Genomic DNA, 144179 nt, shown 5'->3' on the forward strand with positions numbered 1-144179 from the left:
ATTAAAAGATTTGATACATTGTATCTGTAACATTATACTATACTAGTAGTGTATCCGAGTATTATACTAAAAAGTTTCTGTGAGAAACAGGTGAAGAATTAAATGTCCTCAGTCCATTCAGTCCCCATTTCGCCACAAAGTAGTAAAAAGGAGAATCCAAAATTTACTCTCCATGTGATAAATTGTGAAAATCTGACAAAGTCAAAGGAATTACATGTCTATTTTTCACATTTAATTCTGTCCACACTATTTACCAGGAGGTGGTTGTATAATTTGGAAGTGCATATCAATTGTTATTATTAATTATGTCTTTCTGCTGTATTTTGAGCCATAATTTACCAAGAGGAACAAAAGCCAGATAATGAATGGACTGTGATGTATTAAAGCAGGCTTGTCCAACCCGCGGCCCGCGGGCCACATGCGGCCCAGCACGCCTGTAAATGTGGCCCAACAGGAGTTTTGGTTGTGGCAAGGGGGCAGCGCTGTTAATGGAAAAAAAAATCCTGCAAAAAAAGCTGGTACTCCGGCTCCCTCCCTGGTCTCCTCCTCCTCCGTGCGGCGCTGGCAGTGAATGTCGGGCGTGATGTCATCACGCCCAACATCCATTGCGGAGCGCAGCACAGAGGAGTCACCCGCGCGAGGAGAACAATCAGCAGCAGAGAATTGGAGAAGAAAAGAGGACATGAGAACAAGCCGATTAAAAGGTAAGTTAAGGGGGATTTTCTTTATTATTTCAAGGGACGCTGACCAGTGAATAAAAGTCACCTGGTCCTGGAGCATCATGGACCTTATCTCCCTGCTACATACTTCTACTTGTAATACTAATGGGGCATTATATATTATTCTCTTTGGCCCATTATAAGTTATCCCTTAACTAACATAGTGGTGTAATTAGCAAAACAGGTGACAATTTTGGGTCACAGTGGTGTATATGTCAGGTATCGCAGGTCTGGTCAGGGCACCCGGATATACAATGCCTGGCTTAAATGCATTTTATTGATATTGCATCGAAACAATACAAGAAGTGATTATAGTATAATAACTAGAGAGGATTTTTTGAAGAGGGCAATTGAAAGGTAAGTATAGGGGGATTTGAAAAAAATAGTGATTATATATATATATATATATATATATATATATATATATATATATATATATATATATATATAATCACTTTTTTTCTCATATATATGTTAACTATGTTTTCTATGGTTTTTAGGATGATCAGCTATCGTTAGTGTATTTTATGTGCGGCCCAAACCAACTCGTCGTCTTGAAATGTGGCCCAGGGAAGCTAAAAGGTTGGACACCCCGGTATTAAAGTGACATTGTTCAGATAAGGATCTACAGCTAAGATTCCGTTTGAACTTTTGAATTGTACTTTTACATTGGACTTTAGTGTCATTGGTTTGTCCACATCTGTTTTGGGATATTTGCTATTAGATATGTGTGGGTGTGACCCTAGGGATTAAGCCAGATGCATTGTATTTAGGAGGGTGCTTGGTCTAGTTACCTTTTTTGCTTACAATGTTATCAAATTCTTACTGACCCACATATAATCTTAAATAATAAAGGTTATAAACTTACTGTAAGAAAGAATATGTACAACCATCAGTGACAATGAATGGTATAATCAATAGCGTATAGTAGTTTTCCAGTGAACTCAAACAGACATGTACTAATTATGTATTATTTGATTGTAGGGATCATATAGCAATCAGTGATTTAGAATACCTTTTGATGTGAAAGCAATAATGATGATATTGTAAATTACTTTACCCATTATACTAGCACACCAAATATAACTTGTCATGCTAAATTGGGAAACCCTAATCCACTATTATCATATCTAGGAGCTTTAGTTTAGGGTTTTTTATACAAGTTAATAGAAACGGATTATGACAAATTATTGTTTAACAACAAACACAAAATTTAATCAAGTTGGGAAAATTAAAATGATATGATTTACAGATTTTAGGTGGAGTATTTTGTTTGGTATAGATACACAATGTATGTAGCCGTTCATCATTTATATATGCGGGCACTTATGCATTATTGGACAATTATTCTGATTTACCCACTTTCCTAGTAGATTTTTTAGTTACAGTCACATTCTTTGCTAACACATAACTACTTCTGTTTTAACAGTATTTTCTATCACCCGAAGTGTGGTACAGCCATGTATTCCAAATGTGACCATTCTCATTTATGCCTATAACCATGTAGGGTGGTTTTAGTTGTTGCTGAGAATAAGGAGCATTATGCTCCATCTCCTTACTACATATTGTTATCCCCAATGGTCTAGTAAGGACAAAAAGTGGAGCAGCGCGCGTGCGTGCATATATATATATATATATATATATATATATATATATATATATATATATATATATATATAGTATGTATAGCCAATTGCCTGATTGCTGACTCACATTAGACATCTGTAAGTACCTGCAATTGATCAGCTGTTACTACTGTTCAAAAAAGTCAAAAGTATTTTGTGGCTTACCATCCACCACCAACACCGCTGGTTCTTGTCAACAGTGACATATCTTTGGAGAGATGAATCCTTATATTAACACTTCACAAAGAAGATTTAGATTTTGTTTGTAATGGCACTTTGTAAGTACTAGATAGTTTCTATAATTATTGAAAAAATAATAATTTAAAGGTAAAACTTAAAATGGACTCATATAAAAATGTAATTAATATAATGGATTTGATTTTTCATTTCATTACATCTTCATGTATCCAATCTGATATCTTTAGAAAAAGCAATGGCTGGTAATAGCATTCTTAGAAATTAAAGTCGCCAAGTCAGGGCAGCTATCATGGCTGTCCCAACAAGGTAAATCCTGAGGCCCGAGAGGGTTTGTTCTGGTTGGGATATTTTTGCTCACTGCTCTGGAACAATACACGACAGGTTTTTGGAGAGAGATTACACAAGAGGTACTATAGATTGTGCTCTAACTATAGCAGCAAACAAATTCAGAGAACAACTTTTCAGTAATAGTAGCACATGGGGGTTAAACTACAACTATCTTTAAGTTATCATAGCACATAGTTCAGGATATTGACAGATTTATTATTTTTTTTTTATTTTTTATTTATCAGTATTGAAGGTAGAAAAAGAACTGGGAAATATTGTGGAAAAGGGCCATTACTATAGTTCTAAAAGGGCACCTAGAATTGGCAAAATGTTGTTTCCTAGTGTTTGATAACACAACTTGGTTAAAACCATTGATGTGTTGTCATGTGGTACCAGTAAATGCATTGCCCCATGTAGTGTGTAGGACAAACCATTCAATGAGCAAGTGAGCGTATTTTGAATGTGCAGAATATGAATGAGCATTTTCCAATTTCTTGCCATGCTACTTTGAAACACAATAGAAAGATGGGTTGAATACACTTCCAAGTTGTAGAAAAACGTCTGCTAAAAAGATGGTGACTGATTAAAATTGCACTATCAATAAGATTTCGTTTTGGATTTCTAAACTTGGTACTAAGAAATGCAAGGGGTTAAATTCTGAATTTAAAGCATCCCGTTTTTGTAGATTAAAAAAACCCAAATCATATCCTCCATGTATTTCTTGGTTTGTTCACAATATGATACACTTTAACCTTGTTCCTTTGCTTTATTTATCAAATGTAATTTAATTTTTATATAATGCATTATCAATAATATAAGTTTAAATGTTTTATTTGTATAGAATTATTTTGTAAATTAATGGAATTTAGAATGCTTTGCTAATAATTAATATAATTTTTTATATTTATTAACTTATAGCCAAGTTTAAAAAGTCATAATAACCCTTCATTTGGGAAGGTGGAACCTATTATTGGGGGCAAAGGCATGTCCACCACTATGGTTGAGACACCCTAATGTTTTGGGTACAGGTAGGCAGAGAAAATGTGATTTTTTTTTAACTTTTGTACAGCTAGCAAGAATTTAAAACCAGTGGGAGATTGATAGTGGATGAGACCCCAGTAAGGCAAGGTACACACTGGATAATTTTCCAACCAATCTGTTATCTACAATGATTGTACCTTCAACTGAATGTCCGGCCGGTTGGACGATTTATGCATAGAGACTAAAAACGATTTTCCTTCAGATCTGTGGTCTCCATCTGGTCCTATAATTGTTTAGATAATGACAGCACAATATGCATTAATTCATTAATTCCTGACACATTGATTAACCACGTTGTTAGAACTATCCATGTTATAACAAATTTCGTTAGCTTTTGTGACTTTGAAACGAAATAGTCAGACTCAGTATGCACGAACAAATTATTCCATCTATAGCACTCTCTACTTTTAGTCACAGGACATGTTCATTGCTGGCATCGACTGGAAAAGCCATGACTCTGTAAACTCTATTGAGATTGTGAACATGAGTGTAGACACACTGCAGGATCGAAAGGCGATTGGAATGAGATCAAACCTGCCGATCAAAAGAAACAAGGGAACACATGCGCACTGTGCACAAATAGCGGCTGTGTTCTCTATGTAAGCAAAGTGGCTGAGTGCTGCCTCTATACAGGATGCCCTAAATATGGTACAAAAGTAAGATAAATTGCATCACAGGTTACTTTGTGGTGTGTACGTTCTATTGATCTGCTTTGTACATATTGTATAGTGTCATTGCATGTTTGGAAAAAGTTACCTTTCATCGTTGTTTTTAACAGAGCAGGTAAATCTAATATTTTAATTTAATATATATTAATGGCTGTACAGTATTGAGCTGAAAAATTAGTTTGCTGTAAGCTGGCTAGTTAGGAGCGAATAGCAGGGTGACGCTGTAACTGGATTACTACCTTGCTGGTGGAGACAAGCAGCCAATGACTGTTAGAGTATACCCAGTTGGAGATACCCCAGTGAATGTGAATACATGTACCATTGGAGACTGTGCTGTTTTTGTGCTATGTTGAATCAGAATTATATACAGTGATATAATACATAACAGATGCTGGTTAATGATTTTTGTTTAGTTAACATATTTTATTGTTTATTCAGATATTTGACGGGATGTAAAAATACTTCACACATCTATGGTGGGCGAGTGATAAGTGTACTGATAATCTCAGACAGTGTAGGAGTCGTTACTGGTTAACTACAGGTACACTTTCTATCAGTTACTTCAGTAACTGATAGAAACTCTTACTAAGTAACATGAAGGTGCCCTTGTATTTTGACACCCTATAACTCACACTTGAACTGTGACGAACATGCTCCCACCTTCCGTGACTTTGGGTGTTTGCTGTGAGGTTACACACGATTCCAGCCCACAGTCTCTCTCTACCTATCACACAGGTTACACACTGACTGAATCGATCACAGACAGCACTCACACCTCACACACTTCAGTTTTGCCACCACCTATTGAATATGGGCAATAGGGCCCCAATATATTGTCCCACACTGGCACACAAGGCTTCTGGCTACCTACAGGCTAGCAAAGCCCACACCAGCAATCAAAGGGTTAACTTCCCACACATCCAGACTGTTACACAAATGTAAATGCAAGCACACACTAGGCTTGTTAGTCAAGTGAAATAACAAATTACACACCGGCATTCACAGGGTTAACTTGGTCGAGCTATATTCTTCTTAACAGACTAATGGATTCGTTAGAATATCAAGGTATGCCACTTATTAAATTATATAATTTAATATACAAAGGTACAGGGCATTCAAATATAAAACAATTAATAAACATTTAACATAAAACATACACAAGCAAAACAGTTTCAAATAAAAAGGATTAGATTCAGAGTATAACTTACATCAAAGTGGTATATTCTGAGCCAAGGGAAATTGGCTTGAAGATGGACAGCTTATCAATGAATGATTGATTTCCCAAAAGACTGACAATTTCTTGTAACTGGTCTCAGCTTTTTAAGGACACTTTCACACCTTTCCCCACCTCCCGTGGAGGTTGTGGTCTGTGACACTTTTTTCAATCACCATTTGCGTGTTTCCCGATTTACTACCCAATTCTACTATGTGACCTAAATTTTCTGTGGAGCGTCACACAGACCCAATTTTATTATTAACAGACCCCTTATGAATTTACCCATCTATTGATACCAAACAAGCCTAGGTATAGGCTATCAGTTGAGCTTATACTCATCTCCTCAACTTCTCTGTGTGACAGAATTCTTAATTTGCCATCATCATCATCAACATTTATTTATTTAGTGCCAGCAGATTATGTAGAGATGTTTTTATTGATATTAAGTGGCATATTTTAAAACGGATTTCTTTTTGTCTTTATAAAATTATCAAGCTGAGAGTTTTCCAGCAGATTTGAAAAATGGAGATGTTGCCTATAGCAACCAATCAGATTCTAGCTATCCTTTTGTAGAATGTACTAAATAAATGATAGCTAGAATCTTACTGGTTTTTCAAACCAGCCGGAAAACTCTCAGCTTGATACATTTCCCCCATGGTCTCTTTGAGCCCGACATGATGCCGAGCTGTTCCTAAAAGTCTATTCAGGTGTCAAAACTCCATCCCAGGCCAAAATATATCTCACCGCAGGGGCCTTTTGAAGCTGCTACAGGTGACACTGCTATCTTTTAACACTGGGATGTGCAGAGTCACGGAATACACACACAACAGACTTTCTGACTTCACATTTTACAATTTAGTAGCTCAATTTATCAATGGATTAATTTGATATACCATATTTACACTGCAGTTATGATTTAGGCCTTATTGCCCACAATTATGTGATGGGTTAACCCTTATAAATAACTGTAAGTTCTCTATGTTCACGACATGAACATTTTTATTTTTGGATTTAATGGACCTTTAAGTGATGTGGGGTAGTAAGTGAATAAAAAAAACTATAGTGAAATCAAGAGCATGTTCTAAACCAATTACACCCTTAAAAGAATGTGATCAAATCCAGCAGGGAATGTACATTCAGAAACACAAAAGTCATGCTCTAAATCATAGTTGTCAACTTTCTGTTGTTGCCCTCCAGGAGATCTCGGAGGAGGGGTGTGGTGGGAGGGTAGAAGGGTGTGGAAAATCGTGTAATTTTGGCCCCGACATGTCATGTTGAGTGTCTGCAGGCAACAGTGAAGCATGGTGGAGGTTCTTTGCAAGTTTGGGGCTGCATTTCAGCAAATGGAGTTGGGGATTAATGGTGTCCTCAATTCTGAGAAAGATAATTATCCATCATGCAATACCATCAGGGAGGCGTTTGATTGGCTCTAAATTAATTCTGCAGCAGGACAAGCACTCCAAACATGCAATCAATGACATTATGAACTATCTTCAGCGTAAAGAAGAGCAAGTAGTCCTGGAAGTGATGATATGGCCCCCACCAAGCCCTGATCTCAACATCAAGTCTGTCTGGGATTACATGAAGAGACAGAAGGATTTGAGTAAGCCTACATCCACAGAAGATCTGTGGTTAGTTCTCCAAGGTGTTTGGAACAACTTCCCAGCCAAGTTCCTTCAAAAACTGTGTGCAACTCTACCTAGAAGAAATTATGCATTTATGTTGTTTTGAAGGCAAAGGGTGGTCAAAACAAATATTGATTTGATTTAGATTTCTCTTCTGTTCCTTTACTTTGCATTTTGCTAATTGTTAAAAATAAACTATTAACACTTATATTTTTGAAAGCATTCTTACTTTGCAGCATTTTTCCACACCTGTTTAAAACTTTTGCATAGTATTGTATAGCTAATTGATCAAAGAAAGTTGGAGACCAGACATTTTCTTTATATTCTTTGAATAAAAACAATTAACCAAAAAAGAAACAATTTCAATATATATGGTGAGGTACAGAAAAGATGTGATGGGAAGGGGTATATATAACTTATCATATACTGTATGTATGAAGTCACACTGTCACAAAATTAGAACACGTGGGGGCTGATGTAGAGTTGTAAGCAAAACGGGAGTACGTTACTCTTAATAAATGGTACGGAAAACTAGTATATTTCCGCCCCTGTGCATCTCAAGAGGTCATCATTATCAGCATTTATTTGTACCTGCCCTACAGCAGGTACAAAACATACACCTTCTAACCGGCATATACATTTGCTTCTACAGGTCTGTATAAGCCACATTTGTGTGAACGTGCCTTTAGATTACTTGGCCTGCATTTGCACACCTCTCCCCCATTCTGCCTCTACAGGCGCAGGCGGGCATAAATGCCAAAATGTGCATAAGACCACTCTGCATCAGTCCCATAAAGCCTAAAAGTGAATATAGCATTAAGCAGATAAGGGATGTTTTTTCTGTATCAGATTAATATATTTAAGTTTATTTTATTAAGGGGTGGGGAATAAATCTCTAGACCTATACTTTCAATTTTTTTGCCGATAGCATTAGATTGTTTACAACATATTTTAGGTGTATATATTCTTTGTTTCAATGCTAAAAACATACCTATCTCTATAGCACAACTCCCAATGATTATTTTTTTTACCAGAATGTACATTGATTGTATTGTAGGCAAAAGGTGGATCTGAGCATTGGCTTAGTCTGCACAGCATGATGCACTGACTGCCAATATCAGGTGTGTACTATTTACTGTTTGATAAAGTTATTGATTTTTTTCATTGATATCTCACAAATCATATCAGTTAAAACATAGTTACAAAGGATGGAAACTGATGAGCAACAGCAATAGGGTGTAAAAAGCACACACATTTGAGACAGAAGACTTTATGAAAAATAATATTTGTGCCATTCTCAAAACTTTTGGCCATGACTGTAGAACCTCCTACTGCCAAGATTTGGTGTGTGAACGATCCAGTACTTTATTCACCTGCAAAACTGCCCTGATTACTAATGTGCTGAGAACTATTACCCAAAGTTGGAGCTTAGTATAACCGACAAGGAGAGGACTCCCTTATAATCTGCATAAGTAATTCGGACTGAATTGGTGAGGCCTCCTTCTACGTAAAACCCTGACAGATTAATTGTAGCCACCTTGCTAACCCTAAATGCTTTGTTTTCATACTGTATCCAAAGCACATTACAAAAGAGCAACACAATGCCAATATACATAGTACTTAAAAATATAAACAAATCAATTAAGCAAAAATACAAACAATGTTGGTGTAACATACAACAGTCAAAATCAAGTGAAGTGGCATGGAACTACATCCCAATTGTAAAGCGCTACGGAATTTGCTGGCGCTATATAAATAGATGTTGATGATAAAGAGAAATGGGCAAGGATAGCGATGCAACTGTAACCCGCCAGCCCTAAACTGCTAGAGCCATTTGTTTTCAATTCTCCTGCTGTCTAACTGATATGATGACTTAATCACAGACTTAAGGCCGGCAGTGCAAGATTTGAAAAAAAAAAAGTTTAAGTGGAATAAGTGTTGCAACGTTGAAGAGCTACAGGGGTACCAAAAGAAAATATAATCTTTATTTTGTGGGCTGGCCATACCCCTGTGGTGGCTGACCACATCCCTTCGGTGTTGCGCACACAATATTTCATGGCCCTACCATTACCCAGTCCGACACTCGGGGGCGAAACTAGACATTATATTTAGGGGAAGGGGGGGGGGGGGATTTTGCATAATCACACCCCTCTTTTACTCTGATTGGCTGGCCCACGCTTGGGTCTGCCTCCTCCTGTGTTGGTCGGCGTCTAGGACACATTTTAAAGATAAGCTTTCTGCTGCTAGGGAGGGCGATTGCCCCGATCGACCCCACCCCCTGAATCCGCCACTGCCGACACTGGAAAGAGGGCTTTGGGATTTGCAAAGTGGGGTTCTTTAGAAACCTTACAACATTCTACAACTGGCGGCTCCTTAAATTAGAAGCATAACAACACAAATGGTGGAGGGGCACTTGAAACTGACATCATTCTACATGGCCAGGATCTTTATTCCTCTGAACAGTGTCAAGTCTCCCTTTGAACCTGTCAGTATTATGAGGTTGTCTTGCATCACACCTTTGGTTTTATTAGTTTGGGCTATTCCATATCGGCATTTGAAGCATCGGAATAAGGTACCCCACACCCCTTTCCCAAATCCATCTGTCTCTTCATGTAATCCCAGACAGGCATGACTCTGCAACCTCCAGCATCGTACAATCATCCATGCTTTGTGATGCATGTCTTTCAAAACTGACGCAGCAGCTTCACAATGCCACCGAAAATGTTATTATAATAAAAAATCTGAAAACAGCAAAACAAGAAGGGGAAGGGGAATAGTTATGATAGACATGCTAAAGATTTAAAGTGCCCTCGCTTTTTGCTGCACTCAAAATCCCAATGTCCAGGGTCAACGAATCAGATGCCAGAGAAAATAAATATAGGAAAACAGATTATTAGTAATCCGGAAAGCTCGAGGCCAAGGACAAAAATCAATCAAAAGAAACACTAGCCATATGGATTTGACATGGGATATTATCCATATTAATACTATAAAAGGAACCAACAGGAAGTGAAAAATTATTGAAGGCACATTCACAAAAAAAATGGGACTGGACTTCACTACATACTTTTTCTAGATATTATTCCTAGATGTGGCGGCAATTTGGAAGAAAGATTCTCCAAGCTGTTGAACAATAAATACTTTTATATGTAGGATCTCTATTGTTGAGACTGATTATTCCTGTTTGACCTACCTAGGGAATTGCTCAAGGACAGCCATGGAGTAGGAAGAGAAAAAGCACATTATTCTCCGATATACCGCTAATTTATTTTCCTTCAAATACTTCATGACACCATTAATTTTCCCTGCCATGTTGTAGATGATTGTATTTGTTTCAGTGGCAGCTTAGGAGGTTATGTAAAGACCAGTGGTGAAAGAAGATGTAGTCACATTATATATTTGCAACGCGCTGTAGCACTCAGCGAGCTTGTGTCGCCTGTCACTTTGCGGCTGAGCTGTTGCTCCTAGATGTTTCCACTTCACTATAACAGTCACTTAAGGTTGACTAGGGCAGCTCTAGCAGGGCAGAAATTTGACTAACTGACTTGTTAAAAAGTTGGTATAATAGGACAGTGCCAAGTTGAAAGCTACTGAGCTCCTCAGTACGACCGATTCTACTGCTAATGTTTGTGGACTATGGAGATTTCATGGCTATATTGCTTGATTTTATGTATCTATTTGCATTGGGTGTGGCTGAAATGGACAAAAACACAAATTAGAAGGGGTGTCCACAAACTTTTGTGCATGTAGTGTATGTGTGTGAATGATCCGTTGACTTTTTGTGTCTGTAGGTCTGCCTCCGCCTGTTTACCTGTATTTCTCTGCACATATTTGAGTATCATTCTAGATCTAAGCTTACACAATATATATCTAAATCCAGTCCTCACATGTGTGCACCTTGATTAAATCACTATAAGATCTTACAACATTTTCCTTCAATTATAATTAACATTAGGCAATGCTAGATAAGTTGTGCTATTTGTTTGCCAATGTTCGGAAAATGACTAATGTTTTCAATTTTGTAAATTGATTTAACATTCCACTGGGTGCAGATCAATTCTGTGTCTACAAAAGTCTTTCACAATATTCAGGTGAGACTTCTTGCTTTATTTTGTAAATGGATCATCCACTAACATACAAACATAAAAAGTTATTGGTAATAAGACCTACCTATTGTTTTGCAGCAAAGCCACTAAAACTGAGAGAATTAAGACGGATATAGCAACAACAGATCCACTCTGTGGGGTCTTTTATTCCAAAAATAAAATAATGTAATGTTGGGTTTTGACCAAATGTGTCTTTATACAAAAGTACAAAAATTTAATTTACACTACTTCAGAGTTTTCATAACAGTGTCCTCAGTATATATTTTCATGCAGATCACAGTTCATGAAGTTCTTTGGAGGTAGAATTAGTTGCATACTCAGACCATGTCTAAATATCCACCTCAAGTGAAGCAATAACATGTCCTGAAAACATGTTACACCAGGAGACATTTCCGCTAGTCCACCTTACTCTTTATATACAGCGAAGAAGATCTGACATCAGTTTTACACCTTCCAACCAATTCATGGTCATACCTAGAAGGTGAGATAAGAATTTGAAGTCTGAAGCTATATAATGAATCAGGAGATAAGAACATAGTGATCAGCCATTTAAATTGTTGCTTTAGTTTGGCCCTGGTTAGATTTATGTTTCTTTTTAAGTAGGTGAACCCCTATTATAATTGACAAATGCATGAATCAGTAATTCTGCTTTTCAATATAGACAATTAAGTATACAAGATACATGTTTCTCAGTGACCACTATATATCCAGGGTATCATGGATAAACAAGTTTACTCTGCAGATTGAGTTCATATCAGGGATGAAAATTTATACTTTTCCTTCTCGTTACTATCCATCACTGTCTTCAGCCAGAACTTCTTCGTCTGCTCGACCTGAGCTTTGAAGGACAGATCCAAAGAACAGAGACCGGAACTGAATAAGGGAGCAAAATAATGGACCCAAAGTAAGAGGGTAAAAAATACAGTTCAAGATACAAGAATGCTTTGATATCACCCAATATTCCAGATTTGTTTCATTACAGTGCTTGTTACCAATTGCTGTGGTATATGCCGGAGCTTTAAAAAGCTTAATAAATATGATCATTTAAATACTGGCCCACTCGTTTGTATTCTTCCTGCCAATTTAAACTATGGTACTTCCATATCATAGAGGTGCTTAGTAATAAAAGAAATGCATTGAAAGCAGTCTATGTTTAATAATTCAAGTCAAGCCAACAGTGCCAGTGTTTCAATGATGCTGATGCTGGCACTATGCTGATGAAGCTTAGAATGTACAATTATATGCAACTGAAACATTGTCAAGCAATGTAAAGCTTCACACAATAATTTGTGGATGTTACATGATTCTTTTCACAACTTGTAATTTAATCTTGTAGCCAATCTGGAGAGAAAACAAGCATAAGCAGTTGCCAAAGAGGATCAATAGATTATGATCATTTAATTAGTAACAAAAAAACTGGAAATATCTTACAACTATTATACTGTATGCTTAAAACTTCTCTCTAGGATGGGTTCTGCATTTTACCTTCTTGTTAGGGGGAGTGCCAGGAACCTCCCTCTCTGGCTCATCTTCACTTCCTGAGGATACAGTTTGTTCTTCCTGTACAGGACTTGGGAGTGGACGGCTGCAGAAGGTTGGGCTACGTGGAGGAGAGGAAGGTCCTGCAAGAGTAGTTTCCATAGCAATCATGTAGTCAAGGTCATCACCCAAAAAATCATCGTCATCAGGTAAACAAGGTCTAGAATGATATTGAAAGAAGTCAACTACAGCTTTCAAGGTGATGCTGATACACAAATTTAGCATCATTTCCCCTTTTTGATATGGCACTTAGGATAGGTATGTTGTAAATTGATGATTCTACTGTTTATGGGTTGTAGAGATTTAAAAAAAAACAACAAAAAACAATATCCGAAGTAAGGCACTCTCTAGTGTTCTACTTAAATATCTGTTTTATCATTGTATACTCATTACTTCACCGTTTAGGCGTGATTAAACAAAGAGAAAAAAAAAAAATAGGATGAACATCATATCTGGCAATTGTCAAAATGAGTGGAATTCTACCCAAGAAGACATTTTATTTTATTTGTACTGAAATGCTGGTTAACTTCCATAACCAATAATCAGAAAAAAAGTTGCAAGGCAAAAGGAGCTTAATACAGAAATAACAAATGTTGTTTGACAGAGAACACAGCAAAAAATGTTCACACAATTGGGCAAAAAAAACAAAAACAAACCAAAAACAAAAAAACAGTAACAAGTTGTTACTCAATGGACTGAGGTTGCACTCTCTCAGCAAGTAAGGCCACTGACAGCAACCTTGGGGCCCTAATACAGCTGCTCCTGGCCTCTCCCCAAGACGGTGCACATAGCCGTGGCAAAAGACAGTGCTGTGTGCACAGACGCGGTATGTGATTATACAAACCAATCTGGGCTGCGCATGTGACTTGGGCAAAAGTCGGTGCCGCAAGCAGCCTAACAGGAAGCTATCGGTCCTGACAGTTGCTTTTCCCTGCCCACAATCCAGGTGGAATGAGAACAGCTCCAGCCCCCACCATCACTGTCGCCTCCGTATTTGTGCCCCACCTCCTCTCAGAATCTCTGAATAGCCAAGCAACATTGAAAACTGGCAATGCTTAAACATACATGTGGAAAGGTTAAAGCATTTTATTCTTACCTGTGGCTCTGGGACAGTGATACACGATCTGTATCCGATAGGGTGGCGAGAACAAAATGCACTTCAAGCACTGTGTCTTCTACACTGAACACTGCTGGACTGAAAGACGAGCAGAGTACATTGATTAATGCTGGACACAAAACTTTTCACAGTCATCATTTCATAAGGCTTTAAATAATTTCAATTTAAAATGTTGCATCAACCCCCATTAAAACCCTGACCTTTTCAATCTCATACAATATAACTCTTGTTGCTTCAATGGACTGATTTTGAAAAAACACAGTAAATATATTTATATTTTTTCAAAAGAAAAAAACAAGGGTATTGTACTTCATTTAGGAATTATATGCTCAAACCATATAATCTTAATCAATAAATGTCTGAGAGAGAAAAAGAGAGCACAACATTTTCATGCCTCCCCTCTCTGCCTTGCCCTACACTGGCTCCCCTTCCCCTACAGAATTATTTTCAAACTCCTCACCACCACTTACAAGGCTCTCTCCCACTCTACTGCCCCTTATATCTCTAACCTCCTCTCCATTCACACCCCCACCCGCTCCCTGCGCTCGGCCAATGACCGCCGCATCTCCTCCACTCTGATCACCTCTTCCCATTCCAGAATCCAGGACTTTTCCCGTGCAGCCCCCCTTCACTGGAATGACCTCCCTCGCTCCATCCGCCTCTCTCCTACTCTGTGCTCCTTCAAACGTGCACTCAAAACTCACCTCTTTCTCAAAGCCTACCAACCATCCACTTAACCCCCATCTCCTCCACTCATTCTCCCCTCTCTCCCATTTAACCCTCCCTTAGGATGTAAGCTCGCTTGAGCAGGGCCCTCTTCCCTCCTGTCTCCTTACCCGTTCTTCTGCTCCGTGTCTACTGCATCTGCCTGCCTGGAGTTTCTGAAGTATTGGTACTTTTGTTTATTGTTCTGTACTGTTATACCCTGTATAGTCTACTGTTTGTACTATGTGCGGCGCTGCGGAAACCTTGTGGCGCCTAACAAATAAATGATACTAATAATAATAAAAGAGGATCATACTAATAATATCTTTAGAAATAAAATGCAATTTGGGCAAAAATGAAAATGGGATCAAACTGGACAGTAAAAATGTATACATAATACTAAACACAAGAACTTTATGGAACTAAATATGCCAGAACATGTTGATATGAGCTATTAGAGAGCGACCTCACTATGAAGAACTCTGGTTAATCAGTAAATAATTTAGTAAGTGGTCTTTTTGCCAAGATTCCAAATTCTCCTGTCAGATTGAACAAGGAAAATGGCCATTATATAGACTTCTCAGTGAACATCTCCTGTATGAAAGAGGTACCAGACAGAAGTCTATCACTGTACCATCAGGAATTTACTATATATTATTTAAAAAAAGTGGTGTTCTGTTTTATAATCATCAATAATCATTTTGATGAACTAAATGTTAGGTTTTATTTATTTAATTGCCATAAGGCTTCCGCAGTGCCATATAAAGGAGATTAGAAAATATAACAAAATGACATGAAAATACAGATCAAGATAAGCAGAATAATAAATACATAGATGGAATTTACAGAACAAACCGCATGGCATACAGAAACAGTTCAGCATGAGAAAACATACAAGTATTAATGCGACAAATGCCTTGCTTGATTTACTTTTTGACAATATAAGTAAGCATAGTGCTTTTTCCAGATAATTTTGAGCTACACTCATCTACAAATGAGATGAGTAATATTATTATTGTCTAATTTTCTGTTTAACACAAAAGAACCTCATTTGCAGCCAAAAAGGTTAATAAACGCACTACTAACATGCTGTGAAAGCGAGGGAAAGATACAAGGATTTGTTTAACTAGCATGTTTTCTTCATAATGTCCATGTGTATGAGCCATAAAGAGCAAATGATAATGAATAACAATGTTATTGGAAGACTGGAAAGGGACAACTCCTTTAATGATAAACATCGTTCCCTCCACGTGTACAAACCTTTTACATAATGACCTATGGATTGGATGCTTGCATACCAATTAATGATGGAGCAATTGCTCAATGGCAATATATTTTCCTCCTTTATTACATGCACACCTAGATGCCCACAGTTTTCAGGCATATTCTGTAATGCACTGAAACACAAACAGTCAATGAATATATTTACAATGAACTTTGAATAGGTTAATGCAATAAACAATTGGTACTGACACATATACCCTGCGTAGGTGTGGATCCATAATTCCATTTTATGTAAAAATAGTTGTTCACTATTTTCATATTTTAACCATTTTGTAGAATTAGTTTTAAATTTGTGTTGCTAATAGGTCAAATAAATGCTAAACATATTTAAAACCCATTAACCTTTATGAATATTGTGAACAAACCAACTTTCAATAACTGCTTAATCTTTATTTAACTCCTCCTTGACCTTTACATTAGGTTTAAAGACCTTGCATCATTTATGTGCTATGAATGTGAGCGATCCAAAGTGCAGCTCCTCACTACGCTCATGACCCGAGTGCCCTCTGTGGCCCACAGAGTGATCACATTTCATCAACAGGTGTGGTGTGTTACAGACACACTGTAATGTACAGAGACTCACCATCCAGCATGGTCAAAGTGTATCGAGATGGGGAGACCGGTGGAATCTGCAAAACCCAGAAGACCCTGAGAAGCCGAAAAACAATAAAAAAAATATAATAAAGATGAGACTGATCATTACAAGTAGATTTTCAGAGAATGCACGCAATGACAGGAACAAAATCTAATTAAGGGAGTAGCACAGTGCTAATTATGAAGACAGGTGCATAAGGCCATAAAATTAGCTAAAAACTAAAATAAAAAAGTAGCACCATAGAGTAAGCATAACTATTTAGTTATAATAGTGCACCAGGTGCTGGTCCCAAAAATACAGCCCTCCACACAGGAGAAGTTTGACAGCAATTTTAATATAAAAGGCAATACATTTCTCTCCTAAACTGAACTTCATCCGTTAGTGAAACCACAGAACATATGTGAAAACCAGTAACTGAAAATCTATATAAACACAAATATACATAAATGTTCATAACAAACAACCTAATGGTATACCACTATTTTGCAGCATACTGATAAAATACTACTACTATAAAAAAATAAATATTGATGTGCTGTGTTTCTTAGGGTTTTTGTCCAACACAAATTAATTGGACAGACACATGGGGGATGTGTTACATAAATACATTATATTAACTAAACATCCACATACCATTCAAGTACAGCACCTTAGTAGCAAAAAGGACTGGACTCTTGGGGACCCAATGCATTGGGCTAAGAATACAATTATTGAAATCTACTCAACATTAAAGTCACAGAACCATCATTTTATCTGTAGGATGGAGTGACATTGCAAATCATATTTTCACATGGGAAAACTCCTATTTTTCAAAACGTTAAATTTTTGTGTGGGCTACATTTATTTACAGAAGGATCTGCAATAGGCTGAGTCTTATAAATGTAAAAGTAAATAAAGGTAGGAGCTTCAAGTGAGACTCAGGATCTGCCACAGAAGTCATAGAAGATTTACAGAATAGTGACAGAAAGAGAATGTTGTTAACTGGATAAGATTACAGTGGTCAAGTATGTGGCTGAGCCTATTTGTATGTGGTTTGGATTGGTTAGGACATTATCAGCCTAGAAGAAGTGTTGTTTTTAATCTGGGGGGGGGGGGGAGCTGTTGGCTTCTCTCACCAAAAACATTTCGGATTTACATTTGTTAAGTTTATATACAAAGGAATATATTTATAATTCTTATATTGCAAATTTAATAAAAAGCCATCAGAGTCAAGTTATCAGTCTTGATAACTGCTTCTTTTTTTTCTATGCAATCAAATCCTATGCAAATTAGTTGTGCTTAAATAATTGATGCATAAAAAAAAAAAAAAAAAAAAAAAAAAAAAAAAAAAAAGAAAAGAGAGCTGGTCTGTAAAGTAATGCTTCATACCTGATAACTTCACAACATTTGGATTCATTATGGGATGGTTTCAAGGCAGTGGGAGATTTGGAATGAGTGGGGTCACCTGTTATTAAGACAGTTTTTGTAGCGTAGTAAATGGTTAATATATGAATAATTTCTCACCCTGAACTCACGAAGACAAAATGTGATCTCACTCTGTTTCTGTAGCTGAAACTCGAGGAATTCCTCCCTGCTCAGGGACAGTTCTGTCAGCATTGCTTTACTGGGGTCTGGAGAAGAATGTAGACATTACTTAAAATACAAACTTTGTACAAACTAAAAAATAAAAGCAAAATATAGAAATCAAAATAAAATAAAATAATTGTGAATGTAAAATACAGCTGAAGCAGAAACATAATTGTATGAGGATTATGATGTAGCTGTATGAAGTGATCTGTGCTGTCTCACTGTGATTTAGATGTAAGAACAGAAGCTTCCTGTTCACTGGAATCTTCCATATTGCAGAGTCTACTGTACAGAATTGCCTGGAGAAGTAAATAAACCAAAAAAGATTAAAGGATGTTATATTTTAATATGTAATAATTGTTTGCCAATGCCTATTCTAAGATGGGTAAAAAGTTGGTACCATCTGAAAGAGGTAAAGAGCCCCTGGGAGGATGTTTATTTTTACAACATTTAAAACACCCCATCCATTATAATCAGAAACTGTGTACCCGTTTCGAGGCAGGGTGTTTGATGTTTTAGGACATCCGTTTTAAAACCATGAACAGAAAACAGTGCTGATTATCTTTTTCCTTTTGCTGCTGGTGAAATTTCTGGCAGATGAAATTTGGTAAGTGGTCAGCAAAAGTCTGCTTGTGAGACTCTTAGAGAGTCTAGTAGCATGCCAGCAACACCTTTGCTATTAATGTAAGTCTGACCTTTGCCATCTATCACTTTAACAATATCAGGCTCTTGTTGTTGTCACGGTGCTATGGCTAAAAGGCTACCATACTTACTGCTGTGTATATTTGTTTACAAATAGAATAGGTAAGCTCAACTTCTCCAAGAAGGAAGAATATTCCAAGTGACATTTGGTCTATTGGACAAAGTGACCCTTACTAAAAAATATCTTCGTGTTGGCCTTCTATAATATGTCTCTTCTCACTCGCCTCTTTGCTGCATCTATTTTTTATCAATGTGCCCCTTATAGTACCACCACTTTGACACATAACTTGCACACATTAGTGTTGACACTAGGAATAGGTTTGATGTTTCTCTATGTCACTGAGTAACCATAAAATCTAACAAGAGAAGTTTTACACTTCCAGGGTCCATTCCCGTTTTAACTACAAGTAAAAATGAGAAATTGTTAGACCAAATTTAAGCCCTCAATAGAGATATCCAATAGCAAATGTATCTTGCAGTGCCTCATTCAAAAAGCAAAACAAACACTAGGTGAATGAAAGAAGTATATATAACTCTGTATAAGTATTTATAATCCTTGCAATGAAATGTAAGATGAAACTGCAAAAAATGAGACCTTGGAAAAGAAGACTATCCGGTATAGAAGAGTTCTAATGCTGGTTCCAATATAAAAGAATGTTCACCTCCACAAATTAAAGTCCCCTGACGTATTGAAAAAAAAAAAGTTTGGGAATGATTAGGTGCATAATATTTGCGAAGGAGAAAGGAACAATATCAATCATCCCTCTAAGAAACAAATATCGTCTGTCATCTTTAAGTATATTTGAAAATGTCAATAGGACAATCCAGTGCAAAAGAGCCCTTCCCCTGTATAATCCCTCCTATATCATCAAATCTAAGTGCTCCCCTATTTTAAAGCAGGATTCCTGTAAAAAGACTAAATCCACATGCAAATTATCAAAATATTTGCTAGCGGTTTTCTGAAATAATAATCAGGGATATGACTTAAAGTTGGACAATCATTTAAATAGAGAAAAGAAGAAAAATGAAACATAAGAATTTTAACTTGTGACACAATGCCTAAACCACAGCAACATAGGTTATGCCACGAGTGATGCCCAAATGCTGGTGCATAACGCTTATATTGTTCCTGTCACACTAGCATGAATGTTAAGAATGTTAATCCCTTGTGTAGTAGAACAGTATATATGGCCCCTCCTTTCCCAACAACAGACCAGAGAAAAGGGACCAGTTTCGCTAGTAGTTTATTGTAGAAGTGATTGTCCTTTTTAATATTTTAAAAATGATCAAACATATTAAACATATCTGATCATTTTGACAGGACTATAACTCATCCAATGAGCTAGTAGTAGACATGCCTTCTGTATGTGTAATAGACTAGATCTATGTTTCCAATCACTTCTCTCAGCAGTGTTCCAGAGACAGTGATCTAATTAAACTAAATGAACTAACTGAACTAATCTTTTAAGTGAACTAGATCATAATGAACTAATCTCCAAAATTAATTTGATTTCCCATTACTAGTGTACATATATCTAGGGTCAATACAATGATCTGTCTAATTATATTTTTACACTTGTGACTGGAGCGGAAATCTTTTGCTACCAGAGAAAAATAATTGTGTTACCACCAGCTTAGTCAGCCTACCAAGGAAAGTGGTCATGTCAGATTTATTACCTGAATTTAGGGAAATTAACTAGATGTGTTTTGCAAAAGAAACAGTATATCTAGTTAAAATATACACTCTGTGGCCACTTTAGTAGGTACACCTTTTTAGTACTGGGTAGAACCCACATTTTCCCCCAGAACAGCCTCAACTCTTTGTGGCATGGTTTTAACAGGCTGTTGGAATCATTCCTTAGAGATTCTAGTCCATTTTGACATGATAACATTACACAGTTACTGAAGATTTGTTGACTGCACAATCATGCTGCATATCTTGCATTTTACCACATTCCAAAGGTGCTCTATTGGATTGAGATCTGGTGACTGTGGAGGTCATTTGATTACACTGAACTCATTGCTATGTTTGTGACATCAGCTTGAGATGGCGTGTGCTTTGTGACATGGCACGTTATCCTTCTGGAAGTAGCGATTAGAAGATAGGAAAACTGTGGCCATAAAGGGACACATCATCAGCAACAATACTCAGGTAGGCTGTGTTATTTAAAAGCTGCTCAATTGGCATTAAGGTGCTTAATGTGTGCCAAAAAACATTCCCCACTCCCAACACCATTACCAGCATGCACCATTGACACTACGTAGGATGGATCCATGGATTTATGTTGTTTATGCCAAATTCTGATTCTTCAAACTAGGCAATGTTTTTTCCAGTATTCAACTCACCAGATTTGGTGAGCCGATGCTCTTGTAAGCCTCAGTTTGTAACTGACAGGAGTGGAACCTGGTGTGGGCTACTGCTGCTGTTGTCCTTTCACTTCAAGGATCGACGTGCTGTGCATTCAGAGATGGTCTTCTGCATATCACTGTAGTAACGCACTGGTATTTGAGTTACTGTCGCCTTTCCTGTCAGCTTGAACCAGTCCGTCCGTTCTCCTCTGAACTCTCTTGTTGACAAGGCATAATTGCCCCCAGAACTGATGCTCACTGGATGCATTTTGTTTTGTGCGCCATTCACTGTAAGCTCTAGAGACTGTTGTGCATTAAAATCCCATCAGTTTCTGAGATACTCAAACCACCCCGACTGGCACCAACTATAATTCCACCATCAAAGCCACTTACATCACATTTCTACTCTATTCAGGTGTTTGGTCTGAAAATCAACTGAAGCTTTTGACAATATATGTATTATATATGTGATATATATATATATATATATATATATATATATATATATATATGTGTGTGAGTGTGTGTGTGTGTGTGCGCGTGTGTAGATCTTCAAGAACCCCACGAATGCTTGTCTCGCTTACAAGCGGCAGCCAAATTGCAAAATACCAGATGGTCGGTCCGGAAAAATTTCTAAAACAATAAAAAAGCAAGGCGTCTCATAGCGTAACAATATATAGGAATTATAAACCCTATATTAAGGTAATATGCATACCAGATGTAGACTTGCAAATAGCCTCGTCTAGTAGTGAATCCTTGCGTCTGTCAGGATATCCGTCTGGATCTCACCACACAGTTTTCAGATGTAATTGGCTTATCTTAGACAAAAAGTGCAAAACCCTGTCTGTTTGCTCTGAGGAACATTTCAAACCATAGGATGGTGATCAGGATTTGTCTAAGATAAGCCAATTACATCCGAAATCTGTATGGCGAGATCCAGAGCGATATCCTGACAGACACAAGGATTCACTACTAGGCAAGGCTATTTGCAAGTCTACATCTGGTACGCATATTAGCTTAATAGGAGGATTTTTACTCACCGTAAAATCAATTTCTCTTACTACACTGGGGGACACTGCGTTACCTTGGGGTATAGTAGGTGGGACTGGAGTTAGGCACTTATAAACTTGTTTGTTCCCCTGACTCCTCCCCCACTATGCCCCTCCTCTGTAGCTGACTTCAGTTTTGTATAACCAAGCCAGGAAGAGAGAAGAAGCAATTTAGAAAGCAACACCAAAGATAGCACTACTTTCAGAGCAAGGGAGGGCGCGCAGTGTCCCCCAGTGTAGTAAGAGAAATTGATTTTACGGTGAGTAAAAATCCTCTTTTCTCTGTCCTACCACTGGGGGACACTGCGTTACCTTGGGGAGCTACCAAAGCTGTGTCCAAGGGCGGGAATGCTCTGGAACGGCTGTGCGCAATGTTTTGTGTTCAAAACCCTGCATTTGTGAATGCAAAGGCATGCAACAAAGAAACAATATGCAGCAGAAACAGACGCTGCCACTCTGTACAACTGCGCCATTGAATGACGCTTTTGTGGCGTACAAAAAGCTGCAACCCTCCTGGAAAGTGCACTGTAAAAGTCACTGGAACCTGCAGAGGGGTACAGACAGAATGTTGGTCGTGATGCAGTGGCAAGAGACCACTTGGATCCTGTTCCCCCTACGCTCTTTAGCGTTAGAGAGGCTAAATGGGCATTAAATTCCTAAACAGGAACTGTGCGAACAAGAGCACAAACTATCTCCCGTCGGAGAAACGTTACACAAATAGAAGAGGCACAAGAATGATGAACTACAATCTCTGTGTCAGTGGAATGCAGGCACTAATGGTCATAACCAATTATGTCTCGAACCGCCACTAAGTTTCTGATAAAGAAAATGAGGAAGAGCCATACACACTCTCGCCCCAGATCCCCTACGAGATGTGACATCCAAGAGAACAGCCTGCATTGAGCTAACAACTCAATCCACTCAATGATATACAAAGGATCACCATATACACTGATGCAACAGCTTAAGCCACTCAGTGATATCTAAGGGAGCACTGATACAGTGCTTAAACCATTCAGAGATAAACAAGGGAGCACTCATTTCATGAGCTAACCGCTTAACTAATTCAGCGATATCTGAGGGAGCACTCATATAGAGAGCTAACAACGTAAGCCCGACATATATACCAGGAAGCACTCATACCATGAGCTAACAGCTTAACTAATTCAGAGAGTCACCGGAGGCCAAAGCAAGCCTCCTGATGACGAGAACTAGACTCCCTGGAAATCCACAACCAACCAAGGATGGGCTGAGCATAAAGAAACCACTTAAGCAAAACAACCTTCCGCTGAGCTAGACAGAGAGCCACGGAAGCTGCTCGCTGAAAGAAGAAGGGCGTAGACCCCATAGAAGCCAGCTGGTAAAGAAAACTCTTTAAAAGATTCCTGAGTGGGACGTGTGAAATTCTAGAAATTTACACCATTGAATATAATTTCTAGCCCAAAGAAAACAGCTGAGAGAGAATCTCTACCGCTGAATTGAAGGTAGCAACCATAACCTTGTAAGGATTCTCTAGCCGAAAAGGTTAGCCATCCGATGCCACAGCGTCAAACCAGATGATGAAAACAAAAAGAGCCGAACTACGAGATGAGGCCGCTCTGAAAACGGGAAAAGAGGGACGACAACACAAGTCCCCTAAAACAGTAGAACACTGCTTTGCGAGACATACGGCGGACAACCAGACTAGCTGGGATGCGCCCCCTCCTAGAAACTCTTGAACTCCCACGAGTAAATAGGAGCTGTGAATCACCTCCTAAATTATAGGGAGACCCGACTTGGCTATGGACAAATCCACCTGAGGGTCATTAGATTGAGAGCCGATAGAGAAAACAGGTTAACATGTGAAAAGAACCTGGGCTCCCTCTTAGAGAGCCCTATGACCTAACCAGGAGAGCACAAAGGTATTACCCTGAGGTGACCCACTCTACCTGTTAAAGGATTGATTGCTAAGGCATTCGGCCCTCAATAACAATAACAATAATAATAATAAGTTGGTCTAGCTTGGCCCATAGGATAGCACAAGGAACACCCCTCCGACCATACACAGGTCGACCCCTATCCTGCATTAGGATACGGGAATTGCATGAGTGCTACAAATATGCAACAGCACTGCATTCTGAGACCGAATCTCTACAGGTTTTCTGACCCTCTGTAAAAGAAGAACAACTGACTCACTAATAAAAACAATGTGACTAAGCACCACCCGAAAGGTAAATTAGTGAATTAAGGCAAAGGGGTGCTATGCACGTCCAAAGCCCTAAAATCAGCCTTCCTTGATAAGAATCTCCCTGTTGAGACATGGGAGATGTTACGAACAAGGAGAGCCAAAGATACAAGTAGAAACTTCGTATCCTATTCTGCAAAACAGAAACTCCTGATACTGAAAGGAAATTCTGCCAGGAGCAATTTGGAACTGTGTAGAAAAGAGATGAGCGTGTTCTTCGGTAGTAAGCTACGGAAAACCCCGAACTAGAAGATAAGGCATAAGCCAACGCTTATAACGTGGTACAATAAACGAAGAGCTGGGTAGGCTCAAAGTGATCACCTGTGAACCCAATATTGCAACCCTGCTTCTTGCTGAGAGGCTGCAAGTATAATGTTCTGGCTGAAAACGTCTAGCTGAAAGCTAAGCGTTGGATGTAATAAATAACTTCCACCTTTGGGGAATGTCCACAAATCAAAGGATGTTTACCTGATTTCCACAGCACATAAACTATAACCACCCCTGTAAGGCTAAGCCTGACTCGGAGTGTGGCACCCTGACCTCAAATCAACAGAGGATCAACGGATGGAACACATAAACATCATGACCTGGTGTCGCTGACATAAAACAAAGAAAGCACACCTACCGCCAGAAGCCTTTGGATACTCATTTGTAATAGTACAAATTGAGAGTTCCGATATTGGAACAAAGTGCTGTAAGCATGTGGCTAACTATAGGTATCATAGCTGGATAGCTGTATGCCTACCAGCTATGATGCTGTTGGCTGAATACAAACCACCCCATTAACCCTTAATGAGAATAAAGGCTAGAGCACTTCTGTTCGAGAGCCGCTAGATAAAACCCGTTACCAGCCCCTGCTCTGCGTAGGAGGACTTCTTTGTCTGCTCCCGCTGGGGACAGCAGAACAAGAGAACAGAGGAGCCACAGGATTGTCACCAACAGGGACCTCTCTTGTATTGACTCTGGAGAGTTATGGGAGGTGCAAAACATAGCCAGTCAAATACTGTCTACCTGGTCTTTGACAAAAGACAGACAACGAGTCTAAGATAGGTGGAGAAACATTTTTCCCAACTAGGGTGTCACTAAGGCTTAGGTTGAAAATTAAAAACCAAGGATAGACTGTAAGTCTTGCAAATGAGAAAACTGGGTACAGTTTAAGCTGGGATTATCCACCTCGTAAGTGTAATCAGCAAGAACATTCCTCCTGATAGTAAAACAAGATGGAAATAGACATCCTCTGGTGAGGAATGAACAACATCCTTATTCTGACTGTTGCAACAGTCCAAGATAAAATCCTCTCCATCTGTGGAAGATGGTGAACAACAGCATCTCTGTGCAGATGGTTTTATACCTGAACAGCGTAATGCCGCTTCTGTGTTAGCGGACAGATATAAGCTGTGTGGGTGCTTAACCAGCACAGTGTAAACGTGTGTAGAAGCATGAAAAAGGGGATACTCACGTACCATTTCAAACTTAAAAATCACCTTAATGTGTTCGGCCACCAGAAGCGACAGTGATTTAGATCAGACCTGTTTCTGCAAAACAGCTGACACCGAAATGGGAGCACCCTGTTTGTAGACCCTAGCCCCGCAGTCTGTGCCGAGGCATTCGGGCTAAGCTGTGGAAAAGATAATTTAAAAATTACATTTCGCACATATATAATGTCACTCCTATTTCCCAGTTGATCCATTAGAAAACATAAGGAAATGGTAGGCAAAGTAACAGGTTATAACTATATATATATATATATATATATATATATATATATATATATATATATATATATATATATATATATATATATATATATATATATATATATACACACACACACACATTTTTTGAGAATGCCAACCAGCGAGTATTCTACTCCTGGAAGACTCACCTATTGTAACCTGATACAACAGCAAGAAAAAAGACACAGAATAAATCTGTTCTATCCTTTAAACAGGTAATATATATGCGTGCTATTAGGGTTTACGCACACATATACACAATGCAATACAGACCAACCCGCCTACCACGGGTTAACACTATATATTATTTTTGTGCCACATAAATAATGCAGAGAATATAAAACAGTGTGTTTATTACCCCTAAGGTAATTCCTCAGACATAACGCATATTTGGAAAACTGTATAAAAGTTAACCACAATACTAGGGAATACAGGCTATACGTAGCAAAAGGGATTGTGTATATACATGGAACTCCCTTTACCAGACTTATGGAAAAAGTCCATCCACAGTCACCATATGGAATATTATACATATATGTATTCCCATATCAATGTACATCTGCCCAAAAAGCAAAATATGTCACAGGAGGATAGGAAACTACCATATTGTCTAATAGGTAATCCTATAATATATACAGCAGTCATAGGGTCCTGAAATAAAGGTCCTGACTGTGTGGCAAACAGGCTGACAATCGTTTAAAAACAGAATTAAAAACAATACTACATTACCCAGTGATGAGAGGCAAAAGTCTGGAACAGCATGCACTTGATGTGTGTGTGCTCCGGATCCAAGATGGCCGCCGTTCTCGCCATTAGGGAGAGAGAGAGGGGGAGGTGTACTCCCCTCTCCTAACATGTCCGCCTCTGCTCACCGCCGCTCAGCCTATATATATATATATATATTATGGCTGCAGCTGCTGGAAGTGAGAACCGCCGCTCTGCAATGCCCAGGGTGCATGCGGTCTCACTGACTTCATCGTCTCTACAGAGCGCGATGCTTGTCCTTCTCCCCCGCTGCTGCTCGTTGTCTATGGGCGGAGGAGGGGGGGAGGCTGCCGGCAAGTCTGCGGGCGGGGAGGAGAGGCAGAGACACCCTCACTCCCGCCCGCCTGTTTAAACATGGCCCCGGCCGTCTAGAAGGCCGTTAATAACACTACACGTGCCCCATATAAAGTTGCCTATAAAGACATACTTTAAAATAAAACATGGCCGCGGCCGTCTATAAGGCCGTTAATAAACATGTCTGCCCCACATAAAGCTGCCTTTAAAGGCATACTTTAAAATAAACAATAGCCCTTTTGCTCTTTTTTTCTAGGGGTAGACTGCCGGCAGAGGTGCAAGGGAAGCGTGCTGCTTACCTGCGCTGGAACTCAAGAGTGAAGAAATCCCGGGGACTTTCACTCCTCTGGGTCTTTTCAGTCCAGCGCTGCACCTGAAAAAGGAATAAAAATAAAAACAGGAAAACCTACTGCTAAACTAAGTATAGGCAGGAGCCTATACAGAAGTGACCTTTCTCCAGAAGGCACTTACAACAACTGAGGAGGGGCATAGTGGGGAAGGAGTCAGGGGAACAAACAAGTTTATAAGTGCCTAACTCCAGTCCCACCTACTATACCCCAAGGTAACGCAGTGTCCCCCAGTGGTAGGACAGAGAAATAGGGTTTAAAATTCCTATAAATTGGAACACTATGGGGTGCCTTGCTTTTTATTGTGTGTGTGTGTATATTATATATATATATATATATATATATATATATATATATATATATATATATATATATATATATATATATATATATATACATATATATACACACACATATACACACACACACACACATACCTATACATAAATACACATGTGCATTAGCCAGCAAGTGTACAGATGTACCTAATACAGTGGCCACCGAGTGTATAGCAACCATTACTTTGATAAACTGATCCAGTGACTATGGATTGGTAGGGATCAATTGTAATTGTTTAATGAATAGAAATCTTCTCAAACAACTGACTTATTGGACTAACAGTTTAACTGGGACTTTACATTAGACTTGTAATTGAAATTGGCCACTGTGCTTGTATGTGACAAGACTGGAAAACACAGGCTGACAGTTTCTCTCTCTAAGAGGGCCACGTACAGGTAAGTAGAAAAGACAGCGATCTTGGATATTATGAGGCTTTTGGGATTTCACATCAGAATTGAAAACACTGACAGAACATTCAGTACAACAAAATAGTGGTCATACATCATTACAAAACAGCCAGTGATTGATAACAGTGTGTGGGCTTGGAATTTTTTTTTTTTGTATATTTTGACTGAATTCTAAATAGCTTGTTTCTGTTGCTGGCTCTAAAACATTTGCCATGACCGTGACAAGGACCAAAATTACTTATTTTCTTAAGCCAAAATATTTGAGTACAGGGGACGCATTGAATAACTGCCTTACATTAACCACTTCCTCCTCCTTTCACCAATCTGGTCAAATTTTAATTAGTATCTCTCAGTAGCAGGGTCATAGTGTTTGCTTTATATATAATAAAGCAAAAAAAAGTACCCGACTCCAACTCATTTGCCTGAAAAATGGTCTTCGTACAATAATGCAGAATTGGGGTCCCAAGTCAAGCTAAGTCCCAGCATACCCTTCCAGCAATAAGCGGCTATATATTGGCAAAGTATGCTGGGGCTTGTAGTTTCACAACACCTGGAGTGCCACAGGTTAGACAAGCCTGGTATAGTCAGAGTGAGCAGCAAAGTTATAGGCCTTTCAGCACTCATGAGCATAGCTACGTATGTGGTTCAGGAAATGTGAGCCAGAATGGCCAACAGAAGAGAGCATCCATAAGCATAATATGCACACCAGGAATCGAACATAAATTCTGTCTTCTTACCAATCACCTCTTCCACATAATTCCTCAGTGTGACCTTTCCACAGGGACTTGCCATTAGCGTCACCTCTGCAAGTGTCAGTGGGAAATGTACCACAGCATCTGAAAGCAGCCTAGAGTAAAATAATCACCAATAATATAAAGCATATGTTGCATAGACGTGTAGTAATAGAGCAAATGAGCACAGTAACATCCACTGCTACTTATCTAATTTACAAAAAAAATCTCTCCTATCATGTTTGCTACGGTCTCCATTAACAGTGACCAGTTCTATCCTGCATCATGCCTTTAACCCTTCTGATTTTCCATTAACGGTGTTACACTGTGCTAGTCTTTACTTCCTTAGCACTGTACTCTCTCCACAACATCTGTAACTAGCAACTCTATATGAACAGGACTTGTCCCTGAGAGAAAACATTTTCTGGTTCCATAATTCACTAAAAGCAACAAAATCTTGCAGAATTATGTGTGTATGCAACAATTATATTTTCTGTAACATATACAGGATCTTATATATACGGAATGCATAAAGCATGGGGTTTTATGGATAAGGCCTTTTTTTTGTCATTTGAAGCACCACGCCTAAAATAAAGTAAATAATTTCCACTGCCTTTTCTCACACTGCCCTTGGCATTCCCCATTTTATTCAATTATGTAGCAGAGCTCCTCAATACATATAAGAAGAAAAACGCAGACCTGATCGCTAAGTGTATGACAAAAACACCAAACTACAGCAATTGTTTTTGTTTCACTTTAGGACACGTTTCCAGATAAATGCTATCATACCTGTTATGATAACTAATTAAAGAGAAGCACAGTAGCTGGACTACAATTCCCATCATATGCGACATGTCCTTGATTGTATACACAAGATTGGACATGCTGTTAATAAACTACATATAGGTTCCTTTTGCAGTGACCTCCCCTGCCCATTATGACAGATGTCTGTTTTCTTACCTGGCTGGAGCTCTGAGTACATTAGGACAGGTGTCTGGATTGTACACAGCTTGTAGAGACTCACAATCTTGGTATGACAAGTTATGGGTTTTTGTAACGCCTGAAACAGAGAGAGAAGACATGAATATTAAATTGGCAGTAATCAACACACATGTACAGTATATACACAAACATACATATACACACACAATGCATACAAACTAGACATTAAGCAGGTGTTTCGATTACGTCGGAAATGCTGAAAACATGCATGTAGGTCACCTAAAACTTGCTCGACTTACACACCCTTTAGCAATTGAGCTGACACTCAAGTCATCCTGGCACAAAAGGCTATATTATTTGGTGAATAGTATATTATTGATTGGTAGCATACTAATTTTGCATAAATTGTGGTTGGATGGGTATAATGTACATTTAGTAACTGAACTGTTTACAAGACCAGCATGCTATCTGTCTAATCCTTTTTTGCAGATAATGGACATTTAGAAATATGTATATTATTGTACAGTGATGGAGGTTATAGAATCTCCACACTACTGAGGCAGCACAAAAGTCGCAGTCTTCATTTGCATATTCACACTACTTGCTTTGTTTAAAAACAAAACTTCTGCAAAACAATGATTTGTTGCCTTTTTTTCTTCTTGCATTATCAAGTGTAAATGAATTAGGCTTCAGCTAGTATGCAATATAAATTTAGAGTAGTTGGTCAGTATGTGATCAAAGTCAATTTGTCCCTATTACTTAACTGCTTTTCTCTAAGCGTAGAAGCAAATCTAGTCCAGAAAGGACCACACGGAAACTACAACATTCTTCTTCCAAAAATAGGATTTTTGTATGTACTTACGTAAAATCCGTTTCTCGCATTCCATTGGGGCACACTACGATACATAGAGGTACAGTAGGTGGTAACAGGAGTCGAGGCACTTAAAAAGTTAAATCTATGAGTGTAACTCCACCCCTGTTATACCCCTCCCATAGGTAGGATATTCAGTTTATGTCTAACAAAGCCCGAATGAGGCCATATAGGGTTAACTAACCACAACAACACAGTCAACTATACAACATTCAAAGCAAGGGTGGGTGCGCAGTGTCCCCCAATGGACTACGAGAAAGGTATTTTTACGGTGAGTCCAATTGGGGGACACTGCAATACATAGGAGACCTAGTAAAGCTGCTCCCTAAGGGAGGGACTGCTCTGACACGACAGCACGCAGAACCCTACGGCCAAAGCTCACATTCTGTTATGCAAAGCCTTGTAATCTATAGAATTTTACAAACGTGTGAACAGATGTCCACATAGCTGCCCGGCACAGCTGTTCAGCAGAAGCACCCACAGCCCTAGTGGAGTGAGCTGACAAACCTCTCGGCAACAGCTTATCTGACCTCGAGTAAGGCAGCTTGATGATGGAGGTAATCCACAGAACTAAAGAGACCTTAGAAACAGGCCAACCTTGTTTCTTCATTTCATAAAGCACAAATAGATCTGTGGTTTTCCAAAATTCGGCTGTGCGGTCCACATAGCATCTAAGGGCCCTGACCACATCTGGAAGCAACAAAGACTGATCTAGTGCCCTAGAACTTTGAGGAAAAGGAGGGACAACAATTTCCTGATTGAAATGAAAGCAGGAAACAACCTTAGGTACAAAAGAGGGCTTAATGCGAAGCACTGCTCTGTCTTTATGAAAAAACAAAAAGGGAAGCGGGAGACACAAGATAAAGCCCCCAACTCAGAGACTCGGCGTGCTGAAAACACCGTCAAAAGAAATACCACCTTCCAAGTAAGGTAACAAAGCTCCACAGACTGTAAAGGCTCAAATGGTTTTTTAATCAAAGCCTGGAGAACCAAATTCAAGTCCCATGGCTCGATAGGATGAATAAAGGCAAGATATGAATTGCACTGGAAATAAATGGACAATGATGAAAACTGCTATTTTAATTATGCTAAACGCAACCCCTTGTCCAAACCAGCTTGAAGGAAGGCCGACAACCTAGAGAGCTTGAAACGGGAAGTGTGAAAGTGATTTGTTTCACACCATAGTACATAAGTTTTTCATGTTCTGTAATAATTGGCTGCCGATGAAGGCTTCCTAGCCTTGATCATGGTCTTAACTACTTTAGTTGAAAAACCCTTGGCTTTCAGAATCATGGTCTCAATAGCCACGCCATTAAAGTCAGTCGACCTAATGAGTGGCACCGAAGGGGGCCCTGAGTGAATAAGTCTGATCTGAGAGGTAGTCTGAATGGAGGTTCTACTACCATTCCTAGCAGATATGAGTACCAGGCTTGGCGAGGTCAGTCCGGAGCCACTAAGATGGCCTTCACCCATTCCCTCTTCAGTTTCTTGAGAACCTTCAGGATCATAGGAAGAGGAAGGAATAAGTAAAACTAGTTGAAACTGCCACGGAAACATTAGAGCATCAACGAATCCCGCCGAAGGATCCCTGGTCTTTGAACAAAAGAGGGGAACTTTGAAGTTCAACCGCAAGGTAATCAGATCTATTTCTGGACAACCCCAGCGTTAAATCAGGAGATCGAAGATTTCCGGATGAAGGGACCATTCTTCCTGATGAACTATGTTTCGGTTGAGATAATTGGCCTCCCAATTGTCTACACCTGGAATGAATATTGCCGATATAAACAGTGTGTTTCTCTGCCCACAGCATTATCCTGGAAGCTTCGCTCATGACCCCGGCACTGCGCATGCTGCCCTAATTGAGGTATGCTACTGCCGTCGCATTATCCGACTGGACTCTGACTGGCTTTCCATGCAGAAACACCTAAGCCTGTACCAGCACCCTGTAGATGGCCCGTAGTTCAAACACGTTTATGGGAAGAGATGACTCCAGCGGGTCCTACAGACCCTGGAATCTGAGGGTTGAGATGAATCCCCCCCAATCTGGCAGACTTGTGTCTGTGGTAACAATCGTCCATTCCCATGTCTTAAAGGATCGTCCCTGGGAGAGATGTAACCTGAGAAACCACCAAGTGAGGGACAGGCGGACCTGAGATGATAGAATGATCATCTGCTTGTCCAGATGTGAGTGCGTGAGAGCCTGAACACTTCCGGAAGGAACACTGACACCTGGTGGAGAAAACTAGCCCTAGAAACCACATCATCTGCGATTGGATTAGAGATGACTTTGGCTGTTTGATTATCCAACCACACTCCTCAAGGAAGGATCTGGTCAACTTAATGTGCTGTGATAGGATCTGAGCCAATGGAGCCTTCAGAATAAGGTTGTCCAAGTAAGGAATTACTGCGATGCCCTGGGAGCGGAGCAGAGCCCCCATTACTGCCATCACCTTTGTAAAGAGCCACAGAGCAGTCGCTAGATCGAAGGGTAAAGCCTTGAATTGGAAATGATTTTCCTTTACTGCAAAGCGTACTAAGCAATGATGATCCTGACAAATGGGAATGTGCAAGTAAGCGTCCTTCATGTCCAAACTCTCCCTTTTCAATGGCCTCTTTCACTGACCTGAGAGATTCCGTCTTGACTCCCTTGACTTGTAAGTTCAGGGTCTTTAAATTTAATATTGGTCTGAAAGAGCCGTGTGACTTTGGGACTAGGAAAAGGTTTGAGTAAAACCTCAAACCTCTCTCCGGTGGCGGAACTGGAATGATGACTCCCAGGTCCAGCAATTTCTGGATTGCTATCTGCAGGGCTTTGCGCTGAATACCGCAGGCTGGAAGCCCCGTGGTAAAAACTGGCATTGAGGAACCCGAAGTAAGTCTATGATGTACCCCCTCGTGACAATGCCCCTGATCCAAGGGTCTAATGATGATTCCAGTCACCTGTCCCGAAAAAGCAGTAGACGTGCCCCCACTGCAGCTCTGTGTATGGAGGTCACATTATACTGAGGCCGACTCTGTCGGTTTGTGATGTCCTCTGCTTGAAAGACCCTGGCCTCTACGGAAACCGCCCTTAGCGGGAGCATTTCACTAGCCCCTGGCAGGGGATCCTCTGGATCTGTGGTAGGACCGAAAGGACCCAAACCTAGCTGTTTAGGCCTGTTGTGAGTGACAGGAAAAAATGGGCTTTTACCTCCAGTAGCCTCCGAAATGAGCTGGTCTAATCTGACTCCAAAGAGGGAGATGCCGTCAAAAGGTACAGCCTCCAAGGCGCAACCATTAGGAACGTCTGACTGCTATGACTAACGCAGAGAGCTTAGTTCAGACAGAATTAACATACAATGATGCATGCCCTACAAACTCCGATGCCTCTCTAATATGATTGGAAAGTGCAATTAATTCGTTGCTAGGGCCTCCATCTCAGAGACCTGTGGACAACTGCTCTGCCCATGCTTGGATAGCCTTGGTGACCCAGGTCATGGACATGGCCGGCCTGAAAATGCTACCAGCTGCCTCGTAAGCCAACCGAAGCAGAAAAAAAATAAATCACATTTCTTGTCCGTGGCGTCTTTGAGGGAAATAACCTAGTCAACTGGTAAAGTGGTTGTTCTAGTCAACCTGGCTATGGGAGTGTCCACTCTTCGAAGAGCTTCCCATTTGTCACAATCTCCAACTGAAAGAGGGTAGAGAGTTTTAAAAACTTTCCTGGCCTGCTAAATCGGCGATCAGGCTTTTTCCAGGCGTCTGAAATTATTTCCATTAATAGAGGCGATGGGGGAAAGGAAATAAGTTGTTTCATCTGCCTTTTAAACAGCGAAATACCAGCTTCCTGGGATATCTCTGGCGCATTCCCAGCACCAGGTAATCTACCCCCTGCACTGTGGATGAATCTTCGACACTGGTCAAATCCTTTTCCCCAGAATCTCTGTAAACCTCACTTTCTTCCTCTGATGAAACACCTGAAGAGGACATTAAAACCCATAAATCCCTAGCATCCTGATGCTTATAAGGTGGTCTCTTAGCAGCGTTCAGTATGCGTTCCAGTGAGGAAGTAGCAGCAACTAAACCCTTGGCCGATACCGAAAAAGTCTGTGCAAAAGACGATTCTACTTGGAACGCTCCTGAAGTGGACTGCCCAGACTGTCTCAAACTGGTGTTGTGCAGAAACAGAAGTAGAAGGTTGACCTACCTCATGGTAAGATATTACCCTTGTGAGCTCTGTCCGCATAAAATGGAGTAAACCTCCGATATTGTGCCTCCCTGGTGTGTGCAGCAGCCACAGCTGTACTCTCCGAGTCACCATAGATCTTGCTGTGGATGCTTCTGATCCCCCTCTGTATCGGCATTCTGCTCGTTGTTTAGGGGGGAGGGGGACGTGACCGCAGAGGCTGTCAGCGTGCTGCAGTTGCGGCTGTCAGCGCTAATTACATCTACATCTCTTTCACATTCAAAAAGTCATATTTTGTAAAGGTTTGAAGTTATAACCACCCTGCTGTTTTACAGATTTTAATTTTGGAGCCCGAGCTTAAAAAGGAGGTTTTTATCGCCCTTGGTCAATTTCCTCAGAATTACAGGCACCTCAAGACTGTTCTCTTCATACACCTGTGCAATGACTTCATGGATTCATCTTGTGAGGGTATCTTTGTAAGGAGCCTGTCTTTATCCTGTTCCAGGCAGGACAAAGAGTTGATCATTCCTCCTAAATTTCTTTGTTCTTTCAAGACAGATTGCTCTAACAAGATCCAACGTATGCAATCCCTTTTATTCTTCATTACCTGGCTGTGAGCAGAAGGATGGCAATATAATCTCCTGGTTGATACGAAAGGTAGACACTGCTTTAAGTAAGAAACTGGATTCATCCTCAGCACTATCCTATCCAAACATTTTTAGATAATTTTCCTTTGCACCACAATGCATATAGTGGTCCTATTTCAGTTGCAAATACAATTGCCACCAGAAACAATACTTTGAGTGTGAGCCATTTAAGATAAGTATCTTGTAAAGGTTCAAAAGGTACTTGTCTCTAATGCCTCAAATACAAGCTTAAGGTCCCATAGTGCTAAGAAATGCCTGATGCACTGCTTGACAAAAATCTTAATACTAGATCATTTAAAGCCAGTCCTGGGTCCAAAAGGCTAAAGAAGTGCTGAAACATGGAACTTTAGAGTCCTAAGAGCAAAACTCCTTTTTCTAATCCTTCTTTCAGAAAATCCAATATTTGTGGAATGATTAATGACATAAATGGCTTAACTTCTGTTTGCACCAGAAGATTTATATTCAACAAATCCTGTAGTAAATTACTGACATATTCTGCTTTTTGGCTTGCAACATCATCATCATCATTTATTTATATAGCACCAATAATTCCGCAGCGCTGTACAGAGAACTCACTCACATCAGTCCCTGCCCCATTGGAGCTTACAGTCTAAATTTCCTAATATAGACACACACACACAGACAGACAGAGAGGGAGAGATTAGGGTCAATTTTAGATAGAGATGAGCGGGCTCGGATTCCGCTAATCCGAGCCCACCCGAACAGTGCGGATCCGAACGGGATCCGAGCACTGTTCGGATATTTCCGGCGGGCAAAAAAATCGAAAACGAGGCTCTGTCGTCCAAGTCTCGCGTCGAATCTCGCGAGGGGTGGGAGGGAGGGCCCAGAACAATTCCATCTTGTACCTCTTTTTTTGGCATTATGTGCTCAAGCTACCTCGGTGCAACCTTTTGGCCTAAAAACAATATTTTGAGGTGTTCAGAATAGACTGGAAATGATTGTTATTGAATGTTATTGAGGTTAATAATAGCGTAGGAGTGAAAAAAAACAAAACACAAAACTGGTTTTTAGCACTTTTTATGTTTTTTTCAAAATAAATCCGAATCCAAAACCTTAAATCTGAACCAAAACCTTTCGTCAGGTGTTTTGCGAAACAAATCCGAACCCAAAACCTCAAGCAAATCCGAATCCAAAACACAAAACACGAGACACCAAAAGTGGCCGGTGCACATCCCTAATTTTAGATAGCAGCCAATTAACCTACCAGTATGTTTTTGGAGTGTGGGAGGAAACCGGAGCACCCGGAGGAAACCCACGCAAACACAGGGAGAACATACAAACTCCACACAGATAAGGCCATGGTCGGGAATCGAACTCATGACCCCAGTGCTGTGAGGCAGAAGTGCTAACCACTAGGCAGCAGTGTCTCAAATAACTTTTTTGGAGATGCCTCTGCTCCTGAGCAGGTCCAGCTGAGTGCACAGGCCAAGGTTGCTCTAAAAGCATATCCCAGGCTACCATGGTCGATAAGGCCAAACGGAAGAATGGTTATTTCCTCCACTGCATCCTTACTGATTTTCCTCCAAGCCCATGGAATGAGACGGAACAAATTGAATACATTTCCCAGATAGAAGTTCCAAGTTCTTTTCAGGACATCTATTTTTTCTGCTCCGGGATCTCTGTAAAAAGTATGGAATTGATCCAACTTGGCATTCTGACTCATTGGCATAAAACCTATTTGCAGGGCTCCAAACCAAACAGCAGTTGCAAAAAGTATTTGTACAGTGCCCAGTGTCCTGGGTGGATTTGATTGTGGCTGATACAGTCTGCCACAATGCTGTTTGCTCCTGCTACATAAACTGTACACAACTCTGGATCAGAGGGGTAATCCTTTATCTTCCACTGTAGTCTTGCCTCCATTTGAAGAAATTTCTGACAGTCCTTGTTGGTCTGAAACCCTTGTCTAGAGACTCTTAACTGTGGTTCATTGTTTTAGTAATCCTAGCTGAAGATTCGGCATAAGCTATCTTGCCTACTTATTGTGGAAGAGAACATCCCCAAGAGACAGAGAGACAGTCTCGTAATTAGGGTTGCTTTTGGGCTTGAATCTGTGTCAAACATTGTATTTTGCAATCTTTCCTCTGAAAATGACACTGGCTTACGCTGTTTTTATGTGGACTCCCAGAAACTGCAGTTGAGACTCACAAGCTGACTTTTTTCTACGTTTAGAATCTAACCATGTGCTGAAAAGATCAAATTGCTTGGATTATCCCTTGCAATTTTCTTACCACTAGGATATCATCCAGGTAGGGCTAAGTCAGGATACCCTGCTTACATAGAGCAAATTTTAAAACTACTAGTTCCTTGGTGAAAGGTCTTGCGGATGTAGACAGGCCAAATGGTAGCCATGTAAATTGGAAGTGGCAACGTAAAACAGAAAACATGAGAAAAGGATGAAGCTGTGCTGCCAACTGAATGTGTAGATAGGAAACCGGTAAGTTTATTGATGTCAAAAAGTGCCCTTTTTCTATTACTTTGATAGTGGAACTTACAGTTTTCATGCAAAAATGCTTATCGGTGCAAAGGGGTTGTTATGGATGGGGCTGTTAGAATCTTGAGGTATATAAAGCCTCCTATGATTTTCTAAATCATCAAGCCCAGCTTGTCAACAAAGAGTAAAGAATCATCAAAGGGAAGGGTGACCAAATGCTTTTTAAAACTGCGGATCTGCCCCCAAGGACACAATCAATTAACTCTTCTAGTCATTATAGTTGAAGCTACGCTCTTGACAGAGAGGGTAATTGTAGCTAGGGATGCTTTGCAGAGGAAGCCAACCATTTTCTCTCCATATTTTTCAGTAAATATTGTCTATTTAACTCTCCTTGAACCCCTGTCTTCCAGAGGAATGGTAGATTTAGCCGAATGATTGGCTACCATTGCACTCTCTGGATGGAATTCCACTTAGCTGCTTCACTATTCCTCAAAGGATTCTCCAGATCCTGTCTTAACCCATCTATGACCTGGTTCTTTTAACACTTTAGAAAACAAATAAATCTTCTTTAGTAACAAAATATATCAATAAGTTCATTTATTTTTTAAATTAAGCAGGAGGCTGATTTAGTTCCTTCCCAACTTGGAGAGTCCAATCCACACAGAAGGGTTTATAATCTACTGCCAATTCTCAGTTTTCACATGCTCCACAAACGCAATTTGGATTTTTGCTGGTCTTCCTTTTCCCCGCATGTTCTACAAGTGTACTGAAGAAATGTAAACAAACTAATTAGCAGACATAAAATGCATCCCTAACTAGAGTGCTTACCTAGCTTTTTTTGAGCCGGGATCCGGTTCCATTTTCTCCAGGTTATGTGGAAAACACAGTAATGCCTCCTAGTGACGCTGCACTAAGTCTAATTTGTGCAGTTCACACCGATGCATGTGACTTGACCTCTGAATCTGGCACCGACAAGCTTTCGCTTATGACGCTGAGGTTGAGCCTAACATCCCATCCATTATCTGCTTATAAACAAAAAATTATGCTTCTTGCAGCAAATGGTGGTCCCAGGCAACCAACCCTGTCTCAGCTAGCACTGCCCTGTACTGTACGATGCAAAGACCTCCCGGATCCTGCTCCATCAATAACTAGGTAAAGCACCAATGAAAAAACGGACAAAAAAAACCAAAAACTAAGCTCTCTACCCTATCACTGCCTACTCAGCTGAAAACAGGAAAAAGACAACGGAAGAGTCTTCATGCTATATATCCTCAAAGGTTTCTGCTCAGCTGACCAGGGAGTAAATCCATTTGTTATGGCTGCCAGCGAGCCAGAGGACGAAAAGTAAAAGTAATCAAATTCCAAACTTTATCACTTGAAGCACAGAAAATATTATACTGGGAGAGACTACAGATACAGTGTTCCATGTAACAGCTGGTGTATTTGTGATTGCTATCCAATGAAAGGGTTACTTACATATATTCACAGTAATGCAAGACTAAATTGAGCTTAAACCTGTATAAGTAACACAGGAGTGATATTAAACTTCATCATCATCATCATCATCATCATCATCTATTTATAACTTATATCTGTAACAAAAGACTTAAATATATCATCATTATAGATATGGTGTCACAGTACATTGCAGCACCGGAAAAATAGGGACATACATAACACAGGGGGTATGCAAAGTAGACAAAATAAATTCAGTCATGAGAACAAAGGGTGGGGAGCACCATGATCTTCAGAGAGCTTACATTCTAATTGGCATACAGCTCTGCTGAACTAGAGGAGAGAGAGTGTCCCAGAGTGGAGGTTAGGACAATTTGAGGGTGTGGGTAGTATTGAAGTAGAGTAAGCCCATATAAAGCCATGACTGTTAAGACACAGTCATGTTTTCACATTCCTAGACCATGGCGCTAGACAGAAATCATATTGAAAATCGTAAGATTAGATATAAAACTAAAATATGCATTCTTTTGTTCCACTATAGATTGGCAACATATAAATGTGTCATCTATTTAAAATAAATAGCACATATAGTTCACATTTTATACTTGGATTACTACGGCTATCTCCCATCCAAAGATAGCATTAGTTTCTGAGACTTAAGAAGGAGGAATCAATTATCTCTATTGGGACTACAGACGCTATGTTGGTGAAGAAAAGCTCTGCCAGTCTCTCCCATGACAATTCTTGGATGCATGATTGAACCTGAAGGACTTGAGGACTTTGAATCTATCTGGTGTCAAATGTGCCAAACAAATGTATAAAATGTATACTGATATAAAAACTGTTTTATGGCTCTAAAATAAATATATTTTGTTATATTTTTATTATGCATTGACTTAATAAAATCATCCTGATCACTTGCAAAATTGTTTACCAGTGTTTTTCCACAACATCAGCATTTATAAAGCAGACCTTTTACTCTTTTGCTATAAGTTAATAGTAATAAAAGGTGCACACACAAATACAAACCAAAACAAAGGGTATAGAGCGGCGGTTCCCAAACTGTGCGCCCCAACTCCCAGGGGTGCCGCGGTGCTGTTACTGGGGTGCCGCCGGCCAGCCATAAAAAAAAAAAAAGAACACAGAAACTTACCCAATGCGTCGGGCGCCGGGACCCAGCAGCCTCCTCTCTCCCGCAGCTGTCACTGAATATCGACGTCAGTAACAAGCTGCGGGAGAGAGGAGGCTGCTGGGTCCCGGCACCCTCCTCTAGGTCCCCAGAGGAGGAAGACAGCGGGGCAGAGGAGGAAGACAGCGGGGCAGAGGAGGGGGACAGCGGGGCAGAGGAGGGGGAGGAGGGGGACAGCGGGGCAGAGGAGGGGGACAGCGGGGCAGTGGAGGGGGACAGCGGGGCAGTGGAGGGGGACGCAGCGCGAGAGGGGCAGTGGAGGGGGACGCAGCGCGAGTGAGGCAGTGGAGGGGGACGCAGCGCGAGTGGGGCAGTGGAGGGGGACGCAGCGCGAGTGGGGCAGTGGAGGGGGACCCAGCGCGAGAGGGGCAGTGGAGGGGGACCCAGCGCGAGAGGGGCAGTGGAGGGGGACCCAGCGCGAGAGGGGCAGTGGAGGGGGACCCAGCGCGAGAGGGGCAGTGGAGGGGGACCCAGCGCGAGAGGGGCAGTGGAGGGGGACCCAGCGCGAGAGGGGCAGTGGAGGGGGACCCAGCGCGAGAGGGGCAGTGGAGGGGGACCCAGCGCGAGAGGGGCAGTGGAGGGGGACGCAGCGTGAGTGGGGCAGTGGAGGGGGACGCAGCGTGAGTGGGGCAGTGGAGGGGGACGCAGCGTGAGAGGGGCAGTGGAGGGGGACGCAGCGTGAGAGGGGCAGTGGAGGGGGACGCAGCGTGAGAGGGGCAGTGGAGGGGGACGCAGCGTGAGAGGGGCAGTGGAGGGGGACGCAGCGTGAGAGGGGCAGTGGAGGGGGACGCAGCGTGAGAGGGGCAGTGGAGGGGGACGCAGCGTGAGAGGGGCAGTGGAGGGGGACGCAGCGTGAGAGGGGCAGTGGAGGGGGACGCAGCGTGAGAGGGGCAGTGGAGGGGGACGCAGCGTGAGAGGGGCAGTGGAGGGGGACGCAGCGTGAGAGGGGCAGTGGAGGGGGACGCAGCGTGAGAGAGGGCAGTGGAGGGGGACGCAGCGTGAGAGAGGGCAGTGTGAGAGAGGGCAGTGTTCCTGAGGGCAGAGTGTTTGGATGCAGAGGGGGCATTTTTGCATACAACTAAATAAGTATTTCTGTCCTGACCTAAATACTTATTACAATTTGTTGACCCAACTACTTCTAAAACAGGACTGCTCAATAATTATTTTGGAGGGGTGCCCTGAAAAAATTTGGAGACTCTAAGGGTGCCGCGAACTGCAAAAGTTTGGGAACCACTGGTATAGAGTGTTCCTTAAGATGTTATAAAAGTGGTCATTACATTTTTGTCCATGGATCAAATTATCAGTTTTGTGATACATAGTTCATTTTTACTAAAAAATAAATGAAATGAAAAAATTACTTTTCTGCTCACTGCAAATTCACATAAAAAAAAAAAAAGAGGATTTTGCTATCATGGTTTGCGAGAGTGGAGGTGGAGTTGGCACTTAACAGGTTAACTTTGTTAATGTATCAAAGCTGACAAACCCCTCCCCTCTGCAACCCCCTATAGCCTCTCCAGTCCAAATATAAAGCCCCAAGGAAGGGGAGTCAACCAACCAGAGACCACACAGCAGAAGAGCAGAAGGAAGGAAACCAGATGGAATCAGAGAAACAAATTTATCGTAAATATAAAAATGCTCTTTTCTCTTTCATCCTATCTGGGGGACACCGCTACCATGGGGACGTTCTAAAGCAGCCCCCTTAAGGGAGGGACTGCTCTGACAGCCCGGCACATAGAGCACTACTGCCAAAAGCAGCGTCTGCTGATGCAAATGCATTGAATTGATAAAATTTGGTTAAAGTATTGACCGAGGACCACGTGGCTGCTCTGCACAACTGGTCAGCTTAGGCCCCATTCCGTGCAGCCCAGGCTGTCCCCACTGAACAGGTAGAATAGGCAACAATACGATCTGGCACAGGTCTGATAGCACTGACATAAGCCTGCTTAATAGTAGAAGTAAGCCACCTAGCAATTGATTGCTTAGAGGCCGGCCACCCTCGTTTAGAGAAGTGAAACACCACAAATAAAGAATCCGTGCGGCGAATCTTTGATGTCCTCCTGACATAAATTCTAAGAGACTTGATCACATCCAGAAACTCCATGCAACCTGTCTCCGAAGACTGTGGGCCACCTTTAAATACCAGAACCACTATTTCTTGGTTCACATGAAAGCTGGACACCACCTTTGGTAGGAAAGCGGGAACTGTTCTGAGAACCATCCGATCACCATGAAAGATGAAATATGGTTCACGACATGAGAGAGAACCCATTTCGGAAACTATGAGCCGATGCCAAAGCTAGTAGAAATACCACTTTCATAGTCAAGAACCTTAATTCTGCAGTGTGTAATGGTTCAAAAGGAGGCCCTTGAAGCATATTAAGCACCAGTGTAAGATCCCAGAGGGCTGTTGATGGAACATATGGAGGTTGGATATGTGGGACTCTTTGCAAGAAGGTCCTGACATCCAGAATGTCTGCCAAGCGCAGGAAAATATACCGAAAGGGCCGATATCTGCATTTTTAGTGAACCTAGACGAAGGCCCGAATCCAATCCATCCTGAAGAAAAGTCAGAAAACGCAGAACACGAAAGGCAGCCGTGTGGCATGGTCGGCTCTCACACCATCTGATGTAGGTTCGCCAGATGCGGTAGTAAATACGAGCCGAAACTGGTTTTCTAGTCCGAAGGAGGGTGTTTAATACTTGTGGAGAGAACCATCTGGACCTCCACTGGTTGACCTCAACAGCCATGCAGTTAAATTGAGCCGAGGCAATTCCTATGTTGTGAATAGTCCTTGCTGAAGAAGGTCTTCTTGAAGAGGTAATTTCAGACCCGGACCTACCGCTAGACCCAGAATTTAAATGTACCAAACTCGCCTTGGCCAATCGGAAGCCACTAGTATGACTGGGAGTTTCCCTTTCTTCGCTCGTCGAAGGACTCTGGGAATCATAGGGATGGGAGGAAACAGGTATCCCAACCTGAAGTCGCATGGCATTGTCATTATCTCGATAGCCACCAATGGGTCTCTTGCTCGAGAGTAAAACTGCGATACCTTCCTGTTGTGACGCGATGCCATTAATTCCAGGTTCGGGATCCTCCATCATAGGACCAGAGAGTGGAAGTCCTCCGGATGGAGCGACCACTCGCCCGGCAATATCGCATGTCCGCTGAGAAAGTCTGCTTCCCAGTTTTGGATTCCTGGAATAAACTGCTGAAATAGAAGGAACGTGTTTCTCTGCCCAGGACAAGATCTGAGCAGCCACCCACATTGCTCCTGCGCTTCTGGTGCCCACCTGTCTGCTGACATAAGACACCGCCCAGGGCCGGATTAACCATAGGGCTAACTGGGCTACAGCCCAGGGGCCTATGGCATCCAGGGGGCCCTTGAAAGTGCTCAGCAGCAGTATTGATCGGTCGGGGGCGGGGGCGCCCCCGGCGCGATCAGTGCTGCTGAGCACTTTCACTGCGGTCCTTCTCCGGCATGCTGTAGTCTCCTTACTGAGGAGATCTCGTGAGTCTCACTCTCACGAGATCTCCTCAGTAAAGAGCGTACAGCGCGCCGGAGAACGAGGTAAGTGCCAGGGGAAGCGCGGGCAGCTCGGATCACGGGGGGGGGGGCCTCACAGGGGAATGGAGGCCCCCTTAGCCCAGGGGCCTCCATTCCCTTAATCCGGCCCTGACACCGCCGTCGCATTGTCGGACTGCAGATGGACTGTGTGTCCATGAAGTATCGTTTGGGCATTCTCTAAGGCCATTAGCATGGCTTTTAGCTCCAGAATGTTGATGGGGAGAGAAGCATCCCGAGCGTTCCAGAGTCGCTGGAGCCGTAACTGAAGTACCACAGCCCCCCATCTGGTTACCAAGATCCAGGACCATAGGGCAAAAGACCTTCCACTGTCAGAGTGTTCTGGACCGTCCACCATCTGAGGGAAGCCTTCGCCTCTGGTGACAACTGTATCAGTTGTCCCTCTAATTTCATATGGGCTCCTGACCACTTCTTTAAGAGGTCCCGTTGAAAGCAGAGTGAGTGCAGACAACCATAAGGAATGGCCTTGAAGGTCGACACCATGTTACCTAATAGACGCATGCACAAGTGGACAGACGGTCTGCGGCAGGTCATAACCCGTCAGGTTCCTCAGGTATTGAAATTTGTTCTCTGGAAGGAAAACCTTTTGTTTGTTGGTGTCCATGATTAGTCTCAGAAAGGTCATTTTCTGGCATGGAATCAATTATGACTTTTCTTGATTTATGAGCCATCTGTGCATCTCCAGGATCCTGATATTGAGGACCAGGTGTTGATTCAGCAGGCGAGCTGAGTAGGCTTTTATGAGCAGATCGTTCAGTTAAGGCACTATTTGCACTCCTCTGGAATGAAGGCAGGCTGCCATTACTGGCATTATTTTTGTAAACACTCTTGGTGTTGTCGATAGGCCAAATGGGAGATTTCTGAATTGGTAGTGAGACGGTCCCACTTTGAATCTGAAAAGGGCCTGATGAGGCTTTCAGATAGGTATATAAAGGTAGGCGTCCTTGATGTCTGTAGACGCCATGAATTGATCTGGTTCCAGTCCAATGATGATGGACCTGAGGGATTCCATTCTAAACCTGACCACCTGTAGGTGCCGGTTTAACCGTTTTAGAACAAATCTAAACCGGATTTGGAACCAAAATGAGATTTGGAGCCGTCCGCCTTTGGAACCAAAATGAGATTGGAGTAGAAACACCCTCTCTTTTGGTGTTCCGGAACCTGGCAAATGACTCCGGCGGAAAAAAAAAAGAGAGGAAACACATGTAAGCATTGCCTCTTTCTTTCGAGGGTTGCGGGATAAGCTGGTCGCCAAGAACCGACAAGTTGTCGGACCTGAGCAGTCTATCATGTATCCTCTCGTCATGATCCCCAGAATCCAACTATCTTCTGAGGACGCTGCCCACTGATCTCTGAACAGTAGCAGACGTCCACCCACTTCCGCAGCCGCGAGGAGGGGAGAGAGACCGTCAAACTGACTGTTTACTGGACGTTTGGGAGATAGATGTTTCAAGGAGGAGGGAGACCTTCCTCTATACCATTGTCCTGTAGAGGCCGAAGTTCTCAATCTATGTGTCTGGCCCCGGCCAGCGGAATCCCCACGACAGGACTGTCTAAATGTACCAAACTTTGGTGCCCTAAGTCAGAGCCGTAACTAGGAAGGTGCGGGTGGTGCGATCGATCGCCCAGGGCGCAAGCCCAAGGGGGCGCAGCGGCCGCCTGCTACCTACCTTTTTTATTGACAGCTAACAGAGCTCAGAATCAGACTCCTCCCCCTTCTGAACTCTGCCCTCTGCATCTGATGTCGGGCAGCGACGACTGGACAGGAAAGAAGAAAAAAAAGGTAGGACTGCTGCTATTATTGAATGGAGGGGAGGGGGGATATGTGCTGCTATTATAGAGAGGGAGAAAGGGAGGGGGAATGTATGCTGCTAATATGGAGGGGAGGGGGGATGTATGCTGCTATTATGGAGAGGAGGGGGGGAAATGTATGCTACTTTTATGGAGGGGAGGGGGGGGTGTTTGCTGCTATTATGGAGGGGATGTTTGCTGCTATTATGGAGGGGATGTTTGCTGCTATTATGGAGGGGATGTTTGCTGCTATTATGGAGGGGGGGATGTGTACGGCTATTATGGAGGGGGGGATGTGTGCGGCTATTATGGAGGGGGGGATGTGTGCGGCTATTATGGAGGGGGGGATGTGTGCGGCTATTATGGAGGGGGGGATGTGTGCGGCTATTATGGAGGGGGGGATGTGTGCGGCTACTATGGAGGGGGGGATGTGTGCGGCTACTATGGAGGGGGGGGATGTGTGCGGCTACTATGGAGGGGGGATGTGTGCGGCTACTATGGAGGGGGGGATGTGTGCGGCTACTATGGAGGGGGGGATGTGTGCGGCTATTATGGAGGGGGGATGTGTGCTGCTATTATGGAGGGGGGATGTGTGCTGCTATGATGGAGGGGGGGATGTGTGCTGCTATGATGGAGGGGGGGATGTGTGCTGCTATTATAAGACTGGAGAGGCTACAGGGGGTTGCAGAGCGGAGGGGTTTGTCAGCTTTGATACATTAACAAAGTTAACCTGTTAAGTGACAACTCCACCTCCACTCTCACAACCCATGGTAGCAGTGTCCCCCAGACAGGATGAAAGAGAAATAATAAATTCAAGACTTGTATAGAGCACACACGTTTAATAATTAGTTTATTAATAGTTACTAAACAGGGGAACATGTGGCCACATCTTAAAAGACTAAGGTTTTGGGTACCAACCCATATCTTAACCACTATCTGAAGTATATGGACTCCTGCCGTGAAATCCAGTGAGCAATAAATTTGGATCCAGCCCCTCCAATTGCAGGAACTGAAGAATCAACATGAACGCTGTGTTCAAAACTAGCACTTCAGCGTTAAGCCTACTGCAATACTGCCTACTGCAATACTATAGCAGTAGTGTTGGTAATGTGTTGCAAGCAAAGATGTTAACAGACCTCCTGACCAATCAGCCAGAAATAATGTATGTTACAAAAAAATTGATACTTTGTGAAATCACTAACATTTGTATAAACTATACTAAACATTTGTATAAAATGAGACAATTTCTACAGATTGTGACATACTCACCATATTTGCAAAATAACTGGATAACTAAGCGGCTGCGAGCAGTATTCAGGCTAATCAGGCATTTTTCTACAGTCTTCTCCAGCGATGGGAGTGAACGGAAAACACTCACCACCGACTTGCAGAGAAAGAAAATGAAAGGGTAAGTTAGGTGCCAAAACATATACTATCATATACTATCTACTACACAACTTGTGTACTTTTTCAAATACGTCCCTAGAGAATGACCAGCCTTCTACATGTCCTTGTTGGAGCGCTGGTTACCTTCATGTAGATCTTGCAGTGAACAGCTCCTCCAGTCGCCTCATAGCTGTGGAAGAAGAGGGGCGCAAGAGTGAAACAGGCGTAAGCTGATCGTGATGAGTTGACAGAGCGCAGGCAGAGCTGAGAAGAGAATAAGGAGAGTTGTTATTAAATAAATTGAAGAGGATGTTCAGCTTCAGCTTGTTTTTGTGCTTTCTGTGCTTTTCATGAACATCTAGTACACTGACAAGGACACTCATTCATTCAACCATAAAATAAATGAAATACAAATGTAATTTTGTCCTGAGAGGAAAAGTTCAGTGTGCAATGCACGTGTATCAACTGAAATATTACAACCATCATCCAAATCAATCCTGTTCCATCTGTCATCAAAATACAGTGATTATTTACAGACAGCCAAACTAAGCAACAAGGCATGCTAGGAGTTTTGCTCTTGGATGACCTGAAAGGGTCGCTGATAAATGTAGCTGTACACATTAACAGATTCATATGTGGGTTAAACAATTAATCATATATTTAATTTGAGAGGCATCAGTGCTTAAGTCTGTTGCGTGACACCAAGGGCTAGATTTACCAAACTCCGGGTTTGGAAAAAGTGGAGATGTTGCCTATAGCAACCAGTCAGATTCTAGCTTTCATTTATTTAGTGCATTCTACAAAATGACAGCTAGAATCTGATTGGTTGCTATAGGCAACATCTCCACTTTTTCAAATTCGCAGTTTAGTAAATATACCCCCAAGTGATCTTAGAGGCCAAAAAAGAAAGCAGATTCAAGGGTTTTATTTTGAAATCTTACAGAATTTTAAGTAAAACACATTTAAAGTTTTTATATTTAAAGGTCAATTAACATGTTTTCATCGTGCCGGATGTCCAAAAACCATGACGTTGATGTACTGTATGTAGAGTGTAAAACTGCAACCATTCGAGTGACTGACTCTTCAGTATCACAAGACAAGCGGAAGGCAGATGTAGCCCATGAACCTGACTTCAGTTAAGAAAAGAATGCGTTAAGAGATTTTTAGACATAATATTTAGGTATATATTGTAGAACTGAAAATAGGGAGCAAACCATAGTTTTATGAAGGACTGGTCATGCCAAATATAATCTGTACTTTTAGATGGGTTAGAAAGTAAATTGACAATATTTGCAGATTATATTAAACAACAGAAATAAAGAAAGTGACACACTACAAAAAGACTTGGCTGAAATGTCAATTGGAGCAAAGAAAAGGCAGACCATAGAAACACTTATGCCGCTTGCACAATAAACATGGATTCAATTAGGGAAAATCTAATATAGAAAATTATTTAGGAATACTAGTAGTCAGTAAGCAGAATAGAAGCACTCAATGTCAGACATTAAGAGGTCTTAATTATAAAGAAAGACTATACAAATTGGGCTTGTTTGCCTAGGAAAAATATCATATTAAGTCACCCACACATAGACTAATTCTGTTGCTCAGCCCGAGTGTCAGGATGAATATCGACTTTGTCCACACACCTAGGTCATTTTCAGTTTCTATGATTATTAGTGAGGTCAGAAAACAGCCGCACACACAGGCCTATATCAGTCATTTAACAACCCTATTCAGGGCTGCCACCAGAAATTGTGGGGCCCAGTACATATGTAACAGGCAGTGCCCCCCTCCTACCTTCTATCACCACACCATCATTTTTAATTTATTCTCTACCCAACATCCCCCCCCCATTCTCTACAGTCACCCCCTATCCCAAGTAGCATCTAACCCCTGCAGTATTTTCATTACCACTCTGCATCTTCTCGCTGTCTCCTTTCAGCTCCCCTCTATTGACAACGCCATGTAATTATTAATATACATGATGTCAACGATACAGCAGGGAGTCTCTCTGCCTGGGACTGAAGCAAACAGCAGCTGGGGAGGCCCAGACATCTTGGGAGAGGAGGCAGACATGCTCCCTACAAGAGGGCCCACTGCTACATCCTTAATTATGAGCAGAGGTCTCTCCCCACTCCACCTCTCATATCTCAGGAGCAGCTGCTGTCTAGAAATAGCACCCGCTACTTCCCTTAAGTTACTGCGAAGGCCTCCTCCCCTAATAAATTTGTTTGGGCCTAGGTTTGGTGGGGTGCCACTCTGCTGCTGGGCCCCATACTACTGTACTCCCTGTAACCCCCCCCCCCCCCCCCCCGATGGCAGCCCTGACCCTATTTATCAACATGTCTCATATCAATTTGATCAGATAATCATTAGACATCAAGGTAATCTTCAGACCATAACATGCTGCAATATCGGGACAATTATCTGATATCGCAGCGTGTGGCCAGAATTTGAAGTGACCTAATTAACATGTACAGATATAGTCAAAGTGCAATCTTTCATGAATGCAAGTGGGAGTGAGCCAGGTCACTTAAGACCTGTTCCTGCACACCTTTTAGCAATAATTGTTTTTCAAGATACCATTCGGTCTCTCTATCTGACCTAAAGCTGGGGAATAGTAAGGATAATGTAATTTCTATTTTACCAATTTACCATGCTGCCTGGACAGTAAAGTGACTGCCTCATTTGAAGTTGATTTTGAAAGACATCCCAGGTATTGGAGCCTAGAGTCTAAATTATCTACCACAAACACACACTAGGTTCCATTTTGTCAGCAGCCAATTAAACTACCAATATTTTTTGGACTATTGGGGGAGTTGGGATCATCCAGAGATGAACATGCAAACTCCACACAAATAATACCCTGAACTGAACCAATGGCCCCAGAACTGAGAGTCCTCAATGCTAACTACTGTGCATCTGCTTTTGCATATAGGTGGAGCTACACCCCAGTCAGAGTACATGCAAACAATTACAAATAACTAAAATCAATTTAAATATTTACTTCTGTTATGCTGCCTTCTGTGTTTTCTCAACTTTGCCCACATCATTTGCCTGAGAAATGGGACATGCATGAAAATATTGTTTCACAACAACAGATGTAAAATATCGGTCAAACCGAACCTGGTTAACCAACGAAGTCATCCTTGGCTCAAATGTGCCATTGTGTGTTACATACATGCAAGATATGGCAGTGGCACCTATGGTACCACTAAAAAGCCAATAGGAGAGTGCCACAAGTGGTCAAGCACCATATGTAGTAGAATGGATTTTATTCTATTCCCTTCTGACTACTATAAGAAAGGAGGTACAAAGAATCAGTTTTGCAAACTTCCAACAATGGTGAGGCTAGCAACAAAACATCTATATACTGGACAAGGGCAGAGCCTGCTGAAAAAACAACGTCCTCATGGCAATTCTTTAAGATCTGTGAAAATATGGATGCGCTTTAAGTCTGGTCCTGGTATAGTGACAACAATCGAGATAAATAAATGCAAACTGTTAGGACCCCAACAGCCAGCAACACAAAACCCGGAGTCTACTCAGAAGTCTGGTTTTCGCTGGAGCCCCTAGTGGTGGGGACAGACTTGGCCGCAGACAGCTGAGGGTCGTGAGTTGTGCACTGACTGGGGAGAACCCAGCGATAGCGTAAAGGAGTAAATAGCAGAGTGAAGTCCAGGCAAGGGTCGAGGCCGGCAGCAAACAGAATATCCAGTAAACAGAACCGAGGTCAGGGGTCACAGGCAAATCAGCAGTGTCAAGGTACAGGCAATAAATCAAGGGGCACAAGCAGGCAAACGTAGTCAAATATTCAGGCAAGGGTCAGCAACGGTAACAGGATTCAGGATAACAGGAACAGGGAAAAGGAGCAGGTCTACAGCACTGTAACAGGAACTATAACCGTCAGGGAGGGCTTGTCCCTTCCTGCCTTATAAAGAGATGGCACCCAATCAGACTTTGACCTGCACAGCAGGTATATTAAACTCAGCTGCCCCAATAATGAAAGATGTGTGCACGCGCCCGGCTGCCCTAGATGCCGCGGCGCGGCGCTGAAGGCAAAGAGCGTCCCGACCATTGCCTAGGCAACGGCCGGGACCAGGAGGAAATGACGGCCAGGACGCCGAGCAGACCCAGGAAGTGAATCGCGGTGGGCAGAACCGCCGGGGCTCGTAACAGTACCCCTCCTTGAGGAGGGGTCAAGGAACCCCGACACCCAGGTTTCCCGGGAAACTTTTTAAAGAAATCAGCAAGTAACTCATCTGAGTGAAGATTTCTTTGTGGTACCCAGGACCTTTCCTCCAGGCCGTATCCTTTCCAATGAACCAAGTAGTGGAACTGACCTTGGACCTTTTTTGAATCAAGGATCTTCTCGACTATGAATTTTTGATGTCCGTTAACCGAAACTGGCTGAGGTCTAGAGGGCCGTCGAGTTTTGAATTGTCTGGAAAACCGGGCAGGTTTCAACAAAGAGCAGTGAAAAGTACTGGGAATTTATAAGGATTCCGGAAGCTTCAGTTTGAAGGCCACTGGGTTGACTTGCTTTCGGATGGTAAATGGACCAATAAATTTAGGTCCCAATTTCTTACACGGATGATGGAGTCTTATATTCCGAGTGGAGAGCCGCACAGAGTCTCCAACCTTGAATGGACAAGTGGAACGACGTAAATCAGCAAAGACTTTGCATCGGTCTTTACTTCAAGCTTCCTTTAGATCTACAGACTTCCATATCTTCCTAAGGCGGGTGGCCGTGGCTCTGGTTTCAGGTGGTCTATCAGTGGATAGAGAGGATAAGGAGTTGACTCTAGGATGGTACCCCAGGTTACAATAAAAAAGAGAGTACCGAGAAGATGTGCGGCATGCGTTGTTTTATGCAAATTCGGCCCAGGGAAGGAGGTCAGCCCAATTGTCATGGTGTTTGGAAACATACAGTCGAAGGTATTGCTCTAAGGATTGATTCACCCATTCGGTCTGTCCATTCGACTACGGGTGGTAGGCAGATGACAAACTGAGGCTGATCCTAGGAGCGAGCAAAAGGCCTTCCAGAAAACTGCGATGAATTGTGAGCCCTGGTCTGACACGATATCTTCCGGTAGTAACATGGTAACGGAATATATATTTGACGAACAGGGTGGCCAAAGAACGGGCAGAAGGTAACTTGGTTAAAGGAATAAAATGGGCCATTTTGCTGAACCGGTCCACGGTTACCCAGATGGTGTTACACTCCGAGGATAGAGGTAAGTCAACGATGAAGTCCATGGACACATGGGTCTAAGGTAACGGCAGTAGTGGCCCGGAAGGGAAACTCCGGGAAACCTTGTTCTTGGAGCACAGGTCACAGGATGATATATATTCTTTTACACCTTTAGACAAGGATGGCCACCAGACCGTACGGGAAACAATTTCAATGGTCTTGGCAATACCGGGATGTGCAGAAGGCAACGGCCGGGACCAGGAGGAAATGACGTCCCGGTCGTCATGACGGCCGGGACGCCGAGCAGACCCAGGAAGTGAGTCGCGGCGGTGGGCAGAGCCGCCGCGGTTCGTAACACAAACAGGAATTGTTTTACTGGGTAATAGGTATAGAAAAGATAGCACAGGTCAAGCACCAGGAAATAAGTAGACCTGTATGCAGATAGTACGAAGGAAAGGGTAGTTACTGAATTTGAAACAACTGGAAAACCTATTAACAGAGTTTCGTTAACAGCTGTAAAGTTGGGTACACAGCTATGCAATCATACTTCAGATGCAATGTCTCTACCATTTTCACCAACGATTAAAAGTCCCGATGAGCATGCCGATTCATGCGTCTACATCTACACAATTTACCTTCAGATCTGTGATCTTCATCTCTCAAACCATCTGCTGAAAAAACATTATTTCATCATTGACTAGGATTTTCAGGAAGTTTATATAACCAAATCAACAGGTGCCATGTGTTTTGGTACGATAAAAACAGGATTGTGGGAGCGTACACACTCTTGCAAAGAATCGTGTGATCTGCACGATAATTGCATAGGTGTGCACCCAGCTTTAGGACTTGCATAACCATAAGTTTCAAAGCCCATTTTCTTTACAGGAAGTATAGGGGCGTTACACATACTTGCCAACATAGGAAAGTTGATTCCCGGGAGTCGGGAGGGCAGGTGGGTATGTGGGGGCGGGGCTCAAAGAATTGCATCATTAGCCCTTCCCCAAAAACGGTCATCCCTATTTTGGACACATAAAAACAGTGGGCGGGGCCACAATGACTCATGCACGGCATTACTAAGCCCCGTCCCCTCCGTTTAACTTTAAGAGGCAGACAGGATTCAGGAGAATTTCCTGCTCTCCCTGAAGTCCGGGAGGACTCCCTGAAATTCGTGAGTCTCCCGGACATTCCAGGAGAGTAGACAACCATGGTGCTACAAGGTGATGCTATCAGAATAATGGTACCTTGTCTCAAAAGTTCCAGTATTACAGACCTTATAGTTTCCTCAGCTTGGGGAGGAAAAAAAAACTTGGGTAGTAGTTTGTTAGGATTTGTTCAAATTTTAATACACTGTGTGATGAGAATTTGGCCTACTTTGTATATGTTCTGGAACTACAAACAAGGCGATAGAGCTGCAAGAATCTCTTTCTGTATTTCAAAAGACTGTTGTACATCAGGAAGTGATTGGTCTAAAAAAAAAAAACCCCAAAAACAAAACAAACAGCCTGGCTCTCCTGTTCACTGGACAAAAGTTACATCTAAATAAATTCCACACATGAAACAGGAAATAGTAAAGACTAATTTGGCCCAGTAAATCACTTCTAAGGAGGTTAACCGGAGAAGTAAGGAAATCATGACAATCAGAGATCACAGAGAGGTTGAGAGAGACGAGATGAAAAATATGCTAAATAAAAACCCCTACAGCAGTGATGGTTTCAGATGAGAGTGGAACAAAAGAGAATTCAGATTACTTAAATACATAGAGGCTAGGAGCGTGGCTTGGAAACCATCTTGGCAGGATGTCTAGCTGCAGAGCTTCGAAGTATAGTTCTTTTGCCTAGTGATTGATCCCAGTTTGAGTGCCACCTATCCACAGCAGTGGCTGAGCGTGTCCGACACAGAGTGAACCCCTTGGAGGCTCTATGGTAGCAGAGTGAATCGCCCTGCTCGCCAAACGGAGAGTGCGGCCTGTCCTGGTCACGGGCTCTGGGGTATATCCCCCTAGCTGGGTCTGGCTGATTGGCTGCCCCGGACTGGCAGAGGTCCCTGAGCGGGAGTGGCTTCAGGTTGTTACCTGGCTCTCAAGATATCTAATACCCGGATCGCTGAAGTTGCAGTGCGTGGCCTACTGGGACCACGGTCTTGTGTGCTATTGCTGCCCCAGACTCCAGACTTCCGGTTCGTGGAATTCTACTCGGCGCCGCAGCAGCGGTCTAGTTTGGTGCATAGAGGGGAGACGCACCACTGTGAGGCCTTACCCCGCTGTTGTTATCAGAGAAGCGCCGCGACTGGATCCCCCCTTCCACATACATCTGAGTGGATGACACCCTTGCGGGGAACTCACCAGGCGGTCAGTTCTCGGCTGAGGACCCCACTACTTGGCCCTTATTGAACGAACCCGGCCACATCTGACTAGAAGTCACGGTTGCCATTGCAGCCTCCACTTCCGGTGCCTGCTGGGAATGGTTCTGAGGCTCGGCTGACAGCGAGGAGCATAGATCGGACAGTGGGCACAGCTCACCGGCATTTACCTCCACGTCCAAGCTGCAAAGGTCTGAACGTGAGTTACAAGTCTCAGGTCCTCCTCAAAATTCTGTTTATTTCTGCCTCTTTCTAACACTGAGGTGCCTGCATTTGTGCATATAGAGTTATACATTATTGACACCTAGTGTTTAATAAACCACACTACAACTTGTGTCTAGTGAAATTATACAGATTACTGCATTGACGCTCCGGAGGTCATATTTGCGTGCATAAGCAATCTACATTTAACATTACGTATCCCATCATCCGGCACACTCTGGGCCCCTCTTGGTCTCTCTCAGCCCACGCTGTGCAGGGCCCAATCCTAATAATGCCCATGGAGAAGAACGCTAGTGGCTAAATGGATGGCTGAAATGTCGGGATGCAAGGGAATCTATGACGCATTAGCCATATAATAACCCCTTCATAGCTACAAGAGAGAGAGAGAAATCTAACCAACTGTTAACTGTCTATAGTCGCCTTATCAACTGGAGACTGGAGTGACTCACCGCCCACGAGGCTATACTAACTCAATGCCGTACAAGAATAAAAATATGACCACTCCGAGTATGGCCTCTATTTTCACTCAAGCTAAAAAAAAGAAACACCTCTCACTCGATAACGTCTTCTCCAGCACGTCAATCTGGCTCGGATAATGATGATGCTAGCTCTACCAACGAAACCTCTATATCCGCAGAATTGAGAGACATTATCAGGTCTATCATTCAGTCAGAGGTGCGCACCATTATTCAGGAGGAAAACAAAAAAGTGGCGACTGAGCTTTGCAGGGAAATAGCAGCCATTGGCACGAGAACGGACTTGGAGCAAAAAGTAGATGAGATCTGTCATTTCCAGGAGTTTGTGTCAACAGAATTATCGGAACTCCGCACGGACATGGAATCATTCAAAGAACACCTTGAGGACACGGAGAACAGAATTAGGTGGAATAACCTACACATCCAAAATATTCCATAAACAATAGCAATAGATAACGAACTGCTACCTAACTATCTGGAAAAACTATTTCGACACTATCTTCCTGACACCTCAGTGCTAACAGACCAAGCTCATAGGGCACTGCGTCCTAAACCTTCGTTAAATCAACCGCACAGAGACGACATAGTGAGATTTTACTACTATAAAACTAAAGAACAATTTGCCATGGCTACCCGAGCTGCTACGTCGCTTGCTTTTGAAGGAGCAGATCTCAAGGTATATCAGGACCTAGCTCCTACAACACTACAAAAGAGACGAGACCTGACTCCAATTACTAAACTCCTGCGTGAACACAAAATCCGTTATCGATGGGGCTTTCCATTCCCACCTCTCGATGGGATACGAGGGTCAAACTCAAAAAATTAAGACGCTAGATCAAGGATCTGCCCTCCTGCCAATTCTAGGAATAACTTCCTAGATTCCGGCAATAAATGCAACAGAGACTGCAAGACCAGCGCCTCCGATGTCCTCAATAAAACAAACATAAAGAAGTCAACTTAATGGCTACACAAGTACTGACTACTACTTACAAGTACATTCAAATTATTCGAGATAGATAGGAAAAGTCGATCAGGACTTTACCTGCGCTGCATCGGGAGGAGTCTTCAGACCTTATCAAACGTTGATAGCTGTACCCTACTTTGATATCAAGGACTTTTCGGGGAAAAAGTATAATTTATCTGTTGGTATGATGCAATATTACCGTTACTAGTTAATTGTTTCAAATCCTAAAATGTTTGCTTAACTGATTGACTCAGCCGATAGCACTATGTACTGAGATGGTAGCGGAGCTCGGCCTTGTGGTATGAGAACGACCTATCTTTGGTAGCTCCTAGTAATATTTTAGGGCTGTTCCCTAGATCATAATGCTGATCTCTAGACTATTAATAGGATGTTGGCCTTGCCATGCCTAAGTCAAATGTGTCTTAATTGACAATGTTAGTTACTTTACGATAGAATTTCCAGTTTGTATTGTCTGTTAGTTTTAACTATGTGTTTGACTTAACGTTGTGTTGAAGTACCCCACTGTTTCTCTCTAATGTTTCTCTCTCTCACCAGAATATTACTCAATATGCTCATATATATATGACCCCTGAAGAAATTCGCATATGCGAATGAAACGCGTTGGAACACGCCTACACGATTGACGTCATCAGGAAGTGACGTATCCGGAAGTCACGTGCGTTACACTGTGGAACGCACGCCATCGCTCTCCCTTCCCTGCCTGTCGGCAACCTAGGATTGTCAGGAGCGCCAAAAGCGCTGTTCACAACAGGGATTCCTGCACCATCTACCGCTGGGTTTGAGGCTGGATCTCGCTTACATCTGACAGCCATTTGAGGTTGGTGGAATTACTACAACTGGACCCCGCTTTTCCTGTAATCTATTTGGACTCTAAAGAACTCACTTTCTTCTTATGGGACAAATTGCATCAATTCCTTCTTTGTTTCACTAAGTGATGTTTTTGTATTCTGTTTTGATTGACTTCACATGATTAGTTTGGGACTAATCAGTGGTTGATATCTATTTTTTGATTTTGATTTTTATTTCGGTTTTATTTTTGTCTTCATCATGGTGTATTGGACATTTTTATCAATTGCTGCAGACCTATTTGTTTTTAATCAATGTGTAATTATTAAATGTTGTTCTTATCCCTTTTACCACTTGTACATTTTTACAATATCAAGATAATTGAGCGCAATTTACGAATACTTTATGTCATATATATTTACCTGTCTGTAAGGATTTAGATTCCCACCTGACAAATGTTCCTTTTGCTACTCAACCACCCCCCACATTTCCCAAATACACAGGATGTACTGGTTCCTATTCTTGGAAGACTTGCCTTGCCAGTCAAGCTGTCTTCTTCCCTCTTGTTACACCCCTGACTAACCTTCTCTGTTCCCCTCTTAATTTTTCCACCTCGACCTGACATCCTGCTGTTCCAACTACATTACCACCACCGATCTTGGTCTGAATATCACTGGTATCAGCCATGGCTTTTTCGGTTTTGACCATTAATGTTAATGGTCTCAACACACCACAAAAGCGTACAATATTGATTCAGTATCTGAAACGACACTCTCCGGAAGTAGTAGTGCTCCAAGAAACCCACTTTAAAACGCACTCATCCAAGTTTGCAATGGGAAATGAGGGTCAATTTATGTGTGGACTAGCTTTGCTATATTATAATCCATCGGTGACCGTTTGGGCTAATGGTGCTGCATCACCCCCATTTCAAATTGCGAACGGCACTCGCCAAAGCTGCCCACTTTCCCCGTTGCTATTTGATCTAATGATGGAGCCATTGGCCTTTCGAGTTCGCAACAATCTGACAATCACGGGGATACGAGCGGGTAGGACTGATTACAAGATCTCCATGTACGCAGATGACATTCTACTTACAATTACTAACCCCCTCCCCTCACTCCCTGCTTTGCATAGTGAACTTAGGGAATATGGTGCAGTTTATAACTTTAGAATCAACATAGACAAGTCCGAAATGCTGCCTCTCAACTTACCGTCTCACTTACTAGATTCCCTGAAACACCAATTGAACTACAGGTGGCAACCGGATAAACTCAAGTACCTGGGAATATATCGGACAGTTCAATATAGTCAACTATATGCTGCTAATTATCCCCGACTACTGAACTCATTGAAGAGAGACCTCAAGAAGTGGGATAGACTATACATTTCTTGGCTGAGCCGCATAAAAGCAGTAAAAATGAACTTCGTGCCACCGCTTTTCTACTTGTTCTAGACACTTCCTATTCGGGTTCCGTCACTGGCGCTTAAGACTCTCCAGAGGCAAATTGACCGGTTTGTCTGGGCAGGCAAACGACCCCGAGTACAAGCCCGCTCTCTTTACCGTCAAACTACAGAAGGAGGATTGGAGCTTCCAAATATCTCTAAATATTACATAGCCACGCATTTGACCCAGCTAGTCCTGTTTCATTCCCCACTTGATATGGTGTTATGGGTCGATATAGAAGCTAATCTCATACAATTGTTTTCACCCTACACCCTCCTTTGGATTTCGATCAAACATCGTCCACCACTCTCCCTCTTACTACCCGCTACTCGCTTCTCATTACAGATATGGGACTATAGCACCCGATTATTCCAACTGATATCAACTCCCGAAATTATGTTCCCTTTATGGAATAACCCAGGTTTTCCCCCTCGGCAACACTACTTTTTTTTCAACACTGGTCCTGTCGTGGACTAAGATTCCTGGTCGACCTAGCTCCCATGCGTATCTTTCCCGAATTTGTAGACCTACAAAGGCGATATGAAATTCCTCATAGTCGCTTCTATCAGTACCTGCAACTAAGACAGTGTTGGCTAACCTGTGACACCCCAGGTGTTGTGAAACTACAAGTCCTAGCATACCCTTCCAGCAATAAGCTGCTATCTATTGGCAAAGCATGCTGGGACTTGTAGTTTCACAACACCTCTTTTTGTAAAAGCAAGTCCCTTCCTACAGGTTTAATCTTTATATTTTACAGCCTGCTGGTGGCATATTGTCAACCTGCTAAAGATCGCTATGAACTAAAATGGGAGGAAGACCTTGGTGAGGTGCTAGACACGGATGAATTGTCTGAGGTCAGAACGCAAATCGCTAAGAGCTCTATTTGTGAACGGACCAAAGAAAATGCATATAAGCTATTGTATAGATGGTATTTGGCCCCTAACCGTTTAAAAGCCATATATCCTGATTCATCGAGTCTATGCTGGCGATCCTGTGGTCATGAGGGTTCGTTCTATCATATTTCGTGTTCATGCCCCAAGATGGTTAGATTCTGGCAAAAGGTTCACAACCTAATTTACAGAGAGTCACCTCATTGCAAATCCCCTCCTGTCCTTCCTATTCTCTCCTACACAGACCTATAGCTGATGTCGATAAACATACAACAGTAATGGTAAGCCATATTCTCAATGCTGCCAAATGTGCGGTAGAAGCAAACTGGAAGCAACCGGAACCCCCTACATTACTGAAGTTATTAGTAGGATATGGCAGATCTACCGATGCGAATATATCACAAACATAATTAATGATCGGCCCAATAAATTTCGAAGTATCTGGCAACCTTGGCTTGCCACTTGTGGGAGTAGACCAATCGTGAACCTTTTAAAAATAGATACTGGGGGGCATGGCTTGTAAGCCAACATGGCCGATGGCTTTTACGGAGAGCTCGATGTGAGTGAAATAGCCCAGAAACGGGAAGCTGGAGAGAGAATTGCAGTGACTCAGCACCATAAACAGTGCTTAACAACTTCGGACACTGTTGAACCCAAAAAGTCTGCACGTAGCCACAGCTTGGACTCCCTGTCTCCCACAGTCTGCTCTCCCCCCCCCCCCTGGAGTTTACTTTGGCGCCATTGGAGCGCTCCTGTACCGCGCTTCAGTGGAAGGCTTTTCTATCCTTATACCCAGCATCAACGTGGGGACACAAACTTGTGAAGCTCATCGGCCATACACTGATACTGAAAATGGCGGTAGTGTGACTAAAGACAAAAAGAAACTGCTAACTAACTATTGGCGCGAACGGCGCTTAATGGTAGATTGGAACCTCGGAATACGAGAGTCAACTCCATATTAAGAAGACTACAGGTCAGCAACTCTGGTCCTTAAAACCCCTTTAATATTGATCTGGATTAGAGGTGAGCTATCTACCACCCCACAAAACACAGATTGGCAGATATATTTCATATATTTCAAATAATTGTTTTGGGCGGCAGAGACACAGTGACAAGTATATAAGCAGCACTTTAACAGGAAAAAAAAAATATATATAAAAATAAAAACTGTACCATACTTAAAGATTATTCAACGTACATAAGAACTAGAGCTGACTGCCATCTAATGGATAATAATAAGAATAATACAGATCATTTCTTGTGTACAGTCAGAAGTCCTTTATTGTTTTCTTCATCTGCAGTAAACTTGTTTTATCAGCCCAAGTCAAATATACAGTGATTACTTGTCAAATCGTAGCTAAGCAGTACATATATTACTGCATAACCAAATCCTGAGATGTAATATCAGAATGTAACACAGAGGGACGGATACCCACTCTAAGTCTAAATGGGACTATTCGGAGTTTTTCTATTCGAAACACTGATTAAGGATATTCTTTTATTGCAATGGATAAATGTGTTAACGCATCCGCGTCTAGCAAACCACAACGTACTGAAAATGAGCGAAAGCGAGGAGCGAGTCTGCAGCTAAAACTAACAAGCCAGGTGATAAAGAGCTAGGTGATGCCTCAATGAATATGGCTGCTAATCCTTCCTCTCCATCCAGATCCAGTTCTACTCAAACGGACGCACATACTCCTTTTCTCTCTGATGAGACAGTGGTTCGTGCAATTAAAGAGACTATGGAACCATTAATGCAGCAACAGGTAAACGCGTTTACCGCTGCCATACAAGAATTTTAAGACCAAGTCCCACTAAGCAAGTCCAGGTAAATGAAATGCGTATTGGAGAAAACATGCATGAAATTGAGAACCAGAAAAACTCTTACAGCTTCTCTACTTAAAACTCAAAAACAAATGCTAAATAAGTTAGACGACTTGGAAAATAGATCCAGGAGAAATTAATCTTCACCATGTAGGCCTACCCAAAGCAGTTAAAGGCACAGCTCTGATATCCTTCCTTTCTAAAGAGCTGTCCCAAATTTTGGGGATAAATGAGGAATTTGCCAATGTTGATATTGAACGTGTGCACAGCCTGGGACCACCGAGCAAGAACATCAAAGAATGCCCTTGCAGTCATTTTCAAATGCCTCAACTATACTCATAAGACTGCACTCTGGTCGGCTTCGAAAACTCTAGGTTCTATAACCTGGAATGGTAATCGTCTGCTACTCTTCCAAGACTACTCGGCTGAAGTTACGAGAGCAAGAAAGGAATTTTCCCCAGTGTGTGCTGCACTTGTCAAGAAAGGCAGGAAATTCGCTCTTCTATATCCCACACATTTGAGGATCTTTGACTATAAAGACTTTACGACAGCGGATGATGCGCAAACATTCTTATCAGAGATTGAAGCTAAAGCAACAAATCAAAGAGACTGATCTTGTTCTGGACTTATCATAGCTGTATATTGGCATACCACTCGGCAGAAAGAATGTTGTGTTTAAATTCATATACACGTAACTATGCCATTTTGATGTTATTTAGCGTTTGCATACAACTAAAAAACAAAAAGTTGCGCAGAATCTCCTAATATTTATTCGATGGATCAATGAGGGTAAATAAAACATATAAAATAAGTGCACAATATATAATACAATAAAAAAGATCAATTGAATAGATGTTCAAGCCACAGTTAAACCACAGGTGTTGATGCAGATAATGTAATATAATTTTATACTCATAAATATCCCTTGAGTCTGAGATGGTAATTGATATATAATATTATCCAGCTGATGTACAAATGTTATAATATCAAAATAAATTGACATATATAACAGGGATATCCCTCCTGAATATTTAAACGGACATGAATGCGTCTTTTAAATATAAAATCCACAAAAAAATATAGACAGTGGTCTAATAATGGAGGATCATATATAAATATATATTTTTGCAGTCCAGAGTAAAGTTAGATTTCTTCGAATCCAAATCCTTCAGGGTTATGTATCAAATATCTTAATTTGTATATCACAAGTAAATTTATAGCGTCCGTAATGAATCAAATGCCTGAGGCTAATCACGGACTGGACACATATGAAACAACTTCTTACTGCCTGAGCGGCTAATAAATAGTTGAATCAGATACCTCCAATGGGTTTGCTTCCAGAAATAATCATATTTAAATTCAGTCCAATGTTTGAGGCTAATAGCGGATTCGGCACGTAATAAACAACTTCTTACCTTCTAAGCGGCTATACAGTTATTGAAGCAGTCTTCAGTGCTTGAGAAAGTCTGTTTTACAGACAAAACGCGTCGCTTTGTCTGCTGCATATCATTTAGATCAAATTGTTATAAAGTATCACTTTATTACCCAAATGGAACTTTCATTTAGGATTACTGCTTTCTATCCGGACGTCTGAATTGGTGCGCACTGAAGACTGGATGTAACACGCTTTCAATAACCGTTCATACGGTAAGAAGGTATACCTTTCTATTCCCTTTCCGGATAAGAGACTATTTTCACCTACTTTGAAGGCAGAACGATCGGAGGTACGTGCTTCAATAACTGTATAGCCGCTTAGACGGTAAGAAGTTGTTTATTACGTGCCGAATCCGATATTAGCCTCAAACATTGGACTGAATTTAAATATGATTATTTCTGGAAGCAAACTCATTGGAGGTATCTGATTCAACTATTTATTAGCCGCTCAGGCAGTAAGAAGTTGTTTAATATGTGTCCAGTCCGTGATTAGCCTCAGGCATTTGATTCATTACGGACGCTATAAATTTACTTGTGATATACAAATTAAGATATTTGATACATAACCCTGAAGGATTTGGATTCGAAGAAATCTAACTTTACTCTGGACTGCAAAAATATATATTTATATATGATCCTCCATTATTAGACCACTGTCTATATTTTTTTTGTGGATTTTATATTTAAAAGACGCATGCATGACCGTTTAAATATTCAGGAGGGATATCCCTGTTATATATGTCAATTTATTTTGATATTATAACATTTGTACATCAGCTGGATAATATTATATATCAATTACCATCTCAGACTCAAGGGATATTTATGAGTATAAAATTATATTACATTATCTGCATCAACACCTGTGGTTTAACTGTGGCTTGAACATCTATTCAATTGATCTTTTTTATTGTATTATATATTGTGCACTTATTTTATATGTTTTATTTACCCTCATTGATCCATCGAATAAATATTAGGAGATTCTGCGCAACTTTTTGTTTTTTATTTGTTACATCCTTATAGAGGTTTAACACTGCCTCTTTTTTAAGTTGCTGCATTTGATACCTAAATGTTTTTTATTTATATATTTTTTAATTTTTGTTTATTAGCGCCAGAGAAATAAGGTTTTTTTGTTTGCATACAACTGCCCATTTTATATAAGTTGATAATACTACAGGTGTAACTATGTTTTGAGTTTATAGATTGGTTATATGATTGTTGCATTGGAGATCTTCTGAGTCGTGAAGGCATTGGTGACTAGAGATATGATAGATTAATACCCAAAACAACAAAGAAAAAGAAAAAGAAAAAGAGAATAGAAGAGAAAGAGAGAGAGAGATATCATACATTGATGTCTACCTGGTAATTCTGTTTAATGTTTGTCATTGTGGTGTGCTATTATTACTATTTTGATAATGGTTTGCCCGTTATAGCTTTTGCTTACTTAGTTAGAAGATGTTCCAAGTGTGTCTTGAATATCTGGTAAACTTAACACTTCTCACAAGCAATACAACAAAAAAAAGGGTTCTGAATTTTGATCCCTTATTGCATTCAAGATAAGAGTAGTCTCATTTATTAATTTTTTATTTTCTTCTTATAATCATTTCATGAAAGAAGTGGGTTCCCTTGTTAGATTTGTTCTTGTAGATGTTACATCAATCTCATATGCTTATTTCTCATACCCGAATATGTTCGGGCATCAGGATTATCACGATGAATCGCATATGTCTCATTTATATTTGTTTTATTTGTTCTTTTTATCCCTGTTCTTGTTCTTTCCTCAGGATAGTTGTCTTTCTTCAAAACTGAAACTTATCAGGCCTAGCGTCAAATTAGAAATTGTTCGGGGTGGGAGGGAGGGGGACCTGCATGCAATATGATATGGCATTGTTGGTATGGAAGGTATGGTCATTATTTTTGGGTATATCATAGATATTTAATTGACAAATGACTGCGTTAAAGTTCTGTTCATGGAATGTTGGAGGCATTAACTCGCCTATCAAACTTAAAAATTGCTAACATATTTAAGTCTGCTTCAAGAGACACATCTGTTGAGCGTGACAAATTGTCCATGTTAAAACAGAAAATCTTGATATATGCATCATATAACAGGAAGCCAAGTATGGAAAAACTTACAAGTAAACATTCATTATAAGATAATTGATAAAGAAGGAAGAAGTCATTTTAGATGCTACAATTGAAGGTACTAAGTATGTTATATGTAATGTATATGCTCCAAATACACAGGCCAACGCATTTTTGCTACAAATGATTTATAAACTATACACCAGGAGAGCACAAAGGTATTACCCTGAGGTGACCCACTCTACCTGTTAAAGGATTGATTGCTAAGGCATTCGGCCCTCAATAAGAATAAGTTGGTCTAGCTTGGCCCATAGTATGGCACAAGGAACACCCCTCCGACCATACACAGGTCGACCCCTATCCTGCATTAGGATACGGGAATGGCATAAGTGCTACAATTATGCCACAGCACTGCATTTTGAGACCGAATCTCTACAGGTTTTCTGACCCTCTGTTTTTATTAGTGAGTCAGTTGTTCTTCTTGTACAATGTGACTAAGCACCACCCGAAGGTAAATTAGTGATTCAGGGCAAAGGGGTGCTATGCACGTCCAAAGCCATGAAAGCAGCCTTCCTTGATGAGAATCTCCCTGTTGAGACATGGGAGATGTTACGAACAAGGAGATGCAAAGATACAAGTAGAAACTTCGTATCCTATTTTGCAAAACAGAAACTCCTGATACTGAAAGGAAATTCTGCCAGGAGCATTTTGGAACTCTGTAGAAAAGAGATGAGCGTGTTCTTCGGTAGGAAGCTACTGAAAACCCCCAAACTAGAAGATAAGGCATAAGCCAACGCTTCTAGCGTGGTAGAATAAACAAAGAGCTGGGTAGGCTCAAAGTGATCACCTTTGAACCCAATAATGAAATCCTGCTGCTTGCTGAGAGGCTGCAAGTATAATGTTCTGGCTGAAAACGTCTAGCTGAAAGCTAAGCGTTGGATGTAATAAATAACTTCCACCTTTGGGGAATGTCCACAAATCAAAGGATGTTTACCTGATTTCCACAGCACATAAACTATAACCACCCCTGTAAGGCTAAGCCTGACTCGGAGTGTGGCACCCTGACCTCAAATCAACAGAGAGGATCAACGGATGGAACACGTAAACATCATGACCTGGTGTCGCTGACATAAAACAAAGAAAGCACACCTACCGCCAGAAGCCTTTGGATACTCATTTGTAATAGTGCAAATTGAGAGTTCCGATATTGGAACAAAGTGCTGTAAGCATGTTGCTAACTATAGGTATCATAGCTGAATAGCTGTATGCCTACCAGCTATGATGCTGTTGGCTGAATACAAACCACCCCATTAACCCTTAATGAGAATAAAGGCTAGAGCACTCTTCTGTCCGAGAGCCGCTAGATAAAACCCGTTACCAGCCCCTGCTCTGCATAGGGGACAGCAGAACAAGAGATATAAAGAGCCACCGAATTGTCACCAACAGGGACTACCTCCCTTGTATTAACTCTGGAGAGTTTTGGAAGGTGAAAAAAAAAAATAGCCAGTCTATTACTGTCTATCTGGTCTTTGACAAAAGACAGACACTGAGTCTAAGATATGAGGAAAAACATTTTCCCAACTAGGGTGTCACTAAGGCTTAGGTTGAAAATTGAAAACCAAGGATAGACTGTAGTCTTGCAACTGCAAAAACTGTGTACAGTTTAAGCTGGGATTATCCACCTTGTGAGTGTAATCAGCAAGAACATTCCTCTTGATAGTAAAACAAGATGGAAATAGACATCTTCTGGTGAGGAATAAACTACATCCTTATTCTGACTGTTGCAACAGTCCAAAATAAAATCCTCTCCATCTGTGGAAGATGGTGAACAACAGCATCCTTGTCCGGATGGTTTTATACCTGAACAGCGTAATGCCGCTTCTGTGGTAGCGGACAGATATAAGCTGTGTGAATGCTTAACCAGCACAGTGTAAACATGTGTAGAAGCATGAAAAAGGGGATACTCACGTACCATTTCGAACTTAAAAATCACCTTAATGTGTTCGGCCACCAGAAACAACAGTGATTTAGACCAGACCTGTTTCTGCAAAACAGCTGACACCGAAATGGGAGCACCCTGTTTGTAGACCCTAGCTCCGCAGTCTGTGCCGAGGCATTCGGGCTAAGCTGTGGAAAAGATAATTTAAAAATTACATTTCGCACATATATAATGTCGCTCCCATTTCCCAGTTGATCCATTAGAAAACATAAGGAAATGGTAGGCAAAGTGACAGGTTATAACATTGTCTAACAATTAATTTGAAGACACATATACATATAAATAAATATATATATATATATATATATATATATATATATATATATATATATATATATATATATATATATATATATATATATATATATATATATATATATATATATATATATACACACACACACATACATACATATATACACATTTTTTGAGAATGCCAACCAGCGAGTATTCTACTCCTGGAAGACTCACCTATTGTAACCTGATACAACAGCAAGAAAAAAGACACAGAATAAATCTGTTCTATCCTTTAAACAGGTAATATATATGCGTGCTATTAGGGTTTACGCACACATATACACAATGCAATACAGACCAACCAGCCTACCACGGGATAACACTGTAAATTATTTTTGTACCACATAAATAATGTAGAGCATATAAAACAGCGTGTTTATTACCCCTCAGGTAATTCCTCAGACATACCGCATATTTGGAAAACTGTATAAAAGTTAACCACAATACTTGGAACACAGGCTATACGTAGCAAAAGGGATTGTGTATATATACGGAACTCCCTTTACCAGACTTATGGAAAAAGTCCATCCACAGTCACCATATGGAATATTATACATATATGTATTCCCATATCAATGTACATCTGCCCAAAAAGCAAAATATGTCACAGGAGGATAGGAAACTACCATATTGTCTAATAGGTAATCCTATAATATATACAGCAGTCATAGGGTCCTGAAATAAAGGTCCTGACTGTGGCAAACAGGCTGACAATCGTTTAAAAACAGAATTAAAAACGATACTACATTACCCAGTGAAGAGAGGCAGAAGTCTGGAACAGCATGCACTGATGTGTGTGTGCTCCGGATCCAAGATGGCCGCCGTGCGCGCCATTAGGGAGAGAGAGAGGGGGAGGTGTACTCCCCTCTCCTAACATGTCCGCCTCTGCTCACCGCCGCTCAGCCTATATATATATATATATATATATATATAATATGGCTTCAGCTGCTGGAAGTGAGAACCGCCGCGCTGCCATGCCCAGGGTGCGTGCGGTCTCACTGACTTCATCGCCTCTACAGAGCGCAATGCTTGTCCTTCTCCCCCGCTGCTGCTCGTTGTCTAGGGGCGGAGGAGGGGGGGTGGCTGCCGGCAAGTCTGCGGGCGGGGAGGAGAGGCAGAGACACCCTCACTCCCGCCCGCCTGTTTAAATGTGGCCGCGGCCGTCTATAAGGCCTCTAATACACATAACTGCCCCACATAAAGCTGCCTTTAAAGGCACACTTTAAAATAAACAACGGCCCCTTTGCTCGTTGTTTTCTAAGGGTAGACTGCCGGCAGAGGTGCAAGGGAAGCGTGCTGCTTACCTGCGCTGGAACTCAAGAGTGAAGAAATCCCGGGGACTTTCACTCCTCTGAGTCTTGGCATGGAGTCCAGCGCTGCACCTGAAAAGGAACAAAAATAAAAACAGGAAACCTAATGCTAAACTAAGTATAGGCAGGAGCCTATACAGAAGTGACCTTTCTCCAGAAGGCACTTACAACAACTGAAGTCAGCTACAGAGGAGGGGCATAGTGGGGGAGGAGTCAGGAGAACAAACAAGTTGATAAGTGCTAACTCCAGTCCCACCTACTATACCCCAAGGTAATGCAGTGTCCCCCATTGGTAGGATAGAGAAAACAAATACATTTTGACCAAGTCATGCAACAACAATGTGATCACCAAACAAATACAAATAAATTAAATTTTTACAAGTTTGGTAATAAATCAAGTAGAGTTCTCGCTAACTTAATAAATGGAACTAGACTGAATAGTAATATTACATCATTACAAGCACAAGATGGAACTATTAAACACCAAGAGATGAAATTATAGAGATTTTGAGTTCTTTCTACTGAAAACTCTACTCTAAAAATCCTATAGATGCAAATTCACGCGATTCCTTTTGGGGAAAAATCTCCTTACCACAACTAACAGAAACACAAGCAGATACCCTAATACAGCCTATTCTCCTCTGCAGAGGTCTTGAAGGCGATCAAACATCTGAAATCTTTTAAATCCCCTGGCCCAGATGGGCTTAGCGGGGAATTTTATAAAATTTTCCAAGATAGAATTGCAGTCTTGCTGACAGATTTATTTAACTTAATATTCTTAGACAATAAAGTGCCGTTGAATTTTAATAGTGCCATTATCAAAGTGCTTCCTAAACCGGGACGAAATAAGACGCAACCAGGGTCATATAGACCCATCTCACTCCTAGATGTAAATTATAAGCTATTTACGAAAATTATGGCAGAGCGACTTAAGATATTGATGCCAAATCTAATTCACAATGACCAGTCAGGTTTTATATGGGGGCGGCACTCAGTAACCAATGTTAGGAAGATTCTAGCAACCCTTTATACGCTGGAGAGGTCGGAGACAGATGAGCCTACCTTGCGAATATCCTTAGACGCCGAAAAAGCGTTTGATCTCGTGACGTGGGATCATCTGCTCAAGACCCTTCATAGGTTTGGTTTCCCGGAACGATATATCAATACATTGAAATCCGTATACTACACACACACACACAAATATTGACTAATGGTTAAATATCATACCCATTCAAAGTGGAAAGAGGCACTAGGCAGGGATGCCCGCTATCCCCACTATTATTTGCATTGGCGTTGGAACCTCTATTGGTAGCATTAAGAGAAAATGTCGACTATACAGGCATACATGTGCGAAATTATAAGGCTAAACTGGCTTTCTTTGCTGAAAACATGCTATTGATAGTATCCAATCCAGAGAGATCAATTCCCGCTATTCTTTACACGATACAGGAGTTTAGCTCCATTGCAGGATACAAAATAAATTTTGATAAATCAGAATTGCTACCATTATCAGGTACACAAGCTATAATGGACAATTCAATTCCTCTCTTACATCTCAGTTTACGCTGAATTGTAACAAAATTAAATACCTTGGCATTTATATTCCGGTTAAATTGCAAAATCTCTATACTGTCAATTACTCCCCTATCATTAAAAAAAAAATCACAGTTAAATAACTGACACCATCTTCCACTATCTCTCTTAGGACGCAACGCGGTCATTAAAAGTGTTATTTTCCCGAAACTAGCGTACCCACTACAAATGCTCCCTATAGGTTTAAGTAAGCTGGACACACATATGTGCACAACCTTATTCTCTAAATTTATTTGGCACTCTAAAAAACCTTGCATAGCTAGGAACAAGCTAATCCTTGGAAAGACCCAAGGTGAAATCAGCTTGCCAGATGTAACCACATTCACACGAGCAGCTTTGTTTCGCTACATTATTGACTGGCTTTACCAGCGTAGTTGTTACACTAATCAAAACCTAGAAAATGCCCTGTATTCCAACCCAGTCTGGAAAATGTCAGTTTTTCTATGTGGCGCGATAAAGGTATAATAGCAGTTAAAGATATATTTGACCCAGAGGGCAGGCTTTATACATTTGAACAGCTGAGGTACAAAACAGGTGTACCAAATTCCCAATTTTTCATGTATCTTCAGTTTCGACATTATGTAACCTCCATTAATACTCTGAAAAACCCCACGCAGGAGACAGATGGCTTAGAAAATCTACTTACCTTTTTGAAATCCTCACTTTTTAAAATTAGGTATAATATACATATATTTACACACACACACAAAGGTAGTTCATAGAGCATACATTCCACAGGCAAGACTTGCTATATAGTTGAAGGAGAGACAGGTCTCTGACCAAAATGCAAAACCCAGAAAGCAGATTGGATGCACAACTTTTGGGAGTGCAGAAAGGTCAAGAAATACTGGTATAAAATTGTTGACTACATTAATAATACTTTCAAACTACAGGTTCCCTTGACTGCAGAACCACTTTTATTGGCTGACTTCAGCATTTGGAGAGATGCTCTCCCTTACCCTGATATAATAACTGCTCTGATTGTAATAGTTACTGTAGCCAAGCAGCTGATATTCCAACAGTGGACATCAGCAGTTCCCCCAACCCTTGAAATGCTTAAAGCAGAGATTTTAGATATAATTTACTTAGACAGGAGAGCTACTCTTCCTGACATAGAAAAAGGTGGAGTGAAGTTTCAGAAAAAGTGGGGAACATATATTGGATCGTTAGAACTTGCAGTTCAGCAAAATATTTTTAAATTATCGAATTTACTACTTGGTACTTACTTAGACAATTTAGTATAATTGATAAGATATGCCTAAACCTTATAAAAAAGGGGAGAAAAAAAAAAAAAAAGCTGTAAAAAACTGTCAATTGACAAATGTTGTCCTGATGGCTCTCTTCCCTGGTCCTCCCTGCACCCCTCGGGGATAAGGAACGTCAGAGACAACTATCAATCCCTCCCTCCCATTCCTCCCCTTGATTATTTGTTTTTGGTTGTGTTTGCTTCCCTTTTATTATCCCATGCATAATAATTATTCTAACCGGACAATTACACTTGCAAATAAGTATTGCTAGGGTTAATTACATTTTTCTCTCATAACACAAGGAATGCAATTATTTTAATTGTGATGACACTTGATGCTGAATCTTTGTATTGAAATGTTATGAGACTCTCAATTGTATCAAAACTTAATAATGTATGTGTGCAGGATGGACCGCCTATGCCACCCTGTGTGTTGTTGCTGGGAACCGGCTGCGCTTACTTTGCCACTGTTCACTTTCGTTATCCCAAATGCGCCCTCTTGCCGCAGTAGGAGGGGCTTACAATGCTGCCACCACTGAACTCCTTTATGGCGTTCAGAACCATGTTCCTTCTGGATAAATGTCACTGCTAGTGTACTCCTCTGCTGGTACACTTGGGCTGGTAACTCCGGATCTCTTACTATGGATCCGGGTTGCTGTGGATGGATCCTCCAGAGCTGCATTTGTAGCAGGCAGAGCGGTGGTACTGGAAAAGCTTGGGTCCAAACCACAGACAGCCAGAGAATGGATTAGATTTTAGGGTCTAGTCGGCAGGTCACAGGATTACAGCAATGTTGAAGAAGTTGTCATGCAGGGTCTTGAAGCAGAGTGATGGTTATTGCTCAAGTGTCCTGACAAGGACAGTTCCACTGATTTAAGGTATCAGTGGTCAGGTCAGATGGAACATCAGAATTATACATTACATGCTCACACAGCTCACCTTTTATACAGTTCTGACATAACTCCTAGCAGAGGTAAGCCAGCCCCTTGGACCTAGCTGGCTGCAACCCGTCTAGAATATTCCATTAGATCTCAGGATGTAATCTAATTTTGCATCTAATAATTGAACTTCCATATCAACTTGATTTCCATCAGATCTCATGATGTAATCTAGTTTTGCATCTAACACTATTTACCTTCCACATCCCCCCTTCAGATGTTCTGTCTCTTTTGTTTAGAGTCCCTGTCTGTCTAACAAGACATGCACTCAGGTAACGGCCCCCTGTTGTGCATTCAAGTGTTGGTCACTCACATTGAATAAACTTAATTAGCCTTAATGAGGACATACTCTACACTACACAACAGACTTATCAGAAATCAAACATATACCTTAGACATGAATGCATTTCCTTGCACTAAGATATGCAAAAGGCTTTCAAAACAAAGCCTTATTGTATCAGTTGTACATCAGAAATAAGGTATTTCCTTTAGCAAGGGTAAACAGAAAAAACAACTTTTCTACCCTGATCTCAGAGATAACGATTTCCTATCTCACAATATACACAATATCAAAAATAAGTGCATTTGCTTTAAATAAATTTATACCCAAAGTTATTTATCAGTGATCCAGTCACAGTATGTAACGGATATTGTGCACAATGTCCTTGATACTATTGATCTGCTTTCTGTTTCTTTCAAGAATAAATAAAAAGAGTTTTAAAAAAAATAGATACTGACGTCTTGGATCTAGCGGTAAATCACATATGGGACATCTAACAATTAGGATGTCAGGCTGGGCTCCCCCTCCTATTTCCCCTTGCTCCTTAGTAACCTCTTCTCCTTCTTTTTCCTTCTCTGTCCTTGCAACTGCCCTTCTCCTCCCTTTCTCCTTCTCTTCCTAAATTTCATAACTTCACCTTCCCCCCCTTGACCCTTTCTTAGATTCCTGAGTTTCTCCATTCCTAATCCTGTAGTTTGACGAAATAACAAGGTTCTTAATAATTGTCTATACCCACTGTTTGATTTGTAATCTAACTAATATGCAATTAAAACTTGAAAACTCTTCAAATAAAATGTTACTTTAAAAAAAAAAAAAAAACAATACATAGAGGCTACATTTAAAGCACAAGATGACTTTAGACTGCATCGCAAACACTAAGGCCCTGTACACATGGTCACTAAGAAAAAAACACGTGTTAAAATCTAGAAAAGAAGGAAACAAAAACTTGTCCTCACTTTTAACAGGACCTCAACTACGCAAAGAAGAACTCAGATTAACACTTGTAAACATTGCAGGCAACAGTGAAAATGATGCAAAGAAAAGCAAAACGGGAAGACTTTTCATAAAGTGTGAGAGTGTACAAGTAGCTGTGCAATTACATTTTAGTTTATGACCATTATACAGAAAAATAAGGGAAACTAGATTTTTAAAAATGTGCTTTCGAACTTCCCACAGCTACAATTACAAATGTGATTTGTCACAGAAAATATCAATTATTTTATTATGTGACTTCTAAACATTTAAAGTATAACAACTAAGTTAGAGGTTTAGTGTATGTTTTGGGTATAAATAAAATGTGTATTTAAAATGTGTTGTTGTTTTTTTATATTCTTGGTTTTAATACTTTATATTTATTTTTTTTATTTTTAACAAGTAAGGTATGTGTAAATAATCAATACCATAGCCAGGGATGTTATAGACAAACAAAGTCCATGTTAGTGCATGTAAATAAATGATTTTAGGGATGCTGTAGAAGTGACCTGTGTCTTAATAGACTCAGATCATTTATTTTAAAATAGGAAACAAGGGTGATCACATAACAGTATGAGCCATTGTGACATATGAACAAACCATTCTCAATGAGATGTACAGGAGGAAATCCAAACGCTATTTACATATGAGCTGGATGGTTTTCTGTTTACGAATGTTCTTGGGTGCAGCTTAGAATAAGAGAGAAATTGCCTTCTAACCTAGGACTCATGGCACTGAAGTTTCTAGGTGTGTGAAAGTGACAAACAGAAATTCTACATTGATTGCAGTGTCAGGATTTAGCCTGAGTGGTTACAGTAAACAGACGGGACTATATGCGGCAAATGGATTGTGGGATAAGAGCGTCTAATTAAAAGAATAAACTTTGCAACATACTTTATATATTGGGGTAAACAAAGTTTAGTGAAAGTGAACTTCTTTAAGACTCTGAAAATATGATTGAATAGGCTTATTTAAAGGAAGACTGAAGTACACAACAAAAAAAATCATTATTTTCCAATATTAGAGCCTTGTCAAATATTTGTAGAAAATAGATGTATGTACTATAGATCAGAATCAAATAGATGAGCAGGCAAAACGGCAGGTCTGTGTGCCCAGTATGCAGTGGGTAGTACCTACCAAAAGTAGTCCAAGAAAGGACAGGGACGTGTATCAATGAGCCCAAGGCTCATTGATACACGTGAGGAGCAAAGGCAAGCCTGTGTGGTTCAATCCTACAAAAGAGCTACTGTAGCACAAATTGTTGAAAAGATAATGCTGGCTATGTAGAAAGGTATCAGAACACACAGTGCATTACAGCTTGAGGCGTATGGTGCTGTACAGCTGCAGACTGGTCAGAGTGCCCATGTTGACCTCTGATTACCACCGAAAGCGCTTACAACGGGCACCACCATGGACCATGGAAGAAGGTCTGGTCTGATTAAATCATGTTTTCTTTACCATCATGTGGATGGCTGTATGTGTGTGCGTTGTTTATCTGGGGAAGCGATAGCACCAGGATGCGTTGCGGGAAGAAGGTAAGCTGGCGAAGGCAGTGTGATGCTCTGGGCAATGTTCTGCTTGGAATACTCAGGTCCTGGAAGTTACTTGGAATGTACCACCTACCTAAACATTGTTGCAGATCAAGTACACCCCTTCAAGACAATTGTACTCTATGATGGTAGTGGCCTCTTTCAACAGGATAATGCGCCCAACCGCACTGCAAAAATTGTTCAGTAATAATTTGAGGGACATGACAAAGAGTTCAAGATGTTGACCTAGCCTCCAAAATCTTCAGATATCAATCTTATGAAGCATCTGTGGGATGTGTTGGAAAACAAGTCCGAGCCATGGAGGGCCCACCTCACCCCTTTCAGGACTTAAAGGATCTGCTGCTAATGTTTTAGTGCCAGATACCACAAGACACCTTCAGAGGTCTTGTGTAGTCCTGCCTCGACAGGTCAGAGCTGTTTTGGAAGCATGAAGGGGACCTACACAATATTAGGCAGGTGGTTTTAATATTGTCGCCGATCTGAGTACTTCACTGATTCACACTATTACTATTCCACCTCTGGATGATATTGTATTTTACCGCAGTAGAGCAAGCTGCTCAGATTATTGAAAGCTAATATGTGAAATACAAATAAGGATCTCTGTGCAAAATAATGGTTTTACTGAACAACTGTAGAAAAATGAGGTGTAACGAAATCCTAGAAAATTCAATTATGCCCGAAGTGTTTCTGCTACCATTCCAGAGACACTTTGCGTGCATTTTTTCAGATAAATCTCCACTGATTTTTCCTCACATCCCACAGAGCTGCGAGGAAAAATGAGCAGTGATTTTTACCATAATTAATGGCTGCTATTAAAAATTGACCCTAGTCTCTCTCTCTCTGTCTCTCTGTGTGTATGTTAGGGAATTTAGACTGTAAGCCCCAATGGGGCAGGGACTGATGTGAATGAGTTCTCTGTAGAGCGCTGCGGATTCAGTGGAGCTATATAAATAAATGATGATGATGAATTTCAGACTCCATAGTATAAAGCAAACAGGATGTTTCTTACCCCATCATCTAACGGTTCAAAGTATAACTCTTCTCCGATTCGTGAGAGGGAGTGAATAGCGCGCCCAAGTGCTAAAAGACAGAAAAATAAGAGCTACTAGGTCAGCTCTGCTTTACACTGAGAACACATATACAATTATCATTCAACGCACCCTTTATATTGCCTCCAGTAATGATGCACTTTACTCCTGCTCCCATGCCTATCACAGAGGACTCTGTATCTCTTAGGAGCTAAAAGTGGAAAATGCTGCAAAAGAGAAACAAGGCTTATGCCAAATCATCTTGAACATTTAATATGTACATACTTTTTGTATTACACTTAGCACAAATATTTTAAAGGCGTGTCAGTGATACATGTGCATTCTATATGTTGCAGCCAACCAACAGTAACAGTCTAAGATGCCCACAACTGCCTTTTCATGGTTTTCATAAAATCAAGGACAGCTATAAAAATATCCACAGGACTTCTGCCAAGTGCTTCCTGTAACCGACCAAAGGCGAGTGATACCTTTCTTACAACGGTGAGAGAAAGTGAAACCATATTAATTTCTCTTTATCCAGGTACTAATAATAAAGAGAAATTGATTAACAGATTAATCATTCACTGGGGATATTCATAGAGGTGTTAGGCTTAGTGTGGACCTTACAGAAATGTGCTATTCAGTCTTCTAACAAAGCTTTTAACCAAACATTAAATCCAGTGGTCACCTTCTAGTCACACCAATTAAGGAGATGTTTTGCATATATCACAGCTGATCAGGTTAAAAAAAATGTCATGGAAATCATTCACCCACCTCTTAAAGCTCTGCCCCCCTTGCATGCTCACTGTGAAACAAATTTATAGTCTGTGTACATTGTCAGGCACACAAACATAGGTTTATGCAAAAGCAGCAGCATTCAACATGTTGAGTTCTTATAGCAGTTGTTCTTAAATCAGTGGAGACTCAGGATTAAGAGATGTAAGTAATGGATGAGAAAGTTTCATTAATCTGTGATTGGAAAGTGAAGGAAAGAAAGAAATTCTATCACTGATTCTCTCTCGCTCATCTCCAATTGATGTCTGCCCGGTGAACCACCGATATTGCTCTCTGTTAAGTCACCGTTGCAGGTATATAAATAGTATAGACCAGCATAGCAAGAGAGTATGAACAACTCTTTCATAATTAGACTAGATCAGCCACAACCCATAGCTTGAACCTTCCAGAATCCCAGCCTAGCCTGGATAAATCACACAATTAAACCAGCGCAAATACTGCAAATAATGTCAGCCGATAAGGAACAAAATGGCTCACTACAGTAGTGCAGTCAGACTTTAATAACTGAAAAGCATGGCTGCAAAGGAGCATGCAGACAGCTTGCAATCATTAAGAGAATAACAATCTGGATTGTGCCATTAGCTGCCAAGTTTAAAGGTTTGTACATTTTTTCCACCAGACAGGAAATGTTGGTCAATGTGTTCTGTTGCATGTTTTATTAAATATTTATTATTTAGACTCAGGTGAAACTCAGACCATATTCTAGATGAAATTAACACAGGAATACAGGTCCTGCACTTGCTTTAAAACCACCCTCACTTACCACCAGCAATATAGAGTGTACAAAAATACATTAAAGTATAGTAATGCCATTACCTGACACCCTCTTTAAACCACCTTCGTTCAATATAATGCAAGTTTTATGTTTAAAGGCCATTTTTTGAAAATTAAATTATAGTAAAGCACTATGGATGACATCTCTCTGACCAATATTCTTGTATGGCCCGTTTAATAAGCTTTCGAAGCATTTGTAAGCAAAGCAAAAATACTTCTGATGTTAGGCTATCATACAAACAGGGTTTTTGCATTTAACATTATATAAAATGTAAAGAACTAATATACTCTATAACATCGTGCATTACTGCTTAGGCCACTGTCTCCCACGCAAAAAAAAGTAAAGAAAAAACAGCCTCTGTATTTACTTACTACTCCGTGGGTTCAGAAGCTAGTGGCTAAATCCCCTTCAGTTTAGGTACCTTCCCACGTCACTCTGACATCACCGGGTCATGTGACCGCAGTGGTCACATGGTACACAGTGTATGCAGGCTGCTGCAATTCTATGGTAGGCAGTGCAGAAGCTGCAGCACTTCTGTTTGTGCTTGGAGTCACTCATATAGAAAAAGGTAAGAGGAAGGGGTAATGTGACGGGGAGCTAACGTGTGTGAGTCAAGCATGTGTGATTAAAGCTGCAGGGCATAGGGGGGCATGTGTGACTTATGGTGCTGGGCAGTGAGGGGGCATGTGTGACTAAATGTGCTGGGCAGAGAGAGGCATGTGTGATTAAAGCTGCTGGGCAGAGAGGGACATGTGTGACTGAAGCTGCAGGGCATAGGGGGGCATGTGTGTGACTGAAGCTGCAGGGCATAGAGGGGGTATGTGTGAAGGTGCTGGGCAGGGCCATAACTAGGGCTGTGCGATAGGGGCGACCGCCCAGGGCGCAACGCTGAAGGGGGGCGCAATTTAGGAATATTTTAGGCTAATTCGGTTAAAATTGAGGGCTAGGGAGGCGGCATTTGTCTTTCTCGCCCAGGGCACTAGAATTCTAAGTTACGGCTCTGGTGCTGGGCAAAGGGGGGCATGTGTGAAGGTGCTTGGTAGAGAGGGGGCATGTGTGGCTGAAGGTGCAGGGCATAGGGGGGGGGTTAAAGCTGCTCTAGCATAGGGGGCACGTGTGGTTGTAGCTGCTCTGGCATGGGGGGCACGTGTGGTTGTAGTTGCTCTGGCATGGGGGGGCATGTATGGTTGTAGCTGCTCTGGCATGGGGGGGCACGTGTGGTTGTAGCTGCTCTGGCATGGGGGGGCACATGCATGGTCGCCGAGGGGGGAGAGGCGGGTACATTTTACCCGGGCCCTCGCTTCTAATTTTTTAATTATTCTTTTTTTTTTTTTTTTATATCTTGCGTTTTTTTTATTATGTATTTTTTTTTTCGCGGGGGGGGGGGGGGGGGTCGGGACGTTTCGTTGGTGGGGGTAGCTGGATACAATAATACAAACAAAAAAAAAAAACTCACGTGACCGCGGCGCCGCATCCCTCTTCTCCATTCACACTGACTGTTGGGCGTGATGTCATCAAGTCACGCCCGTCAGTCAGTGAGGAGCGCCGGACAAGACAAAACCAGAAGAGAAAAAGAAAGAAGCTGACAGAAGGTAAGTAAAGAAACGGTGAGGCAAGGGGAGGAAAGGGACAGTGCTATAAAGAAGGGGGAGTAAAAAAACAGGGGAGAGAAACATAGAATAAATAAAAAAGGGGAGAGAAACATAGAATAAATAAAAAAGGGGAGAGAAACATCGAATAAATTAAAAAGTTGAGAGAAGCACAGAATAAATAAAAAAAAAGGGGAGAGAAGCACAGAATAAATAAAAGGGGAGAGAAACAGAATAAATAAAAAAAGGGGAGAGAAGCACAGAGTTAAAAAAAAAAAAGGGGAGAGGCACATTTAATAGTGGGGACTATTAATTTAAGATGGGGTGGTTTGGGGGCTATTGAATATGGGGGTGAGTTTAGGGAGAATGAGGTCTATTTATTAAATGTGACTATGAATTTATTAATGGCAGTGATGGTTGCGGGAAATAGGTATTGCTAGGCTGTTTGCAGGAAGAGAAATAGGTTTATTTATTAAATGTGAATACTTATTTTAATGTTGGGGCTGGAGGAAGGCCTAATTATTAATCATGGGTGCTATTGATTTAACGCCGGGGCTGGCTGTAATTTTCTAAATGTAGCCATTTTTTTTCCCAAATAGGTCCTCCAACATTGCAGGATCCGGACAAGCCGCAACTAAAGAAAGCAGCAGTCACAGGTGGTGAAAGTGAGACGAACAGGTAGTAGAGAGCAGCAGAGTGTGTGAAATGTTGTGATTCTAGTAGGGACAATGGCAATTTTTGGTGAGTGTTGTGCCCAATGTAAGGTGCAGGCCAAGACTGAACTCTATGTTTTTGTGCATTCTTTGTATACTACACTGTGGTGCTAGATGTCTTAAAAGTCAGGAGTGCTGGGACATATGTGACGCTCTGGTGAATTCAGGTCCTAGTGATTTTGATGTGCTAGCCACGCCCCAACGGTGCATTGCCACGCCCCCAAATGTATGACCACACCCCGAAATTTTTTGCACCGCCGTTAGGCTAGCCACACCCCAACGGCGCAATGACAAGCCCCTGAATGTATGACCACACCCCCGAAATTTTTAGGGCTTACTCGACTATGAGGGGGGCCCCATGAATTTGTTATACCCGGGCCCTGAATTCCCTTGGCAACCCTGGGCACGTGTGGTTGTAGCTGCTCTGGCATGGGGGAGCACGAGTGGTTGTAGCTGCTCTGGCATGGGGGGGCACGTGTGGTTGTAGCTGCTCTGGCAAAGGGGGGGGCACGTGTGGTTGTAGCTGCTCTGGCAAAGGGGGGGGGCACGTGTGGTTGTAGCTGCTCTGGTAAAAGGGAGGGGGATCGTCACACGTGGTTGTAGCTGCTCTGGCAAAGGGGGGGGCACGTGTGGTTGTAGCTGCTCTGGTAAAAGGGGGGGGATCGTCACACGTGGTTGTAGCTGCTCTGGCAAAGGGGGGGCACGTGTGGTTGTAGCTGCTCTGGCAAAGGGGGGGGCACGTGTGGTTGTAGCTGCTCTGGCAAAGGGGGGGCACGTGTGGTTGTAGCTGCTCTGGCAAAGGGGGGGGCACATGTGGTTGTAGCTGCTCTGGCAAAGGGGGGGCACATGTGGTTGTAGCTGCTCTGGCAAAGGGGGGGGCATGTGTGGTTGTAGCTGCGTTGGCAAAGGGGGGGGGGGCACGTGTGGTTGTAGCTGCTCTGGCAAGGGGGGGGGGGCACGTGTGGTTGTAGCTGCTCTGGCAAGGGGGGGGGCACGTGTGGTTGTAGCTGCTCTGGCAAAGGGGGGGGGCACGTGTGGTTGTAGCTGCTCTGGCAAAGGGGGGGGGCACGTGTGGTTGTAGCTGCTCTGGCAAAGGGGGGGGCACGTGTGGTTGTAGCTGCTCTGGCAAAGGGGGGGGCACGTGTGGTTGTAGCTGCTCTGGCAAAGGGGGGGCACGAGTGGTTGTAGCTGCTCTGGCATGGGGGGGCACGAGTGGTTGTAGCTGCTCTGGCATGGGGGGGGCACGTGTGGTTGTAGCTGCTCTGGCAAAGGGGGGGGGGGCACGTGTGGTTGTAGCTGCTCTGGCAAAGGGGGGGGGCACGTGTGGTTGTAGCTGCTCTGGCAAAGGGGGGGCACGTGTGGTTGTAGCTGCTCTGGCAAAGGGGGGGCACGTGTGGTTGTAGCTGCTCTGGCAAAGATGGGGGCACGTGTGGTTGTAGCTGCTCTGGCAAAGATGGGGGCACGTGTGGTTGTAGCTGCTCTGGCAAAGATGGGGGCACGTGTGGTTGTAGCTGCTCTGGCAAAGATGGGGGCACGTGTGGTTGTAGCTGCTCTGGTAAAAGGGGGGGATCGTCACACGTGGTTGTAGCTGCTCTGGCAAAGGGGGGGGCACGTGTGGTTGTAGCTGCTCTGGTAAAAGGGGGGGGATCGTCACACGTGGTTGTAGCTGCTCTGGCAAAGGGGGGGGCACGTGTGGTTGTAGCTGCTCTGGTAAAAGGGGGGGGATCGTCACACGTGGTTGTAGCTGCTCTGGCAAAGGGGGGGGCACGTGTGGTTGTAGCTGCTCTGGTAAAAGGGGGGGGATCGTCACGTGGTTGTAGCTGCTCTGGCAAAGGGGGGGGCATGTGTGGTTGTAGCTGCGTTGGCAAAGGGGGGGTCACGTGTGGTTGTAGCTGCGTTGGCAAAGGGAGGGGGCACGTGTGGTTGTAGCTGCTCTGGCAAAGGGGGGGCACGTGTGGTTGTAGCTGCTCTGGCAAAGGGGGGGGCACGTGTGGTTGTAGCTGCTCTGGCAAAGGGGGGGGCACGTGTGGTTGTAGCTGCTCTGGCTGGCAAAGGGGGGGGCACGTGTGGTTGTAGCTGCTCTGGCAAAGGGGGGGGCACATGTGGTTGTAGCTGCTCTGGCAAAGGGGGGGGGGGCACGTGTGGTTGTAGCTGCTCTGGTAAAAGGGGGGGGATCGTCACACGTGGTTGTAGCTGCTCTGGCAAAGGGGGGGCACGTGTGGTTGTAGCTGCTCTGGCAAAGGGGGGGGCACGTGTGGTTGTAGCTGCTCTGGCAAAGGGGGGGCACATGTGGTTGTAGCTGCTCTGGCAAAGGGGGGGCACATGTGGTTGTAGCTGCTCTGGCAAAGGGGGGGCACATGTGGTTGTAGCTGCTCTGGCAAAGGGGGGGGCATGTGTGGTTGTAGCTGCGTTGGCAAAGGGGGGGGGGGCACGTGTGGTTGTAGCTGCTCTGGCAAGGGGGGGGGGCACGTGTGGTTGTAGCTGCTCTGGCAAGGGGGGGGGGCACGTGTGGTTGTAGCTGCTCTGGCAAGGGGGGGGGGCACGTGTGGTTGTAGCTGCTCTGGCAAAGGGGGGGGGCACGTGTGGTTGTAGCTGCTCTGGCAAAGGGGGGGGCACGTGTGGTTGTAGCTGCTCTGGCAAAGGGGGGGCACGTGTGGTTGTAGCTGCTCTGGCAAAGGGGGGGCACGAGTGGTTGTAGCTGCTCTGGCATGGGGGGGCACGAGTGGTTGTAGCTGCTCTGGCATGGGGGGGCACGTGTGGTTGTAGCTGCTCTGGCAAAGGGGGGGGGGCACGTGTGGTTGTAGCTGCTCTGGCAAAGGGGGGGGCACGTGTGGTTGTAGCTGCTCTGGCAAAGGGGGGGGCACGTGTGGTTGTAGCTGCTCTGGCAAAGGGGGGGCACGTGTGGTTGTAGCTGCTCTGGCAAAGATGGGGGCACGTGTGGTTGTAGCTGCTCTGGCAAAGATGGGGGCACGTGTGGTTGTAGCTGCTCTGGCAAAGATGGGGCACGTGTGGTTGTAGCTGCTCTGGCAAAGATGGGGGCACGTGTGGTTGTAGCTGCTCTGGTAAAAGGGGGGGATCGTCACACGTGGTTGTAGCTGCTCTGGCAAAGGGGGGGGCACGTGTGGTTGTAGCTGCTCTGGTAAAAGGGGGGGATCGTCACACGTGGTTGTAGCTGCTCTGGCAAAGGGGGGGCACGTGTGGTTGTAGCTGCTCTGGTAAAAGGGGGGGGATCGACACACGTGGTTGTAGCTGCTCTGGCAAAGGGGGGGCATGTGTGGTTGTAGCTGCGTTGGCAAAGGGGGGGGGGCACGTGTGGTTGTAGCTGCGTTGGCAAAGGGGGGGGCACGTGTGGTTGTAGCTGCTCTGGCAAAGGGGGGGCACGTGTGGTTGTAGCTGCTCTGGCAAAGGGGGGGGGCACGTGTGGTTGTAGCTGCTCTGGCAAAGGGGGGGGCACGTGTGGTTGTAGCTGCTCTGGCTGGCAAAGGGGGGGGCACGTGTGGTTGTAGCTGCTCTGGCAAAGGGGGGGGCACATGTGGTTGTAGCTGCTCTGGCAAAGGGGGGGTACATGTGGTTGTAGCTGCTCTGGCAAAGGGGGGGGGGCACATGTGGTTGTAGCTGCTCTGGCAAAGGGGGGGGGCACGTGTGGTTGTAGCTGCTCTGGCAAAGGGGGGGGCACGTGTGGTTGTAGCTGCTCTGGCAAAGGGGGGGGCACGTGTGGTTGTAGCTGCTCTGGCAAAGGGGGGGGCACGTGTGGTTGTAGCTGCTCTGGCAAAGGGGGGGGGGGGCACGTGTGGTTGTAGCTGCTCTGGCAAAGGGGGGGGGCACGTGTGGTTGTAGCTGCTCTGGCAAAGGGGGGGCACGTGTGGTTGTAGCTGCTCTGGCAAAGGGGGGGGCACGTGTGGTTGTAGCTGCTCTGGCAAAGGGGGGGCACGTGTGGTTGTAGCTGCTCTGGCAAAGGGGGGGCACGTGTGGTTGTAGCTGCTCTGGCAAAGGGGGGGGCACGTGTGGTTGTAGCTGCTCTGGCAAAGGGGGGGGCACGTGTGGTTGTAGCTGCTCTGGCAAAGGGGGGGGCACGTGTGGTTGTAGCTGCTCTGGCAAAGGGGGGGGGCACGTGTGGTTGTAGCTGCTCTGGCAAAGGGGGGGGGCACGTGTGGTTGTAGCTGCTCTGGCAAAGGGGGGGGGCACGTGTGGTTGTAGCTGCTCTGGCAAAGGGGGGGCACCTGTGGTTGTAGCTGCTCTGGCAAAGGGGGGGCACGTGTGGTTGTAGCTGCTCTGGCAAAGGGGGGGGGCACGTGTGGTTGTAGCTGCTCTGGCAAAGGGGGGGGGGCACGTGTGGTTGTAGCTGCTCTGGCAAAGGGGGGGGGGCACGTGTGGTTGTAGCTGCTCTGGCAAAGGGGGGGGGGCACGTGTGGTTGTAGCTGCTCTGGCAAAGGGGGGGGCACGTGTGGTTGAAGCTGCTCTGCCAAAGGGGGGACACGTGTGGTTGAAGCTGCTCTGGCAAAGGGGGGGGGGGGGCACGTGTGGTTGAAGCCTTATCCCCCACATGGCCCCTCCTCAACCAACAGTACCCTGACAACACTCACCAGCTTATCTCTGATATTCCCCATGTCAGATGCTCATTATCTTTTCCTTCACATGCCCTGCTGCCTCAATCCCGATACCTCTCTTACTTCAAAATGAAAAGAGGCACCTTTTATTTGAAAGTGGAGTAGAGTTTTACCAGCAAATGAGATAATACAGAGACCATTATTGCCACATATGTTGTGGTTTTGTTTTTCAAAAATACTGTATCTAGCCAAATTTTACTCAAATGATATTATCATTACAGGCCATGGGTGTAATTGCTTTTGTCACAACACTGTGCATAAAAGACTTTTCTAAATTATCTCGCAAAAATAACAATACGTCCAGTTTTCTACGCACTTTTTTTAAGTGGCATATTTCATCCTTCTCGCTTATCCATAACTTTTAAATTTTGATCTTTTTCAGGCATTTATTGCGGGACATCAGGAACCATTGGAGGATACTGTTGGGACCAAATGAAAGGGCAATTTAAGACATCCTAGAGCTTCACCAACACTCCTCCTGCTCTACACCCCACTCCTGTTAGGCCTTCAGTTTAAATTAATTGCCCAGTGTGGCAGGGCGTATTTTTTATTACTGGGGTTGTCTCCAAAGTCTGTGACTTTAGTGTCACAACATGGATGACTGTGTAACGCTCCGAGCAGGAGATCGGATCTAACGAGGTGGTTTTTACGCTAATGCCCCCACTCACAGTGCTGGATTCCTCTGCAGGACCTGGCCACAGTTGCTGCAGGGGTTCCCAGGCAGTGATTGCAGGAATGGTAGTCACTGCTTCACAGTGCTCTGTAGGACGGCAAGACTGTGAGTCTTAACGTTTCACACCACAGTACTGGAAGATAGGTTTAGCAAGTTGCTGTGGGCCACTGCAATGGGTACCCTTTTAGTGGGGCATGCTCATGTTTCTTTAATGGGCCTGGGTCAGGTGGGGGATACTGGGTATATGTAAGCCCCCACTAGGCACTGGACTCGTGGAGGGTGCGTCCTTTTGAACAGCTACCAATGCATTTCTGGCGGGGGGTTACTTCTTTCATTTCCCTCCACTTTCTCTCCGGTGGTCTGTCACTCCACGTGTGCAGTCACCAGAACAGCAGCCATCTTGGATCACCAGCACTCCTTTTCTCTGTTCCTCTTAAGGTAATCGGTTTTTGGGGTTTTACTAAGTGGTTAGTACAAAAGATTTATTGGGCTCTAGGGTCTGGCTTGTAGGCTGACTTTTTTTTGTGATTGTGTGCTGCTTCTGTCTCTTCTTGTACTTTTTCTTCTATCTGTGCTTATGTCAGATTGGGGATTAATCTTCGAAGGCTATGGCTGGGGTAACTTATATGACGAAGTTTACCTGTTTCAGCTGAAACTCGAAATGCCTGGGATAGGTCACTAGCCAACTCTATGGCTTAGATTGCTCAGGTAGTAATTTCCCTTTGGCTCTTCAGGGAGTCTGGCTTGTTCGGTGTCTGTTTTGTTGGGCCAAGATCCAACGGGTCCTTTGGCGGCAGCCTGGTTTTGGTTTCCTTCATTTTGGAGAGGATGTTGGAATCCACTAAGTGTAAGTGCGGGAGGGTGGTGACACCCCAACCTGAGAATGAGTCAGACTCTGACTGTTCTCCCCATAGGGAGGGCAGATATGGAGGACTCCTGCTTTGGGCAGGAGGTCACCACTTACTGTCGGGGGGTGAAGGAGCTGATGCATGCTGTGCATCAGGTGTTAGACATCCCAGAGATAACAGTCCCTGAGACTGCAAAGCCTTCTCTGTTTAAGCAGAAGTCAAAAGCGAGGAGTTTTTGTACTTTTTCTTCCGCTGAATGATTTCTTGGGTGGGGTTTGTAACTTGCTGGACCGGAAGTTCCAGGTTTCCCCGTAGGTTACAGTTCTGTTTATTTCTTCCCTCTGAGGATATTGGTAAATGCGAAACACCTCCTAACGTGTGTGCACCTGTAGCACGGTTGTCCAAGACAACTACCATCCCAAGTCCTAATGCAGCCATGCTTAAGGATGGTGCGAACCATAAGTTCGAGGGCAACCTTAAGTCCTTTTTTTGGGACACCAAGAATCTCCTCAAGGCCTACTTTGCCCTCTGCTTGGGTGACCAAGGTTGTGAAATGCTGGTCTGAGCAGCTTACTGAGGGCTTCTTAGTTGGCAATCCGTCATCTGAATTGCTCCTGTTGGTGGAGCAGATTCAGAGAGTTATGGAGTATCTGGGAGAGGTGGTCCTGGACAATGGATTAATTGGGGCATGGATATCTGCCTCTGTGATTTTGGCTTGTTGGACTCTTTGCCTTTAGTCCTTGGAAGCTGATATGGAGTCTGAGAAGACTCTTGAGTCACTTCCTTTTTCTGTGGGTGTCCTGTTTGGGCTGTAGCTAGATAATATTATTAGGCGACAGGAGGAAAAAGTGCGTTCCTTCCTGTTAATGTACCAAAAGCTAAGGTGCCCAGGTTTCTCTTCTTTTGTTTCTCTCGTCTGCTAGGCGCCCATTCAAGTCTGCTGATAAGAAATTGGCATATTGATGTTGTGCCCAGGGGGCAGAGGGGTAGAGCTGAACTTCTAGGATATCTTTAAGTGTCTGCATGACTGGTCCCTACACTATATCTCAATGTTTCCCAGTGTCCCCCAGGGGACTAAGATAAAAGGATTTATCGGATATATAAAAATTCTATTATTTTTTTTCTGTTTTATTTCCCTGATTACTCTTTCATAAATAAAACATTTTTTATTGTACTGCAAAGCAATTTTTGTTACATACTGTCCAGACTGCTGCAACCTCTGTCTTGCTGTAATGATATCTTGGTCCCCTACAATCCATTCAAATATCTGCTGCAGTTATAACCTCTCTACTCTCCATCATTAATTACTGTTCTCCTACTAAAATCATCTTGTCTTCCATTTTAATTATCTTTTCACTACAAAAGTATTTTGTGCTGTCCTATCCATTGCCACTTGTTACATCTAGTATCACAATCTCTGTACATACCAACCCTCTAATCACACTGATGCTCTTTGTTTTCTCCCAGGTTACCTCCGCTCTCAGGACTACGACACTTCTTGAATGCTGCCCCTTGAAATCAGAATGTATGTATTTCACGTATCGTCTCTAACTGCAGGATCCTGCTGAAAACTCCTCTGTTTAAGAGTTCAAATAGTGCTTGTGACTTGCTTCTCGCAGAGCTGCGCTCCAGAGGGTAAAAGGACACATTCTGGAGTGGACTGTTATGGGTTTTCTTTTTTACAGTGTTCGTTCATCAAGTGATATTAACAAAGGAAACCGTGGGGGTGGGGGTGGAGAATGTAACACTCTTACCTTTCCTTGTTCAAGCACTGTATCCTCCGTGCAATCGGCATTTCCAGGTAACAGGTCACACGACTCGGCTGTCGGGGTGGGGTTTTTTTGAATCTGCCTCTATATAATATCGGCACTGACACTTGCTCAGTGTCGGTGCAACTTGGTTACTGTGCGTCTAATTCCTCGGTGCTGCTCCTTGTGTGGTGTTTTCTGCTGGATCTTCTGTGTACCTTTTCTGCCTGTCTGACTACATGTTGCTGGATATCACTGTGTACTGAACTTGATCTGTCGAACTACGCATAGCTGGATCTTCCTGTGGACCGAACTTGGCTTGTTTGATGGTTCTCTGCCTGATTCTCCATGTACCAGATCCTAGCCTGCCTGACTACTCTGCCTGACTACCCGTGTACCAGTTCCTTATCTGCCAGACCTTCAGTGCTGTTTACTGTGTGTTCCTGCTTACTCTCTAATACGGTCTCAGCTTCTCCAGGAATTCTCTGACTCCTTCCTTGGGCCTTGTGTTACATCCTGAAGCAGTCCAGAGGGCTGCGACCTGCGGGTTCTGGCAGCAAAGTCCATCCAGCCTTGCGGCGGTGCTTGGTGAATACCGTGGAATGCGTTAGACTCCGCACCTGTGGTCTGCTAGTGCCAATTGGGATTGACACAGGTTCCACCGGAGTTGTAACAGAGAAGTGGTATTTATTAAAATCTTGTGGGCAAGAGGGCATGTGAAAAAAAGCTGTTTGGCAGGGTGACATGTTTGAGAAAAGCTGGTGGACAGGGTGGCCATTTAAGAGAAAAGCTGTTGGGGAGGACGGTCATGTGTGAAAAAAGCTGACTAGGTGCCTAGGGCAGGTGAGCATATGAGAGAAAATCTAGTGGGCAGGGGGTCATGGAGAAAAGCTGGTGGAATGGATGTGGCATGTGTGGTGATGGGTACGGGTGGCATGTGTAAGAATAGCTGAATAAGACATGTCAGTATGTGACTGGTGAGTGATGTCAAATTTTCTTTGCTTTGTTCTGAATCTAATATTTGGAGCCTCCAGTCTAGATATTTGCTCCTGGGCAGCAGCAAAGCTTGGACAGCATTTTGCATCAGACATCAGTACATCTGGACATCGGTGAACCAGTCATTCAGGAGCAGGTAAGAGTTACTAATTTTATTTTATAAATGTCAAGTGTGTGAGGAGCTAGGAAGTGGGAACTGGGGGGAGGGGTGGGCGGCAGGCTGAAGCTTTGTCTAGGGCGACGAGAAACCTTGCACCAGCCCTGGGCTTGTCCCGGGTGAGTTGTCAGCCACTAGTAAGCATACTGTGCGCTGGGCCGGGTGGGGTTTCCAGGCAACTGGAAACCCCACTAAATGCGCACCTGAAACAATCCCCAGTAAATCACAGTGTAATGGTTATTTTTAGCAATTAATTTATACATAGGGCCTGTTTCTGCCAATTTTGAGCATATCGTACGCAAAATCACTCTGCACATGCCCAGAATGGGAGATACAGCAGAGAAACAGAAAGTTACGGTCATGTACGCAAGCAATGGCCGTACGAAAGTAATCGCAAGGGGCACTTGCTACAGCATCCGACTTCAGGGAGTGAACTGGGCAGGGAAGGGGTGTGTTGACATATTCGCTGCACAATAGAGTATGCCAAACTCAAGCCTACACAGCCATGGCCGTATCAAGCTCAACAGCCATGAAAGTAACTGTTTTATCTGCCTTATCTCTTGCACCATCTGTAAGTCCTGATCAGTAATGATAACAGTCTCGTATGCATGCTGTAGATGAGTTTTCAATCACAAGCAACTTTAAAATTCATTTTTATTTTCAGTAGACATTAACAGCTTTCTAATAAATGTAATTTCATTAAAAAAAACTGTTTTATTATTAATACCTTTATTATTATTATTATACCAAGTAACATTAATTACAGTTTTTTTCCCTGTTCACCTTTTTTAGAATTTGTAATCCACATGCTAGTACATTCTGTTGGTTTGTCATGGTGTATGTTTATCCAAGGCTTGCAACATAGATATTTCTTCTTTTTTTTTAAGTTATATTTTAAAAGATTTTTGTTTTGTTTTTGGGGTTTTTTTTAAATCCAATTTTTTCTTCTTCCTCAAACAGATCTATAATGAGCCTGATGAGGCCACTTGTACCTTTCTACAAGTATGTTTTAACTCTTTAGTGTACACGCAAACTACAAAGGTTAAAGCCTGCTTCAGGCAGTTTGTGATATTCACCTTCTTTTAATGTAAGTATGCGGATATCAGGGAGGAGGGCCAGGAGGAGGTTCAGGAGGCCCAGAGGTAAGGTCGGAATGAGGGCCAGGAGTCAGCTGAGGAGTCCCAGGAGGAGGGCAAAGAGGTACGGGAGGAGGGCCAGGATTAAGAAGCTGTTAAAGATTGTAAGTATCTTGAGGTAAAAATTTAGGACATTTTGTGTGGTTTGGGGGCCAGTGTAGTCATCGGAAAGCCTGGATATCACACATGGAATTTACCCTAGTCCTAGGCAACGTTAGCCATTCCACAGGTTTCTGACATGATGGGCCTCATAAGTATTCATTGACAATCAACGGCCCCCACTGCCAACCCGCAAATCTATATATATATTTGCATGTGCCACCAACAAGTATTAGTCCTCTGGCTACAACTGTAGTTAGCATAACATGTACCTTTGCAGAGAGATGCAAGTTATGTAATACTTCACACCTCTGCTGAGCCTGGCAAAGTGTATACAAAGTAGAAGTAATGTGTATACTAGGGGTTGGCGACCTTTTTCTATCAGAGTGCCGGGTAAAATCTAGTGAAGCCCAGGTGTGCCAGTTGGGTGTGAGATATATATATAGATATATATATATATATATATATATATATATATATATATATATATATATATATAGCAATACAGATAAAGAAGGACGGGCCTTCAGGTGTGTAAACAATGTATGTACAATAATCACAGAATAGTCCAGAGGGTGTATAACCAAAAGGTGTCTATATGTATGCACCGTAGATAGTTCATAAAACTGATGCGCAGGATGATAATAGCTGATTCATATATTGACATATACTATTGTCGTGCAGTATATAAAAATAGCGTGCGTACCAGATATATATAAATAAACCGCTTATCTGTATAATGGCTCCTTAGGCATCCCGAAGTTAGGTCTGTAACCAAATCTCCTTGGCGACGGAAACAAAGTATGTTCTAAATAATATCACAACCGCAACACCAATCTCATCCGCTCATCATAGGAAGGAAATATATGAGAAGGCCATATGGTGTAGTATTTTAAGTAGACATTTTAATCAAGTAAACATTAAAATACAAACTCACAATATGTATGTTTTGTAAAAGCTTATCTGTAAATAACTGGTCTGCAGTTTTGTCCCTTGTTGTGATAGAAGTCCCTCAGCAGGCTCCACACAGAAGCTAGGTGCAGGATAATCTAAGAGTGTAGATCTCGGGGTACAGCAGAGTTTACCAGTATTCTCCAGAGGTGTAGTGCAGGGGCTCAACGCGTTTCGTTCATTCAATGAACTTCATCAGGAGGAGTAGAATTCTAGCTTCTGTGTGGAGCCTGCTGAGGGACTTCTATCACAACAAGGGACAAAACTGCAGACCAGTTATTTACAGATAAGCTTTTACAAAACATACATATTGTGAGTTTGTTTTTTAATGTTTACTTGATTAAAATGTCTACTTAAAATACTATACAGATAAGCGGTTTATTTATATATATCTGGTATGCACGCTATTTTTATATACTGCACGACAATAGTATATGTCAATATATGAATCAGCTATTATCATCCTGCGCATCAGTTTTATGAACTATCTACGGTGCATACATATAGACACCGTCTGGTTATACACACCCTCTGGACTATTCTGTGATTATTGTACATACATTGTTTACACACCTGAAGGCGCCGTCCTTCTATATCTGTATTGCGCATGCGCAGAAGCCCTGTTTCGGCCATCATCGGCTGCTTCACTGAAGCAGCTTCAGCGCCGGTGTGCCAGACAAAAGTGGTCAGCGTGCCACGGGTTGCCGACCCCTTGTGTATACCCATAAAAGTAATATATGTTGTCCAAATGACCTAAGCTTGGTAGAATAATTTTTTTCCCTTTTTTATAAACATCTGAAGAAGACAGCCCTATTACCAGCCCCCTGCATCTGGAATCCAGCTACCCTCACCCAGAATCATGCTTCCTTTATCCGGAATCCAGTTCCCCTTACCTAGAATCCAACTCCCTTTCTCTGGAATCCAGCTCCCCATACCCAGAATCCATCTCCTCTCACCTGCAGTCCGGCTTGCCTCATCTTTATTCCGGCTCCCCTCACCCAGTTGCCAAACCCCACTCCTAAAGTTACTAGTTGAACAAATAACAAATGATCATAAAAAATAAATCTAAAGAGAAATAAGAAAATATCAAAATATTAACATTTTTCAATTATCTTGATATTTTTTTTATCTAAATTGATTTGTTTGTACTTTATTTTGTTAGTTTTCTTAGTAAAAAATATTTGTTCATACATTGATGTGTGTTATTTTTTAATAAATTATTGAAAATGTGTATTCATGTCCATTTGTATTATAATGAAGGACATTTTGAACATAACTAATATCTAATAAACATTTGTCTCATTCTACTGGATATTAACTCCCAGACATTTTTAGACATAAGGAAGTTTGTGATGAGGGTAGCAGGACAAAAAAATGACATCATTCCCCAGTACTGTAATGAATGAGGTAATTGCTTGACTTTCTCCCTCTCCCCCTCTCCCATTATCATCATATGAGATCCAATAACAATATTGCCATAAATCATTACATTTTTACAGACAAAGTAACAAAAAACAAATATGGCACTATAAAAACAGCTGAAACAATTGTAGTGCTGCCAGACTAGACAGGAACTAGCATAAAATGTCACTATTACCAGCAATAGACTTTGCCTCCCGCAGCATGGGGTCCCTCTGCCATAATAGCAACCAACCCCAGAGTTCTCAGCACTGAGCTCCATTCCCTAAGGAAATGTGGCCCTTCACCCCCCAGGGGTAAAGCACTATGGCCCTTCCCACACCTCTGAGCCGTGTGTGTGGGGTAATAATAATTATAGTCAATTAAAGTATTTTGTTCCTGGTGCACTATAGGTGCCAGGTTGCCATTAAGCATTACGAAATCTGCTCGTATAAATAAATGTTGATGATGATGAAGTAGCACTAGTACCAAACAGAAGTATACTTCATGGCTGCAAGGACATGCTGGGACCTGTGATGTCTCAAAGAAACCTGTAAATACAACACACATTATTGGTCACCTACATGAAGGATCTGTAATACATTGTGTGATTCAAATAAAATAGGTGATGCAAAATCCGCTCCTAAGAACACTCCTGTCATCCCTAGTTATAACAATATCAATGTCTAGCATACTCTAAAGTACGAGAGCCATACAGCCGGAAAAACTACATTTGCGTAGTCAGACGCAGTAATATGCTGCGCCAAATTTATGTGACTTAAACGGCTTGCAACCTAACTCATCTAGCTATGTTTCATGAGTTCTGTGCTTTGATGCATTCAGGAGTGCGCACCTCATAAATACGTGCGTAGAATATGGGATGTAAGTTGCTCTCACAATGCGTGCCCTAATGAATCGGGCCCATACTGTATATCAATGAGCAATAACACAAATATTAATTATAATTATTTATAACTCATTTAGTTTTCTATAATGTCCTAATATTTGTTCAGCAAATTAAAAATTAAATGCTTTGCAGTCACATCTCATTCCCACTACAAAGTGTCTGGAAAATGTATGCATAAAGTAAGTGCTGCACACAGAAAACTAATACAAGTGGTATATTTGATAAGGGACTTATTGGGTTAACATTCTTTGTTTATTTGTACTTTGTATCGAAAATTCTATACATTCACCCTGTAGATCAATATTGTGCATACACCTGCTTGGAAATTGGTGATAGGCACTACCTGCCACCCACCCTCAGATCATCCAGTAAATTAGCAGAGGAGGTTTAAACTGTGTCCTCTGAATGCTTGCACACACCTGCATATACTTCTGACATATCATAGGCAGAACTGACAGCCATAGAGAAACTGCTGTCTCCACCAACAGAGAGTGCTGTGCTACTGTGAAAATAAGATAGAGAGACATAGGTTTTGATAGCTCTACGCCCACTTTTTCTGTATAAACAAACACAGAACCAGGGAGTCAGCAATCTCACAGGACTTGCACCAGTTTTCTGTCTCCTGAATCTGTAGACTGGTCAATCTACAAGGTAAGAGGCATGAATGCTACAGTACATAAATAAAACTTATATATTTAACTCTAAAATGCAGTGGGGCTGTAATGAGTTTGTAGTGAACATTATTTTAAAATTTTATTTCTATGCACATTGAACTTATGATTAAAAGTAAACTTTTTTTCTTATGCTACAATTATTATTTTTTTAATTTAATGTATGTGCAGTGTTACCATGTTCAGGTTAATAAGACATCAGCCTGTAACAAGCCTTTTTGGATTTATTTTGCCAACAGTTCATATAGCCATAGCTCTCGGACAACACCATGTACATATAATGTATAATGTTCTTGTAGAACATTGATATCTGCCATGTATTCACACACACATATTTCAGCTGGATGTAGGGCTATATTTACAAAGGGAATGATATTAATAAACGGCAAACAGAATAATAATATTTCTTGCATAATTTGTCTTTTGTTATGAATGTCAATTCTCAGCCCCACTTGCAGGACCTGTAGGATGCATCAAAACAGTGGTAGTTGATGACATAATCAATTTTTTAAAGACATAAGTGGATGATTTGGAGGGAAGTTATGACTAGTCCAACAAATTAAAACAAGCACAACATCATTTTAAGCACCTTTCTTATGCAGTCATTGCACTGCATCGAATCCATGACAGTGCTGTTTTTGTGAGTTTGCAGTGATTATTATATATGTGGAAATGTAAAACCTACTTTTTGGCACTGTATGATTGTAATCCCAATTGCTAAAAATTAAACTGATTCATATCTATTAAGCAGATATGGTTCGATTATCTGTGTGACAAAGGTGAACAGATTACATCGCTACACACACCCTGTCTGCACTCTTCCACAGACTGCCACCCAAGTTATGGTCTGATTGGGCAACAGTCCAAGGTGCCCAATTTTACAGGGCACCAAAATGACTGATTAATATATCTATGAACAATATTTTTTATTTGTCTTATTCTTTTTCAAGCACATAACTTTGGCATTTTAATTTTGCATCCAGTAACATTCCACTCAGTGACGTCAGATGCACAACCAGTGTTACCAGTTTCATTACCGTTGTTACCCGTTATCTATTTGCACCGCCCACCAGCCACCAACTATGTCAGATTAAGTCGCATGCCATTATTTGGTGCCATAAGTTAGTACATTGTTATGTTCTGGTTTGATTAAAATAAATAAAAATAGTAATTTAAGTTTGTTTTTTAAGTATTTAATGATAAACAGTTGGCTTTCTATCTATATTGTGTTTCTTGAACTATCCTGGTCCTACTATAAAAATATGTATTTTTTCTATTATAGTATTCTAGTTCAGATAATAAAGAATAAAGGTGCAATTATATTGTCTGCCCACTGGTGTAAAAGAATGGCTCAGACCATATTTATGGACTCGGGCATTGATCATTTACAAATATTGCCAATAGCAAAGTTTGTGGACAGCATAATGGTCAAATGTTTTATTTGTTTGTTTTGACATTTTCACTCTAGAAGGCTAGTCAGTCCAATTGGCTTTAAAGTATACTTGTATTGCAACTGCCACCTTAACGTAAGGAAAATAATATAGCTAGATTTAGAATTTAGATTATAGTCTAAATTCTCTACAACACTAGGGTCCATTTTTGTCAGCAGCCAGTTGGCTTGACAGTATGCTTTTGGACTGTGGGCGATAGCTGGAACACCAGGAGGAAGCCCATGCAAACATGGGGAGAACATACAGACTCCACACAGGTAGTGATTTTGTTGGAACTGAACCCATGACCAGCGATTGGGGGGAAGGGGGGCATCTGCCCCCTGGGTATGTCCCATTATTGGCTACTTTGGGCTAGGTCACTGGGCTACCTGCATTTTTATTCCTTTAAAATATTCCTATTAAGGCTGCTGAGCTGAGTCTCCCCTCTGCACCATGTGCAGAGGGAAGGGGTGAAGAGGGAGTAAGAGGAGAGGAGAACTTAGATAACTACACATCTTAAAATAAGGTCATGTGTTCTTGTCTAGTCCTTGTATTGTATATGATCATGTATAAAAGTCTCTTGGGTCTTTTTAGTAAAATGTGGCGACATGGCCACCTATCTCCACAATTAACCATTAGCCTTTGTGGATCAGGGCATGTGTGACCTGACTTGCCAGTTGTCGACTGCGAATTTGAACTGTAAGCCCTGACTTGGGCTTTCAGTTCTAAAAAAAGAAATAAAAAAATGAGAAAATGTCGAGAAATATATTTAAGAAAAATAAATGAATTAATTTTGAGGTATTCCCATGTGACTACATCATTTATTAAAATTGCACTAATGGACTTACGTCTTAAGTAACATATGCTTTTTCACAAAATATGCCATATTGTTGCAAAAAGAGTTAGAAAAAAATGCACAAAAGCCATGTCATGTTACAGGAAAAAATAAACTGTTCAGTAATAGATGGCCTGGAAAGACATTAAAACATTACAGTGTTTTGTTTTGTTTTTATTTGTTTTGTTCTAACTGATTACAGGACATTTCCCTATATTTAAAACCAAAGAACACGAGCTTGAAGCCAGTTAAGGATACTACTGATAGAAAATTGCTGCTTCTAGATTAAATATAATTTAAACTATACGGAACACTGTCTTGGTACAAAACCCCTTTCATTATCATTTGTGAATACTTCAAAATATTTACTCTTATTTATTAAGAGTTCAGAGGAAGCTTTTCCGCTATAATAGTATAATTATATCATTTGTTAGTTTGAAGGGAGATTGTTACATGAGTCATCTAGTTGACATCCAGGATTGTGTTTTCACATGCAACTGGTGCAATGTTAATCTATTATCTTGTACTGAACACTACATTGCATGGAACATGTACTGCCTGATGATAAAAGGATAATACAATTAACGCAAACAGATTAGAATGTCAACAATCAAATTAGAAAAATCACTCATTGCATGATAGCAGAGATATTGCTGCCTTGGAAGAAAACCTGTTATTACACTGGCAAATATACATATCCAAACACTGAATCCGATCAGATGTTGTGTCTGCTTTTCTGTTAAACTATCACCTAAGCTCAACCATTTATCATGATAATCAGGACAAAATGTCTCCTTTTTCTAATGGAATGGAATACCCCAAATTTTGAGATACAGTTATGAAAAATAGTCAGTGTGGTTGTTATACTAGGTGGTTATATTACAAAATAAGTTCTCCCCTCGTATGCATGTCCATTCATGCATATAGAATTAGAAAATATGCTGACATTGTCTGTTGCCCATCATTATATCAAATGGCACCTGTACACTGTTATTCTGCATAAATGTTACTTTTATCACACCGGCTCCTGTTTGCCAATTCACCCAAAAGGACATAAGGTGAGCGACAAAGAACCTAATAAGAATCTGATGGCAAATTATGACTGCAGTAAGCAGTGTCGGACTGGGGCATGAAGGGCCCACCGGGGAATGCAACACTAGGGGCCCACCAAAGGGGGTGTGGTCAGCCATCATAGAGGCGGGGCCAGACACTAGAGGGGGAGTGGTTAGTCCACGAAGGACAGCTAGCACCTTAGTGCAGTATATAAATAATGTACTGTGTGTATAAAGAATACACAGTGTTGACCTGCCCCTTAGATTGGGCAGAACAGTCACCAAAAAACAGGATTGTCCCACTAGAACAGGATTGGCTAACCTGTGGCACTCCAGGTGTTGTGAAACTACAAGCCCCAGCATGCTTTACCAATATATAGCAGCCTATTGCTGGAGGGGTATGCTAGGATTTATAGTTTCACAACACCTGGAGTACCACAAGTTAGCCAAGCCTGCACTAAACTCAGATCATTTAACAGACTGTCCTACCTGTTGTTGTCACTTTTACCACCTGTGGCTACTGGTTTCTTTAGTTGTGGCTTGTCTGGATCCTGGAATGTTGAGGGACCTATTTGTAAAAAATAATGGGTACATTTAGAAGCGTCAACCATCCCTGCCATTAAATAAACAGCACCCACATTTAATAATTAGGCCTCTCTCCAGCCTCAACATTAAAGTAATAGTGCTCACATTTGATGAATAGATCTATTTCCCTCCAACCAACCCTAACATTAAATTAATAGTATTCCCATTTAATAAATAAACCTATTACCCTCCCTCCAAACAGTCCCAGCAATAAATTATTAGCATTTACGTTTAATACATCCATTTCCCACGACCATTCCTAGCATTAAATAATTAATAAAAACAAAAATATTTGGAAGCTCCTGCGCATTATAACCAAATGCAGCCTCTTATTCCTAACAGCACAAACCCCCTTTGTGCAGAAAATATTAGCAATGTAAAATGGAAAGGAATCAGATGGCGCTATTGATATTTACATACAACAAAACCAAAAAGTCCCGGAAAAGTTCAAAATGAACACTTGTTCCAACGATACAGTTCCAATGACGGTCCGCTCTCAATGATGTTTTATGTATACAGTTCAAATCCTCAGGATTTTCACATCAATCGGTTTCAGATTATCTCCATATAAAGGGAAAAAAACATCCAAAAAAATATCTTAGTGTAGCTTGTACCGAGCATATGTGCCTTATTATTCAATGTACCTTTATTCACCCGTGGATAATTACGTATACCATGCAGCACCACGTATGCTCTATATGCCTTAAAAGTATACACTTACACGTAGAAAATAGACAAAAGAGTCTACTGTGATAATCACTTTCACTCTTCTGAAGTCAAGATATACTCCGTTTCCATAAAGAAAGAAAAAAATTGCTCATATGTAAAAACGTCAATACATTTATTAGAGCATTGGGCATCAGCCCCGATAAAACATATAAAATCTAAAAACAGGATCCCTTAGTGAAGGTGGACTCTTACCCCCACTCAGAGAAAAATGGGCATGTAGGAAGATGTAAATGTCCGAATCCGGACCGCCGGCTTGTTCACTCACAGTTCCCTCTGTCGCTGAGTGGAAGGAAGTTTCTCCTGCACGTTCCTCTGACGTCACCTACGTCTCCTAATCCTTGCCCAATTGAGCAGGGGCGACGCAGCGGGGACGATGTAAGGGGCCTCCAGGTAAGCTCCGCCCTCTGGTGAAAGGGGGTGTGGCCGTACGGTAGCCGGGCCTACCGGTGGTTTAACCAGTAGTCCGCTGGGCCAGTCCGACCCTGGCAGTAAGGAGACTGTCATAAATCCCAGTGCTGCTCTGCTAGTAGGGGAAGTGTGATTGGTTCAGGAGGAGGTACTGCAAGATTTCTCCTGAATGGATAAAAGAAAAGATACCACAGGACTTCAGGAAGTGCTGGCATAGGTGGCTAAGGAAAGGGAGAGGAAAAAGGGGATGCAAACAGCATCACGTCCAGTGCTGGAGGGCCATATAGGAAAAAGGTGCACTCACCTCTACCTCCTTCCAGCAAAATATGCGGAGGTAACAGCTGCTTTCAGTTCATATCTATTTTGTCTTTATAGGTGTGATATTTTATCACACTAGGCAGGTACTGGAAAGAGAAAATGGCTGTAGATTTGAAGGAAGCTGGCAGGTGTGAAGATACCAGGTTTATCTGACCCAGATATATACCCACTTCACACTGGCTGGCTCCCCAAGTGTGCTTTACTATGCCAGGGAAGTATACCCAGTATCGTCTAGGGGTTGACCAATCACTCAGGCAAAGCAGTTATCAAGTACAATTGTACTTTTATTATTATACAATACACAAGAATATAAATACACCTTAATCGAATACCAGGCAGATTTAAAGCACAAGCCAGAGTGTCACTCACCGGACCGTGAGTGCCTCTGCACTGGTGCGTGGTTCTCTATCCTTCCTGCCGGCGCCTGTCCTGAGCCGCGGCCGTCCGCCATCTTGATGGACTGCGCATGCGCAGCATCCATGAACTCTTATGACCTTGCTTTTAACCTAATTGGTGGATCAATCACCTCTCTCTATTTAAGGCACCTGTGGCCATGGTATCGTTGCCTGATCTTGAGTCTCATTCCCTGTGAGTCTCTGAAGGTGTCTCCTGTGTCCTGCTCGTATCTTCAGTTTCCTGCTGTATTACCTGCTCTGCTCATCAGTGGTTCCCATACCCGCTACTGACTCCTGTGTCCTGCTCGTGTCTTCAGCTGTCTGCTGGATTTCCTGCTCTGCTCATCGGCGGTTGCCATACCCGCTACTGACTCCTGTGTCCTGCTCGTGTCTTCAGCTGTCTGATGGATTACCTGCTCTGCTCACCTGCGGTTCCCATACCCGCTACAGTCTCTCAGCTCTCCTGCTGTGCCTGCATATCCTCGTTGGACAAGCTTCTCTACTCAGCAGCGGTATGCATACTTGTTATTGACTATCAGCTGTTATCCTGCATATCCGCTTTGGACAAGCTTCTCTACTCAGCAGCGGTATCCATACCCGCTATAGACTATTAGCTGTTACGCTGCATATCTGTTTGAACAAGCTTCTCTACTCAACAGCGATATGCATACTTGTTATTGACTATCAGTTGTTATCCTGCATATCCGCTTTGGACAAGTCTCTCTACTCAGCAGTGGTATACATACCCGCTATAGACTATTAGCTGTGACGCTGCATATCTGTTTGGGACTAGATCCTCTGCTCTCCAATTGTATTTATACAGTTATAGACTCTTATCACTCCTCCACTTATCCGCACCTGGACAAGTCCTCACCTCATCACAGCAGTGGTACAACTTGCTATACGCAGACCACTGACTCTCCCGCTACCTATCTCCACCTGGACAAGTCTTCCCTTCACAGCAGTGGTACAACTTGCTATACGCAGACCACTGACTCTCCCGCTACCTACCTGCACCTGGACAAGTCTTCCCTTCACAGCAGGGGTACAACTTGCTATACGCAGACCACTGACTCTCCCGCTACCTACCTGCACCTGGACAAGTCTTCTCATCACAGCAGTGGTACAACTTGCTATACGCAGGCCACTGACTCTCCCGCTACCTACCTGCACCTGGACAAGTCTTCCCTTCACAGCAGTGGTACAACTTGCTATCCGCAGACCACTGACTCTCCCATTACCTTCCTTCACCTGTTCACGTCCACTCTACTCTCCTACTAGTACAGCTGCAAGTCGCTGACTCTCCTACCAGTATAGCTGCAAGTCACTGCCTCTCATCTATTCCATTGGCATTCTCTCTCCATCTGCTGTTATATACGTTCCTACTCTTCACCCTACTGCCCAGAGGACCGCTGTGTAAACCCCGTCCCTCTGGTAAGCATTATCAACTGGTGAATCCTGGGCAGAACTCCTAGTGCCCGTGACACAGAGGTCCTAAGGGTACATGCCCCAACGTCAGTACTGGTGGAAAAGAAAAGAAGGTGCCATGGCTCGGGCTCTATTGTAGTAAGGATATGGTGCAGCTTATTGTTATTGACTATCAGCTGTTATCCTGCATATCCGCTTTGGACAAGCTTCTCTACTCAGCAGCGGTATCCATACCCGCTATAGACTATTAGCCGTTACGCTGCATATCTGTTTGAACAAGCTTCTCTACTCAGCAGCGATATGCATACTTGTTATTGACTATCAGTTGTTATCCTGCATATCCGCTTTGGACAAGCCTCTCTACTCAGCAGCGGTATACATACCCGCTATAGACTATTAGCCGTTACGCTGCATATCTGTTTGAACAAGCTTCTCTACTCAACAGCGATATGCATACTTGTTATTGACTATCAGTTGTTATCCTGCATATCCGCTTTGGACAAGCCTCTCTACTTAGCAGCGGTATACATACCCGCTATAGACTATTAGCTGTGACGCTGCATATCTGTTTGGGACTAGATCCTCTACTCTCCAATTGTATTTATACAGTTATAGACTCTTATCACTCCTCCACTTATCCACACCTGGACAAGTCCTCACCTCATCACAGCAGTGGTACAACTTGCTATACGCAGACCACTGACTCTCCCGCTACCTATCTACACCTGGACAAGTCTTCCCTTCACAGCAGTGGTACAACTTGCTATACGCAGACCACTGACTCTCCCGCTACCTACCTGCACCTGGACAAGTCTTCCCTTCACAGCAGGGGTACAACTTGCTATACGCAGACCACTGACTCTCCCGCTACCTACCTGCACCTGGACAAGTCTTCTCATCACAGCAGTGGTACAACTTGCTATACGCAGGCCACTGACTCTCCCGCTACCTACCTGCACCTGGACAAGTCTTCCTTTCACAGCAGTGGTACAACTTGCTATCCGCAGACCACTGACTCTCCCGTTACTTTCCTTCACCTGTTCACGTCCACTCTACTCTCCTACTAGTACAGCTGCAAGTCGCTGACTCTCCTACCAGTATAGCTGCAAGTCACTGCCTCTCATCTATTCCATTGGCATTCTCTCTCCATCTGCTGTAATATACGTTCCTACTCTTCACCCTACTGCCCAGTGGACCGCTGTGTAAACCCCGCCCCTCTGGTAAGCATTATCAACTGGTGAATCCTGGGCAGAACTCCTAGTGCCCGTGACACAGAGGTCCTAAGGGTACATGCCCCAACGTCAGTACTGGTGGAAAAGAAAAGAAGGTGCCATGGCTCGGGCTCTATTGTAGTAAGGATATGGTGCAGCTTAAGGTTGGATATGCTCAAAGAGTTATTATACTTGTTGGGAAACTGAGTTCCCCTAGTAGAAAGAAGAATTGCGTTCAGCACTGGAACACAGAGAAGTAGTACAAGAGAAAGGAGTGTTTTTATGAAAAACGGCAGAACCTTTTGACAGTCTTCAATACCAAGTTTGAGAATATCACCTAAAGGGTGTAGTGAAGAAAAAGGATTGGGGCATTCAGAAGGACTGTGGAAAAGGAACATTAATGGCAAAGGCCGACATAGAGGCATTACTTTGTAGACAGATGCCATCCCATGGGCTATGCCATATAAGGCAAATTGTTTGAAGCATTCCTGGAATAGGTGCTGAAGTCTGAATCAGGTAATAGGGGCATGTGCCATTACCTGGATGATTCCATAATTACAGGCACAGCAGGACCATATAAGTGTGATGATACATTGGCACGCTTTCAAGTCATTGCTGGGGAATTCAGGGTACTATAAGCACCAGAAAAGTTGATAGACCAAAGCCTTTAATCTGCAAGATTTACATCCCCCAAAGCACGCAACATAGACAGCTTCCTAAAGTTGTCTAATGGTAGCGCCAGGCGTGTGTACATGTTCACAAGTTGGATGTAAGTATCTGAGGGGTGTGTCTCTTGTCAAGAAGCATCTGCTACTTATTCAGACCTGGGTGCATCTTCATCTCTGAATATGACATACATATGCACACACTTCCATGCTACTATTTCACTCACAAGTTACGCTTACTTTTGCTTTCCCCTCAGAATCAGACTCATACCAAAAAAATCCTCTTACTATTTCAGTCTACACAATCTGTCACCTCCTCATCTAAGTTTACCAATACTTTCAATAACCTGGAAATGTAATTGACTAATTGTCTGTGAAGTAGTTTAGCCATTGGCAATTGCGTCATAGCTCACCTAGAAGAAGATTTGTGCCGAGATACGGTCTTGAATTTTTGTTGTTGTTTCAACTACATAAAGTAATCTGTGCAGACATATTTTTGGTAAGTGACATAAAATAATTCACATGTATGAGCTTATTTATCAAAAAGTTATTCAAGTCACTGTTTTGTTTAACTGTATATCGCTGTGGTAACACATGACAAAACACAAAAATAAACCTTGTCAAGTCAAATAATATTATTAAAGTAAATTAAGAATAATCATGTAAAAGGCTTAACAATAGTACCTGTTATACAGTTAAACATAAAGAGGCCTCTTTTGTGTATGAGTAAAGATGCTTTTTCACACTTGTATAACACCTATATTTTGAGTTGCACTCATCTTATAATATGTGCAACCTTAAATCAACTTTCCGTATGCGTCCTGAGCAAAGATGTTACAATCATCATCCTCATTCCAAAACTGGTACCCACTTTATGAATAAAATTTTACAGCTAACATATTTTAAGATATGTGTAACTCAAAACATGATACATCTCAAAAAGGTCATGCTTAACTTGTGCCTGCATACTCTTACTGTACTACTCTTGCACATTAACGGCTCTGCATTCAAATCTAAATAAGGTCCATGTGTATAATTCTGAGGAGGAGAACGGGAGAGGTCACAAAACCACCAGAAAAGTAAAGACAATTCAGCTACTTAAAAATAAATTATCCCCACCTGATTAGAGAGGTACAGTGTAAAATGATTCTGCCCTTTACTGTGCTAAAAGCAGACTGTATGAAAATAATTGAATTTGCAGTCTGTGCACTGGCTTGTCTAGGTAGAAACATTTAGCTGCATTTGCTTCTAATCCTAAATCCTAAGTGGATCCTTAAATGTATAACACCTACTTCATTCATGCACCTTTTTCACCCCTCCCCCCAGCTTTCTGAGGGCAATCAGAAATCGTACCCTTCTTCTGTCTGCACTCCCTTACCTGTTCACCCATTGGTTCATTTATAACCCTCATGTTTGCCCTGTCAGGGCTTAGCATATAGAGGTCACAGCTGGAATCTTGGACCCAGAAGTAGCTCTCTCTGGTATCCCAGTCACTATGTGGTTGCCTATGTAATGTCATTACTCTATACTTTTATAGGTTTTCGGTGTTTTGTTGTAGTGCTCTTCTTCAAGTTAGTAGAATATGGAATAGACAGGTTTTGAGTACACATTATGACATCAACTGGAAAGAGATTCAGTGATTCACAATCATTAAAGGCTACAACCAAAGCTACTTGCTCTTGTAAATTAAAAACAAATGATGTAGAGTATGTGAAGCAGTAGTGTGAGCCAGACTTAATTAAATGGCTACATAAGTCCAGTCTAATGAAGATGGAAACCCTGCAGAACAAGTATAACATCTGCTATCTGGAATTCTTATGTCCTGGGGCTGTCTGTAAGATTTTTTTTCCATAAAGCTCTTTTTAAAATTCCTCCTGTTTCTCCACACTCCACTAGCATTCCCCCTCCTCAATAAATTGTCTTCAATTACAAGAAGACAACCTTGGTGTCCCAAGGTCTGTGTCTGACAAAATCTCAGAAATGCAGCAATCATTTTTTTTATTTCTGACCTTCAGGATAACGGTTTTCCGGATAAGATATCCCATACCTGCTAGATACATAGGTGGCATTTAATTAATGATAAGCTATATGATCTGATTTGCAGGTGAACAAAGAAGTTAGTTGCTGTTAATTGCATATTATGAAGTAATCAGTTGAAGAAAAGGCTGAAAAATAATTAATAAAAAAAATGTTCCACCCAACTCCCAAAATAAAAGCATAACCAATCTTAGTGCTGCCAGCCTAGGCTAGTACTGGCAAAATCAGGGGTACAAAAAGTGTGGGGTCCCCCAAAATTACCAATACCAGCACTAGGCCATGCCAGCCAGGGCTGGTGGCACTATAGCAGAGAAACCCGGTTCTCTCGGCCATAGTAACAACCAGCCATAGGCCAGTCAGCATGTAGCTGAATTTCTTAGGGGATTGGGCCAGCAGCCAAAATGCAACCTCCCCCAAAATTAATCAAGTATGTGCTGAATTGTACTAGGCCTGTGTTTGCGTGGGTTTCCTTCGGGTGCTCTGGTTTCCTCCCACACTCCAAAAACATACTAGTAGGTTAATTGGCTGCTATCAAAATTGACCCTAGTCTCTCTCTCTCTCTCTCTCTCTCTCTCTCTCTCTCGGGGCAGGGATTGATGTGAGTGAGTTCTCTGTACAGCGCTGCGGAATCAGTGGTGCTATATAAATAAATGGTGATGATGATGATGATGACTATGCCCACACCCCTGGAGTGGTGGGTGTGGGTTTATATAAAAATAATAGAATAAATTAATAATTTTGATAATAATAGAGGGTGAATGAGGCCAGTGTAGGGTAGTTTTTCTTTCAATTAAAGTACATTTTCTAAGTGTGTGTATTATTTATATGTTCTTTGGTGCACTGCAGGTCCCACTTAATGGTGGTCAGGGCATGTTGGAACCTGTAGTGCACCAAAGGAAAATAATACACACACTTTAAAAATGTACTTTAATTAAAAGAAAAGATACCCTTTGCTGCCCTCCTTCACCCTCTATTATCTCACCTAGGTCCAGGCTGGCACCAATGACATCTTCTCTTTGAAGTACAGATTCACGTCTCGATAAAATAGAAAAACATAAGAAATGCCCAGCACCAGCTCTGTTAGGAGCTCCCATTGCATGGGCTCTTAGCGGTTAGGCCATTGTGGTTAGCACTTCTGCCTCACAGCACTGGGGTCATGAGTTCGATTCCCGACCATGGCCTTGCCTGTGTGGAGTTTGTATGTTCTCCCTGTGTTTGCGTGGGTTTCCTCCGGGTGCTCCTGTTTCCTCCCACACTCCAAAAACATACTGGTAGGTTAATTGGCTGCTATCAAAAGTGACCCTAGTCTCTCCCTCTCTGTCTGTCCATCTTCCTGTCTGTGTGTAAGTGTGTGTCTATATCAGGGAATTTAGACTGTAAGCTCCAATGGGCCAGGGACTGATGTAAATGAGTTCTCTGTACAGCGCTGCGGAATTAGTGGCGCTATATAAATAAATGATGATAATGATGATATAATTGGGGGATTTCCCATGCTCTGATGTCTGAGCTCATAGACGGAGACGTAATTCTCTCTACTACGGATGTGCAGTAAGTTGAAGCATATTTGGGCTTACTCATCGAACTCTACATGACTACCTAAATGACCAATTAAATGTGGCTTTTCCATCTCTTGAAGCTAATTGAAGTAATCTCAACCCACAAAGCAAAATGTTGGTATTACATGTGTGTGCATAAGTAAGCGCATTCCTAGCCCACCTTCAGGGGCTCATTTAGAAGTGGACACAAATTTGCTCTGAACAGAATAAAAGAAAGAGTATCTATGGGTATAGGTTAGTTGGATTTCAGGATGCATCCAGCTCAAAAAAAGCATTTTCGGAAGTGTACATCAAATGTAACTATTGTGTGTACTTACAGATTTTATTGAGGGCTAAATTCTGAAGTAAGAGACCTCCACTCATAATACAGACAGTCCAGGTATAGAAAACATGTGGGACTCATCCATAGCTCTTTAGAGGAATAAGTGCAGGACAATTTCTGCTTGTCCTTAGCAGTGAAGGAGTTAAAACCCAATGGATAGCTTCTTTCCTGCAGTACTCCAAATAGAAATGTCAATTAAGTAATTTAAATATATACAGCAGGAACTTCATATAATATAGCAGGTCGTAATTTAAGTTTTTTCAGCTGAAGTGGTCAATACACAATCAGCCAATCAGAAGCAGCTACATAGGCCTGCTGATAGTTGTCATCATTGTGTATCATTGCACCAGACCTTTAGTGAGGAGGATTCCTGTCAGCCCAGTTCCTCCTGTCAGAACATGCACAATTTTACAGTCATAGATTTCAGTATTTTGATGTGCAAAATCCATTCACATTGTATAAAATCAGATGTAGTTTAAACATAGGTACAAATTAAATTTGTGCTGGAGGAGCCAGACTTTCATTAATGATGTTTAGTAAGTTTACTTACATACAGCAGACTGTCATAAGTGACCCCTTCTGCTCACTCAGTCTTTCCTCTCCCCTTGGATATGTGCAATAAGAAAGTAAAATAGGCTGTTAAAGATTTGTGTGGGCACCTTAATTGCACATGCTGGGCCTGATTCATTGAGGTACGTAAATGCTGATATGTGCTGTTTTTTGAGTAAAGTGCATGCCCAGAAACAAACCATATGCTAGAGAACGCAGCATTGTTCAGTTTATCTTCGAGCACAAAGGATCTTTAGTAGACCCTACGATTTCAGCGGCGGAATGGGGAGGGGATTGGACATATGCACATAGTCAATATACAGAAAAACAAGTACCTTTGAGATTCCCAAAGCTTGAATCGGACGCTGTTGCGTGCGCTCGAGCTTAGCACACAGCAGAGTCCGAATCAAGCTTTGGGCATCTCAAAGGTACTTGTTTTTCTGTCGTATCACTTGCACTAGCTACAAGTCTGTTGTAAATGCAGATTACTAGTGATGACGGTCATATATGCATGCTAGAACATGTGTTTGCAATCAGAACAACTGTAAAAATGCATTTTATGTACAGTAGACATTTATAACATACTAATGAATTTATTTTATGGAGGAAAGAAACTGATTTTATTCTTATTTACAGTTTTTTGTTTTTTTTAAATGTTTTGTCATTACTGACTATATTAGTAACGTGACATTATACTGAATATTTTTTTTTTCTCTTTGGTCTTTTGTGACTTTATATTACAAATATGTTTTGGACGTATCCTGCAGTGTATTGTCTGTTAGAGCAGAGGGAACCTAGACCTGTATTCATCAACAGACGTATCTTTACATCCGCTCCTTGTTGAATAAGGAGATGTATATGCCCGATTTATGTGTCTTTTAAAACTGATTGTTTTCTTTATCCTATGCTGGATGTGACTAATAGAGCTTGCGGCACAGTGATGGGTACACTAATGTCCTTAGTGTCCAAATTGAATCAATGCATGTCAAAAGGCAAAACATAAATTAGATGTTATTCTTAAAGGACTAGTGTCTTTGGTCAACATAATTTATCAGGCTTTATTGAGCACTGGGAAACAAAGAATCAATGTACAGCAAGTTGGATACTGCATAGTTTATCCCATCACTGTGCCAATTAAGGAACAGTAAATCGGCAGGAATGTTATTGTAGATTTGTACCTAATACATTATATTTTTTTCTACACAGTGCGCAGGACAACATGAACTATACAATTATTTTGGACAAGTCTTCTACTGCCCTCCTATTTCAGAATTCAATAATGAATAAATGTAGACATTCTCCTGACATAACCCCCTTTCTGGGGACATCATACAGTTTGTTAATATTTCTGGGCTTGCTAGGAAACAGCTGCCTGATATATGTCATCTGCCGGAGAAAGGAGAAGGGGAATGTTACACACATCCTCATTGCTAACCTGGCCTTCTCTGATATTCTTGTAGGCATCTTTTGCTTGCCCTTCACAGTCGTTTACACTATTATGGATTATTGGATTTTTGGTCGGTGGTTGTGCAAGATTACTAATTTCGTTGGATGTGCATCGGTTACTGTTTCTGTCATGATCCTAGTACTAATTGCCTTAGAGAGACACCAACTTATTCTACACCACACAGGTTGGAAGCCAAGTGTTCCTCAAGCTTACACAGCTGTGCTACTTGTCTGGAGTCTGGCCTGTCTTCTAGCTCTGCCTTTGGTCTACTCTGTTGACTTGACTGATAGTCCTCACAAAAATATTTCAAAGGTAATGGGATTCCTTGCAGACAAGTCTGCATGTATTGAGTACTGGACTTCGGTTGAGCAGAGGAGAGCTTACACAGTAACTCTGCTACTACTGCAATATGTTATACCACTATGTTTCATAGTAGGCTGCTACATTCGTATCTCTATGCACTTGCGTCAGAGGGAGGGTCTATTCGGAAGAAGCTATAGTCATATGAGAAGAGTTAACCTTATGCTAGCATCCATGCTTGGAGCATTTGCAGTGTGCTATTTGCCACTTCAAATTTTCAATATCATTGTGGAGTGGGACCACAACCTAATCCCTGTGTGCTACCACAATCTTATCTTCTCATTGTGTCACCTGCTTGCCATGATTTCTACATGCATTAACCCAGTCATATATGGCCTGCTTAACAACAATGTGAAACGAGAATTAAAGTCATTGGTCCAGAAGTGCACAGGACAGAGAAAAAAGAGTCCAGATGTGGTGGAGGAGCCAGAGAAACATCCATTATCAGTCATGCATGGTGCAGCATTGCCTGGGTCACCAAGTTCAGATACTGGACAGGACGTATGTTAAGAGGTGACAGTGCAGAAGAGACAGATATGGACCATAAATATTGTAAACACTTGACACAACAGCCAAAAAGGATACAGGGTATACAACAGATTTAGACAGGTGTTTTAAACTCTTGGTGGACGTGAGTAAAACTAAGGATACACCAATTGCAGACTTGTACAATGGAGCCTTCCCTTGATTGTTACACAATTCCAGTTAACCTCCATTCTTCTTGGTTGATGTGTACCTTGTGAAAGCTGCATAATGCTTACATTATATTGGCTCAGATCTAATGATGGATTGATTTGTTATCAGTGTTTAGTGTCTCCTACTTTGAAGCAGAAAACTGGGCTTCTCATGTCACTAAAAGTTTTCTCAGTCTATAACAGACACCACTCACTAGCATTTGCAACAGTTATAGCAAACTAAACTTGTTGTCAAGATGGAATATAAGAAAAAAAATCATTCTGAGTTAAAGATTTCCAGCAGGAGAAAAAACAGGATTGTCTTAAACTGGAATATCTGGAAGCACATCCATTGTTTCCCAAACGCTGTCATATACAACTTCAGAAAAAAAATAACTGGATTGTGGCTGTTATTTGTTAATAGAGTTATTTTAAGACTTCCTTCATGTACCCTGGGAATCTGTACAAGTATGAGGAACAGACGCCCCCTGTGGCAGTAATGTTACCTGATTTCTAGAGCACAAAGGCATATGGAAGTCATTAAATTAGAGTATTTATACTAGTAACGAAAAGACTGCATTTATGAAATACTGTACAGTTTCTATGTAAAATACAATTTTATTAACAACCACAAAATCTATGTAAATTGCTTTACATTCTATACTATAATATTTTTTTTTTTTCATGTGACTTACCATACATCATGCACTCTGAAACTGTATACCCGTGTGTAGAGCAGGAGCTTTCATGGCAGTAATATGACTTGATTGGTAAATTAGTATTTTTGTACTAGTAAGGAAAAAGTTGCAATTTCTTTGTACAGTTTCTATGTAAAATACAACTTGTGAACTATAATATGTATGTGCTCCCTATGCTTACTAAACATACTATACATAAAATGATCTCTTGTTTAATTATGTTCAAAGAACAGCGAACTGGGTAAACATACTATACATAAAATGATCTCTTGTTTAATTATGTTCAAAGAACAGCGAACTGGGTAACATGGGTGAATTGAAGCTTTAGAGTGACACTTTTTATTTATTTTTAAACCCAAAAATATTTTTTTCTTGCATTTCTAGACCTGTAAATAGTTCATCAGACTTTGGGGACAAATTTGAAATTGCAGATTTAGCATGATTAAATATGCAGATGGAGTATGGCAGTTTGCACAAATACTTCAATGTTCACTGGGACCCGTATGCACAATATTTGCCAAAGAAATGTGCCCCAACCAGTACAAAGCATATAGAAAAAGCACACAGAACAAGAGAACAATATCAAACAACAAAACTATACAGGAATGAGTATATAAAAAATACTTTCCACTGATTAACATTGTTGTTCTTTTGCTTTTCTCTAACAAAATATATAAACTTTCTAAGAATTATTACTCTCACAGTGACTATAAAATAACTGATTGTAATATTTGCACTTAAATTGTACATCAGTCTTATTGCCCAGAAATGCCGTAGTTTAGAAGCAAGAAAAAATGATGTGCGTATGACAAACTTAAGTCAGGTATAACAACCAATTACCTACTAAAGGGTTTAGTCCGGCGCTCTCAAGGAGAAGCAAATAAAAATCAGTCAAAAACAGCTATAATGATAAAAATTTAGAGGATTATCCACTTCTCCCTGCAGCTCAATAAGGGCTTATTGACACCCTAAAAAATAGAAGAATACTTGGCAATAATGGCGCTGAGGAAAATAGTCAGTCACCCAGAGATTTTCTAACTGGAGTTCAGCTCCCTTTGAGTGTGGGAAAATATTTCTCCGTATGTGCAATACCATCTGAGGATTTCTGGGATTCTCTAATTATTTCTTTGGAGAGCCCTAAAAGAGATTTCATTGGACTCTAGATTGTTATGACTATTAATTTGTGCTCCTAAGCAAAGGAGCCTTGTTCAGTGGCTGGACTATTGGCTTATTATGACTTTTTAGTTAATAGAATAACTGCATATTGTTTTTGGTAATTTTTACTGTGTTATGTATTACATTTTATACTTGGCACAGAACCAATCTCTTTTACCTTTGTTTATTTTCAATCAAGCACATTTTTATCTGGGTGATTAACTATCTTCCTCATCGCCATTATTTCCAAGTATAAGTCAGTTATGTTATATAGTCCCTAGGTCAACAGAACCCAAGCTAATCTGGAAGCTCAACTTAATGAAATAGAAGAGAAAAAAAAACACACTGCGGAAATGCTTAAAAGCTCTGTGAGAAGTCAGTTCCAGAAACTCTTAATGTCATGCACTCAAGCAGCGTTAGACACTGTATTTTACACTGCAGGTAGCAGAGCAGGCAGATTATTAGCCCATAAGGTAAAAACACGCCAAACTCAAATTAGGATTAAACACATCACGACACATCAATAAGTCACAATTATGAAACCAGTAGAAATAACTAATCAGTTTGCTAAATATTATGCTACATTATATAACTTGAAGGGTGATAAAAATATAATGCAACTTTCAGTAGACTCCATTCAGTCCTTTCTGAGAGGCCTGACACTCCCAAGACTTGACAGGAAAGATTTAAGTGTCAATTAACATATCATGGCCCCAACAGGAAATAGATTACATGATTCAAAAACTCTTTAAAGACAAAACTCCAGGACATATAAAACTATGCTGTTAGCAACATGAATGTATACAGTATATACCACACTATCCCATACCTGGCACCTAAGAAATAAGTGGATAAACTGAACTCGATAATGACCACTTATGTATGGAAATAAATAAAAAGGAAGGGGGAGTAGAACTCCCATAGTTTGATAAATACTAAAAAGTATGTATTATTACTCAAATAGATTGGGCCCATCCAATGCACCGCAAACCTTGGGTATATTTAGAAATAGCTTTATGCCCTGATAAAGGATCTTCTTTGGACTCCCAAACATTTAAGCCCAGCATTCCCAAATTTGTTAAACTCAATATAAGACTTTTTGAAACTAACACACAGTGTGATAAACTAGACATTGAGGAAGAAATTATTATGTTGCACTAGTAAAGTATTATAGTAGTAGTATTTTATGTTGCTATTGTTCAAAGCATTAGATTAAATCATTAAGTTCACTTAAGGTGCAACAATCAGCATAGTTTACAATGTTAATTAGAGAAGATGGCCCAGACAAAGCCTTTACAGCGAATCGTGTGTCGGAGTTCGCTGTGTGTGATCTGCTCTGCTAAAACTAAAATACCAAGAATACAAATCCTCTATTATTTCATTTATCTATCCATATTAAGCAGAGTATATTTCTCTACCATTCCTCCGATGTGAGAATTTCAAACAAATGGAAAATTATCCCTAAGAGATACTACATATTTTTAACTGCTGTGCATTAGGTGGATAAGATAATCTCTATAGACAGCCGGGTGATATACGATTGGCAATGGGTATAAGCTAAATTGTTGGCTTCAATATCTTTGAAAAATATAATTTGTATGCTTAACATACAGCACTATTTCAATAAGCCAATCCTTATTCATTCACAGCAGTAATAAAGAGAATATCTCATATCACTGATTCATTGAAGGAATATATATGGCATATTGCCAGCACTGAATGAAATAGCTATACAGATAGTTACTATTTGTAACATTTATAGTTACATTAGTAACAATAAGGAGATTTTATATTCAGTGTAAAAACATTTGGAATCTTTATAGACAATTGGGGATTATTTCACAAGGAAACAGATTATAGAATTACTATTATTTTATTATATTATATTATTAGAATTACTTTTCCCCCTATATATTGCCCGCTCCCTGCGCTCAGCCAATGATCGCCGCCTCTCCTCCACTCTCATCACCTCTTCCCACTCCAGAATCCAGGACTTTTCCCGGCAGCCCCCTTCACTGGAATGACCTCCCTCGTTCCATCCGTCTCTCTCCTACTCTGTGCTCCTTCAAACGTGCACTGAAAACTCACCACTTAACCACCTCTCCTCCTCCACTCGCTCTCCCATCTCTCTTCTGGCTCCCGTTGTGCCTGTTCTGTCTAACCTCCCTTAGGATGTAAGCTCACATGAGCAGGGCCGTCTTCCCTCCTGTCTCCTCACCTGTTCTTCTACTCCATGCTTATTGTATCAGCCTGTGTGGAGCTTCTGAAGTATTGGTATTTTTGTTTATTGTTCTGTACTGTTTCACCCTGTATAGTCCACTGTTTGAACTGTGTACGGCGCTACGGATACCTTGTGGCGCCTAACAAATAAAAGATAATAATAATAATTTATTCCAAACCAACCAATTTATATTAATCAGAGAATAAACCACACACAGCCTTTCTTTTAACAATTTTATTTGCACATATCACTTATTTAGCTGTTTTTAACAAAAACTAAAATGAAACACATTAACAATTACTATTTCCCAGAGTATTAATCTTGTTTAATAAAACTTATGTTTTAACATTAGTTTTTCGATCTCTTTAACCAATTTGTGAAATATTTTTGAGACTTTATGAGTGCACCAATATCAAATCAACGTCTCTTCCTCTCTCTTCTCTAAAAAACTAGACATTGAATCAGGGCCATCTCAACATCATTATAGGCCCCTGGGCAAAGCAGTGCACTGGGGCCCTACCTACGCAACCACTCATCCATTTATGTACAATTAGTACATGTACATTTTTTAGTCAAGGTCAAGATATGTATTCGCAACAGCAAGACCGCATGTACAGAGAACAGCTGATACTAAGGGGATTAGTCCACCTAAACATTTAGAGGGTTTGAAGGTTCTGAATAAATCTCCCAGAATAATATACTGAAAAGTTGGCAAGCCTATGGGGCCCCTATGCTCATGGGGCCCCTGGGCAACTGCCCAGTGTGCTCATGCGTTAAGATGGCTCTGCATTGAATTATGAGATATGCAATATCTTTGCATAAAGATATTATTTTACCAGCCCTGAACTTGTCGACAAGGTCCTTGGCAAAATTGATCTTCATGGTTCACAAAGGGGTGGTCAGATCATTGAATAACTTAATATCAGCAGAGTCCCTTCTGCCTTTCTGTGACGTCCAAAAGCAATTTCATTTACTCAATACTGACTTACAAGTACCTATAAATTAGGCATTGGGTCACCAGAATTGTAAAATCCCAGGGTCTCATTCACGTACCACCAGAGCCAGTTTTTTTTAGACTTACCAAGAGTAGTGGGAAAGGAGGAATTACTTTCTGGTATCAATAATTATTACAACCAATTACCACCCCCCCCCCCCATTCCCCCCACAGCTTAGATGGGAGGAAGGCCTAAACAAAACAATCACCTATGCACAATGGGAAAAAGATTTCCAGCACTTCTCATCAAATGTCTAATTGTTTAAATCACTCAGAAAAGCATTCTAAACTCCTAAATAGAATCTACCTTACCTCCAATAGACTACACAAAATGTGACCCAACCAATCCAAATTCTGCTGCTGTAACTACAGCGAAATGGGAAATATCATTCATATATTTTGGAACTTTCCACTGATACAACCTGTATGGCAAGAAGGTGTTAAATTTGGAAAATAAGGTTCATAATATTGATATGACCCCCTCACCAGAAGAAGCAGTACTATACTTCTACTGTGATTGTTATGAATTTGTAATTGCAGAGTGCTTCAAGTAAGATTAAAGTCAATTGGTCGACAGGAAAAAAAAATCATTCTCCCACCACTCCATATAGAGTTGGGACAACTGAAACAATTTGTTAATGCCTTGCACAAAGATGGTGATTGCTTCACATACGATTGTAGATCGTTCCTTGGATTAAGTATGGAAAAACGAAAAGCTGGAATCTTTGATGCCCCTCAAATTCGTAAATTTATCACGGATTATAGTTTCACAGAATTTTTTGAATGGTGTTGAAGCTTCTACCTTCAGTTATGCCTCGGTTGTCAAGAACTTCTTGGGTAACCACAAAGCAGACAATTATAAACAACTGGTGGAAAACATGCCCACAAACTTTAAAAATGTGAGTACTGATTTGAGCATAGAAAGGTACAGTTTCTCCATAGCCACTTACACATATTTCCAGATAATCTTGGTGAATTTAGTGAGAAAAAGGGGGAAAGGTTTCATAAATATATAAAGGTGATAGTGGAAAGGTATCAAGGTAGATGAGACAGACACATGATGGAAGACTATTGCTGGAGCCTCCAACGTGATTGTCTTGATAACTCACATAAAAGAAAATCGTACAGAATAATATAATGCCATCATGCATTTCATGTTTTTACTTTTGTATGATTTCAGACAATTTCAATGCAATTTGTAAGTTGAATTTGCCTGACATGAAATTTTTTGCATTTTATGCTTTTCAATAGGGTACTAAGTATCTAAAAAAATTAGAGCCAATCTAGCAAATCCGATGTCATATTCGGAATCAGCACCAGAAAGGTACCTCAAAATCACTCTATTATGATTGGCAATATAGTGAGTGTTGACCAGTGTTATAATTAGTGAGTTCTGATTTCATCACTTCAGTGTTCATTAGTAAAAATTGTGTATTATAAAGTATAGGACAGCACTCTAATAACTGCTCTGGCAGTGTGTGTATTATAAAGTATAGGACAGCACTCTAATAACTGCTCTGGCAGTGTGTGTATTATAAAGTATAGGACAGCACTCTAATAACTGCTCTGGCAGTGTGTATTATAAAGTATGGGACAGCACTCTAATAACTGTTTTGGCAGTGTGTGTATTATAAAGTATAGGACAGCACTCTAATAACTGCTCTGGCAATGTGTGTATTATAAAGTATAGGACCGCACTCTAATAACTGCTCTGGCAGTGTGTGTATTATAAAATATAGGACAGCACTCTAATAACTGCACTGGCAATGCCTTTTGTGAATCCTTTTGTCTGTTTATTTCCAGAATGCAGACTGTACATAAACATTAAATCACAATAACAATAACACTGGTGATCCCTACATCGAACTATCCAATGTTCCCCTCTCTATACATCTGACAACCAGTTCAATATCACAGGCCGACCCTCACCAACCAAGCCTCCTTTTAAACTCTAATGGAGGAATTCAATTAACCGCAAAATGTGCTCCTGCACCCACTTCTGATTATTATGGTATAAGGTGCAATAAAAAATTAACAGAGTTTTCAGGAAGAACAGTACTGCAGACTATTATGTGAACCTCTGGCAGCACTTCACTTAGAATTGAATATACCCCTAAACATTCTCCTGACTGTTACCCTCTCCAACCAAGCTTTATTTTCATATCTCTCCTTGCTGCCTTCAACTTTGCACAACCATGTGGTAAGCTGGTAATCTTTCTTACAGGGGCATAATGCACCCCCTTATGTAAATTGTTACAGATAGAAAGTCACCTTGGATTTCTGTGACCTGTATTAAAGCACATTGCCTACAGCTTTCTCTTTTTACCCGCTCATTTTACTCATCGGTCACTTGTTATATTGATATATAATAGACAAGTGGTGTTAATATATGTGCTAACAGCTGTAAATAATTTCTGTATAAATGGAAAATTCTGATGTCATTGCTTTTTACTGTTGAGTTCTGATTCATCACTTGTGCTTTGATATGCATAGGATATGAAAGTGAGGAGAGTCATACAATAAGTTATTATGTAATCAAAGGTACAGTGTAAATTAATTTACAGCATTATTTGCAAAACAGTTTATATAACAAGAAATCATGACATTCTAGTGAGCATTATTTGCTATTGCTTAGTAACGTGTAATAGCCATTACATTAGGAAATATTATAGGTCAGAAATTCTGCAGCTTAAGGGCTTATCAAACAGATACAATTTAATATAAGATTGCTACGTTTATCAAGGGAATGCAACAATGGATAGGGGTTCATGAAGTACCTGCTTATTAAATGAAAAATGTAAATAAAAGAAACACTGTTTTAAAATACACTTTAATTGAATAAAAGTCTCCCCAACTCCATTGTTCACAGCTTTATTAAATTAAATTAAAACAAATCTTATTTTATTTTTTCTGGATCTGTCACAGTCAAAAATAAAAATAAAATATGATTTCCTTCTTTCTTTTTCTTTGTAAGTGATAATTCAAATATAAACAATAACACCCCACCCACAAAAAAACAAAACAAGCAAACGTAAAAGAACATGCTACACGCTAGTTGCCAGTGTGGGAAAACCCAACTATGATAAACTAGAGTTGGGAGATATATTGAGACAAGTGGAGAACAGAGGTGGATCTAGCAAGCTGTGGGCCCCATGGCAGGAAGGAGGGAAACGGGGTCCATAGCTTGCTAGTTCCCCGTGCAGCGGGCCCCATTATCTTCATGGGCCTTGGTGCACCGCACCTGCTGCACAAATGGTAGCTCCGCCACTGGTGCAGAGATATATGTTAGTGCAAATATGCACCTCATTTTCACACTCATTACTTACTCCCATTACTGGCAACAGGTCTTTTTTCTAGCTGCGCCCACACTGTGATTTCCCTCCCTTTCCCCTAGTCTCCAAACATTCATACATTTCATGAAAAGTCACATCTTCAGGCAAGCTTATCAAATTCCGGAACCACCTTTTAACAACTTATTCTACCAGATTGCCATCCCTCTACACAGTTCACACAAAACTTTCAGTTATTCTCTTTCTATATGCAAACAACCTTCTGATATACAAACCAACATGCTGTATGACCTACTAAACACTTATCCTATTGCAATCTGGCTGGACCAATATGAAATCTGTGACACTTAACCTCCAGCTTTTGTTTCATTACTAAGCTTGTTCCAAATTGCCAAGTGCTTTGTAGTATGCTGGCGCTATACTACAAAAATTTTATTGAAATAATAAATAATAATATACAAGTATGGAATGTCATATTCGTGTAACACCAACCCCAATCAGACTCAATGGTATTGTGCAGATGTGCGGTGTGTGTTTTACTCACTCTTTGTTGAAGGCGCAGTGTCTCCACTCAAGTCTTCTTCTGCAGTCTTGTGAGGAGTTTCCTTTACCAGGGGACAACTTGGGAGACCTTCTTGTATTATAGTTACTATTATTATTATTATCATTTTTTTATAAGGCATGACAAATCGTCCTCAGCGCTGTACATGACATTTAAAGTAGTATACAGTACATAAACAGCAATGATCCATAACACATTACATAATATAAAAACAAAATAATACATAGAACAGACAGGACAATTAAACATATTACAGAAAGATAACTTAGTAATGCAGATCAAGTAATTTATGGGACATTGAGGGAGAGGGATGGTAATGTGCTATGTGAAGTAGATTTGGGCTCAAGAAAACAGGGCTAGGTAAGCAGGCCTGAAAGTACATAGGGTGCTAGAATGGTAGAAGGAGAACACAAGGAATGAGGACCCTGCTTGTGAGAGTATACATCCTAAAGCATGAAAACAGGGTCGTCTTTCCCATTGGGCACAATAGGCAGGTGCCCGGGGGCCCTGCAGCCCTGCGGGACCCGTTGGAGGCAGCAAAAAAAAAAAAAACCTGAAGAAAAAGAAGAAAATACTTACCCTGCGGTCAGCTGGCGATCCGGCTCCCTCCCTGGTCTCCTCCTCCATACGGCGCTCGTAGTGCATGTCGGGCGTGACGTCATCACGCCCGCCCGACATCCATTGCGGAGCGTGACGGAGGAGGAGACCATGGAGGGAGCCGGATCGCCAGCTGACCGCAAGGTAAGTATTTTCTTCTTTTTCTTCAGGTTTTTGGTTTTTTTGCTGCCTCCGACGGGCTCCCCTGGGCTGCAGGGTCCATATATATAATATATATATATTTTTATATATATATATATATATATATATATATATATATAGGGGCCCCGATGCACTGCTTTGCCCTGGGGCCCAAAATGTTGATAAGATGGCCCTGCATGTAAAGACACCAAGACCTCTCAGGAAATATATGACACAGCATAGAAGTAAAAACCACTGTGTGTGTTTGTTAAGGGGGAAAAGGCAATAGGGTAGGTATGAATTTAACCAATGGTAGAGTTCAAATAGTTTGCAATGCACAACAATATAAATTGTAGGATAACGTCAAGTAGATTAATTTGAAACAACAGCAGCATCAATAAAACAATGACTCAATAAGTTGAAGAACAGTCAATCACATTACTATCTGTGAGGAACAACACGATGTACCAATCATTTATCCCTACAGTTCTGTCTGTCTCTACCAGTCACAGCTAGTCACACAAACCAAACCTGGTTGTCTGTCAGTAAACAAAGCTCACTGATAAGAAGCAATATTAATCTCGCAAACAACATGACTTTAATCAGTTGTACTGACTATATGACCAATTATTAAACAGAGTGGAATAGAATTAACTGGAATAGAATTAAAGAGATTAGAATATAGCTGGTGATACACAGTGCCACACAGTGTGATGAACTAGACTCAAGCTACTTATTATTATTGTTATTAATGTTTATTTATAGGGTGACACATGAGGTCTGCAGCGCGGTACAGAGGACAAACAACAAGATAGTACATGGTATAACAGTACAATACAGTAAACAAATAACATTACACCTCTGAACACAGCTACTGGGGTACATGGGGTTTATTCAGCGCATGCTGAAACCTGTGCCCATTAGCGTGGGTGCAACTAACAGCTTTAGAGCCACTGAAAGAGGGGCAAAGACAATTGAGGATTGAATCAAAAGATATAGGTAATGAGAATAGGAGGGAAGAGGACCCTGCTCACTAGAGCTTACAATCTAAAGGGAAAGAAGCAAACGGTTGACACATGGTGTTGAACCAATGTAAGGGCATATGAAGGCAAGAAGCAAGAGTAGGAGAGATGGAAGATGAAGTGGATGAGGAGAATGAAAGAGGATGATACTACATGGTGAAATGGTTAAGTGGAGGACTGGTAGGCTTTTATAGACAGGTGGGTTTTCAATGACATTTTGAAGCTATACTGGCTAGGAGAGAGTCTGATAGACTGAGGGAGATTGATCCAGTGGTGGGTGACAGTATGTATAAGGGTACATGCAGGGTCATTCCTTGATGACACAAATTGCATCATCAAGCCAAGCCTACTTCAATGAACATTTAGTGCCATTTTCATTAATCACGCAAAATGAACGTATTGTGTGTGTTTTTTAAAACTGAAATCCATAATTTGCTGTCGGTGGCTTGTGTCAGGATGATATGAATCCTTCCCGGCTCTGAAGCAGGAGACTGAAGCAATTACGGTAAAAATCTCCGCCGCAAAGTGTCTCATGGTTGAATTCTCCCAAAAATGTCATGTGTAAAGAGGCGCAGCCATAGCCCATGTTGATGGTAATGATGATGATAATATAGTAGTAGTTACCTGGATGACAAAATATGACACAGGAATTTTTAATGTATTATATATCGCCATAATCATTGGAGTATTTAACATATGTTTTTCTTTGTTGTATTTCTTATATTTGGTAATACTCCATCTATTATGGCATCTGTGTTAATCATTGGTGAATTGTACTTTACTGATGTCATCTGTTGCTTTACTTCTCCTGTCTGTTATGTCTCATTACACCTTTTGCTTGATGACTGTGTTACTTTGAGTGTATATATGAGATAAGTATTTGCATTCCAACAGCACATGCATTAGTCACATGGGCACATACTGTCAAAGAAATTCAATTCTGCAGTGATTATGATAACACAGTGGAGGTCATTTATCAATCTCAAAACTTCCAAACTGCAGCTCTGAAATCCTCCTGGGTCTGTGCAGGTGTGTCTAAATCCCACCAATTTACACAATTGTTGGAAAGAGTTGATGGATATTTTCAGGGTAAACTGTATTTGAGGGTGTTGTATTTAGAAGAAAAACATCCCAGGATAGATTTATTTTTGTAAAACCAAGGGCTGAACACGTAAACAAAATGTTGTTTAAAGACAATATAAATCCTGCCTGGGCCATAACTATGCTCATACGAGAAGGGCAACTGCCGAGGGCGCAAAGTTAATTTGGTTAAACTTGAGGTGTCAGTTTTCTCTTTTGCCCCAGGCACTACATTTCTGGATACGAATTCTGTACATTTAGAGGGGAATTCAATTGGCCGCATTACTCGTGAAAGTAACGCGGCTTGCGCACTATTACCGTTACTATGGTAATAGTGCACATTATTACCATTAGGGCGGTAATTTCAACATTGAGAGTTGCTAGAAGATATTCTGCATTAAAATTACCGTTCTATCGGTAATAGTGCGCAGGCCGCATTACTTTCACGAGTAACGCATCCAATTGAAATCTCCCCTTAGTATTTATTAAACAAAAATATCCCTGCTGCATGGTGTGAATGGTAATTATATCTAGGTAAATAGTATAAAAAAGTGTTGATGCAAACAAAATAAAAAGACTTTGATGTTGCAAAAATAGGCTCTATGTATTAAGCGCTGGTTATTAATGTCAAAGTCCATATTTACTAATTATGTCGGTACTAGACTGGCCTACACTGGGGCCCATCATCATTATCTATTCATATAGCGCCACTATTTCCGCAGTGCTGTACAGAGAACTCACTCACATCAGTCCCTGCCCCATTGGAGCTTACAGTCTAAAGTCCTTAACATACATGCACATACACAGACTGAATTGTGGGAGGAAACCTACACAAACACGGGGAGAACATACAAACTCCACACAGATAAGGACTTGTTCGGGAATCGAACTCATGACCACAGTGCTGTGAGGCAGAAGTGCTAACCATTAAGCCACCGTGCTGCCCATGTACAAACACACACATATATATATGCATATACTTCCTGTCATCATAAAATGTTGTCCTGTGCAGATCTGAGGACTTAGACTCTGAGAAACAACTGTGCAGAAGGAAAAGTGATGGTTGGAGCCAAAGCAGACAGAGGTAAGTATTTGTTACACACACGCACAGAGAAAGAGAGAGAGAGAGAGAGAGAGAGTAGAAGAGAGAAGGAAGCAGATGTAAACTAGAGAACACACAGGTCATGTATGTAAGTGTATGCATGTATGTCTCTGTATGCATGTGTGTTTTATGTGTGTGCATGTGTGTATATATGTTTGAGTATGTATATGAATGTGTTTCTCTATGGTTTGTAAGTATGTATTCATGTGTTTTCTGTGTAAACATGCATGTATGTCTGTATTTGTGCGTGCATGAGTGTTTGTTTGTGTGTATGCATGCGTGTTTCTACTTATATGTGTGCCTGTCTGTGTATGTATCTGTATGTCTATATGTATGTGTCTGAGTGCGTGTATCCATGTGAGTGTTTGTGTATCTATGCACATCTATATGCCTGTATATATGGATGTGTGTCTGTGCATTAATATGTATGCTTGTGTGTATGCATGTGTTTCTCTGTGTATGAATGTGCTTCTCTGTGTGTGCATATACCTGTGTGTCAGTATATGCGTGTGCGTGTATACATTTCTGTGTGTATATATGCACATTTGTGTAACCATGCATGTTTATGCATGTTTATGTATGCATGTGCAAGTGTAGTCATGTCTCTCCTGGACTACAACATTTTAAACCTTCAAATAAGTTTACTTATGGAGTGAAATTCCCATGTCCATATTTACATAGCATTATGTTCTAGCATTATGATCTACATTCTAAATATAATCTTTGGGGATGAATCATTTCCAGCCTTTAAACCATGGGAACAGTCTGTGGATTCCAGAATGAACATTTAAATTATTCCCACTGTTCCTATTCTGATTGGGAAAGTATGTGACAATGTGGCCTAGTGAATTACTTCCAGCTGACAGTCGTACACAAACACAGATTGTAGAAATCATATCTCCACATGACATATTGTAGCTTTAAGTGTAAAGAGGAAGCTTGAGTTTGTGTTTCACATTACTTTCAATAACACTTTCACTACCAGAGGCAGCCATAAAGAAGGGATGTTTTCATACCTCTCAAAATTTCTACTTCTCAAGAGGTAAGAGGACGTGGTATTGCCACCTGGATCATGGTCACTTCGGAAGTGCTGGACCACTCTCAGCTCCATTCCCCTTCCTTAAGAACACCCAATCAATGCCACTGGTAAGCACGGCAATAATTGGGACAAAGGGATTGTCCCCTCATATCAGGACTGTTCTACATGAATCAGGACAGTTGGGAGGTATGTGTTTTATGTGCTGCAAACAGACCTGTATTTGTAGAAAAGCCACATAGAATTAGAGGTGGGCAGGCTGAAGGGCATCATTGGAGTTTACAGTCTAAACTCTCTACAACACATACTCAGGCAGGGGTGGATTGGCCATTGGGTTCACTAGGAACTTGGCCAGTAGGCCTATTTATTTACAATAGTGTGAAAAAACAGTTTTTATAAAGAATGTATACAATTAAACTGACCTGCAATTATAGTCAATACACTGACTATGTCATAACTTACTATTTTTATTTCATATAACTGTTCTATTCATCAGACATTCATCAAATAATCCTCCATTTGCAGCAATTACACCACTCCTGTAGCTCTTCCCCAGGGCCTGATTAAGGGTCACAGCCACCCTAGGCTAATATACCGGTTGCCGCCCCCTCCCTCCCACCTTGCCGCTCCTCACCCCACCTCCCAACACCAGTGTGTGTGTAATTATATATATATATATATATATATACATATATATATATATATATATATATATACACACACATATATACAAAATTGTAAAATATTAATAAACTTCATCTCTTACCTGATCTTGCAGCGTAAACTACCTGATATTCTCTTTTACTTGTTCGTGGAGCATTGTCAGTTGACTGGCTTCTGGAATCTTGGAGTCCGGTATTTAAAATAGTGCAAAATTTTAACAAACCCTGAATGTTTCAAACACAACATTCCATTATAACCATATAAAACTACCCCCTAGTACAGACATAGACAATAAAATATATGAAAATTATTTACAATCATAAACTAGCATGTACCTGCAATGACTGCCTAGTATTTAGCATTCTAGTCACTGCCACACAATACAGAGATCAGGTCCCCCACAAGCTATTTCATCAGCTCCCCCTGGCAGCCACTACATCCCCCCAGCCATTTTTATCAACCCCCGCCAGAAGGTTTATGACCCCCAGCATCCAGTTCATCACCCACCCAACCACTCATTTGCTCACCCCCCCAATCAATTCATTAACCCTCCTTAGCCAATTTGTCACCCCCACCCCCCAGGTCAATTCATTATCCCCCCTCAGTAACTTCATTAACCCCTCCCAGGTGACTTCATTAACCCCTTCCCCCTCTCAGGCACTTCATTAACCCCCCCAGGTCACTTAATTAACCCCCCCTCAGTCAAATCATTAACCCTCCCTCAGTCACATCATTAACCCCCCTCAGTCACCACCCCCTCAGTCACTTCATTAACCCTCAGTCACTTCATTAACCCCTCCCAGCCAATTCATTAACCCCAGTGCCGTAACTAGACATTTTACTGCCCTGGGCAAGACAGGGCACCGACACCCCCATCTAAGTGGGAGTGACAATCGTTGAGTGGGCGTGGTCAACCTACTGTGGGGGCGTGGGTAGTGCTTTACAAGTTCTAGATCGCACTGAAACCCGCTCCCTCCCTATTCTTCACGTTCTGGCTTTGTAAGGATCTTTATGTAATGAGCCTCCATAGAATCAAAGTACTTTAAATGCAGCTATCACATGCTAGCTGTATTAAAAAATGAATTGGTTATTGAAATAAAACTCATTTAAACAAATTGAAACATAATTGTAATGGTACCATTTGTATCACACTGCCCCTTCATCACAATGTGCCCTCCATCACAGTTTCCCCTTTATCACACTGTGCCATGGATCCATTTTTATCACACTGTGCCCCCTTATCACCATCACACTAAATAAATAAATATCTATAATATAAATGCTTAGTGGCGTGAGTTAGTCTGTCTGTGTGTGTGTGTGTGTGTGTGTGTGTGTGGAAAAAATAAAACCAAGCTGCAGCGCCACCTGCTGGGCGGAGTTATACACTGACCTACTAAATTCTTAGTGTGTGTGGAAAACAAAATTCAGAAAGGGCTGAAATTTGGTATACTAAGATGTTTTTAATTTGTTAATTTAATTTGTTAATTGTTAAAAGTGTTTATAAAGATTTAAAAAATATATATATATATTTCTTGAAGGAGAAGTGACAGTTGGGAGTGGTTGGTGGTTGCCGGGGGTGACAGAGTGAGAGGAGTGTGATACTCAGGACCGCTGAGAGAGATCCCTGTGTCTGGATAGACATCTGGATAGATGTGGCGATGAAAATGAAGGATGAGGTGATGGAGAAGAATGATGAGGTGGTGACATGTGGACAAAACCACGTTAAAAAAGGGCGCTTACGTCGGGAAGTAATGCTCTTCCCCTGAGGAGGCCTGGGCTATGGCCCAAATGCATGACAAGAACCTTTTTAAAACCTTAAGTAGCTTGATTTGACTAGAATGCATGAGTATCATGCATGGGTTAACTTGTATATATATATAAATATATATATATATATATATATATATATATATACATATACACACACATACAATATAAAGAGCATCCTAGTGTCCACCATACCATACAGAGAGCATTTCTATGACCGCCATACAATACAGAGAGCATTCTTGTGACTGCAATACAGATACCATTCTAGTGACCCCATATAATACAAAGAGCATTTTTTTTGACTGCCTCACAATACCACTCCCCTAATCATGAATGAATCCCTCTTCAAAATTGTTAACTCAAGGATCATCATAAAACCCCTATCAACATTAACTCCCTCATCCAGTTTAATCATTAATCTCCACATCATAAATTAATTTAATTTCATATTCATTAAACCCCCTCATTATCTTCTTCAGTCTCATCAAAAGACTGTATATGTGTGTGCCCAGAGTGTCTGTCCCTGTATGTGTGTCCAGTGTATGTACCAGTGCATGTATGCCCAGTATCTGTACCTGTGTGTCCGTGCTCAGTTTGTGGAAAGCACAACATGGCCTCAGTGCAGAGGAAGTATCTGGATCCTGGAATGTTGGGGGCCTATTTTGAAAAACACATTGGTGCATGAAATTTAAAAAACTAATAATTAGCCCCAACATTAAAATAATAGTATTCCTATTTAATAAATAAACATATTTCCCTCCCTCCAAACAGCCCCAGCAATAAATTAAATAGCATTTACATTTAATAAATATAACCATTCCCTACAATCATCCCCGGAATTAAATAATTTATATTCACAAATAATAAATAGCCCCACAGTTAATTAATAGCCCCAAACCACCGCAGCATTAAATTAAAGGTCCCGTCACCTCACCTTAAATTAATAGACCCCACTATTAAATTAAAAAGCCCCATCAATAAATTAAATTGACTCACCAGCACCCACAAATAAAATAGTACCCATTAAATAATTAGCCCCCACCTAAACATCACCTTTAAATTAATAGCCTACCTCCTACCCATGTATTAAGACACCCAACCACCCTACCCTCATATCACACATTCTATTAATACATCCTCCCTTTCCTCACACATTATGGCAGCATAACCCCCTTCCCTCATGCCCCCTCACCATAATAGCAGCACACATCCCTCCCCTCCATAATAGCAGCAGACATTCCCCTCTCCTTCCATAATAGCAGCATATATTCCCCCCTCCATAATAGCAGCACACATCCCCCTCCCCCCCTTTTGAAGCTTACCTTTTTCATCTTTCTTCCTGTCCAGCAGTCGGTGCCTGGCTCTTCTCTGCTTCTCTGCTCCTCTGCTGTCTAGCAACGTCATGACATCAGATGCTGAGGGGCAGAGGGCAGAGTTCAGAAAGGGGTGAAGCCGGTTGCCTGCCGCCATTTTGAATGCGCGGGGCCGCCGGCAGTCTGATTCTGAGGTCTGTTATTTTCTTTATTTTTCAGTCTCCTCACAGAGGCAGTAGTGGGCAGACACTGCGCCCCCTTGGGACAGCGCCCTGGGTGACGGCACCACCCGCACCTGCCTGGTTATTGCTCTGATTAACCCCCCTCAGTCATATCATTAACCCCCCTTAGTCACTTCATTAACCCTCCCAGTCACTTTATTAACCCCCCTCAGTTACTTCATTAACACCCTCCCAGTCACTTCATTAACCCCCCCCAATCAAATCATTAACCTCCCCCCTCCCAGTCACTTCCTTATCCCCCCAGTCACTTCATTAACCCTTCCCAGTCACTTCATTAACCCCCCCAGCTTCTTCCTTAACCCCCCTCCCCTCAACCATCAAGCAGTTTCCAGTTAATCACCCCCCCCTCCTGATGTTTAACAAATAGAACTTTCCTTGAAATCTTCTGCTCCTCTTCTCTCTGGCATTTCTGTCTTCTTGACAGGCAGCCTACAGCACATCCCATGCTGTTAGCTACCCTATCAGTGAAGTAAGTGTGATCATGTGATTATCTCACATGCGATCACGGAGGAGGCAGCACTGACAGTTTAGGTAGGACAATTATCTTTGTATTATTTTTTTAAATCCTGGTTAATTGTGTCAATGCTGCTCCCCCTAGGGCGCCCCCGCCCCCGACCGATCAATAATGCTGCTGAGCACTTTCAAGGGCCCCCTGGATGCCCGAGGCCCCTGGGCTGTAGCCCAATTAGCCCTAGGGTTAATCCGACCCTGCCCAGGGCTAAGTTTGTGTCAACTAGAGATGCTCACTGACCCCGTGTTTTGGTTTTGGATCTGGATTACCTTCGGGTTTTGGTTTTGCCAAAACTGCCCTTGCGTGTTTTGGTTTCAGATCTGTATTTTTTTTAGAAAAATTGCTAAAATATGCTAAAATCACATAATTTTGCTCTTTTTCTGATCCTACATTATTATTAACCTCACTAACACTAATTTCAAGTCATTTGCAGTTAATTTTGACCACCTCACAGGTCACAATATGATTTTCATTCGCTTTCAAACAAAGATTGCAGCAATTCTTGCTAGTGATAAGAGAAAGGCCATTGTCATGCCTGGGCATAAGACCAAAAATCCACCGCTTATGTGTGGAATTATTTTTACACAAATCCTGACAACAGTTGTCTAGCCAATTGTAGCATTTTTAAAGCCACATTAAGTAGAGGTAGGGACCTTAACCATCTAGGATTCTCATCCATGTTACGGCATTTGAAGCGAGTTCATGGAAAGCTGTTGGGAAAATCAGAAACTTAGGTTAAAAAAATAACAACAAGCAGTCCAGCATCATCTACCTCCCTTCTCTCATCTAGATCCCAGCACCTTGTCTTTGGGTGTATATAACACCATACACTTTTTGTACACTACACCTACTCTCTTTCTCAATCTATCCTACCCTTCTGTAACCCTCTCTCAAATGGCGGTAGATCGCCGTGGATGACGGTATTTATACATTCCAAAACTCGCGAGATCCGACGACGTCACAATGACGTTTACCTTGATTTGGATTCCGAATTGGCGCGAAAGTGGCTCGATACTCGGATCCCCTTAGTTCAGGTGGGCTTGGTTTTCGGGAAATCGAGCCCGCCCATCTCTAGTGTCAACACAGATGTGGATGATTCAAGGTCAGGGTTTCTCTTAAGTATGCTTGGTTTTAGATTTATCATTTGTACCAGCTACAGGGCAGGTGTAAGTTCCAACTGATAGTGATGATTGGCATCATCACTATCCCCCCTCCGGGGGGGAGGGGCAAGCAAGTATTTATGGGATAGACATTGAGAGTAGTAAGGAGGAATTTAACAAGAGTAAAGGGGGTGGAGAGGGGGGAAAGGGAAGCATAGCCGATAAGGAGCGGCCCTTTTTAAAGCAAAAAGAAATACCTAAGGGAGGCAATAGACTTAAGTGTATGCTTGCAAATGCAAGAAGCCTGACAGGTAAAATGGGGGAGTTAGAACTAGTAGCAATGAATGAGCAGTATGATATTATAGGTATTACTGAGACCTGGTGGGATGATACACATGACTGGGCAGTCAACTTGGAAGGCTATTCTCTCTTCAGGAGGGATAGGGTAAATAAAAGGGGAGGAGGAGTATGTCTTTATATTAAGCCAGAATTAAAACCAAGTATTCAGGAAGTTATATACAAGAATATTGGTGATAATATAGAGGCATTATGGGTAGAAATATCCAGCGGAGGAAAAAGTTCAGAGAAGTTTCTGATAGGGATATGCTATAAACCGCCAGATATTAGTACGATTGAGGAAGCCCAACTTCTACAGCAAATTGAAAAGGCTACACAACTAGGTCAAATTTTAATTATGGGGGATTTTAATTATCCGGACATTGATTGGAGTACTGAGACCTGCGGTACAGCTAGGGGAAATAGGTTTCTGAGCACGCTAAAAGACCATTACATGTCCCAATTAGTTGAGGAACCAACTAGGAACCGGACTATACTGGACCTAGTAATAACAAACAATGTAGACGTAATATCAAATATTCAAGTAAAGGAGCACTTGGGAAACAGTGATCATAATATGGTCTCATTTGAAATTAGTTTCCAGAAACAACAGTATAAGGGATCAACTAGGACTTTAAACTTTAAAAAGGCAAATTTTAATATGCTAAAGGAGTCTATAAAGAGCATAGACTGGGACAAAGCCTTTGAAGGAAAAAATACGGAAGAAATGTGGGCTGTCTTTAAAATGTTGTTGGAAACATACACGTATAAGTTCATTCCCATGGGAAATAAATGTAAAAGAATTAAGTCTAAACCAATGTGGCTAAATAAAAAGGTAAGGGAAGAAATGCAAAGGAAGAAGCGTGCATTTAAATTGTTTAAGTCTGAAGGGTCAGAGGAGTCCTTCCATAGGTACAAGGAATGTAATAAAACATGCAAAAAGGAAATTAGATTGGCTAAATTAGAAAATGAAAGGCACGTTGCAAAAGAAAGTAAGACAAACCCCAAAAAGTTTTTTAAGTATATAAATGGCAAAAGGATTAAAAAAGATAATATAGGACCACTAAGAAGTGAGATGGGTGAATTGATAAATGATACTAAGGAAAAAGCAGAGATATTAAACACGTTCTTTTCTTCAGTATTTACCAGAGAGGAACAAATGGCAGGAGTAATACATAAAAATGGAAATGAAACCATGCCATTAATTAATACTTGGTTGTCAGAGGAAGAAGTCCAAAGGCGACTGAAGAATATTAAGATAAATAAAGCTCCAGGTCCAGATGGCATACACACAAGGGTCCTTATGGAATTAAACTCAGAAATAGCTAGACCGCTATTCTTAATTTTCAGAGATTCAATCTCATCAGGCTCAGTACCAAGGGATTGGCGAATAGCAGATGTGGTGCCGTTGTTTAAAAAGGGGACGAGTTCACAACCAGAGAATTATAGACCTGTAAGCCTGACATCAATAGTGGGGAAACTACTGGAAGGTATTTTAAGGGACAGTATTCAGGATTACTTGGTACGCAATAAAATTATTAGTGGGAATCAACATGGATTTGTAAGGGATAGGTCATGTCAAAATAATCTAATTAGTTTCTACGAGGAAGTTAGTGGGAACTTAGACCAGGGCAGGACAGTAGATGTGGTCTACTTAGATTTTGCAAAGGCCTTTGATACAGTGCCACACAAGAGGTTGGTTTGCAAAATAAGGGAACTGGGTCTAGAAATCAAAATTTGTACTTGGATCGAAAACTGGTTAGAGAATAGGGAACAAAGAGTTGTGATAAATGGAACATTTTCTAATTGGTCAAAGGTCTTAAGTGGAGTTCCTCAAGGTTCCGTGCTGGGACCACTCCTTTTTAATATATTTATTAATGACCTTGGTGATGGTTTAGAGAGTAAAGTTTCTATTTTTGCAGATGACACTAAACTCTGTAAGGTAATAAAATCAGAGCAAGATGTAGCTTCTCTACAGAGGGACTTAAATAAACTGGAGGATTGGGCGGCTAAATGGAATATGAGGTTTAACACAGATAAATGTAAGGTTATGCACTCAGGGATCAAAAACAAGAACGCAATCTATAAATTAAATGGAATTAATTTAGGAGAATCTATAATGGAAAAGGATTTGGGAGTGCTCGTAGACAGTAGACTTAGCAATAGTGCTCAATGTCAAGCAGCAGCTGCAAGGGCAAACAAAGTATTGGCATGCATAAAAAGGGGCATAGATGCAAGGGAAGACAGTGTAATTTTGCCACTGTATAAATCATTGGTAAGACCTCATCTTGAATATGCAGTACAGTTCTGGGCACCACTCTATAAAAAAGATAATTTGGAACTAGAAAGGGTTCAGAGAAGGGCGACAAAATTGATAAAGGGTATGGAGTCATTAAGTTATGAGGAAAGGTTAGCCAGTTTAGGCATGTTTACTTTAGAAAAGAGGCGCCTAAGGGGAGATATGATTACTATGTACAAATACATTAGGGGTCAATACAGAGAGCTTTCATGGGAACTTTTTACCCCAAGGACCATACACAGGACACGTGGTCATCCCCTAAGGTTAGAGGAGAGGAAATTTCACAACCAGCAAAGGAAGGGGTTCTTTACAGTAAGGGCAGTCAAGATATGGAATTCATTGCCAGGGAAGGTTGTGATGGCAGATTCAATAGATATGTTTAAGAAAGGGTTAGACAAATTTTTAGCGGAAAGGTGTATCCAGGGATACGACCGTTAATTTAAAATAAAGGATAGTAGTGGATATAGGGTAAAAATTGGATTGCAATATTGAGTCTGAGGGGATTTTCAAAATTGAAACAGATGGGCGGTTGCCTACTCTGGATTAATTTCAAATATAAGTGCAGGATCGCAGGAGATCCAAAATAGGTTGAACTTGATGGACTGGTGTCTTTTTTCAACCTCATCAACTATGTTACTATGTTACTATGTTACATGAATGTGTGCCCCCCTGCCACCAGCAGGGCTGGTGGGCAGGGGGGCATCTGCTGATGGGCCGGTCCCATAGTGGGATACCTTGGGCTGGGGAACTGGGTTATCAGCATTTTGTATTGCTGTAATGTGGAGGGGTTGAGGGGTATTGCTATAATGTAGGACTGGTATAAACAAATAGTTCTAATGTGGAGGAGCTGTGGCGTATTGCTGTAATGTGGAGGGGCTGGGAGATGTTGCTGTAATGTGGAGGTGCTTGGGGAGAATTCCTGTAATGTGGAGGGGCTGTTGGGTATTGCTGTAATAAGGGGCCGGTATAACAAATTGCTGTAATGTCGAGGGGTGTAAGCTATTGCTGCAATGTGTGGACAGCAGTGGTCGAAGAGGAAATTTAGAAGTGGTAGTATGGAAAATGTAAGTAAATGAAATTTGAAAGTTTTGCAATCAAAGCAGAAGTGGTATTGCATACCTCTGTATGCGGGTCCACTTTGCCCACTGGTGGGCAGCATAGTTGATTGCTGTAATGTGATGTGTGGGGCTTATTGCTGTAATATGGGGAAGGGGGATTGCTGTAGTTTGCAGATTGGTGCTTTGCTATAATGTGAAGGGTATTGCTAATTCCTGTAGGGGTATTGATGTAGTGTGTGTTTGTGTGTGTGTGGGGGATCTATTGATGTAATATTGAGGGTAATTATTGATGCTATGGGATTGCTAATAATGTAATATTCATGGAGAAATAGACCTATTTGTTAAATGTGACTGCTATTGATTTAATGCCTAGAATGTTTGTTAGTTGCTTGGCTTTTCAGGAAGGGAATTGTATATTTTCCAAATAGGGCCCCAACATTCCAGGATCCAACCAAGCAGCAATTAACCTTATTAAACAGATAGAAAAGACACTCTCTATTGTAGTGGGACTGTCTCACTCACTAAGGACTTTGTCCCGACTAACCTAACTGTTGTGTCATTGTGTTGAAGATGAAGTGGTTGGAGGATGGCCCAGCATTCTCTTAAGCGATGGCTAAATCCCTTGCTGGTTACTCCCACACCGGCAGCCCGCTTCCTGTTTATTTAACTGCGCCTACAGGCAATTTGGCTATGCCTAAACTAGAGATGCTCAGCTCAGTTTTCTGAAAACCGAGCCCACCCGAACTTAGGAAATCCGAGTAGGCTCGCAAGCCGGCTCGTTACTTTTGCGTGTCCTCAGATCTGAATCGAGGCAAAACGTCATCGTTGTGTTGTTGGATCTCACGGGTTTTGGGTTCCAAAAGTACCTCCCTCCCAATGAGATCCAGCACCATTGCTCACACAGAAATGGGTAGTAGTGATCTTGTTACTCTCCAGTCTCCAGTGCCATTGCTTACACAGAAACAGAGTTAGCAGTGTTATTGTCTCTCTCCAGTCTCCAGTGCCATTGCTCAGTGCCATTGCTCATAAAGAAACAGGAGGGGTAGCAGTGTTCTTGTCACTCTCCAGTCTCCAGTGCCATTGCTCACACAGAAACAGGAGGCATAGTAGTGTTCTTGTCACTTGACAAAAATTGACTGGAAATGATTGGAAATTAATGTTATTGAGGTTAATAATAATGTAGGGATAAAAAAAGAGCCACATTATGTGATTTTAGCAAACAAAATTGTCACGGGCACTAGGAGTCTTTACCCAGGGATCACCAGGTGATAGGCTTACCAGAGCAGTATAGGTGGTAATATGGTACTCTGGTAGCAGGGTGATCACGGAACAGGAAATAGCAGATGATGAGATGCTCAGGAAAGTCTATGACTAGCAGCACTGGCAATATGGAGGTAGTAATACACGAGGAACTGTATGGACAAAGGACACGTGAAGGTAGTCAGTGGTCTGCGGTAGCAAGTTGTACCACTGCTATAGTGAGGAGGAATGTCCAACAGAAACGAGGAGGTGATGAGAGTCAGCGGTCTGCGGATAGCAAGTTGTACCGCTGTCTGAGTGAAGGAATGGAATCCAAGTGGAGATATCCGGGGAGTCAGTGGTCTGCGTTAGCAAGTTGTACCACTGCTATGTGAGAGGATACTGGAACAGGTGAAACTGTAAACAGGAGTCAGTGGTCTGCCACTAGCAAGTTGTACTACTGAATATATATGTGAGGAGGTGCACGGGGAGAGACTGCAACACAATATATACACGGGCACCTTGACTTTGAACCACAGTAATATGCACAATATAAATGTATAAATGACTGAACAATACTGCCAATATAGAAAGTCTCTTGAAGTAGTCCAGCATAGATAACACAGTCAATGATGGCAATAGACTCAGCGGATAGCACACTCCAGAGGAGAACCAACACAGTCCAGCAAGGTATGCAATACACAGCACAGTCAATGAGAAGTATGCATACCGTGGTTCAGGAGGCAGTCAGACAGGAGTGCAGAGATACCTGAACGGCAGGAGGCCGGCAGGATGCGAAGTCCCTGGATGGGTGAAGCGGTGGTCTAGTAGGTGCAGCGCACGGGAAGGTAGACCAGCAGGGAACACAGGAAAGCGTGGAGAGCGGATCAGCAGTAGATGGATGAGTAGTGCTGAGGAGTAGCAGCAGCGGGTCTCTGCGGGAACACGGAGGTAGCCAATAGCAACCAGCAGGTGCAGTAACGATGGGACACGGGAGAGCAGAGTTGAACAGGCACTGTTGATCACGGAGAATAGCGGGTAGCAATAGTGGAGGCAGACTCAAGGAAACACGGAAGCGTTGACAAGGACTGAAGACTGAAGCGCACAGAGGCAGCGGATAGGAATCAGCCAAACAGTCACGATGAAACACAGACGGGTTGCAGGTTGAAGACTGTAGTGCACGGAGGCAGCGGATAGGAATCAGCTAGCAGTCACGATGATGAAACACAGACGAGTTGCAGGTTGAAGACTGTAGTGCACGGAGGCAGCGGATAGGAATCAGCTAGCAGTCACGATGATGAAACACAGACGAGTTGCAGGTTGAAGCCTGTAGTGCACGGAGGCAGCGGATAGGAATCAGCTGGCAGTCACAATCATGAACAGGTGAGTGGATGTGGTTGAAGCCTGTAATGCACGGAGGCAGCGGATAGGCATCAGCTAACAGTCCCAATGATACATGGTAGAGTTGAAGTGATTAGAAGACTGTAGTGCACGGAGGCAGCGGATAGGAATCAGCTCACAGTCACGATGATTCAGTAGATGGTAGAAGTGGTATGGGAACCACAGTAGCAGAAGTGGTTTGGAAACCACAGAGGTAGAAGTGGTTTGGAAACCACAGGAATCAGCAGGGCTGAATAAACAAGGAAACACAGGAACACCTTCAGAGACTCATGGGGAATGAGACTCCAAGATCAGGCAATGTGGTGATGACCACAGGTGCTTAATATAGGGAGGTTGCCTGATCTGCCAATTAAGTTAAAGGAACATACACTGGAGGTATAGAAAGGGCTGCGCATGCGCAGTCCCTCAGGATGGAGGACGGCCACGGTTCCTAAATGTCCGGGAAGAAGCACTCACAGTCCGGTGAGTGACAGTACCCCCCCTTTTAAAGGTGGGCACAGAACGCCTGGAACCGGGCTTGTCCGGATTTTTGGAATAAAACTTCTTCAGAAGGGCAGGAGCATTAAGATCTTCAGCTTTGATCCATGAACGCTCCTCAGGACCAAAGCCCTTCCAATGAACGAGGAAACGGAGGACTCCTCGCGAAATTTTTGCATCCAATACCTCAGTAATCTCGAAATCCTCCTCCTGATGAACTTGAACTGGCTGCGGTGCTGAGGAAGGAGTCGAGAAACGGTTGATGATGAGAGGTTTGAGCAAGGACACATGGAAGGCATTGGAGATCCGAAGATTCCTAGGAAGAAGAAGTTTAACACATACTGGATTGATAACTTGAATGATCCTATATGGACCAATAAAACGAGGGGCGAATTTCATAGATGGAACCTTCAAACGAATATTTTTGGTAGATAACCAGACACGATCTCCAATTTTTAGTGGTGGAATAGCCCGCCTCTTCTTATCTGCGAAAGACTTATATTTGTTAGATGTCTTCTTTAAACAGGTTTTGACCTGAGACCAGATATTTTTGAAGGTCTGACAAGCAGTCTCCACAGCAGGAACTTGGGTGGGCGGGAGGGCAGGAAATTCCGGAAAAGACGGATGGTGACCGTAGACCACAAAGAATGGAGTTTTGGATGATGACTCATGGTACATGTTGTTATGGGCGAATTCAGCCCAAGGGAGCAATTCTACCCAGTTGTCTTGGTTGGCTGAAGAGAACATCCTAATAAAAGTCTCAAGATCTTGATTGACTCGTTCCGTTTGTCCGTTAGATTGCGGATGGTAAGACGATGAGAGTGCTAATCGTATGCCCAAGGTTTTACAAAGGGCCCGCCAGAATCTGGAAACGAATTGTACTCCTCTATCTGACACAATCTCAGACGGACATCCATGGATGCGGAAGATTTCTTTAATGAAATGTTCAGCCAGAGTAGACGAGGAAGGTAAACCGGACAGAGGGACGAAATGAGCCATCTTCGAAAATCTGTCTACCACTACCCAAATAGTATTGTGATTCTTACTTGGTGGCAAATCAGTAACGAAATCCATACTAATATGGGTCCAAGGCTTGGACGGAATGGGTAGTGGTCGCAGCAACCCTGCTGGAGTTCTGCGGGAGGATTTGAACTGAGAACATAAATCACAGGAAGCAATAAACTCTTTGACGTCTCTCCTCATTGAAGGCCACCAGTAACTACGAGAGAGAATCTCAAAGGTCTTATGTTCACCGGCGTGTCCAGAAAAACGAGAGGCATGGAACCACGAAAGGATTTTCCTCCTCAGAGTAGGAGGCACGAGGGTCTTCCCAAATGGTAGCATTTTGGTGGATGAAGCAGCCAGAGAAATACATTTGGGGTCTAGAATAGCATGGTTGGGAACCTCTTCTACATCAGAGGACGTCACAAAAGCTCGAGATAGAGCGTCAGCTTTCTTGTTCTTAGCAGCTGGTTTGAAGGTTATAATTAATTCAAAACGGGAAAAGAAAAGAGACCATCTTGCTTGACGAGGGTTCAAGCATTGAGCAGATTGCAAATATGACAAGTTCTTATGATCCGTGAAGATCGTCACCGGATGGCGAGCTCCTTCCAACAAGTATCTCCATTCCTCTAATGCAGCTTTGATGGCCAGCAACTCCTTGTCCCCGATAGTATAGTTTTTCTCTGCGGGCAGAAGACCCCGAGAGTAGAAGGCACAAGGATGTAATTTTTGTTGCTCCGAGCGTTGGGAGAGAATAGCTCCTAAGCCCACATTAGAGGCATCTACTTCTAGGAAGAAGGGGAGTGTCACATCAGGTTGTCGCAGAATGGGAGCAGACGAGAAGGACTCTTTGAGGATTTGAAAGGCTTGGAGAGCCTCAGATGACCATTGCTTAGTATTAGCCCCTTTCCGAGTTAAGGCCACAATGGGAGATGCAATGGATGAGAAGTCTTGAATGAAGCGTCTATAGTAATTGGCAAAACCTAAAAAACGCTGGATGGCACGAAGAGTAGTTGGCTGAGGCCAATGTAGTACAGCATTTACTTTGTCTGGATCCATCTTCAGGCCAACTCCGGAAACTATATACCCCAAGAATGGAATCTGGGGTAACTCGAATGAACATTTTTCCAATTTACAGAACAATGAGTTTTTCCGTAGTCTGGAGAGGACCTCTGCCACATGTTGGTGATGAGAAGGCAGGTCCTGTGAGAAGATCAATATGTCGTCCAGGTAGACAACGACACATACATATAATAAGTCCCGAAAGATCTCATTGATGAAACCCTGGAAAACCGCGGGGGCATTACACAGCCCGAAGGGCATTACTAAATATTCGTAATGCCCATCTCTGGTGTTAAACGCGGTCTTCCATTCGTCACCGGAACGGATTCTAATTAAATTGTAGGCACCACGAAGATCCAACTTAGTAAATATCCGAGCTCCCTTGATGCGATCAAATAGCTCAGTGATCAGCGGAATGGGATACCGATTCTTGATAGTAATGGCGTTGAGTCCACGAAAATCTATACAAGGGCGTAATGATCCATCCTTCTTTTTGACGAAGAAGAACCCAGCTCCAGCGGGAGAGGTGGAAGGTCGAATGAACCCACGCTGGAGATTCTCCCGTATGTACTCAGATGTGGCTTGAGTTTCAGGTAACGAGAGAGGATAGACCCGACCCCTGGGAGGAGTCTTGCCAGGTAGAAGGTCGATCGGACAATCCCAAGAACGATGAGGAGGAAGACGTTCAGACTGAGCTTTATCAAACACATCGGCAAATGAAGCATACTGAGGAGGGAGTCCCGGGGAGGAAGATGAGATGGAAGATTGCTGTACTTTAAGAGGAATAACTTGAGAGAGACAACGATGGTGACATTCAGGCCCCCAAGACGTAACTTGAGGGGTGCGCCAGTCAATCTGGGGAGAGTGACATTGAAGCCATGGAAGGCCTAAGACAATCGGACTTGTCGTAACAGGAAGAATTAAAAACGAAATTTCTTCATGGTGTAGTACACCAATCTGAAGGGTTACTGGAGACGTACTCTGGGTGATGAGACCATTGATGAGACGTGATCCATCTATAGCCGTCACAGTAATGGGTGTTTTTAAAGTGATCACTGGTAGGGACCATTGATTCACTAGTGATTTAGAAATGAAATTTCCTGCTGCTCCGGAATCAATCAATGCCTGTGACTCAAAGGATTTAGTAGCAAAGGAAATCGTAACATCGAAAGCGCAGACTTTAGATTTCATAGACAATGGAGAGGACTCCAGGGACCCTAACTTCACCTCTCCAGAACTAGTTAGGGCCTGGCATTTCCCGATTTCTTAGGGCAAGAACTGAGCATATGTGTGGACTCAGCACAATAGATACAGAGTCTATTCTTTACTCTTCGTTTCCTCTCTTCTAAAGATAATTTGGAACGTCCTATCTCCATGGGAATCACAGAAGGTGAAACTGGACGAAATTGAGGGTTTAAACGAAGAGGTGCTTTAGCAGAAGTTGTTTTCTCAGATTCTCTTTCACGAAATCTCATGTCTACACGATGGCAAAGAGAGATCAAATCTTCTAGTGACGAAGGAAGCTCTTGGGTAGTCAGTGCATCTTTAATTTTATCGGAGAGCCCCTGCCAGAAGGCGGCAACTAATGCTTCAGTGTTCCACTGAAGTTCAGAGGCTAGGATCCTAAATTGAATGACATACTGTCCTACTGTATGGGAGCCTTGTCGCAAACGAAGAATGCTGGAAGCAGCGGAAGTCACACGACCTGGTTCATCGAACACACTTCGGAACGTGGAAATGAATTTGGCACTATCTTGTAGAATTGGATCGTTTCTCTCCCACAGAGGGGAGGCCCAAGCCAGGGCTTGTCCAGAAAACAATGAGATAAGATAGGCCACTCTGGAACGATGGGTAGAAAAATTTTGAGGTTGGAGTTCAAAATGGACTGAACATTGGTTAAGGAAACCTCTACAAGTTTTGGGGTCCCCGTCATATTTTGACGGAGTAGGCAGGTGAAGCGTAGGAGCTGTAGACACCTGGGATGGCACTGGGGAAACGGAGGCAAGCACAGGAGCTTCAATATTAGCTGTAACAGTCTGTCCAGATGTTCCTTGGGAGGTTAACGATTGGTAACATTGAAGTAACAGCTGTTGGCGAGCATCCTGTTGCTCCACACGACTGACCAGATGCTGCAGCATCTCTTTAGCAGTAGGTTCCGTATCTGGGTCTGTCATGGCCTGATCTTACTGTCACGGGCACTAGGAGTCTTTACCCAGGGATCACCAGGTGATAGGCTTACCAGAGCAGTATAGGTGGTAATATGGTACTCTGGTAGCAGGGTGATCACGGAACAGGAAATAGCAGATGATGAGATGCTCAGGAAAGTCTATGACTAGCAGCACTGGCAATATGGAGGTAGTAATACACGAGGAACTGTATGGACAAAGGACACGTGAAGGTAGTCAGTGGTCTGCGGTAGCAAGTTGTACCACTGCTATAGTGAGGAGGAATGTCCAACAGAAACGAGGAGGTGATGAGAGTCAGCGGTCTGCGGATAGCAAGTTGTACCGCTGTCTGAGTGAAGGAATGGAATCCAAGTGGAGATATCCGGGGAGTCAGTGGTCTGCGTTAGCAAGTTGTACCACTGCTATGTGAGAGGATACTGGAACAGGTGAAACTGTAAACAGGAGTCAGTGGTCTGCCACTAGCAAGTTGTACTACTGAATATATATGTGAGGAGGTGCACGGGGAGAGACTGCAACACAATATATACACGGGCACCTTGACTTTGAACCACAGTAATATGCACAATATAAATGTATAAATGACTGAACAATACTGCCAATATAGAAAGTCTCTTGAAGTAGTCCAGCATAGATAACACAGTCAATGATGGCAATAGACTCAGCGGATAGCACACTCCAGAGGAGAACCAACACAGTCCAGCAAGGTATGCAATACACAGCACAGTCAATGAGAAGTATGCATACCGTGGTTCAGGAGGCAGTCAGACAGGAGTGCAGAGATACCTGAACGGCAGGAGGCCGGCAGGATGCGAAGTCCCTGGATGGGTGAAGCGGTGGTCTAGTAGGTGCAGCGCACGGGAAGGTAGACCAGCAGGGAACACAGGAAAGCGTGGAGAGCGGATCAGCAGTAGATGGATGAGTAGTGCTGAGGAGTAGCAGCAGCGGGTCTCTGCGGGAACACGGAGGTAGCCAATAGCAACCAGCAGGTGCAGTAACGATGGGACACGGGAGAGCAGAGTTGAACAGGCACTGTTGATCACGGAGAATAGCGGGTAGCAATAGTGGAGGCAGACTCAAGGAAACACGGAAGCGTTGACAAGGACTGAAGACTGAAGCGCACAGAGGCAGCGGATAGGAATCAGCCAAACAGTCACGATGAAACACAGACGGGTTGCAGGTTGAAGACTGTAGTGCACGGAGGCAGCGGATAGGAATCAGCTAGCAGTCACGATGATGAAACACAGACGAGTTGCAGGTTGAAGACTGTAGTGCACGGAGGCAGCGGATAGGAATCAGCTAGCAGTCACGATGATGAAACACAGACGAGTTGCAGGTTGAAGCCTGTAGTGCACGGAGGCAGCGGATAGGAATCAGCTGGCAGTCACAATCATGAACAGGTGAGTGGATGTGGTTGAAGCCTGTAATGCACGGAGGCAGCGGATAGGCATCAGCTAACAGTCCCAATGATACATGGTAGAGTTGAAGTGATTAGAAGACTGTAGTGCACGGAGGCAGCGGATAGGAATCAGCTCACAGTCACGATGATTCAGTAGATGGTAGAAGTGGTATGGGAACCACAGTAGCAGAAGTGGTTTGGAAACCACAGAGGTAGAAGTGGTTTGGAAACCACAGGAATCAGCAGGGCTGAATAAACAAGGAAACACAGGAACACCTTCAGAGACTCATGGGGAATGAGACTCCAAGATCAGGCAATGTGGTGATGACCACAGGTGCTTAATATAGGGAGGTTGCCTGATCTGCCAATTAAGTTAAAGGAACATACACTGGAGGTATAGAAAGGGCTGCGCATGCGCAGTCCCTCAGGATGGAGGACGGCCACGGTTCCTAAATGTCCGGGAAGAAGCACTCACAGTCCGGTGAGTGACAAAAATAGGGATTTTAGAAAAATAAACATGATCCAAAAGCCAAAACGCAACCAAAACACGCGAGGGTGGTTTTGGCAAAGCCAAAACATGAAGTTAATCCAGATCCCAAACCAATACCAAAACCAAAACATGGGGGTTAATGAACATCTCTAGCATAAACTGCGTAAGCAGAAGAAAAGGGCTTAGTGATTAGACATCTGTCTCACAGCACTGTGATTTATCTGTGTAGAGTTTGTATGTTCTCCCCATGTTTGTGTGGGTTTCCAGTTTCCTCTCACACACCAAACACATACTAGTAGGTTCATTGGCTGCTGACAAAACTAACACTAGTGTGTGTGTGTGTGTTAGGCAGGGGCGGATTGGGAACTTAAAGTGACCCTGGAAAAATTTCTGGAAGTGGCCTCATGTGGGCGGGACCATATCAACTGTAGGCGGGGCAAGCACAAAAGGAGGCGGGATTAGTACAAAGTCGACTATGCCACCAGAGGTCTGTAAAGTGCTAGACTCCCCTTTACATAGCACCCTTCATCCAACATTCCCACCCATGGGACAAACATGTCCCTGGGCGGGATAGAATCCTAAATCAGGACTGTCCCGCTAAAATCAGGACAGTTGGGTGGTATGATTACCACATAATGGCTGCCTTCTCTGTGTACAAGTGATGGGTACACTTTGACTAATACATAGTAAGTAGGACAATATGAGCAACTAAATTTAACAGTAGTAAACCAGTAACAGAAAATGTCATCACAATATATAGTCATGGCCAAAATTTGAGAATGACACAAATATTATTTTCACAAAGTCTGCTGTCTCAGTTTTTATGATGGCAATTTGCATATACCCCAGAATGCGGGATCGAGGCACCACCAGTGCATAGCTTTCTCAGTATTGGCAGCAGGCAGGTATGAGTGCACACACAGTGAGGTGAAGACTTTTGGAGGAAGTCGTGATGTCAGGAAGGCCAGCAAAGAAGCCACTTCTCTCCAGTAAAAACATCAG

General features: G+C 42.0%; 2 protein-coding genes and 1 long non-coding RNA gene across 10 annotated transcripts; 2 read left to right on the forward strand and 1 right to left on the reverse strand.

The window, feature by feature from the left end:
- Window positions 1-11638: 11638 nt before the first annotated feature.
- Window positions 11639-78705, reverse strand: RAD9A (RAD9 checkpoint clamp component A). Of its 4 annotated transcripts, XM_075217251.1 has the most exons (13): window positions 78612-78705; window positions 76803-76897; window positions 76652-76722; window positions 47901-48020; window positions 47640-47754; window positions 30235-30334; window positions 29281-29390; window positions 18269-18375; window positions 16754-16818; window positions 14161-14259; window positions 13011-13224; window positions 12300-12398; window positions 11639-11999 (listed from the first exon to the last, which is right to left on the reverse strand). In XM_075217251.1, the coding sequence occupies exons 2-12, from the start codon at window positions 76846-76848 to the stop codon at window positions 12315-12317; spliced, it is 1131 nt and encodes a 376-aa protein (XP_075073352.1). In that variant the 5' UTR covers window positions 76849-76897; window positions 78612-78705; the 3' UTR covers window positions 11639-11999; window positions 12300-12314. The 4 variants fall into 4 exon arrangements, with proteins under 4 accessions (XP_075073352.1, XP_075073351.1, XP_075073354.1 ...); XM_075217250.1 differs by having other exon boundaries at window positions 11639-12398; XM_075217253.1 differs by lacking the exon at window positions 76803-76897 and having other exon boundaries at window positions 11639-12398; window positions 47901-47946; window positions 78612-78676.
- On the forward strand, window positions 78691-92855 carry LOC142161544 (uncharacterized). 5 transcript variants are annotated; one of them, XR_012693425.1, is made up of 4 exons: window positions 78691-78808; window positions 88138-89550; window positions 90532-90811; window positions 92559-92855. It is a non-coding gene; the product is annotated as an uncharacterized LOC142161544 (long non-coding RNA). The 5 variants fall into 5 exon arrangements; XR_012693428.1 differs by having other exon boundaries at window positions 78693-78808; window positions 89453-89550; XR_012693427.1 differs by lacking the exon at window positions 78691-78808 and having other exon boundaries at window positions 84975-89101; window positions 89453-89550.
- A 1790-nt stretch (window positions 92856-94645) lies between these two features.
- On the forward strand, window positions 94646-111610 carry LOC142160375 (neuropeptide Y receptor type 4-2-like). The gene is made up of 2 exons (XM_075215282.1): window positions 94646-94713; window positions 109460-111610. Exon 2 carries the CDS (start codon window positions 109473-109475, stop codon window positions 110568-110570), a length of 1098 nt encoding a protein of 365 aa, XP_075071383.1. The 5' UTR covers window positions 94646-94713; window positions 109460-109472; the 3' UTR covers window positions 110571-111610.
- Window positions 111611-144179: the final 32569 nt, after the last annotated feature.

Source organism: Mixophyes fleayi, chromosome 6, assembly GCF_038048845.1.
Source record: "Mixophyes fleayi isolate aMixFle1 chromosome 6, aMixFle1.hap1, whole genome shotgun sequence".
Lineage (NCBI taxonomy): Eukaryota > Metazoa > Chordata > Amphibia > Anura > Limnodynastidae > Mixophyes > Mixophyes fleayi.

Bases quoted from the DNA above. Each gene is read 5' to 3' on its own strand.
- RAD9A (XM_075217251.1), bottom strand. From the start codon at position 76,848: ATGGGAGCAGGAGTAAAGTGCATCATTACTGGAGGCAATATAAAGG. The intron at 48,021-76,651 runs GTAAGAAACATC...TTCTCTTCTCAG, and splicing joins TTGAACCGTTAGATGATGGG to CTCTGCCTGCGCTCTGTCAA. The intron at 13,225-14,160 runs GTAAGAATAAAA...ATATCATTCTAG, and splicing joins TCACTGTCCCAGAGCCACAG to ACCTTGTTTACCTGATGACG.
- LOC142160375 (XM_075215282.1), top strand. From the start codon at position 109,473: ATGAACTATACAATTATTTTGGACAAGTCTTCTACTGCCCTCCTATTT.